This window comes from Pseudorasbora parva, chromosome 25, assembly GCF_024679245.1.
Source record: "Pseudorasbora parva isolate DD20220531a chromosome 25, ASM2467924v1, whole genome shotgun sequence".
Lineage (NCBI taxonomy): Eukaryota > Metazoa > Chordata > Actinopteri > Cypriniformes > Gobionidae > Pseudorasbora > Pseudorasbora parva.
Window position 1 is genome coordinate 5,949,422 of NC_090196.1, and position 122,321 is coordinate 6,071,742.

Below are 122,321 nucleotides of genomic sequence, written 5' to 3' on the forward strand. Positions count from 1 at the left end.
TCTAGATGTAGCCTCTACACCGGGGTCCCGGGTGTTTCTGGGTTGATTCACACATACAGACATTTGGGACTCTGGCGGCGTGGGTATTGAGGTCCCCTAGCGTTTCGACGCAGCTCGAAGTTCCCTCGAGATAGGGAACGTCTCAGGTTACGTATGTAACCATGGTTCCCTGAGAGGGAACGAGACGCTGCGTCGAGATGCCATACTCCCGGCATGCCTGTGATCGATTTGTTCGACTTTTCCAGAAGCTAGTGACTGTTTGGTCCGGGCATGCTTTATAGCTTCCTGGTCGATGACGTCACCCGCCCGTGACGTATCGTCCCGCTATTGGACTGATTACACAAGTGCTTCATGACATGGCACGCAGAGGCGTCCCCTAGCGTTTCGACGCAGCGTCTCGTTCCCTCTCAGGGAACCATGGTTACATACGTAACCTGAGACGTTTTCAGTACTGACATGCTCAGGGAGTCGGAGCTTGCTGGATTTACAACACAAGATCATCCACTGCACCTGATATAATGTTATGTGACATTACGTGAGAGAACGGTCGAAAATGGTTGTGTTAGTTGATCGGTAAAGTTATCACGGGATGTGGGCTTCTGAGCCGCCTTTATATGTTTGTTACAACACTGACGGAGTCTGCTGCATTTACAACACAAGACCATCCACTGCACCTGATATAATGTTATGTGACATTACGTGAGGGAAAACGGGTTTGGAACTGGTTGTGTTAGTTGATCGGTAAAGTTATCACGAGCTGTGGGCGTCCGGCCGCCGTTATGTTTAAACAGATGGGGCATGCTGGATTTACAACCTAAGATCATCTACTTCTCCTGACATATGTGACATTTTTCTGATATTGTAATGTAATTTAAAGGGTATGAAACCTAAAATAAACATTAAAAGACACTGAGCTCAAGTCAGTCTCTCACCCTAACCCCCCGCCAGTCAACGCGCTAAAGCAGATTTACATTTTTGAATTTGGCAGTCGATGACTGAATGGTCTAATCATATATGTGATCGTCCGCTGCAGAGACCAGCCTAGAATGTGATTGATCGTGTCAAAGGGTTAACTAACTGGTTTGCAGAGCCAACAGCGTTGTCATATGTATACTTCCTTGCTACAACGTACAATTGACAATACAAACTATTACAGGAAAACAGATAGACGAAAAATAAATCATACTTGCAGGTTATGGCCCGGTAAACAGCTTCTGTTTTTAAAGTTGGAACTGCTCCATCTTTCAGGACAAGCCGTTTTGCGAATCCTTCATTTAACTTGCGACAATTGTGAACTTTCCTCCGTGTATATATGAAATCTTTATTTAGAAAACATGCCAAGTGCTTCAAAAAGATTTGTTTTTTAAATTATGGTTTAATGGGGACATAAAATCGACCAAACTGTAGGAATGACCCAAAAACTTAAAATGTTCACTTATTTATTTTAGGTTTCAACTAATGGTTATTTTAAAAATTCACTAATCCTTATTTTTTATTTTATAACCATAAACTAGCTCAGTTGTCTTTCAATGATCATTAACTAGATTTTACAGAATTGCTCCATGACTGACATTAGTGTAATACAGCATTTAATTAAATGTAGAAATTAAGATCAATGTCAAAACATGTAATAATTACATGTTATAAATCCAACAACTTAAAGCTGAGTAAATAATGACAATTTTCATTTCGGCTGAACTGTTCCTTTAACGTAGAGTAAGGCTTTTCCTGTTAAATCTCTGTGCTGTGCTAGTGCCGCGAAAGCTAAGCACAAATTCTTTACAGTTTGAGGCAGTCAAATGAACAAGAATACGGACTACTGAAATAGTAAAATAATTTAAAGCGAGTACTGTACAGTAAAATGAAATCCAAGGCCTAGCAAGCACAACTGGGTGAAAGTTTCTCTCAGTTTTGCACCAAGGATGGAGTCGTGCTTTTTCTAAAATCACTCTCGCTCTATTTACAACGTCACATAATAAAATGAGTAAATTCCATTGTTAAGCAGCTCAGAGTTTTCATGAGGTACAAAAAAAACATCCATTTGTAAAAAACAGTACAATTGTAAACATCTGCTGAAGTTTGTCAGACACAAGAACAGGAGATAATATGTGAGACAGAGACTGTGGAGTCATATCTGATGTTTGACTGACTGAAGAGGCCACTCGATACTTTAAAACAGTCTACAACACCTTCTGAAACCTTACTACACCCGACCAAAGACGGGCGTAAAGTTCCCTAACGTCACCCTACATACTGAAAGACAGCATGTGCAAGAGCAGCATTTCACTCAGACAGGCCGTGTGTGATCCTGAGAGTGACAGTGAACCAAAGAGAGGACGTTTGGTGTGTGTGCGATCACTCAGATCTGCGTCTGCAGCGAGTGGACGAGTGTCGACGGGGGTTTGGACAAGGTGGAGTGGGACGAGTGTGACGAGTGCTGAGGTTTGATGCCTCTGCTTCTCACGTACTGGAGGAACTGATCCGGGATTTCCGCAAGAACGTCCTTGGCCAGACGGGCCATGCTGAGAATGTGATTCCCTCTGCGATCAATGTAGTCTCGGAAAGGAACAAACTGAGGAGAAATCAGACCGAGATTTAGGAGGAATGTTGTTAATGACTACAGAAAATCTTTTTGACATCCTTTAGTTTTGTAAAAGTAAGCTTATATTACATCTAATGGAAGTTCAGATTGCTTCCTTCCTCAGCAAAGACCACAAGAACCATACAGGTCCTCCACACAGACTCTATGTCCAGGGCTATGGCCAAATACGTAATGACAAATACAATTTTCAGTGGTGTATAAACACTTTATATAATGAGCCATTATGTTTTTATTCCCTTAGAATAAATCGTTTCTACCTACACACACCGCGAATCCCCTTACAGAGAAATTACCATTTTGCACCGTCATGTTTCTACAGTAGCCCTAAACGGACAAACTTCTCTACAGGGCCAGCTACTCTCTGCTCTCTCCGTCAATGTCATTTTTGTCCTGTGACGGCCCCCGTAGCTTCTCAATGTGCTTCGAAAGGGAGGGGTGAGGGGTGTGTGATTGCAATTCACAACCTCACCACTAGATGCAGCTAAAATTCACACTCTGCATCTTTAAATGGTTTGTTCACCCTAAAAATGATAATTATGGCCATCTTTCTTTTTCGGACCACAAAAGGAAAAATTTTACATTTTTAAAAATGTCCCACTTGTGCTTGTCCATATTATGGCAATTAATAGCAACCAGCTTCAAGCTTCAGAATTATCTCATGTGACACGTGTCGTATACTCCAACTTTTTTTTTGTGGTGTTTACAATAGGGTTTGTTGAATAACAAATCAAAATTTTATATCTTATTTAACGAAAATCCTGACCTTGGCCGTTAGTCTTCTGTGCTCGACTGCGTGTTCATGAGAATCTATTAGCTCCTCATTTCACTCCGACTCAGAAAAACACACAAGTTGGGAGAAATTAAGAAAATGCAACATGAAATACAATCGTTGTACCTTCATCTTTGAGGTTGATATATCCATTGTGTTCATCACGACTAGAAGTTATCGCTTTAACATCTGTGAAATGTCATTCTGAATGTCATCTGACAAACTGAGTTCTGGTCTGGAGATCCTCAACTCCAGAGTAAAAAAAGGGCACCGACACTTTTTGGGGATTTCTAATAGTCTCATGAAAACGCAGTCGAGCACAAGAGGGGCCAAGGTCTGGATCTTTGTTAAATAATACATTACATTTTGTTTTTTTACTCACCAAACCCTATCATAAACCCTCAGAACACTTGGAATAAATGACACCTGTCACATGGGATCATTGTGTTATACTTTACCTTTTTTTTTTAAAGCTTAATGCTGGACGCTATTCAATGCCATTATATGGACAAGAGCGAGAGGGACATGTTATTTTAATTTCTCCTTTTGTAGTCCGAAAAAGAAAGACGGGCATAGAGCATTAAAACAACACCAGGGTGAGTAAATAATGAACTATCCCTTTAATACATATTTTATTGTGCATAATTCATGAGCAAATTACTGTATTCCAAATAATAATAATACAAATTATCAAAATGTTCTGACTTTGCTTCTGAAACTACTTTTTTGTCAGTTGATGTTGCCAAACCCTTTTATTTTTGAATCCCTCCCATTTAACCATGTAATGACCATTTGCCATCCAGTGAATCGACCCATGGATAAAGTTCCCACACAAATGTTCTCATAATACTGATTCACTCAGAAGAACATCACATTATGGCAGTAGAATATGTTGGAAATGTTAGAACCTGAAAACCAAGAAAAATCCCTGGTATGTTTGTGGAAACCAAGCAAAAAGTAATATCTCGGTTACGTATGGAACCCCTTATTCCCTGAAGGAGGGAACTGAGATGTCACATTGGAGACTGATGATTAGGAATCTCGCTAGCAAGAGCCAATCTACTTCGAGTCTAACTAAATGAGCCAATAGACATTGGCATGCAATGACTGCACCAGCTGCTCATGCCATGAAGCACGGATATAAATGAGGCACAGGTGCTTGCATCAAAACAGTTTTTTGCTGAGGAGCCGAGTAGGTGAACTGGCACCCCAGCAGGCTACTGAGTAACCGAGACATTCCCATTCAGTCGTTCACTTCCGACACCATGTCATAGACCGACTGTAATGAAGTTTGTAGATATGGGAAGGAAGGAGGCAGGAAGGTTTACCAACTTTAATCAAATAAACAAACAAACTGAAAGTAATAAAATTACACACATAAAAAAACGTAAACAAAAAGACAACATAAAGTCCAGGCCTGGTCCTCTCTCATCCTTCACTGGTGTCGCTCATCCTTATATGCCTCTGAGCTCCCTCATGAGAGGACTCGAGACTGGTGTTCCTCGCTGGTGACACTCATTCTTGATAACGCCTCGGTCTCGCTCGCTCCTCCCACGTCTCTTGCTCGTCTACCTCACCACAACGACAAAAAGGAATCCCTACCAAAGCGCCATAGCCTCTGCCTGTCCTTCCATTGCCCTTCTGAAGTACAGGACCGGAGACAGATGCAGACGGCCCCCCTCAGCGACAAACAGGTTGAGGCGCTGCCGGTGGCGGGGCAAGGATGTGACTGATCGCCTCAGTCTGCTTCTGTGTGGCCAAGGACTGCTGGGCTAAGTTCTGGACTGCATTGCAGATACACAACCCACCAAAGCTCAAGATCCATCTCGGTCCTCAGTTTGTGCAGAACTGCAGAATCATGATCACCCTCATGCAAGCTCTTCAGTGCCTGGGCCTGATGAACCTGCAACAACGCCACAGCATGTAAGGTGGAGGCAGCATCCCCACAAGCCTGGTAGGTCTTTCCGATCAGATCGGAGGAGTACCTACAGGCCTGGGAGGGGAGACACGGGTCCCCCTAGAGGTGGAGTTAGCGCACAGTTGCATAGTAATGGCCCGTTCCGCGGGAGGAACTTGTGTGTTACCCTTTGCAGCTCTGCTATTGAGGGTTGTGAGGGAGGAGCCACCAGATCAGTTTCTGCCAGTAAAAGGTGCTGTCCATGAGCTCCTTTTGTACCTCCGGAAAGAAAGGAACCGGAGTGGGGCGCTGAGAACCAGCATGGGCCACCCCAAGAAACCATTCATCCAGTCTCGAGGGTTCGGGACACGGTGGAGGGTTCCACACGAGCCAGACTCTCTCAGCGTCCTGGGGAAGCATAGCCATCCTCTCTGGATGCATATCGGGCACAGCAGATCTTCCCGAAGGAGCTCACTGCGCCGACATGTCATCTCCAGAGAAGTCTGACCCTCCCCTCGACGCACCATGGACATCTTATCATCGAGAGGAGCCCCGAAGGATTCGGACGCTTCACACCACGTGGATGGTCCACCGCTTTCCAATGGCAGCTCTACTGGCTGTGAAGTGTGGGAGGACTGAGGGTTCCCTGGAGAAAGCTCGCTCACCGTCACCCTCAAATCACCCATGTTACTGCTAGATCCAGGCAGAGGCATGGGGACTCCATCTCGTGACATGGAGTCTCGACCGCAACTCCGAGATGGTCATGTTCCCGCAGTGAGAACCATCCCTCGGTGATAGATAACCAGAAAGACACACAGATAGAATGTCAACTTGAAAAAGACGTTCTGTGTGTGTAGCTCTTGCAGAAGCATGCAGGGGGAACGGCTGTGGCTTCAGTCAGGGAAGTAGTGCAGCCTGACGTGCTCGCTCACATGAAGGCGCTCTCTTACCAGCTGTAAGAACGCCTTTTTAACGCTCGTTACCTAGCACACCAAACCAGCTGTGAGAACAGCCTTTGTGTCTTACAAACAAGCAGAGAGACAGTGGTACGAATACCACTCAACCCGAGTGTGTACTGAAGAGATCCACTTCCAAAAGGCAGGCTTAGTCAGTTGCACTGCTTTGCCGAGAGCGGGCGAACCACTTTCAGGACGAACCATCCACCACTCGTCTCCGAAGCAAAAAGACGACTTGATGCTAGCACCGAGGCCTCATTTATATCCGCGCTCAGTGGCATGAGCAGCTGATGCAGTCATTGCAATCTCCAATGACTTGTTTATTTATACTCAAAGTTTAAGAATAAGATTGGCTTTTGCTAGCAAGATTCCTATTCCTGAATGGGAACCGCGTTAACCAAGGATTATCGTTATACCATTCAAAAATGTGATGCTTATAATTTAAACATTTATTTTCAGTTCTCTACACTTGCCTGCTAGGCCTTCATTGCAAGTGCATTTTCTGTTTGCTTTTACCACACAAACTGAGATGAGTCAAAAATACAGTCATTGGTCATCGGCTCAATGCTCCAAATGGTGTAGATGTTAGGTTAAAAATCACCTGGAATATTGCTTTACTGTTTTGGTCCACAGATACATGTACAGGGTCTGGATATCTCACCTGCACAATGTCTCTCTCCGCAAAGCGACCCCTGGATGATATCCTGACCTCATCTCCATCTAGTTCAATCATCTCTGTCAAATGGAAAAAAATGCCACAGGAAAAAGCGATTATGTGGTGCTTTCACACGGCTCAGACTGCTATAGTGAAGTGTGCTCTCATTGGATTTCATATGAGTTGAAATACATCCTTTAATGCTGCAGCAGCTATGAAATGAGTTCAAAGAGCAAACCATGACTGCTGTGAGATAAAGAGAACACTGGGAGCTGCATATAAATGAGGTTTTATCTCATTAAATGAAAAAATGTATCAAACATTATACAAATTGTGAGCCCAGCAGAGACCAAGGTTTTTTTAATTTGTATGTGTGACATAAAGGTACTATTTAAAGGAAAACTGTATTTTTCACACGGTAGCTGTGCTTGTGAACACCACTAATCCTGATTTCATTGGGGATGGTGAGTCACATGAACGAATCCAAGTGTTTGTGAGAGTAACACCCTATCATGTGACCAAAAGCACAGAAATCGTTCCAATTCACTGAATCCCCACTTGAAAAAAGCTTCATTAGAGCTTGGTTGAGTGGGTAGGAACCCTAACTTTCAGAATGCAAAACATCTACCCTAGAACCTTCCTGTGGAGGAAAAAACGATAGAAATGCGAAATGATGACCGTGTTTAGAATCGTTGGTGTTTATGTACACTCTCAGAAAAAAAGGTACAGTGCTGTCACTGGGGTGGTACCCTAACGTACAAAAGTAAAATCCCTGAAACCCCTAAATGGTACATATTAGTACCATAAAGGTACACATCAGTACTTTAAGAGTGGGTATTAGTACCTTAAAGGTACATATCAGTACTTTAAGAGTGGGTATTAGTAACTTAAAGGTACACATCAGTACTTTAAGAGTGGGTATTAGTACCTTAAAGGTACACATCAGTACTTTAAGAGTGGGTATTAGTACCTTAAAGGTACACATCAGTACTTTAAGAGTGGGTATTAGTACCTTAAAGGTACACATCAGTACATTAAGAGTGGGTATTAGTACCTTAAAGGTTCATATCAGTACTTTAAGAGTGGGTATTAGTACCTTAAAGGTTCATATCAGTACTTTAAGAGTGGGTATTAGTACCTTAAAGGTACACATCAGTACATTAAGAGTGGGTATTAGTACCTTAAAGGTTCATATCAGTACTTTAAGAGTGGGTATTAGTACCTTAAAGGTTCATATCAGTACATTAAGAGTGGGTATTACACAGCAAAATCCCCAGTGTTAAGTCAACACTGCTCAGAGTGTATTTGGTCCCACTCCACAGAGAGTTAAAATAACACTGAAGCGGTGCTAAAGTTAATGAGATAATTAAGAGATGAATTAAGGGGTGATTGAACGATTAGTGATGAACACCTGATGATAATGAGCAGAATCACTGAAGGAAAGAGAAACACAAGAACTACAACTGACTTCAGATACAGCCTTAGATGAAATCAACTGAAGATAAAAGAAGACATTAAATCTCTGAAGATCTCATCAGAGGATTAAACTACTTCACAGTTATTCCTGTCATACTGTTCATCTACATAAGCTCTTATTGAGAATTAACAGGTTTAGATGTTGATGTTTTTTGGAAAATGTTTGGTCACCATTATGCTGATCAGTGTTTCCTTTAGTTGGGCAGTTTGACTTGGCTTTTTGAAGTGTGGCGTTGCTAACAGTGTTTTCTAAAACACTTACTTAGTTACAATGAAAGCCAGAAGCAAATCAGTTAAAATAATTTTCATAATGAAATATAAAATGATTTACTAATCTCATCACTGACCAAATGTGCTATTTACTGGATTTTTTTGCCACAGATCAGATTTTGAATTTAGATTTTATTTAATTTTTTCAAAATTACAGAACCAAAGGTTTTAGCCAGACATCAAGAATCAGCATATGATTCTCAACAATGGTGACATGGTTCATGCTGCAATGCATGCTGGGAACCAATGTGTTTTATAATTAGGTGGCTCTTAGAATGCATTGTTACATTAAACATGTCACCGTTGTTGAGATTCATTTGTTGATTCTTGATGTCTGTGTCCAAATGATATAATGATATAATATGTACCTTAAAGGTACTACTATGTACATTTAAGGTACTAATACGCACTCTTAACGTTGTGATGTGTACCTTTTAAGGTACTAATATGTACCATTTAGGGGTTAGTAAGGTACAAAGATGTACCTTTTTACTTTTGTAAAAAGGTCATTGTCTATGTTTAAGTGGTTGTGTTTTTATTATTCTTTAGCCACTTAAACATAGAAAATGACCGACAACAAACTGAACCAAACAGGAAGTATTTATACAAAAGGAATATGAGGGAACTAAATGGGAACGGCTAGATGAGAATTAACTGATTAGTAACCATTGAGACTAACGAGAACTAATACAGAAATGACAGGAACGAACCAAACAGAACATAATCGTGACAAAGTGTCTAAGTACATCCAGACTATTTTAGACTGGACAGGACGACAACTGCTGTCTTTAAAAAGTTTGTTTTTATGGCACACAGACAACAATATCAGCGAGTGCAAATCATTCTCATTGAATTGCACAAAAAAAAAAAAAACAATGCAGACAGAGTCGCACGAGTCAGAATTCAGTTAGAAATCGGACAAAAATCGCTTGCCCAGCTTAACTAGATCACACATTTAACAGATAAAAGGAGAGGCGCAGGGTTAGTTAAGAAATGAACTGATAAGCCAGTGGAAATTTCAAAGCTCTTATAGTACATACGCTACTAATGGCGTTTTGGAAAATGTCTGACTGGCCTCACTGGGGCATGTTTGAAACAGGTTTCTCTTTTGATCTGAGCTGAGTCTCTGATGGACTGGACTGATATCATATCACATCTTCACACATCCTCAAAGACACACACATCTCTCTCATCTTACCGTCAAATTCGGCCGGCCCGACTCCAACGATAATAATTGACATGGGAAGACTAGAGGCCTTGAACAGAAGGGAAGAGTTCATTAAAACAAGTCCCCCAAGAATACACTCATATTATTCAACATTTGCATAATGAAACATGCAGAAAACAGACTTGTAGTCATAGTATTACCATGTTGCCTTCAGATCTATTAGAGACATTTGAGGCACTTTCCTCTAGTAGAGTACTTTTTTAAGCAATGGCTAATTTTAAACATTTTAAAATTACTGTATGAAGAAAATTACAGGACTTTCTCATCCTTTTAAGTGGGAGAACTTGCACAATTGGTGGCTGACTAAATAATTTTTGCCCCACTATGTGGGCTGCTGTAGTCTTGAATGGGAAAGAAACAGATGAATAATAATAGTAGGAATGCTAATGATTTCAATAGATGCCTTTGCACCTTATGCGTTTGGCCCCTAAATGTTACATATTTAGCTTTGTTTCACATTTTATGTTCAACCCTGTTACCACATGATTTATCCCTATAATAAGGGTGCATTCCACTGTGACACACAGGAAGTCACATATTTTGGACCTTATTTATATAAATTATTATATATAATATATATTATATATAAAATTATCTCAATTTTATTTCAGGTTATTTTTTGAATGCATTGCAAAATCAACCATTCAACCCTGTTATCAAGCTATTTCTTCTTTTGTTTTATTGCCATTAATGTTTCGTATTTATTACAAAATTGCAGGCTGCTTCTAAATCATGGCTCAATTTTAGTTAAAACATACAAATATGTAACTTGTACTACTAATATTGCAACCATGTTATGTATTTAGGATGTTTTTTATATCTTATAAATGGGGTTGAACTTTTATGCTTATTTGAAGTTTGAGGCTTACTTTATACCATATTTGAGGAAAGTGCCACAGGGTGGCAGCCACTGGGATGTAATTATGGAAATATGAGGCTCATTCATAAAGCTCATGTAATGTGCTTTCCTCATCTGCACACTGACACATTATAAATGACTCCTGCCACTGTTCAAAGAGTCTCTGCCCATCACAGTCTGTACAATATATCACATTTCAGTGTCTCGGTTGACTTGTTTTGAAGGAAAGACAAATGGATTCAATTTAAGATGCTTTTCTAATTCTGTATACTTATTGTAATAGTATCCACAAAGTGGTATAAACAACTTTTGTAAGTAGGCGTGAATTCTTCAGTTTTATTTGGTGTAATGATAGTCTCATTCTTCATCCAATAATCTCTTCTAGTGATTAGAATGATGAATTGTGTGGCCTGTTGTTTACAAAGTAAACACTTTTTTAAGGTTCATTTTGTGATATTTCCAAATTCAAAAATATATATTTTTTTTGTACATTAAAAAAATTCTATGAGGTAGATACTGTAATGTGTTTAAGTATTAATACATTTGCATTTTACCATGTACAATATATGCTGGGGACATACTTGTGCCTTAAAATAGGAAACAGGGTTGGCAGTAACCGGGTTAACTGTAACATGGTTGACAGTAACCAGCTTGACAGTAACCGGGTTGACAGTAACCGGGTTGGCAGTAACAGAGTTGGCAGTAACCAGCTTGACAGTAACTGGGTTGACAGTAACCGGGTTGACAGTAACCAGCTTGACAGTAACCGGGTTGACTGTAACAGAGTTGATAGTAACCTGCTTGACAGTAACTGGGTTGACTGTAATAGAGTTGACACTAACCAGCTTGACAGTAACCGGGTTGGCAGTAACAGAGTTGACAGTAATCAGGTTGAGTGTAACAGAGTTGACAGTAATCGTGTTGAGTGTAACAGAGTTGACAATAACAGAGTTGACAGTAACCGGGTTGACTGTAACAGAGTTGACAGTAACCGGGTTGGCAGTAACAGAGTTGACAGTAACCGGGCTGAGTGTAACAGCGTTGACAGTAACAGAGTTGACAGTAACCGGGTTGACTTTAACAGAGTTGACAGTAACCAGCTTGACAGTAACTGGGTTGAGTGTAAGAGAGTTGACAGTAACAGGGTTGGGAGTAACCGGATTGGCAGTAAAAGGTTTGACAATAACAGGGTTGGCAGTAACCGGTTTGACAGTAACAGGGTTGGCAGTAACCGGGTTAATAGTAAACATGTTGGCAGTAACCGGGTTTGAAGTAACAGGGTTGGCAGTAACGGGGTTAATAGTAAACATGTTGGCAGTAACCGGGTTTGCAGTAACAGGGTTAATAGTAAACATGTTGGCAGTAACCGGGTTTGCAGTAACAGGGTTGGCAGTAACCGGGCTAATAGTAAACATGTTGGCAGTAACTGGGTTTGCAGTAACAGGGTTGGCAGTAACCGGGCTAATAGTAAACATGTTGGCAGTAACCGGGTTTGCAGTAACAGGGTTAACAGTAACAGGGTTGAAAGTACCAGGGTTGGTAGTAACAGGGTTGACAGTACCAGGTTTGACAGTTACAGGGTTGGCAGTAACTGGGTTTATGGTTTTACAGTTTAATAGGCTTTATGCAGATTGTCACATGAACTAACAGAGAATTATCACATCCGTTTGCATTTGCAGTGGACTTTGTTTATGCTCATCTTTGGTATCTCTTTTAAAGGCATTGTGGGTAAAACGGTTCTATATTTAATGAAACACATACAAAAGACCTACACCAGATGCAATGCAACATGTTTTTTTTGCATATATTTTTGCATACAACATACATTAGCCCTATTCGAATGACAATTGTTTCTCTCAATGATAAACTCGTGCATTCGGTGAGGGAGCAGTTTGTTCATGGTGGAGGAGCCAGTTTTGTGACAAACCTGGGATCGCTGCTCACGTGGTCAATCACATGTAAAATGTCATATGCTTGGAATATTATGAATACATTCATATTTGATTTAATAATAGAAAAATTAAATCATAATTATTATTTAATGATTGAACTCTATAAATAAAAGAAAGATATTGACATGTTTTTGTGTCTTGTATTTAATCTCAAAATGATGGATGATGTAATGATGGAGTGGAAATAAGTTAATACATTTACAATAAATATTGTAAATAAAGGCTACATCTTTCAAACGCATTCCAACCATATGGTGCTCCGCAGTGGTCAAAAAGGATATAAATAGTACATTTTGAAGTGATCTCTTCTTAAAAACGCAGAGATTCCCACAGGACCTTAGTGTTTGTCAAAAAAAAAAACATTAAGTCATTAGTCCGGTGATTTTTTCGTGGGTGGTGGGAGAAAACACTGGCATTGACATTCTGGATTCAGACGGTAGTAAAATCACTGACTAGCCCCTGTAAATGATACAAATACCGCACGACCCCAAGTGAAACAATTACCATCCGAATTGGGCTATTGACAATAACAGACAACGGACAAACTGTCCACAAACACAGGCAAACACTAGGGACTAAACAACATAATTAACTAGAAACAGGTGTGACACATGAGGGCAAATCAAACACTTTGGCAACAGATGAAGAGTGACAAAGGAAACTGAACTGGGAGCAGTGTAAAACTAGCTCAAAGTCCAACTCAACAAACACAGATCAAACGAGACAGTAACAGGGTTGATGCATAACTAAGGTGGGAAGTGTGAACAGCAAAAATAATAATAACATGAAATGGCAGTTCTGGAAATTTGCTTCAATCTGACTGCTCTGATCGGATTTTGCGTCGTTAATGTGATTTTCACACAACATAATTCATAAATGTCAGACGTTGTTATAGGAAGCATGCTGAAAATCAAAGCAGAAACAAGGTTGTGTTGTTGTAAAGTGCCAGAGGAGCAGAAAGTGAAAAAAAAACTGTTGCGAAGGGGGCGTGGTTCTGCGAGGTCTGCAGCGGGAGAGAGAGCTCAGAGCGGAGCGGCAGGTAATAGGTCAAGCACAGATGACGAACACCTGTTTCTGATTGCAGTAATTGGCAGGGAGAGAGCACATTTAAGCCGCAGCCCGGGAGAGAGGCGAGAGAGAGAGTTGGACTGGGACTTCGCGTGTGCTTGCTACAGAAACTGAGTGATATCCAGAGACTGAGAGATATACAGAGACTGAGTGATATCCAACGGAGCGATCCATATCGTGGAGAACCTGAGATACCACACTGAGAGTGTGTTTATGATTATTTTTGAAAGACTGAATAAAGAAAGCGAGTCCCAGTCAAAGCCGACCCCTGTCTTCTTCCTTCCTTCCTTAACAACGAACATTACTACACTGGTGCCGAAAACCCGGGAAGGAAGAAGAGAGCCGCCGCCATGCAAACTCCGCCGAGGACACCACTTGCGGACATTGTCCAATCGCTCGCGGGTCTTCACCAAGAACACCACCAGGACCTGCTGGCCGTGAGGGAGGAACAACAGAAAAGGTTCGAAGCTCTCCTCACGGCCCAGCATAAAGACCGGAGCTGGATGGACCGGAGCTGGATGGACCGGAGCTGGATGGACCGGAGCTGGATGGACCGGAGCTGGATGGACCAGGAGGTTCGGGGCGTTCCCCAGAGACAGACCATCGACTCGGCCGCCCAAATGACTTTGGCCAAGATGGGTCCAGAAGATGACCCTGAGGCATTCCTGGAGCTATTTGAGCAGGCGGCCGGGTATCGGGAATGGCCCAAAGCGGACTGGCCAATGTGGCTACTGCCTCTACTGTCCGGAGACAGTAAGCCGCGGCCGGGAGAGAGGTGAGAGAGAGAGATGGACTGGGACTTCGCGTGTGCTTGCTACAGAGACTGAGTGATATCCAGAGACTGAGTGATATCCAACGGAGCGATCCATATGGTGGAGAACCTGAGATACCACACTGAGAGTGTGTTTATGATTATTTTTGAAAGACTGAATAAAGAAAGCGAGTCCCAGTCAAAGCCGACCCCTGTCTTCTTCCTTCCTTAACAACGAACATTACTACAATAACGGAGAAATGTTTTGAGACCAGAGGACATGACCGCATTGAATAAAGCTGCTCATACCAGCCTCATACATTTCTACCGCTGCCTCATGAGACACAGTAGTCAAGCGGCTAAACACTGTCATGTTGTAAATAAGACCAGACAACATCTGTAATGCAAACCCCTCCATGGTGCGGTTGTAGTTGTTTTTAGCATATACCTACCAAACGCAACATCATTGCCATAGAAATCAATGCAGATAGATATTTCAGAAAACGAAAGAGCGCCACGGACACACAAACGGGATCTGAACAGTAGCTATACACAGTGTGGACAGTCAATCATTTTAAATGTCAGCTGTTCAGTCTTTTTTTTTTATAACATATAGCACACGTCTTTTCTTTTTTTTTTTTTTAAATGGTGTAAAGATTTCAATGAACTGTGTTTTCGTACTTACATTTACGATGGATTCTTTAGTTTGAGCCATGTCGGAGATGACCCCATCGGAGATGATGAGGAGGATGAAGTATTCTGAGCCATCCTTGACTAATGAGGCATATCTGTAAAGAAGAAAGCTGATTACTTCATACCCTTATAACAGACACAAGGGTCAGTCACAAAGAAAAGTACATTAAAAAAATGTTTTTAAGTATGCACTTTTGTCTATTGCCTACAATTGGATCTCTAAAGAGGCACCAGGATGCAATAACATATCATCGTAGTGTGTAAAATTTAAAGAATTGTGGCCTAAGGCTGCAACATATCAAAACGTGTCTGAAAACTTATTGTAAAACAGTCAAATGTATGGTTTCTGAAGGCACAAACTATAAATGACCATATTATTTACAGTGAAAAACACATTCCTAGATCACACATAACATATTTTACTTTTACTTAATTTGGTTGCTTTTTGTTATCACATTGGTAATATACGTTATAGAATTTACAGTGCCTTGCGAAAGAATTCGGCCCCCTTGAACTTTGCGACCTTTTGCCACATTTCAGGCTTCAAACATAAAGATATAAAACTGTAATTTTTTGTGAAGAATCAACAACAAGTGGGACACAATCATGAAGTGGAACGAAATTTATTGGATATTTAAAACTTTTTTAACAAATCAAAAACTGAAAAATGGGGCGTGCAAAATGATTCGGCCCCCTTAAGTTAACCCTTTGTAGCGCCACCTTTTGCTGCGATTACAGCTGTAAGTCTCTTGGGGTATGTCTCTATCAGTTTTGCACATCAAGAGACTGACATGTTTGCCCATTCCTCCTCCAGCTGGAGCTCAGTGAGGTTGGATGGAGAGCGTTTGTGAACAGCAGTTTTCAGTTCTTTCCACAGATTCTCGATTGGATTCAGGTCTGGACTTTGACTTGGCCATTCTAACACCTGGATATGGTTATTTTTGAACCATTCCATTGTAGATTTTGCTTTATGTTTTGGATCATTGTCTTGTTGGAAGACAAATCTCCGTCCCAGTCTCAGGTCTTTTGCAGACTCCATCAGGTTTTCTTCCAGAATGGTCCTGTATTTGGCTCCATCCATCTTCCCATCAATTTGAACCATCTTCCCTGTCCCTGCTGGAGAAAAGCAGGCCCAAACCATGATGCTGCCGCCACCATGTTGGACAGTGGGGATGGTGTGTTCAGGGTGATGAGCTGTGTTGCTTTTACGCCAAACATAACGTTTTGTATTGTTGCCAAAAAGTTCAATTTTGGTTTCATCTGACCAGAGCACCTTTGTGTGTCTCCCAGGTGGCTTGTGGCAAACTTTAAACAACACTTTTAATGGATATCTTTAAGAAATGGCTTTCTTCTTGCCACTCTTCCAGAAAGGCCAGATTTGTGCAGTATACGACTGATTGTTGTCCTATGGACAGAGTCTCCCTCCTCAGCTGTAGATCTCTGCAGTTCCTCCAGAGTGATCATGGGCCTCTTGGCTGATCTCTGATCAGTCTTCTCCTTGTATGAGCTGAAAGTTTAAAGGGACGTCCAGGTCTTGGTAGATTCGCAGTGGTCTGATACTCCTTCCATTTCAACATTATCGCTTGCACAGTGCTCCTTGGGATGTTTAGAGCCGTTAAATCTTTTTGTATCCAAATCCGGCTTTAAACTTCTCCACAACAGTATCTCGGACCTGCCTGGAGTGTTCCTTGTTCTTCATGATGCTCTTTAAACGGTCCTCTGAGACTATCACAGTGCAGGTGCATTTATACGGAGACTTGATTACACACCGGTGGATTCTGTTTATCATCATTAGTCATTTAGGTCAACATTGGATCATTCAGAGATCCTCACTGAACTTCTGGAGAGAGTTTGCTGCTCTGAAAGTAAAGGGGCCGAATAATTTTGCACGTCCAAATTTTCAGTTTTTGATTTGTTAAAAAAGTTTGAAATATCCAATAAATTTCGTTCCACTTCATGATTGTGTCCCACTTGTTGTTGATTCTTCACAAAAGAATTACAGTTTTATATCATTATGTTTGAAGCCTGTAATGTGGCAAAAGGTCCAGAGTTCAAGGGGGCTGAATACTTTCGCAAGGCACTGTATATACCATTTTCTGTTACTGTGTTGACATGATTCTTCACGTGGTTTTCTATTGTACCGCCTGCATTGTCACGTTTAGTACATTTTAGGGTACAATGCATTATTTACAGTAGCTTGGTATATTAATCTAATATCACTTAATGAAATAAAGTTATATGTTGTAAAATACACAGATTAGGCATAACATTATGACCACTGACAGGTGAAGTGAAAAACACTGATGATCTCTTCATCACTGCTCCTGTTAGTGGGTGGGATATATTAGGCAGCAAGTGAACATTTTGTCCTCAAAGTTGATCTCGCACTGCACCGCGATAACGAGTGTACAGCCGATGTACCCACAACCGCTCTCAAAATTCACTCACTAGTTTCCATTATTTCCTTAAATTGAACTATATTAGTAGACTAACGTAGAGAATAGTGAATGATTGTTTAGGGGGCGATTTCGGATTCGGCTTTTGCGTATAAATAGATCTCATCTATTGCCACACACTATTGCCTATCACTGCTATGCGGATGACACTCAACTCTACTTCTCATTTCAACCAGATGATCCTACAGTCAGTGTTCGTATCGCTGCCTGTCTGACAGACATTTCTGACTGGATGAAAGAGCATCATCTTAAACTCAATCTTGCAAAGACAGAATTACTTGTTTTCTCAACCAACCCAGCACTTCATCAAAATTTCTCCATTCAGCTTGGTTCATCGACCATAACTCCATCAAGGACAGCAAGAAACCTTGGAGTTGTGATTGATGACCAGTTAAACTTCACTGACCACATTACTGCAACAGCCCGGTCCTGCAGATTTGCTTTATACAACATTAGAAAGATTAGACCCTTCCTATCAGAACAGGGCTTCCAGCATGCACTATCAAACCCTTGCAGCTGATCCAGAATGCAGCGGCGAGAGTGGTCTTTAATGAGCCGAAGAGAGCGCATGTTACGCCTCTCTTCATCAAACTGCACTGGTTGCCAATGGCTGCTCGCATCAAATTCAAGGCACTAGTTATCGCCTACAAAACAACCTCTGGCTCGGCACCAATATACCTAAATTCACTTGCTCAGACTTACACACCCTCCAGAAGCTTGCGTTCTGCGAATGAGCGGCGCCTCGTGGTTCCATCCCAAAGAGGCATGAAATCGCTCTCACGGACATTTTCCTGGACCGTTCCTACCTGGTGGAATGACCTGCCGATCTCAATTCGTGCTGCCGAGTCTGTAGCCATTCTTAAAAAACATCTTAAGACACATCTTTTCCATTTGCACTTGACCAATACAGAATAGCACTTACTGATCACCACAGCAACGACCAAAAGCGTACACTCCTGGATCATATCTACGTCTCTCATCCGGATTTGTGCCTTCAGGCGGGTATGTTACATAGTAATCATAACTATCAGAATCCAGTGTTCTGTATATTGCGTACGTGAGTTTTTGTTGTAGATGGCTATTGCTGCGCGTTTAGCTAGAATACAAAACCAACCCATTGGGCCACTGAATCTGCATTAACGACAACAGCTGGGGCAACAGCCTTAGTCCTAATGGGTTGTAGCTATCTTAGCTATCAAAATCCAGTGTTCGGCACTGTGCGGACGTGAGTTTTTGTTGTAGATGTCTGTCTTTTAAAAAAAAAAAAAAAAAAAAAAAAAAAATTGTGTATTGTGCTAATTAATTGAGATTTCTTACAGCTCTTACAGGTTTTTGGCCTTGTCTGTTCCGTTGCTTCTATTACTCTCCCCTTTTTTGTAAGTCGCTTTGGATAAAAGCGTCTGCTAAATGATTAAATGTAAATGTAAATCTCATGCTTCATTGGCTGAATCTGAAAATTGTCACCTAAACCCTCATTCACTATTCCCTATGTTGGTCCCCTAATCCAGTTCACTTAATAATAATAATAATAATAATAATAATAATAATGCGTTCGATTTATATAGCGCTTTTCAAGGCACTCAAAGTGCTTTACATTTAAGGGGGGAATCTCCTCAACCACCACCAATGTGCAGCACCACCTGGATGATGCGACGGCAGCCATATTACACCAGAATGCTTACCACACACCAGCTGATTGGTGGAGAGGAGACCGAGTGATGAAGCCAATCAGGATATGGGGATTATTAGGAGGCCATGATGGACAGAGGCCAATGGACAAATTTGGCCAGGATGCCGGGGTTACACCCCTACTCTTTTTCCGAAAGACATCCTGGGATTTTTAATGACCACAGAGAGTCAGGATCTCGGCTTAACATCTCATCCGAAGGACGGTGCTCTTTGTCAGTATAGTGTCCCCATCACTATACTGGGGTGTTAGGACCCACACAGACCACAGGGTGAGCACCCCCTGCTGGCCTCACTAACACCTCTACCAGCAGCTACCTGGTTTTCCCAGTTGGTCTCCCATCCAGGTACTGACCAGGCTCAGCCCTGCTTAGCTTCAGTGGGAAACCAGTCTTGGGCTACAGGGTGATACCACCACTTGAAGGAGTGAATGAAACCACGTGAGTGAATTTGGACAGCCGCTGTGTGTACGTCGCCAGTACACTTGTTATTGCGGTGCATTGTGGGATTGAATGAGTACACTTAATAACATTCATTATGGTTTCAGACGGCACTACAAATGGCTGTGCCCTCAAATAAAGCCTGTTTGAGGGTATGGGGGTGATTTTGATTCAGCCATTGTTCCTTTGTCTAGCTTTGTTCCCTGTGCCACTGTTGGTGAGATAATATGTTTTGTGTCAAGCCAAGCCAGTTCTTCATTTTTTGGTTAACGTTTATTTGTAATAAAGCTGCGCATTGGTTCTTAGCTTCCTTCCTCTGTTGGACTCCCCAATGTGACAGATTCTCTCCTTCACATCCATGACCAATGCTGTACAATAACAACTAGTGTGATAAAGAGTGTTTAAGAATGTTTAAATAAAATGGGCCTCACCTTGCTACATGATTAATGACAGGAGAGAAGTATGTTGGTCCATAGAGGCGTACAGACTTCAGACTCTGATAATACGCTTCTAGAACGCCCTCTATGCCACTGCAGTATGGGTTATCTGGGTTCCCGTTCTGTAAGTACACATATAAATAAACACATGTACACATGTGCATAAGTTTATAATACTATCATCCCAGTGAAGAATGCATGCATAAATGTACAAATGTATGAGCACACAATGAGCCTTGTGAAACTACAAATATATTTACGTTTCAATAGAAATGTCATATAGTATAGTTTACCATACATGCTTATCAGTATATTCAGCAATATGGATTACAACCATTTTTTTAAATAGAATAGTATATGCAATTGTTTTATTATTATTTCTGTAATATGTACTTTTTTTAAAGGTATGCTAAAGTGCCCTTTTGCTTTTCACAAGGGTAGAATGTTAAAACACTTCTTTTAATAATATCCAACACATCTTGGAGATAGTACTGTATAATTGTCAATGTTTACAGAGAGCAAACATTATCACAGCAAAATGACAAAAAGAATCAGCCATCAAAAGTTTGATCTGGGCATGTGAGCTCACATCCCAGAAGCTTCCTGCAGTAAGAGGCACGTTTAAAGAGTGCTATTCATTCAAGTAAAGCTTTAATGCTCTGCTGAGTGCATATGGAGTCTCCCGTGTTCAGCCCTGAGGAAAAGTGTGTGTGTTTTAGCTGTGTGTGGGCAGCTGCAGCCGCAGGCAGTGCATCTGTTTGGTCCAATAAGAAGGATCTGTGTCTCACTGTATATGGGATTATGTGATAGATTCTCTGTGACGGTTTCGTGGGTGTGGAACAGGGAAAAAAATAGAAAAAAATAAATCAAGAAAATAAATTCTGTCCCTTTAGAAATGTGAGACAGCTGTGGGTAATCTCCATTTGCTAATGTCTATGAATCTTTTTCAATCTCCTTTATGAACTGTCTCATCCATATTTATCAGTTAGTCACCCTCCAGAGCCCTTATTTGGATACCAGTGGTGTGGTTGTCTTGGGGGTGTGTGAAATCAAAATTTCACTTTAGAGTTTTTTGGCTTTCAGTTCATGTTTGTTGGCTCATCTATATGCTAATGTACTCCTGAAAGTTGACAAAATTGTATTTTAATAAATGAACACATTGAAAATGGACAGTCTCTTTACGGCTAATATTCATACTTTAATAAATTCCCTAATTAACAACTGATTCGATTACTCTTTATTTCACACTTTATTATGCTTTTCCAAGGTACAAAAACTAAATAGACAGGCCCAACTGCCCAAAAGATAAGCACACTGAATATGTCCTAACCTCATGGCCGTTGGAAGCAAAAAATAAATATGGGTGGGTGCTCTCTCAGAAAATTTTTACTGGAGTAAATGCTATTTACATTAAGTATAAATATATTATTTGCTAAACGTCTGGTTGGGAAAGACAAAATTACGGAAATCACTGTATTATCTATGGCGGCAATAGTGTAGGGGTAAGGTGCATAGCATCAAGTTTTGACGCAAATCTACGGGTTCGAGGTATTTAGAAATGACGTTCGGGTTCGGGTCACATCAGCTTGATAAGGCATTGAACCTTTTAAATTTAAAACGGCTTATTATGTAAGTCGCCAATGGGCCTGTTTAACTAATAAAATAAAATCTTAATTAAAATAAATGTTAAATATTACCCTAACATCCGTCTTCCTGTGTGCGGAAATTTGTTTATGTCGCTGCGACAACAACGCGCAATACGTGCGTATTGCCAGCGGCATCCTTGTCATTCCAGCCAGCAGCAGTAGCAACGAGCGCAACTTCAGCGCTGCTGGCAGGACCATCAAAAAGAGGAGGACAGCCTTGAAGCCATCCACAGTTGATGATGCAATCCTTTTTCTGCCTAAAACCTTGACTAGCCTAAACTTTGATGGATAGATTATGTAAATAGATCCCATGTTGCAGTTTATGAACCATACAGTTTTAGAAAAATGGTAAGAGTGACTTTCAGTTCAATAAGCATTTCAGTTGTGTTACGTTAATGTTTTGTTCTGTTAGCTTGGGCCATTATTAGTAGACCTTTGTTCATTTACAATTGGCTATTTGATTGGGCTCTGTGTAACGTTTGATGCCCCGCGCGTCCTGATGCGCTCGTCTGTAAACATTTCACAGTTGCTTAATAAAAGCAGGCTTTCCACACAAACAAACATAGCTACATGTGTCATTAGTATATGAGGAAAAAAAAATATTTTAACCGTCAGGCCCGGACATAAATATCTCAATGCCTGTCGGGCTCGGGTCGGGTTCGGTTACTGCTCTGTCGGACGCGGGCCGGGCTCGGCCAGAAAAATGCGGCCCGACAGGCCGTTCGAATCCGGCCTAAGCCGAACTCTTTCTACTCCCTTTTCCATCAAATCGGAAAGGCATTTATTTTCAATAAAAATTAAGAAAATATTAGAAAAGTGGGTGGGTCTTGTCCCACCCACAAACAATGGTTCCGATACCCATGCCTAACCTATATCAAATATGTCAACACAGGAACAAAAGTTGTACTTAGTCTTTAAGTGTGGGTTCCAAAGGTCCTGCTGGAGAATAGGTTCAGAGAGAGATCCTCCAGTTTTCATGTCAAGTCAAGTCAACTGTATTTATATAGCGCTTTTACAATGACGATTGTTTCAAAGCAGCTTCACTGTTTTACACAGGAAAATATTTAATTCGGCTGTACAGTTGTTCTGGAGAAAATGGTGATGTTATCAGCTCATTTCAATTTATCATATGGCGACAATGTTGGCAGATCAGTAATGAAGTGGATACAGTTAATTTAGTAATTAATTTTATTTGGATATTTAGTTGAAAACTTTACATGACATTTTAGTGTCCCCAACTGAGCAAGCCAAGCCAAAGGCGACAGTGGCAATGATCCATCAGGGCATGATGGAGAAAAATAAACCTTAGGAGAAACCAGACTCAGTCGGGGTGCCAGTTCCCCTTTGGCTATTAACAAACAGTGAATGATTATTATTCTGGCAACCTTACAGGTCAGAAATCATATTAGATCGGAATATTCAAAAGTTCGGGGTATCACGCAATAGACAGGTTCATTGAGAATGACGAGTCGATTATACAAAAACATGAATATACTGTATGATGCATAATGGTGAACTAGACCTGCTACGCACACTGTAGCTGCAGCTATTACTACTCCTTTTTTATTGTTGCTGCAGAGAAAGTACAGGGACTTGATACTGCCAAGACATACAGAGACTGTAAGCTGCTGCTGCTGCATATATAGACATACATAATATCCACCGTAGCAGAGGAACTAATAGGACGCCACAGGAACGCTAAGAGCAAACACTTAACCAGACTATTTCAGTGTTGGGAAAGGAAGCTCACTGGCTATAAATACAGCAGAGGCCAATCAGTAAGAGCCATGTAGTAAGATGAGATTGCTAGCAGATTACATGTAAAGCATATTCAAGTGTAATACTGAGCATCTAATACTCTCACTGACAAATAGACACCTAAGATACTCAAACAAAAACATGCTGTTTGAGAAGAAATAGTTTGCATATACAATACAAGCAAGTACTTTCTTATTAATCCTAATAACAGACTGAAAAATAATTGTGCTCACCAGGGGAAATTCGTGAGACACGTGGCCATCGGGTGGTAGTTTTGCACCAAACCCCAGAGCAGGGAACAGCTTATCACTGTCATAGTCCTGAATAATCTCCCCCACGGCTCTGAGTGCCAGTGCATACGCATTCAGATGATACGGGCTCATGTAGTGTAGAGAGGTAGGCTGGGAAGGGTTGCCTGTGACGAATAGAGCAGACAATGCATGAATCAATGAAGGATTTAAATATGTGAATTAAAATGCTAGATTTCATGCTGTGCCAGTAATGATTATTGGGTAATTCTATACTATATAATAGTGCCATCTTTATAACATGTACCCATGATGATCTACTCACATTATTTGATCAATTGAAGTTTTTGTCCCTGCAGTACTCTTTTGAGTGGAATTTGTCGCTGCATCATAGCATTAACGGCGGTGTCTGAAGCATGTGTCTACACACGGCAATTCCTGATTGGCGTGATGACGTAGTGATGTAGTGTAGTACACAGAAACCAGAAACAGATGCCTGATCTTCATTGTCTGCAGAAGACACGTTTGAGCATGTCTTTGCTGTTTGTGTGTGCAATGTACTTTCTTTAGACCAGGAGTTATACTCAAAATGTCAGGTCTAAGGTTGAGGAGATATATACGCTTTATAACGGGGACGAATAACACGAAATGTGTGTACTTTAGATGGGTGAGGAGCAAGATTATCATGCGAGTTCAGTCCTTGAGGGGGCTGAATGCAATCTTTGAGAAAAGTTTAAGACCAGCAAGGTTCGATCTCGAGGGCCAAGATCCTGCACCCTATGGTTCGGGTCCCGCAACTGCCAGGGCGGCTTGAGGACTTTGGTCATGGGGCTCACAGGTGAAGTTGCTGGAGGCAGAGCTTGATGACAGAGAGACAGAGCCTTTTTTGCCCTCTCCACCAGTTCTGAGGACCCTGTTCTGGATCTTGAAGTTTGCTCTGCGATATCTTCAGTCCAGAACAAGGAACTCATGCTGTCTGTGTCTGACTCTGAGGAATTGGATGGAGACAGACAGGAGGGTTAGGGTTAGGGTACAGCAACTTTGGTCATGGGGCTCACAGATCAAGTTGCCAAAGGCGGAGCTTGATACGGGTGACAGAACCTTTTCTTTTTCCCTCTCTACCAGCTCCGAGGACCCTGTTTTGGATATCAAAGCTTTGCTACATTTTCAGACCAGAACAAGAAACTTATACTGTCTGTGTCTGACTCTGAGTCGGGTGCTTCGGCAGAGCAGTCCTCTAAGTCTGTCGCATTCGAGGAACTGCTTGAGGTTGTGACTCGGTCCATGGCCAAATACAATTTAGATTGGCCTGATGAGAAGGAAGTAATTTGGTCGAAACTGTATTACTGTTATTTAACATCTGTCTGAGAGCAACCTCCCCACCAGCATCTTCCATTCTTCCTTGACCTACAAACTGAGATTTTGAGGTCTTGGAGGAATCCATACTCGGTGCAAATGCATATTCTGGCCACCTCAAAATATCCCATGGCAAATGTTAAAGAAGCAGCACATGTGGCTCAACCTCAAGGGGATAAAGGAAAGAGACAAGGCTTTCCTTCTGGATTTCACCTATTCGTCTATTTGACGGCATAGTCAATAGACCGTTACCAGGAGGCCACAAAATAATTGCTGACAGGATTGCAAACTAGGAGCCGGCTCGATCCAGCAGCCACTCTAGGCCAGGGCCCAGGGGTAGGGGAGAAGTCAGTGTTCCCCTCGTAAAGACAAAGGGACAAGATAAGAACTCTCAGGCACAGCTTTCGAGGAGGAGACAGGATCTTAGATGTTATCACCTCCAGGGAAGCTAAGAAGAAGCCCTGACAACCACAGGCACTTGCCCCCTGGGGCTGGATGGAACAGATGGGTTGAGGTACACATGGTACAGGCATGGACTGAGGCTGTGTCTGTATGCCTGTATGGAGAGATCTTCTGTCTTAAGTGCAGGGGGCGATCTACCACCTCAAGCTGGAGAGGTGGAGATTCTGAAACTCTGGCCTAGACCTTGTTCCAGGTGAAGTCAGAGTTATGCTGCACCCCAGACCCGACTAATTTCCAAAAGTTCCTTCTATGGCTGGTAAGCCAATGGTCTTGCAGGCTTCCTTCCCTCTGCCTCATGAGATGCAAAAGTCATAAAGTCTGCACCTGTTACCTGTTAAAGTCCGGTCTGTACTCTGAGGATCTATGCCCACCCCTCAGGCCAGTAGCGTAAATGCTCTCAGCTTCTGGTCTGGTTTGGTGGCTGCAATAGAGGCAATGTGTCACCAAGCAGCGCATCTCATATAGGATCACTGATGCTATCTCCCTGTCCTACGATGTATGTGAAATGGCTTCGCCTCTAAGGGTTTGGGTCCACTCCACCAGGAGTGTTTCAAAGCTCTTGCCAGGGGTGCATTCTTACAAGATGTCTGTGCTGCAACAGGATGGTAGCCTGACAAGCCAGACCCACATCAAGATGTTTGGTCTGGAAACTCACCATTGACAGCTCAATCCGAGGGGCGGATAAACGGTTGTCTTTCAAACTCCCTCTGCACGCGATAGGATAGCGCTACACCAACCAGAGCAACGAAGGTGAAACAGAGCTCGTTGACAGATTAAACATTCACCGTATCCGGTCGGCAAAACTCAGAACACATCTTCCCTTTTTAAGAATGACTTCAGTGCCGTTCTTTGTTCTTTTCTCAGAGAAAAGCTTAACTCCAAGTCTTCCAGAGTCACGGTCAGACCTGATTCGAAAGACCGCCGTTCGCCAGTTTCTGTGTTTACTAGAAGCACGCAAACGCAACTCGGCCGCCATCATTATGGCACCGCCCACCGACTCTATACACGATGTGATTGGCCTGGCAAGAGTTAGGGGAATACAGCTCAAAAGTGTTGAGAGTTGCTAGACGACACTCGCGGGCAGATTCAATTTGCTGCCGCTAGGGTGCGTCTAGATTTCTAGGCTAACAGGATGGTCCTCTCCACCCAAATTCATCAGGTTTTATAGCCCGGATGTGGATTCGACCTCAGGGTCTCAAGTCCTTTAAGGTTGATCTGGATTCAGCCTGCGCTTAACAACTGAGTGTGCAGATACACAATCTTGTTGGGCCTGCACTATCGCGTGGTGTGACGGCATTGATATTGAAGTTCCACCATTATGTTGCGATGAGTTCCACTCGAAAGGGAACATCTCAGGTTACGTATGTAACCCTGAGCAAGAAATGTTCCCACACCCCGGTTATGCCTGTGCATCTTCTTCAGACAATCAGGCGCCGATTTATGGTTTCGGTGATGTACTTTAGCGGTGTTCACATAGCGTCAATGCCATGATGCAGCATTTCGTTCCCCTCTCTGGGTTACATGTGTAACCTGAGATGTTTCTGTTCAACCTTGTTATGCTGTGAAATTCGCCTTCTAAAAATAATGATCTACTATTATCTTTAAGAATGTATTTTGACCACTTGGTTACCACAAAGGGTATTTAGTTGTAATTTATTATGTATACCCTTAAGTTGGCTCTTTTGAGTTAAATAGTTCAACATTATGGTAAATAATCTGTGATATATTTGGTTTTACTGCGCAAAGCATAATGCTATTGACTGTAAATAAAGCAGTATATTTATATTACATTTGCTAGCCATTCTAATACTGATCTTCAACCCTGTAATATTCAGCCCCAAAGACTTTGAATGCAATCAGGTGAGTACATTCAAACTGAAAGTTCATTCAAAATTTTGAAAAATAAATGCCTTGTGATTGAATGTGACTTGCAATTTAAAAATATTCAGGTAACAGATTTGAGGATACCTAGAGTTTTACAGAACAATGAGAAAATAGTGCTTTTTGGTATGAGACATTCTCTACTGCCTCTTCTTTTCAAAAGCCAATTAAAAAAAGCTAGGACAGGTGTTTAATTGTATCTTTTAAATGCTATTTTTAACATAGTAGCTGTACAAATTCTCTGTACTTTTAACACCACTGTTAGAACTTTTCACTTTTAAAATTGGTACTTTTATCTAGGGTGGGATAATGATCTCTTAAAAGTTCAGCAGTATTACATTTATGTATTTATTACAGGGTAACAAAGCTTTAATTTTTAGAAGTTTATATATATATATATATATATATATATATATATATATATATATATATATATATATGTTCATAAATAAAACAATTTTTTTTTAAATCCGTAATGTAAATACGCTCACCGTTTGATGCAGTAAAATCAATCGCCACCGTGAAATTAATTTGAGTGCTGCAAGAGAACAGAGCAAAAACGCTTAAGTGAGCACATATGTATCATAACATAAAATATATGACGCTTATCAAAGCATAATAAAGCTCCTGAGTCAAATCTCCAGTGAGCTGACTGTGTGAAACTCCGTCTCAGCTCAGTTTAATCTGTGGGCAGAAATGAAGGAAATTATTCCCTGAGAGCATCTCTTTGTTTATCTAATATTCTCTCTGCCGCTTTCTGGTTTTTCTGTCTGTTCAACAGAATGCATATACAGCGAGATTTGCAAAGTGTCTGTAAGAATTTTCCACAGTAGTCTTTTTGCAGATCCTTCCAATTATTCTGCCGATATTTCCAGTGTTTGCTCGACTGTTTGAAGGCCAGGTCATGTGCCTGGGGTCTCTGTGTCTCTCAGAATAGAGCGGTCTATTTTTAGCTCAGTTTATTACAGCATCATAATGCAGTGCGCTCCCTGTGAATATGGGTGTGTGACGTGGAGAGAAGAGAGGGGAAGGAAGAGGGAATTATTAATGGATGGTGAGGCACAGCAATATGCTTCCCGTCTCAGTAGATGAGCTTGAGTATGTTCGTACATACCACGGAATACCCTGATGATGTCACATTCGCTAAATATTTCAGAGACTGAATTTCCACAATTTCTTCAATGACGTATCTATTCATTCTGCAACTAGGCGCCGTTTGCATTTAAACATAAACTGTAATAAAATCTCTTTGATTTACTCATTGGAGTAAAATGGACATGTGACAATGTCATATTCACGTTATATTAAGGTGCCATTGCTACAGTGTAACTGTATATTTAAGGACTGAGTACTACTTACCCACTGTACCTAGAGTTAGGGTAGTTTGGTTGAGGGCTAGTTGCATGTAATTATGCATAATTTACTGCTTTGTAGTACACAAGACCGGTCTTAGACCATTTTTTGACGGTCTTGGTCTTGTCTTAGTCTTATTTGTACTCTGTCATATCTCGGTCTCAGACTTAGAGGACTCTGGCTTTTGTTTTAAGACCGAACAAGACCACAATTGCTAGGATATCACTAAATTTCCAGTGCATTGTCTGATTTATTTATTAACATAATTAATGTGATTGGATGTAAAACGTACTGCTTCAGATGCAACCAATAATTCATTTCTATTTTGATTTATTTACTGTAACCTTTAATGAGCTGATAACATGCACCGTTTTCTCCAGAGCGACTGTACATCCGAATCAAATTGTGTTGCAATATTGTCCTGTTTAACACTGTGAAGCTGCTTTAAAACAATCATTATTGTAAAAGCGCAATATTAATAAAGTTGACTGGACTTGACTTGTGCCGATTCAGAAATTAATTAGGGATTGGGTCAAAAATGTTCATAAAATTCAAGATAATGTTGCAAAAGCTTCTTTTTTGAGATCTGAGAGAGCTGTTTTCACAAATTTGAGCATGACTGCAAACATGATATTGCTTTAATAAACATTTCATATCTTTTTTTTTTTTTTTAAACATTATCCGTGTTTTTTAACATTATCTTCTGTACCATAAATATAAATTTAGTTGTTAATGATTTTCATTTGATAATGGTAACATCTCTATATGGTGTCTTATTCTAATTATATTTATAATAAGTCATTTCTCAGGCAGTAATGTGGATCTCTATGAATTTAAGGAGTGCTGGTCTCATCCTGCCCTGGTCTTGGTCTTGGTCTTGGTCTTGGTCTTGGTCTTGGTCTTGGTCTCAACACACATTGGTCTTGGTCTCAGATTAGGTGGTCTTGACTACAACACTAGCTAATACTAAGTACATGTACTACATGTAACAAGGACACTGTGAAATAAAGGGGCAATTTTAGTGACTATTTACTAATTTAAACTTAATTTTAACAGTATTTTAATGTGAAATATATATAATTAACATTTCATTATATAAGTCATTTATAAGCATTATGGAAGCTTTTTCCTGCCACCGAATAAAATAAAACGTTAGTTTTTTCCTTTTTGTTTCTCAGAATTGCAAGATATAAATGTACATTTCTAACTTTTTCATATACGCAACAAACTGAGATGCTCTGTGTATTCTGACAGCTTTCTATCAGAACCAGCATTAACTTCTGGAGCAGTTTGAGCTCCAGTAGCTCGTCTGTTTGATCGGACCACACGGGCCAGCCTTCGCTCCCCACGTGCATCAATGAGCCTTGGCCGCCCATGACCCTGTGGCCGGTTCTCCACTGTTCCTTCCTTGGAGCACTTTTGATAGATACTGACCACTGCAGACCGGGAACAGCCCACAAGAGCTGCAGTTTTGGAGATGCTCTGACCCAGTCGTCTAGCCGTCACAATTTGGCCCTTGTCAAACTCGCTCAAATCCTTACGCTTGCCCATTTTTCCTACTTCTAACACATCAACTTTGGTGACACTAATAGGAGCTGTGATGAAGAGATCATCAGTGTTATTCACTTCACCTGGTCATAATGTAATGCCTGATCGCTGTGTATATGATCATACATATCTTATTTATAACTTAATATGGTAAAAAATGTAATGTTTTTCAGAAGGATAGTTATTGATGTACACACACACACACACACACACACACACGTACACACAAATACTCACCCTCCTTTGATGTAGTCTAGGAACGTAACCTCAACATCAATGAAGCAGGACAGCAGAGTAACCTGTCGACATGAAAGTTTGGTAACACTTCCTATGTGGAGTCCTAAAGGGCATCATCACACTTTCGATAAGCAATGCATACTTTAATCATAAATGTCATATCAATATTCATGCTCGGGGTGATGATGTAACTCTCTAGAGTCACGGCATCAGGGCAGACCAATGATGAGCTACATCAACATTTATGAATATTTATATGCACAGCTTATGAAGGCATTGTGCATTGCTTATGAAGATATAATGTAGGACCTTCTATAAGAAGTCTTACCAATAAGGATGTTTGTTTGTTAGAACAAACAGGTTTTGCTTTCTTTTGTTCTTCTTTGGAACTTTTTTTTCTCTGTTAAATAAAGTGGAAGATCGAATTAAAAATGCACTCACGGTTCCTGAGTTTAGATATTTCTTCTTCTTTTTCTTTTTCTTGGGGTTCAGCACCTGCAGAAATCAGACAAAATCAGACACAGGAAGTTGTTGAAATGTTAAATCTCAAAATATTGTGACTAAAAATGTAAGTTTAATTGCATATAAAATTCCATTCATTTGGTTTACACCGTTTGAATATAAACTCAATTTTTTATATATATATATATATATATATATATATATATATATATATATATATATATATATATAAAATTAAATATAATATAATATAATATAATATATAATTTATTTAATGTTTAATTTTTAATCCCCTTATTATTACTTATTTATTATTATTATTATTATTATTATTATTATTATTATTATTATTATTATTATTATTATTATTATTATTATTAAATTTGACATTTTGTTGCTCCAACTAAACTACATTTGTATCAAAATATTGCCAGTATATATTTATATCTGTAGCACATCAAGCATTTTGCCAAAATATGTGAATATAAACAGTAAGAATGCATGAATTCAGTGGCAAGATATTCATCCACTGTGAAGAGTTTCTGGACAGAGATGATGGATAATGGTCATGTCCATAAACTAGATCATCAGAAGCTCTTGGTGGAGATGAACGTCTGAAGACGTTTGCTAGACCTTTCGCTGTTATCTAAGGTTCTTGTGCCGCGGCGGGTTTCGATAAGTGTTCTTGTCATTGGTTTAATTTATTCTTCAGTGATATGAAGGTCATACAAAAGACGAAAAAAGATGAGATTTGAAAGGGATGGGGGATAAAATGTCACAGTAAAGTCAGAAACATGATCCACGCATAATGGTGCAAACACCAGTCAATTGACGCAAACCTCAGTAAAGTATTTTTTTTTAATACTCTTCTCGCATAAATTTGCATGTGAAAGGGAAACTCCTACAAATGCATTTGCGATATCAGCCTCAAAAATATCCCTGCCCATGCCTTTTTCAGCACTAATTTTTTTTAGCGCTGAAAAGAAAATCTTGATATCATAATAAATCATTATGTGCATATGAAAACATTTCGACTGTTTTAAACCTACAGGGTTTTATCTGGTGAATATCTGTCTAACGAATCAGATTTTCCAATGCTACATATGAAATAAGTAGCTTCTCTACTTTTAGTTACTTCCTTAAGGCTCAACCACGCACATTTGAAGTAATGTCAATGTCCGCATTAAAGTCTTGGATAGTTTAAGAAGACATTTATATTTTAGGCAGGTGTGTGTAAAAAATACATGGGGGAAAAGAAAGTGGCTCACCTCCCACACAGTAAACTGAGAGTGGCCTTTAGAGAGCTCCCTGTAGCTGGTGCTGAACTCTCCGATATAGTCATGACTGAAAACACACACACACACACAGTCTCATGCACTATCTTCATGCATCTTATTTCAGTAATTACAGAATGGCTGTTTTTTTTCTTACCCTCCATCTCTGTCCCAGTCATACACTTCAATTTTTATTGCTCTGCAAAAAAAGAAATAAGAAGAACTTGGTCATTGAGAGCATTGGTGGTATTATATAGATCGCTCTATTTTGATGTGATTTGTAAAGTCATTTTTCTGTATATTTTAAATATTAATAAATATACTGCAAATTGGCATTCAGATCTGCATCCAATTTAGTCAGCAACATCCAAAGTCCCTCGATACAATCAATTCCCGAAGGACGAAATCAACACACTACATTTTCCGTTTTCCCTCACTTCATACTTAAAGTTTTAGTTTTTCAACATGCTTTTAATTTTCCACCTTTATTCATAAAATGTTACCGTCGTCGAATTTGGTTTGTGACTTTGAGAAATTAATATGCACTCTATTGCCAAACGTTTTGGGACGCCTGCCTTTACACGCACATGAACTTTAATGCCATCCCATTCTTAATCCATAGGGTTTAATACGGAGTCGGCCCACCCTTTGCAGCTCTAACAGCTTCAGCTCTTCTGGGAAGGCTTTCCTCAAGGTTTAGGAGTGTGTTTATGGGGATTTTTGACCATTCTCCTAGAAGCGCATTTGTAAGGTCAGGCACTGATGTTGGACGAGAAGGCCTGGCTCTCAGTCTCCGCTCTAATTCATCCCAAAGGTGATCTATCGGGTTGAGGTCAGGACTCTGTGCAGGCCAGTCAAGTTCCTCCACACCAAACTCACTCATCCATGTCTTTATGGACCGACGCTTTGTGCACTGGAGTGCAGTCATGTTGGAACCAGAAGGGGCCGTCCCCAAACTGTTGCCACAAAGTTGGGAGCATGACACTGTCCAAAATGACTTGGAATGCTAAAGCATTTAGGGTGCTTTCACGCCTACCTTGTTTGGTTCGGATTTTCAGACTTTTCAGTTTGGTACGAACCAGAATTACAGGTGTGAAACCTCCCTCAGACCACGGTCCGGACCAAAGAGACGAAATTTGGTCAGACAAAAAGAGGTAGTGTCGGTCCGGACCAAACTGAACAAAGGTTCGGTTCGTTTCTTGCGTGAAAGCATTTTCTGTATAGTTCGGAGTTTCAGACCATTTACAGGAAGTTCTGGTGTAGGATTAGTGAAAACACAGATTAAACTCACAGCACATGCAGTGATGGAGCGCAGCATTTTAAACAGAACCGCTTGTGTAGTCAGCTCGCCTGAACAGCCCGCTTTGCTTGACTATTTATTTTCGAGCCTTATATATATATATATTATTTCTCATGTGTGTGAGATGTAGCCTATGCTGAGTTTCAGTTTATTTATGAGACCGCTCCAGTTCATGTGCAACACAAATGATCGCTCCGTCACGGTTTGTCTGCTATATTATTTATTAAAGCTTATTTATTAGATTCAGGCAAATGATGAAACATTTATGAAAATTAAGATACAATTGATACAAAGCTTTCTACAAAACAAAACTTAATGAAGTGGTCAAAATCATTTCTGACTCGATGTCTTTGACATATATTGCACATCTGTGCGCGGTTCATAATCAATATAGCCTAGATACAATTTGAAAATAACATTATAATATTTAAACATAACTATAAAACTAAATACATTGTTTGGCTCAAAAAGTGGCCTAGTCTTCTCCTCCTTTCCTGTCTGCGCCGATAAAATGTTTGCACAACGAGGACGTTCATTTGGTGAATTTGCCTCGAGTATAGTTGGTGCTGCAGAGAGTAATCCCATAATATTAACAGTATGGGCAACGATATGCGTCTGTTCATTCATTCTTGTCAAAGTTAGCCGCTGAATTGACAACACACTGACGTCAGACGCACGTCCGCTAACAAACCAATCAATGTTGAGATGCAGCCCACATAGATGATGACGACAGGACGCCAGTGCCTCGTGTAAAGTTCTTTAGTGCGCTCACATGACTGCAATGTGAAAGCAAACCAAAACTAACCAAATGGATAGAATATATCAAAACACAAACTTTGGTTCAGATCTTGGTGCGGACTTTCAGGTGTGAAAACGCCCTAAGAGTTAATTTTACTGGAACTAAGAGGCCAAGTCCACCCCCTGAAAAACAACTCCACACCATAATCCCTCCTCCAACAAACTTCACACTTGGCACAATGCAGTCAAGCAAGTGCCGTTCTCCTGGCAACCGCCAAACCCAGACTCATCCATTGGATTGCCAGTCAGAGAATCGTGATTGGTCGCTCCAGAGAACACGTCTTTCTGCTCTAGAGTCCAGTGGCGGCTGCTTTACTCCACTGCATCCTCACGCTTTGCATTGCACTTGGTGACGTAAGGCTTGGATGAGCTGCTCGGCCATGGAAACCCATTTCTATGAAGCTCTACACACTGATCTTGAGCTCATCTGAAGGCCACATGAAGTTTGGAGGTCTATAGTTATTGACTCTGCAGAAAGTTGGCGACTCCTGCGCACTGTGACCCTCAGCATGCGCTGACCCCGCTCTGTGATTTTACGCGGCCTATTACCTCGTGGCTGAGTTGCTGTTGTTCCCAATCGCTTCCACTTTGTTATAATCCCACTAACAGTTGAACTTGGAATATTTAGTAGTGAGGAAATGTCAGAAAGGGACTTATTGCACAGGTGGCAGCCTATCACGGCACCATGCTTGAGTTCACTGAGCTCCTGAGAGAGACCCATTCTTTCACTCATAAATTTATCAAAAGTGAAAGACTACTACATTACAATTTTTTTAATGGCAGTGTATGCATATATGATGAAGGTGTCCATTTTTTTTTAGTTTTTTTTTTTTATCAAAATGTGCATATTTGCTAACACATTGAGGAGAAGTAAACAAAACTAAAAATATCTGAATGCGTTTCTGAGTCCTCTCATTCCTGAGGTTAAGCTCAAAGGGTGTATATTTGACCCACCTGTCATAATCCCCATTACACAGCGCTCTGACTGGGATCTTGAAGGCCTGCCATACAGGGTCCAGTGTGTTTTTCACCACCTCTGTCTTATGACAGATGGTAAACCTGACAAACAGAACACGTCAAAGAGAAAGAACCACAACATTGGAGATGAGAAACAGTCAGTGTGAAAAGGGGTCTGAAATAGGTCATATCACACATGCATCATTTACTGGAGGAAAAAAGTGTCATAGAAGACAGAGACCAGGTTCAAAGACAAGATATTAAATGAGGCATCAGACATTAAACCACATAATAAGACTTAAATCTAATGTAGCATTAAAATTCATCTGATTTAAGCTGGGCTTAATTTGCACCATATTTGGGAGATAGGGGGATCATCCTCATACACTATTGAAAGATATTTCAATTGTACTTTGTACATTTGTTCACAAAGATTAACTATAATAATAATAATAATAATAATAATAATAATAATAATAATAATAATAATAATAATAATAATAATAATAAGGTAATAACTTGCTATAATCCATGTGAAAAGTATAACAAGTTATTAAGAAATACAAGAAATGCAGCTATAATTTGACTACAATTCACATAAAGCGTAAAGTTGTACACCCACTTGAGGGTGAATCATTTGACTAAAAGAAATGTTCATAAACTGTGATGGAAACACATTTACAGAGGAAACCCCTCGTCAGTTTATAAGGACTATAAGATGTGCATTGAAAAGTATGTGACTGATGAATGTATCACGTGTTGTATATGCTCTTTCCTGAATGAATGAGTAAAGAAAAGGTGGATCACATTTCCCTTTACTACATTATGCTTGAGGGAACCTGCCTTGTGATGTCTATTGTTTAGGAGAGAGTTAATTGTGTTTTTGGCCATCGATTTATTAAATGCTGAGAGGAGACAAAAGAATGTATGAAATATCTCATATGGGGCTTAAACGACACTATGCCTATATGCTGGAAGCTAGGGATGGGACGATACACTTAAACTCACGATACGATTCACCTCGATATACCAGGGTTACGATAGGATACGTCACGATACGATATCAAATTTTATTTTTATTTTTTTTCAAATCTGTGATTTTTTTACCACCAAAGTAATGTACTTAAACGGAAGGTAGGATTTTTCTCTTGTTTTGCATTTTGGTTCTATGTTGTTTAAAAAAAAAGAAGAATTTTTAGAAGTCCGCGACCACATCTTAAACAGGGGTGCCAATAATTGTGGAGGGCACTGTAGGGATGTCAACCGATTAAAATATTGAATCGCAATTAACTCCATGATTGTCATGAGTTAACTCGATTTTAAATCGCACCTTTTTAGCAATTGTAAATGTATCTTAAATTAAGTTTAAATTAGGTTTTTAATACTCTAATCAACATAGGTATGGACAAATATGCATGCTTTATGGAAATGTACATTTATTATTAGTGAAACCATACTTATTCAATAATAATCAATACAGTATGAAGACTAGACATATCAAAGGTCATAGATATGTTTATCTAAGAAATTGTTCTCTTAAGCCTAAACTTAAAAATAATAAGTAAGTAACTGTTAGTGATTTCTCTCATTTTAAGAATATAAAGGGAGTTTTTACACTGGCAGTTTAATTCAGAACAGGGCAAAGTTCGTATGAAAAATTGTTAATGTGTACCAGTGAGCGAACCAGAACCACACCATACCTGGAGGAGGTCCATATTACACGAGTAGGAATATAGTGCGGCCCCTTTAAGAGATCCGCATTTCCTGTTGAACTGCCGGTATTTTGCGCGTGCGCGCCGAACTGGGCCGCGATTCACGTGGACAGTGTGAAGAACACGGACTCGGGAGCGCGCTTGTGCAGGAAAGTAACCTGTGCATTCGTTTTAGCCGATTGTAATGTATTTAGTTCAATAAAACAGGTGTACTGTAAGCGGTGATGGTGTTAATGATTTACCTCAGACATGAGCGAGAGTGAGCTGCAGTGCATCGCGCTTAGGCTGCAGAGAATGTGCTCAGTGAAAAAACGCCCTTTTCTTTCTGGAGTCTAATAAAAGTTAAACAGAAAATATGGTAGTTTATGTAGGCAATAACTGCATTTTTGGTTAAGAATATTAATGCTAATGTCAACCCTTTTCTTTCCCTATTAATGTTTGCTGCTGCACCCCACCCTCATTCTACGCAAATCATGCAGCAGTGCCATCTATCTTTATTTCGCGATACATTTTTTTCGACCTCGATGCGTTTCGTCACGTTTTGTATCGCGATATTTTGTCAAACGATATTTCGTCCCATCCCTACTGGAAGCCTCCGTAAATACATGGAAGTGCCTGCGCACAAAATGATATAGAGTTTAAACTTCTGAAAACTGTATGAATGGCAATGGATACGTTGGAAAAATTGTATGCAAAGTCAGATCTTTTGTTGGGCTTAATGCATAATGCCATGGTGCGTTACATGCACAAATGGTCACCACACATCATCAGGATGCGAATAAACTGTTTCCATCACTGTGGTGTGGCAAGCAGCGTGGCGAGGGACCGCGAGACGAGGCCGGTGTGTCACGCAGCTGGTACTCATTACCACTCGTCACCCGCCGCTCTCGCGGTCCCTCGCCACGCTGCTTGCAACACCACAATCACCTTAATGAGCATTTTAACTAACACAATACTCAAGAGAATCTACACCTAGTGCATTAAGGGTCCTATCATACATCCGGTGCAATGCAACGCCAGGCACGATGCAAGTGTTTTTTGCTAGTTTCAGCCTGATGCAGTTATCATTTTCACATCCAGCCACGTTGTTTAAACAGCAAATGCACTGACACATCTGTTCACCATGGGTGTGCTGGTCTGAAAACCAGGTGTGTTCAGGCGCATTGTTGGTGTGTTTGAGGATTTTGAGGGATCATTTTTTGAGAATTTTGAGGAACAGAAATCGACATTGACCAACACAAACCTGCTCTGCACTAGCCTAGAAATCTAGATGCATCCTAGCGGCAGCAAATTTAATCTGCCCGCGAGTGTCGTCTAGGAACTCTCAATACACTTCTGAGCTGTATTCCTCTCACTCTGGACGGGCCAATCACATCGTGTATAGAGTCGGCGGGCGGGGCCATAATGACGACGGCCGAGTTGCGTTTGCGTGCTTCTAGTAAACACAGAAACTGGCGAACGGCGGTCTTTCGAATCAGCTTTAACCGGTGACTCTGGAAGACTTGGAGTTAAGCTTTTCTCTGAGAAAAGAACAAAGAACGGCACTGAAGTCATTCTTAAGAAGGGAAGATGTGTTCGGAGTTTAGCCGACCGAAAACGGTGAATGTTTAATCTGTCAACAAGCTCTGTTTCACCTTCGTTGCTCTGGTTGGTTGTAGCGCTATCCTATCGCGTGCAGAGGGAGTTTGAAAGACAACCGTTTATCCCGCCCCTCGGATTGAGCTGTCAATGGTGAGTTTCCAGACCAAACGTCTTGATGTGGGTCTGGCTTGTCAGGCTAGCTCTGCACAGTATTTTTGTGTTATTTAAAGGGTATGCTAGTAATATGCGTCTATAGGTGGGTGCACAAACCTGCTTATTACACACACACACAGATGTGCAGCAGCACACAATTTTTAAATATTAAAAATGAAAGGATTCCTCTCTGGAGCGCTCACTGAGTCTTTCCTCTTGCTAATTTCTCCATGTACTGTAAATAGCGACTCTGCACAAATGGCTTTTAAAGGGAATGGATGATGGACTGTGATTGGTTTATTGCATGTTACATCCAAAACACACCCATGACTAATTAAGAAAGCATGTGCCTGGTGCAGAGACCATTTTTTTCCGTCGTTAAACTAATACGAGTGGATTCTGACACCCCCTCAGTACACCTGAGCTTAAAATGGTTAAAATAGGTCCCTAAATGTTAATTCTGAGTGTTAATTCACATCTACTGTTTCCATTCAGCACTATGAAAATGCACATCAAAATAGTTGGATGTGGATGTGGATGTGGAGTTGGATGTGGATCTGACTGAGATTATGTTCCGTTACCTTTCACAACTTGCTGGATCCATTATCCCCAAACATTTCTTTGACTGTATTTTATGAATTGTGCCAAATGGTAAAATGGGGAGAAAAATGAAAAACTTACGTTCCATCTTCATTGCTTCGGTAAAAGACCAGGAATGGGTCTGACTTTCCAAAGAAATCTTTCTTGTCCAGTTTATTCCCACAAAACTGCATCAGCACTGACTCCTGATCAACAACAACAACACATTAACAACTAATGTTGGCATATAGTGTCTATTGTTCTAATAATAACAAAATCCACACACATACGCACAAACTGCATGATTCTGTTTTTGCAATGAGAAGAGACAGAAAGAGATAAGAAAAGAAGACGAGACACGATGAAAAAGAAAAACAAGAAAATCAGAAACGAAGAGAATATGACACATGAAAAAGAGAGGATACTAGAGTCTAGAATAAATTAGGTAGGGATCAGAAACAAGACCCAAAAAGATGAGATGAAATTAGAAGAGGTGAGACAAATCAAAAAATAAAGAAAAGACTAGATGAGGACGAACATCACAGGCAGAGAAAATAGTGCCTAAAAAGACTAGATGAGAAGAAATGAGACAGGACGAGAATGCAAGACGTGAAGAGAATAAACAATATGTGAAGAAACCCAACAAATGAGACAAGAAGAGAAGAAAAAATTAGACGAGTCAAGACACCACTATACATGAAGACAAGGGACAAGAAGAGACGAGGTGAGACTAATGGAGAGAGGAGAAAAAGACGAGGTGAGATGCGAAGACATTCGAAGTCAGAGGACATACCCGGCAATTTCCAAGTTCTTCAGCTTTCACAATAATAGTTCCACAGTTCTTCCCAGGAATGCCTCTAAAGTCAGAAGGGACAACAATGACAACATTGATCTTGACACACAGCTGACCAATTCTGAAAAGGGTTCAAAAGAACATCCTTGACTATAGGGTGACCAAACGTCCTGTTTTCCCAGGACATGTCCTGTTTTTCAAGCCCTGTCCTGGCCCTAAATAACAGTTTTCTATTCATACAGAGGGGGCATACTTTAAATATATTGAAATAAATAAGGAATCTTTGAGTAAACTTCGAGTATTATTTGAGTATCTCATTGCCAGCCCGAGTGTCCTGGTTTTCGGTAATCAAAATATGGTTACCCTATCCTTGACACTTAAAGGACAACTCCGGCGAATTTGTAAGTTTATCTTGATCGTTATATCTTTGTGAGTGCAGTCTATAGAAGAAAAAAATGAACCGGATTAGTGCTTGCAACACGTAGTTATTACAGTTAATGCCCAGAGCCCCCCCTCAGCTAAAACCGCAGCTTTGGGGGCATACACGTAACGGGTGTCTTTGTGCCTCTTAACAGACACAAAATGCAATTAAAATGTCTGTCCAACATGAACAGGTCCCTCACACGACAACGAGATGCGTTTAGCCACTTAGCCATTGTTTAAATTCACCTGTTTTAGCCGGCTAGCTGTGTCTCGCGCTGAAGTCCCGTGGGAACGCAGCGGTAGCCGGAAAAAAGGCAGTCCAGTTGGGAAGAGCGTTGTGTGTGTAACGCATGATTATTGTATTACTACACATCTTTCCTCAAGCCGTATGTGCCCAAATGGAAGGATAAATAAAGTGTACATTACCTCATTACAGTGGCTGCACCCGTCTTTAACCACCGAATGGCATTTTCTTCAACTGGCCTGGCTGTGTTGTGTCTTTGGAAGTTAGTCAAGTGTTCGCTGCAAATTTTTAAAATTCGGAAAGGCACAAACACGAACCATTTCTTCTTCACTCGTGAAGCCCGATCGGATGATCACTCTAGTGATGTCCGGTCACGAACGAATCGCTCTTTTGAACCGGTTCTTTTAGTGAACCGGGCGAACCAGTTCACCAAATCGGACTGAATCGTTCTAAACGGTTCGCGTCTCAAATCAGCGCTGACCACACACGTTATTTTAGCTACTCACTTTCTGACATGAGTGACAGTCCCTCCGAATATAAATAAACTAATGTCTTGAATTATATGTTGTAACTCCAACCGTTCACTGAACTGAGTCATGTTTTGCTGAGAAATCAGATGAACTCACGAGCCGCTGATACTGAGCATGCGCGAGTAACTGAACAAGCAGCGGTCCTCATCGGATCAGCAGTACAGAATCGAAAACTATTTCTCTCGGACACATTCAATACTGAGGACCGACGAGCCGATGAGCAGAGCCTCTTCATACACACGATTAGGGATGGGTATCGTTAAGGTTTTAACGGTATTACTACTCTTATCGATACTGCTTATCGGTCCGTTACTTTAACGGTATTCTTATCGGTACTTTTTGAGATTTTTATATATATATACTAGAATATATATTAATATATATCTATACTAGAATATATATATATATATATATATATATATATATATATATATATATATATATATATATATATATATATATATATATATATATTCTAGTAATCAAATGTAAAATAACACTGCATAGTTTATCATAAATAGCCTAAATTAATGCTTATTAAAGCTGAAGTTATTCATTCAAGAGCTGTGAGTGATTTTCTCTTTGCATTTGGTTGTTTAATTCGCAGTAATTCGTCAGCATGTTTATTTACACCACTGCCTCTTTAAGACAGATGTGTCAATCTATAGGCGACTGATAATAGGCAGATGCACTACATTTTCTCCAGACTATATCCATAATAACTACGTCCATTTTAGACACAAACTGTGTTGTGTTTAAGAGACTCTCCAAGCCGGTCATTATGACATAGATGTTTGTGTACATTTGATCGTTTAGACGCGAGTGCGAAACCGAAAGTGTTATTTGCTCGTCTCGTTGCGGGCTGTTTCAGAGCGCGCGCCGACTTGGGAACAATCTCTTGCGGACATTTTTGTGCTTTTAATCGCTCTTTTTATTATTAAACGCGTCCCACAACCAACAGTAGCTAGACTGTATTTTACAACAATCACTGATCGTGCTGATTCTGTCATACGTTTGAGTTTTAGGGAGAAATGACAGCGTTGCTGCAAAGGGAATTAAGTTGCGCTAGACATAAATATTATTTTTATAATCTTTGGAAGCCAAAATCTAAAATAAAATCAGACTATCACAGATCTAAAGTGTAACCAGCTATGTTTGAATGTTTAGTTCTGTCCTCGGCTGTCGTTTGTGCCTCTCTCTCTCTCTCTCTCTCTCTCTCTCTCTCTCTCTCTCTCTCTCTCTCTCTCTCTCTCTCTCTCTCTCTCTCTCTCTCTCTCTCTCTCTCTCTCTCTCTCTCTCTCTCTCTCTCTCGTCACGTGTATTTTCAAAAGTACCGACAGCAGAACCGATAAAGTCCGAGCTTATCGATACAACGGTCTTTCAAAATTCATCCCCGGGGCCCGTTCAATACACACGATGCTCTTCCCCACTGGACTGTTTTACCGGCTACAACGGTGTTCCCACGGGACTTCAGCGCGAGACACAGCTAGCTGCCTAAAACAGGTGAATTTAAACAATGGCTAAGTGGCTAAACGCATCTCGTTGTTGTGTAAGGGACCTGTTCATCCTGGACGAACATTTTAATTGCATTTTGTGTCTGTTAAGAGGTACAAACACACCCGTTACGTCTATGCCCCCAAAGCTGCGGTTTTAGCTGAGGGGGACTCTGGGCATTAACTGTAATAACTCCGTGTTGCAAGCACCAATCCGGTTCGGGTTTTTTTCTATAGACTGTACTCACAAAGATATAACGATCAAGATAAACTTAAAAATTCGCTGGAGTTGTCCTTTAACCGGAGGACTGATTCTGTAGTAAGTGTCCTAAAAAATATAACATTGCTCTGGATGTAAGTGCCTGTTAAAGGAGTAATTAGTAAATACTGTATGTCTGCGTTATATGAATGGGTATCTACAGCCCAATCTGTGTGAATGAGTGAACCTTTATAAGAGATCATAGCTAGCCAACAGTTATGAATGCATGTACGTATCTGTACGGCATAAATAAATGAGTGTTTGTAGAAGCAGACAGGCTTCTTAAATTCAGACTCTTATATAAGACTACACTCAAGAAGCACAAGATGGAATTGAATTTAAATTGTATGGACCCAACACTTCAACGTCCTGCACAAGTGCCTGACAAAGATGAACGATGAAAGATTTTGAAGATAATTTGATGAGAGAAGAAACTCTCCCTTACTTATGCGTTGGCAGCAATGCCTTGAGTGCTTGTTTCAATTCCACTAAGTAGTTCTGGGTTATGTTATAGAGGTTATAAAAGCAGATCCATGCTAACTGAAGACATGCCTTTAATCTGCTCTGAATCTACAGATGTCCTCTGAGGCACTCTCCTAAATTAACCTGAATTGTGAAGCCGTCTAACAGGAATTACTTAGAATAAAGTTGAAAGAGAAAGAAAGCGACAAAAAGCTACCCAGTGTTGCTCTACAAGCCAATCATATTTAGAACCAGTTCAAACTGCAATCAAATTGTGGGAGATCACAAACATGACAGTAAAAATGACATGACAGTTTTCTTTCTATAGAGTGTGGCGTGGCATGATGTGACCAAGACAGCTCAGTGCCTGTAAACACTAGCCTGGATGCCAGCCGAGCTTAGCTCCGCCCACAACATGTTTAGGTCGGGCGGTTCGGTCTGGCCTCGCTCCATAGAGGAGTAATTATCCCCGAACAGAAACTGTTCGGACCAATGAAATCATCAGAGCGGGCTTTAGACGATGACGGACAGATGATCAACAGTAACGTAATCATCACGTCATCAAAGGGGCTTGGGTTATATTTACTCAAATCCTGAAAGGAGAGCTTGTTTGTATCTGCATTCATCTTCACAATTTCTCTCAAAAATGATTATCATGTTGGTTAAGTACTCTGTGTATCATTAAATTATTTTATTTTTTTACAACACCGGCAAAGATCGTTTATTCCAGCGCGCGTGCAGACAGGGTTGCCAAGTTTTTACAACAAAAAAACTGTTTGAACTGGTTCTAAATATGATTGGCTTGTAGAGCAACACTGGGTAGCTTTTTGTCGGGGCGGCAGTGGCTCAGTGGTTCATGTAGGTTGTCTACAAACCAGAAGGTTGGTGGTTCAATCCCCGGTTCCACCTGACCAAGTGTCGAAGTGTCCATGAGCAAGACACCTAACCCCAGCTGCTCCCGACGAGCTGGATGGCGCCTTACATGGCTGACATCGCCGTCGGTGTATGAATGGGTGAATGTGAGGCAAAAATGTAAAGCGCTTTGGATAAAAGCGCTATATAAATGCAGTCCATCCATTTACAACAAAACCGCCAACTACTAGCCCAAAACAACGGCTTCTCAGGGGGTTCTCCGGAAAGAAATGGTGTTTGGGGGGTAAAATGTGTGTTATTCTGGCAAGGTTGCCTGCTAAAATTTGCACTCATGGGTCTATATATCACATAATAGTCGCTTAAACCCGCGGACATAGAAAACAACCCGCTGGAAAAAACGTGGACTTGGCAACACAGTGCAGTTGAGCTCTGTTGACATTTGGCAACTAACGTAATGCGTCACTCCGGCGCTCTGATTGGTTGATGTCTTTCCTGGTTGGGTTGAAACACGCCCCATAATCACAGCCCAATGGAGCAGTTTCAAACTCATATTCTGACTAGAATTGAGTATGACCACGTCAGGCTATGTAAACACGAGAAATCTCACAAAATCTCTTGCGGTCAAACGTGACTTCATAGTAAACAAATATGCAGACATTGGGCAAAAAAAAATGGCGATAATACCGGTTGTGTCACGATCCCTGTCCTGTGTCTTGTGTTTTGTAAGGACATGTTGAAGTGTATTCTTAGTTCCCATTGTTTGTGTGGTCACTTCCTGTGTTTGATTTCTGTTTTGCCTTGTACCTTGATGTCACCATACCCACATTAGTTCCCATGATATCAGATCACCAACACCTGTCCCACATCAGCCTGTTAAGCTGTTCATTTTAACATTTGTGCTTCAGTTGTTGTTTTTCGGTAGTTGATCCTGATATGTGTTCCTGTTGTTGCACTCCTGCCTTCTCTGTGTGGATTTATACTCTTGTTCTTGGATTGGATTATTCTATATTTGTGTTGCTTTAATAAAATTGTGCTTGCATCTGGATTGTCACTGCCTCGTTATGCTCGCACTTTACAAAGGTTCCCTTATCGAGGGAACTTCCCACTGCGTCGAAACGCTTTGGGGGATGCTCCCTAAGCATCAGCGAATCTGAAGTCTGAATAAACATTAGTCCAATCCGATTGGTCGTGCGTGATGACGTCATTGTGACGGCGTACCCGGAAGTATAAAAGGGGAGCCGGCGCATAATGGCGGCAGTTATTGCTCTTCAGCATAGCGCTCTCTGTTTGGTCTGTCTATTTACTGTTGTCTGTCCAGTTGCGAGTGTGTGTGTGAAAGATTTATTTAAAAAGTATGGAAGAGAGAAGGAGTGCATTTAGGCAGTGTGTGCATCCGTGTCCGCGTTACATCTCGGGATCGGATACACACCTGTTATGTGTGCAGTGTCTGGGTGTTCAGCACGCTCGGGCGGCTCTCGAGGGAGCCGCCTGTGAACACTGCGAGCGGCTGACACTCAGACTGCTCCGCTCTTGGCTGGCCGTGTTCGATGAGACCGGCCAGCCTCGTGAGCCCCGTGGTTCTGGACCCGCGGTCGCTGAGGCGGCTCGGCGTCGCAGATCATGGGGCTCACAGCGGGACTTGTCAGAGGGTTTCGGGACTGCCGCGGCATTTTCCCAATCCTCCTCTGACAGTTCCGACGATCTTCCTCCCCGTGTGGAAGCCCGCTTGGCGGCATCTTCCCCCGGGTTGGAGGGTCCGATGCTTGAGCTGTCTGATTCTGAGGAATTAGATGTGCTCAGCATCGAGGCGGGTGACGTTAAAACACCATACACACTGCTTCATTCATAAAATAAGGTGCTCAGGCAGTCCCCGAGGGGGCTGCCTGTAGTAACCCGGTGTTCTCGGTTCCCGTGCGGAAGCCCGCGATGCGGCTCTTCCCCGGGAGGGAGAACCAGATGCTTGAGCGATCTGATTCCGAGGAATTAGATGTGCTCAGCGTCGACGGAGAGAAGCAAATGAGAGCTCGCCACCTCATAATGCAGGCTCGATCTCGCGCTGTCTGCAACAGAAGTGAACACATGCTATATGTGTACATGTGATACTGTTTAGCGAGGCTTGCAGTCAGCTCCTGAGGGTGCTGGCTGCATGTGGTCGTTGAGAAATGTCTCGTAGCGTACAGAAACGTGCGTTTTCGAGTGTTTCAGCCTCGCGCCTGTGGTCTTTCATCTCGAGGGATGAAAGCCAAATATGTTGGGAACGATTCGAATCTCGCGTTGCTGAGGCAGCGTGTAGATGACGAGTAGTTGAATACATATTTAAACACTATGGTCTGGTGATTAGGGCTGCATTTAATTCTGAGGAATTTAAATTAAACATTATCTGACTTTGAGGAGTTAGATATGTCTATTCAGCCTATCATTCAGCATGTTCACGTGATGGGTGATTATGGTGGCATTTATTTCTGAGGAATTAAATGGGATTTATCTAACTTTGAGGAGTTAGATTATCAGCCTATTATCCCAGTTGTGTTCACTATTTGGGTGTTTTTGGTGGCATTTAATTCTGTGCAATTAAATGGGATTTATCTGACTTTGAGGAGTTAGGTATTTCAGCCTATCATCCAAATTGTGTTCACTTGTATATTTATTGCTCCCGGGGAGCGTTCGAGATCGCCTCCTCTGTGGAGTCTTCTGGAAGTCGATGCTGCGATCCGCCGTCTACGACGCTCGGGCCACATTGGCTTCCAGCGAACGCATGCTGCTCTAGCCGCCTCTAGAAAGACTGCAGCTGGGTAGCAAACGCGTTCGCACACCGAAAATCCTCCCCGACTAAGCCCTGCCGGGTGGCCGCTTCAGGGGGTCGGGCAGGAGGCTCGGTGGGTACCAGAGACCAGCCTTGAGAGGCTGGTTCCCCTAGTAGAATATATCAGCGCATAGTCATTATGCTCCTGAATATATCTGCTTGGGCCCTGCGTACCATTGGCAAAGGGTGCAGACTGCAGTTCAGTGTTCCAATACCGAAGTCATCGGTGTGGTCTGAGTGGTGGTGTGCCCAGCCCAGTGGCCTGCTGGCCAGCCCCCTTTCCAGAGGAGCGATCGAGGTCGCCTCCTCTGTGGAGTTTTCTGGAAGTCGATGCTGCGATCCGCCGTCTATGACGCTCGGGCCACATTGACTTCCTGCGAACGCATGCTACTCTAGCCGCCTCTAGGGAGACCTCGGCTGGGCAACGAACTTGTTCGCACACCGAAAATCCTCCCCGACTAAGCCCTGCCGGGTGGCCGCTTCAGGGGGTCGGGCAGGAGGTTTGGTGGGTACCAGAGACCAGCCTTGAGAGGCTGGTTCCCCTAGTAGAATATCTCGGCGCATGGTTATGCTCCCGAATATATCTGCTGGGGCCCTGTGTACCTTGGGCAAAGGGTAGAGACTGCAGTTCAGCGTTCCACCACCGGGGTTCATCGGTGTGGCCTGAATAGTGGTGTGCCCAGCCCAGTGGCAGGTAGGGAACAGGAAGTGTGCTCCCTGAGGGTAAAGGAGGCTATATTGTGTATCCCTCCGCCAGACAGGGAGTCCAGCTTTACGGTCGCTACTTCATGGTTCCCAAAGAGGATGGAAGGGTGCATCTATTATTAAATCGGAGGTACTTGAACCGTTCTCTGAGGAGATTCAGGTTCAAGATGCTCACTATCCCATCGTGAGTCAGATCCAGTTCGAGGACTGGTTCGTCACTGTGGCAAGGGGGGCGTGGTTCAGCGAGGTCTGCAGCGGGAGAGAGAGCCGCGGGACGAGCGGTAAGTGAGTGGGTTGGAAGCAGATTAATAACACCTGTCTCTCGTTCCAGTAATGAGCGCGGAGAGGGGATAAAACCTAGGTGGAACCGGAGATCCAGGAGAGAGAGAGGGACTGCTGACGCGACACACACACACACTCACGGACATTGAGTTGTGAGACACGTTGACCCGGAAGCGGAACGTTTAACCGGAACCCGGAAGTGACCGAGAGAGATACACACGGGCAATAGCCGTGTGAAGAGACTGAGTTTTTGTTCTAATAAAGAGAAGCGTCAGCAGTCAAACCGTCCCCCTTGTCCTCTTCCTTCCTTACACAAACGAACTTTATCACACTGGTGCCGAAACCCGGGAAGGAAGTAGGACAGCGCCGCCGCCATGACAACGCCCTCCGCCTCGCCATTTGCGGACATCATCACCTCCCTCGCGGTCCTCCACCAAGACCAACATCAGGCAATGCTGGACCTGCGGGCGGACCAGGAGCGCCGCTTCGAGGCGATTGTCCGCGGCCAGCAAGAGGACCGCGAGCGGTTCCGGAGCTGGATGGATCGGGAGGTTCGCGCCGAAGCCGCCGGGCGGGCTAGCGCATCGGTCCACATGCCCCTCCACAAGATGGGGCCAGAGGACGATCCGGAGGCCTTCATAGACCTCTTCCAGAAGACCGCGGAGGCCTCCGGCTGGCCCCGGGCACAGTGGCCGGTGCGCCTCATTCCATTACTAACAGGAGAAGCCCAGGCGGCCGCCCAACATCTGCCGGTAGCGAACCTCCTGAAGTACGAGGATCTAAAAAGGGCCATCCTACAGAGGGTCGGTCGGACCCCGGAGCAACACCGCCAGAGGTTCCGCTCCCTGGAATGGGGCGAGGCCGGCCGACCCTTCGCTATGGCCCAACAGCTCCGGGACTCGTGCCGCAGATGGCTCTTGGCCGGCGGAAGCGACGTGGACCATACCATCGATCTGGTGGTGCTGGAGCAATTCATCACTCGGCTCCCAAGAAAGACCGCCGAGTGGGTCCAGTGCCACCGGCCCACGTCGCTGGAGACGGCCATCCAGCTGGCGGAGGACCACCTGGTGGCGTGCCCGGGGGTCGGCGAGCCCTCACTAACTTCTCACTCTCTCTCTCCCCCCTCTGTCTCTCCCTCTCGCCCTGTCCCTCTCCCCAGGTCCCGTCCTCCAGGCCCTCCTCGCGTTCCCCCCAGAGGTCGGGGTGGGATGGGCCCAGGACCGTCCGGGAGTTCGCGGGCTCCGCCCAGGGGGGCGGGGCCGCTGGGGGCGGGTGGTGATAATGGCTCCGGTTGCACACCCTCCCCGCGCTCATTTTCCAACCCACTCCCCGCCGCAGGGGTGGCGGGTAAGCCTGGGCTGGCCTGCTGGCGGTGCGGTGATCCGGATCATTTTGTGGACCGATGTCCGAGGATGGACATCGGGACAATGATCCGGATCCCGGACGTCCAGCGGACCACCCCCGATCAAGCAGGAGAGTACCAAATTCCTGTAAGTATCAAGGGGGGTACATATCAGGCCTTGGTGGATTCAGGATGTAACCAAACCTCGATCCATCAAAGCCTGATGCAGCCTGGGGCATTGGATACAAGCCGCATGGTTAAGGTGCGGTGTGTGCACGGGGATGTGGTGGAATATCCGGTTGTCCCAGTCACGATACAGTTTAGGGGGAAAAAGCATAGTGTTGAGGTGGCGGTTAGTCCCCACCTCCGGCATCCGCTAATTCTGGGGACGAATTGGCCCGCCTTTTCGGCATTATTGGGGTCGTTATGCGCGGATGCCGCTTGGGAAAACAAGGCTAGGAACGGGGCGGTGCGAGTGCAGGTTGGCGAGACTGATACGGGACCCTTGGGAACAGCTTCAGAGGAACCGAGCGGGGTCGAGAGACTGATTCTCTCGGACAGCGATGACTTCCCTCTGGAGCAGTCTCAAGATGAGACCCTAAAACATGCATTTCAGCAGGTCCGCTCTATCGACGGTCAGTCTCTCCAACCCGCGTTGCCCGTCACGTATCCTTATTTTGCCATAATTAAGGATCGGTTGTATCGAGTGACCCAAGACACTCAGACAAAAGTGGATACAACCCAGTTATTAGTACCAAAGAGCCGCCGGGAAATGCTTTTCCAGGCGGCTCACTCGAACCCGATGGCGGGCCACCTGGGGCAGGCGGCCACACTGAATCGCTTAATGACCCGATTTTTTTGGCCAGGCATTCATGACAATGTGCGCAGGTGGTGCGCGTCTTGCCCTGAATGTCAGTTGGTGAATCCACTGGCCGCCCCAAAAGCGCCATTGCGCCCCCTTCCATTAATGCAGGTCCCCTTCGAGAGAATTGCGATGGACCTCATCGGGCCATTGGAGCGATCCGCATGCGGACATCGTTTTGCGTTAGTCATCGTGGACTACGCAACACGATATCCGGAGGCAGTGGCTCTCCGCAACATCTCCGCGAAGAGTGTTGCGGACGCACTGTTTCGTCTGATCTCCCGAGTGGGGATTCCGAAAGAAATCCTCACTGATCAAGGCACGGCGTTTATGTCACGCACGATGAGCGAACTCTACGGATTATTGGGCATTAAATCCATTCGAACAAGCGTCTATCACCCACAAACGGACGGCTTGGTCGAACGATTTAATCGCACTCTTAAATCCATGATCCGTAAGTTCGTACAGGAAGACGCCAAAAATTGGGATCGGTGGTTAGAACCCCTCTTATTTGCCGTGCGGGAGGTTCCACAAGCCTCCACGGGGTTTTCCCCCTTCGAGCTTCTCTACGGACGACAGCCACGGGGGGTGCTGGACGTCCTACGAGAAACTTGGGAGGAGGGACCTTCTTTGGCCAAAAACGAAATTCAGTACGTCATGGACTTGCGAACAAAACTCCACACCTTGGGGCGGCTATCTAGGGAGAATTTGTTGCAAGCCCAGGACCGCCAGAGCCGGTCATATAACAGGGGTACAAAACTACGCAAATTCACACCGGGAGAGAAAGTGCTCGTTCTACTCCCTACGTCGAGCTCAAAATTAATGTCAAAGTGGCAGGGGCCGTTTGAGGTCGCACGACAGATAGGAGAGCTCGATTATGAAGTGATACGATCCGATAGGAACGGGGCACGTCAAATATACCACCTCAACCTGCTAAAAAAATGGAATGAGGTGGAATCAGTGTTGTTGGCAACGGTGATCGGGGGAGAGGATGATCTCGGGCCAGAGGCGAGCATTAAAGCGCAATCAGTCGCGCTGGCCCCTGGGGGAGATCACCTCTCACCGTTACAACTCTCTGATTTATCAAAATTGCAGGCGGAGTTCGCTGACGTGTTCTCGCCCCTACCGGGACGTACCGACTTGATTCAGCACCATATCGAGACCGAGCCGGGCGTGGTAGTTCGCAGCCGGCCGTATCGCTTGCCTGAACATAAGAAAAAAGTAGTTCAGGAAGAATTAGGCGCAATGCTCGACATGGGAGTAATCGAGGAGTCCAACAGTGACTGGGCGAGCCCGATAGTTTTGGTCCCCAAAACAGACGGCTCGGTCAGGTTCTGTGTGGACTACCGCAAGGTGAACGCTGTGTCGAAATTCGACGCGTATCCAATGCCGCGGGTTGACGAGTTGCTTGATCGGTTAGGCACGGCTCGATTTTATTCGACACTGGACTTAACAAAGGGCTATTGGCAGATCCCCTTGTCTCCATTGTCCAAAGAAAAGACAGCTTTCACCACGCCGTTTGGATTACACCAATTTGTCACGCTTCCTTTCGGCTTGTTCGGAGCGCCCGCAACCTTCCAGCGACTCATGGATAGGATTTTGCGCCCCCATGCTGCGTATGCTGCTGCGTACCTGGATGACATAGTGATTTATAGTCACGATTGGCAGCGGCATATGCAGCATGTGAGGGCGGTCCTGAGGTCGCTGAGGGGAGCGGGGCTCACGGCCAACCCAAAGAAGTGTGCGATTGGGCGGGTGGAAGTAAGGTATCTGGGCTTCCACTTGGGTCATGGTCAGGTGCGTCCCCAAATTGATAAGACTGCCTCAATTGCAACCTGTCCGAGGCCCAAGACCAAAAAGGAGGTAAGACAGTTTTTGGGGCTGGCGGGATATTATAGACGGTTTATACCAAATTATTCGGACCTCACCAGCCCTTTGACTGATCTTACTAGAAAGGGGCTACCAGATACGGTCCAGTGGACGGAGCCGTGTCAACAGGCTTTTACCCAAGTGAAGGCTGCTCTATGTGGCGGGCCGCTTTTACACTCCCCTGACTTTTCTCTCCCTTTCTTGTTGCAGACTGACGCGTCGGACAGGGGGCTGGGCGCAGTCCTGGCCCAGGAGGTGGAGGGGGGAGAGCGGCCGGTGCTGTACATTAGCCGTAAGCTCTCCAAGAGGGAAGCTAAGTACAGCACCATAGAGAAGGAGTGTTTGGCCATCAGATGGGCCGTTCTCACTCTCCGCTATTACCTCCTGGGGCGGGAGTTCACCCTCTGTTCGGACCACGCTCCTCTCCAATGGCTCCACCGCATGAAGGATACCAACGCGCGGATCACCCGTTGGTATCTAGCTCTTCAGCCGTTTAAATTCAAGGTGGTCCACAGGCCGGGTGCTCAGATGGCTGTGGCCGATTTCCTCTCCAGAAATGGGGGGGGGGGGGGGCTGCAGGCCGGACGGCTCCCCGGCCTGAGTCGGGCGGTGGGGGTATGTGGCAAGGGGGGCGTGGTTCAGCGAGGTCTGCAGCGGGAGAGAGAGCCGCGGGACGAGCGGTAAGTGAGTGGGTTGGAAGCAGATTAATAACACCTGTCTCTCGTTCCAGTAATGAGCGCGGAGAGGGGATAAAACCTAGGTGGAACCGGAGATCCAGGAGAGAGAGAGGGACTGCTGACGCGACACACACACACACTCACGGACATTGAGTTGTGAGACACGTTGACCCGGAAGCGGAACGTTTAACCGGAACCCGGAAGTGACCGAGAGAGATACACACGGGCAATAGCCGTGTGAAGAGACTGAGTTTTTGTTCTAATAAAGAGAAGCGTCAGCAGTCAAACCGTCCCCCTTGTCCTCTTCCTTCCTTACACAAACGAACTTTATCACAGTCACGATGTATCTAAAGACGCATATTTCATATCTCCATCCTTCCTGCCCACAGGAGGCCTGAGGTTCGCTTTCGGGGGCGAGGCGTACCAATATTGGGTTCTTCCCTTTGGCCTCACTGTTAAGCACACCACTGTGAAGCACTTTCAGAGAGTGCTGGGGCACATGGCAGCAGCGTCCAACGTGATACCGTTCGGCCTGCTACACATGAGACCCCTCCAGTGGTGGTTTTCCCCCAGAGGGAATCCCTTTCGTATGATCAGGGTAACGCGCAGATGCCTTCGTTCCCTAGTCATATTGAAGAAACCTTGATTTCTGTCCCAGGGGCCAGTGTGGAAGATCCCATCGAGGGTGGTCAGGTCTTTGGTTCTGCAGGCATTTCATCCTCCGCCTCACGTGACGGCGGAAGAGGGGAGACTTCACCTACTCTGCCCGGTCAGGGCACTCAGGGTGTATCTGGCGAAGTCTGCACAGTGGAGGAGATCACAACAACTGTTGGTGTGTTTCGGCTCACCCAAGAAGGGGTTGCCTGCGTCTACTCAGACAATCTGTAACTGGATTGTCCAGGCGATAACCATGGCTTATTAACCATGACAGGTGCGCAGTTTGCCTTCACCTGTAGCCGTGAGGGCACATTCCACCAGAGGTATGGCCTCTTCGGTGGCACTCCTTTCTGGGGTCCCCTTGCAGGATACCTGTGAGGCGGCGGGGTGGGCTACCCCACACACTTTTATCAGGTTTTACAGCCTGGATCTCCCTGCAACGCCTGGCGCGAGGTTGCTCCAACCCTAGTTGTGCCCGGTTTCCGGCTTCACACTAGGACAGGCGCTACCCTCGGTGTGGCCTAGTGGGTACTCATCCCCATTTCGTCGTTCCGACGCAGTGGGAAGTTCCCTCGATAAGGGAACGGCTCGGGTTATGTATATAACCCTTGTTCCCTGAGAGGGAACGAGCACTGTGTGGCGCCGCCACACCTCGGCACGCCTGGAGCGCATGCTTCAGAGCAAAGAACTGCCGCCATTATGCGCCGGCTCCCCTTTTATACTTCCGGGTACGCCGTCACAATGACGTCATCACGCACGACCAATCGGATTGGACTAGTTTTTATTCAGACTTCAGATTCGCTGATGCTTAGGGAGCATCCCCCAAAGCGTTTCGACAAGGGTTATATACATAACCCGAGCCGTTTTCCCTTTTCCTAGTTGATTCCCCTTTCACAGTAGGGAGGTTAAGGAAGATTTAACCCAAAATATTTCTTGGGAGGGGGCAGTAGGCAGCAATCTCCGGTGGCCACAGAGTTTGTCCGACCATGGATTCCAGAATGCCTTAAGTGGTCAAGAGCGTAAGGAATTATGGTCACGAGTCCAGCTAGTGTTTGTAGCAACTTCTACACCAAAGCCTCTTCACAACATGGCTACGCTAGAACTTCTAGACATCATAAATGTCGCGCTAAAGTCTTCAGCCGTCATGGACACCACACCAGTGTTTCCGATCATTGTGAATGTTGCACTTGAAGACACCCAGGCGTTCCAAGGGCATCTAAGGCTGATCTCCAGCTTGGCGGATCCACCGCTGATTTTGACAATAGCAGTTAGCAACCCGTTAGGCAACCCGTTTGTGTAACGGTACACAAATCTGACGGTTCGGTACATACCTCGGTTTTGAAGTCACGGTTTCGGTATGACTGGTACAGCAGTATTTGAAAATTGCTTTTTATTTATTTTTATTCAACAGTAGTTTACTGAAAAAAATATGTCTAAATGAATTCAATTATAACTAAACGTTTCTTAGAGATAATGCTGTAAATATAGGGAGTCCTTAAAAGGTTAAAAACAGAGCCCAAATATGCTTCAATTCAGTTATTTTTAGATATGATAATCAATCCTCATAATCTTCACATAAGGTAGTTTTTGCATTAACTTCTAAATCTAATTAAATATTTTTTCTTCTCCATCGTAGATGAAATATAATCATTTATACACAGCTGTCAAATCATAAAAGATATATTTAAACATACATTAAATAAACAAGACATCACTAACAGGTTAAGCAGAATATAATGAATATATAGGCATAGGCTAATATATAGTGCATTTAGCGAAAGAGTTTGTTTCTCTACTGAACTAACACAGATGTGCACACACTAAATGACTTGCCTGAGGTAAATGTGATGATACGGGACATTGCAAACTGTTTTGTCTTTCCACGGTTGAAACACCGATTGAGTGATTACACGACATATTATACATTTCAGTAAGTTGTAATGTATCCTCAACATAGCCTACCTTAAGAGATATTAATTCATGTTTATTCTTTAGGAAGAGATGACCGCGTTTACTCGCGCGCCGCGCTGCCGTTTAAACTGACGCGCCTATACTGATCAGTCACGAAACATTAAAGAGTGTCAAAACAGCATTTATCCTTTGAATTTTATGTTAACATGGACTGAATACTTAATTTGTTTGTGAGGGATCTCTGATTGAAGTGTGTTCCGTGCTTAAAACAAGCCGACTGTTAACTATTAAATATTGCATTATAGCGTTCGGTACACACGTGCACCGAACCGAAAGCCCTCTACCGAAACGGTTGTGTACCGTTACACTCCTAATATATATATATATATATATATATATATATATATATATATATATATATATATATATATATATATATATATATATATATATATATATATATATATATATATATACATACATACTGTTCCTAGATTCTCTAAGAACAGTTCTGATACTACAAACATCAAAGAAATGTACATGGTTGTCAGACCATTGTGTCTGAAAAATGTATTTGTTCAAAAGTGTAAAGGCGTTCATCATTTGGTTTGGGGGAAGAGTTGCACCCTTTTCAAAATATGAGATCATTGGATTCCATACAGAATAAAAATGTTTGGTGGCTCCTCTAAGAGAATATTTAGTTTTCTCCAATTTCAAGAACAGCATTACATCACTAAGCCAGAGTGAGATTGAAGGTGGGGTGAACCACCTTCCGCGGCTTGAACTTCTGCGCCGACCCCGATTTGTCCACAGAAGTACGCGGAAAACGTAGTTTGCCTGCTGCATGGTGCTGCAGCGATCCCCATCATCTGGTCTTCAGCTGTCATGCCTCGACAACGTCATCAGGACACTGCCGAATTGGGAATATTGTGACCCGTCACGGAAACCAGGGACACAAGTCGGCAGCACAACTTTCGCGCAAAATGCGGAAAAAGCATTTTTTTTTTCTTCTAATTTTGTGATTTTCGTTTTTTTGCAGAATCTGTTAGTTGAGATCACGAAGAAGCCTCTCCGTTTTTGAGACAGCAGTATTGGTGTATTTAAAAGTGTACATTTTGAGGTTGAAATCGGCTTGTTTTCGGAGATTCTAGCACGCAGTAGGGGCGTGTCTCCGAGGTAAGCGTGGCTACTTATTATGCAGTGCTCTGGCCGCAGCAGGCATCGAGATCTGCAAGAATACTTTTCTGTTTCTTATGGGGTGAGTTTCATTCTAAGAACATGCAGCCTACACGTTATCTCATGTTTAGTCCATGTTTAGACCTTCCCATATCTACCTATTGTTATTAGCTAGCTCAGTTTCAATTGTAATCGTTAGCATTGTATCACTTGCCAAAAACCGCCATTACTATAATGGCCTTTTAGATGGTAATGTTAGCATCTGCTATTAATTTGAATAATGCTTGAATTGACTGGTGTGAATGCGGTCCGATTTTTCCCATTGCGTCTGTCGTTACTAGCAACCATGCAGCTTTACAGGGTGTGTGGCTTATCTAAATGAGATGTAAATGAGCCCTATTGTCACTCCCAGCAGGTGAGAACAGGTGAGAACTAAACTTTAGAGGCTGTTTTCTCTCATTTACACTTTTCTAAAGGCCTAAATTCAGATGGATATAACTTCTCCAAATATTATCAGATTTCCATGTGTTACACATCGTTGGAAAGCTTGGAGACTACACTTTCAGAATCTGTGAATAACTCAAAATGCCCCAGAACCGACTTGTGTCCCCACTTTCCGTGACTGGTCACATATGTGGCAACAGAGCCTCTAGCGCTGGGAGAAATGTAAAACTGGATTTAAATTGAAACTATTCTCGTGTCTTCATTAAATGATTGTAGAGCCGCTGTAGTGAGATGGGCTTTGTAGCGACGCCTTTAGTGCCTTTATGGGTCTTGAGAGAGGAAATGACATTGGTGTCAATGAAGGCCTTTCTGAGCCATCGGATTTCAACACTAATATCTTCATCTGTCTCTGAAGATGAACGGAGGTCTGACGGGTGTCAAACAACATATAGGAATGAATGGTGAGGAATAAATGACAGAATTTACATTTTTGGGTGAACTAACCCTTAAAGTACGTTTAAAGGGAGTGTGGCTGGGAGGACTCGTCACTGCTGCCTTCTCTTACATCGCCAAACCCGAAGTCCCGAAAGTATATTTTGGATGTGACTTTCCCTTCACCAGTTCATTTCAAATAGTCCTATGGAGTGGCAAATATTCTATGTAGTCTCTCAATAATGTGAGTCCATGAAAAAGTGTACAATTTGAAATGTGCAGCTTTGTTTTTGATAATATTCAGCTATTTTGACACAGTCGGTTCCAGTCAAACAACCAACGCTTATTTAACGCTCATTAATTCAGAACATATCTTTTTTGTGGGGGCGTCACACTGCAGGACTGATTAAATGAGGACGAAAGTAAATCCACATACACATTACAAATTTAACTAGGGGTAAAAGTCTCTCTCCTCAAAGCATACAAGCTTGAATCCTAAAGTTTTCACAATAAAATCCAGTAGTTAATTCAGCACATTTGTAATTTGATTCTATTGAATGGAGCTCTGTTCTGTAAAAGCCTTGCTCACATGATTGAAAACCAACTGGATGTGCAGTTTTTCTCTTTTTTTTGTTTTTATGTAACTTCAGAGAGAGTCGTTTTGAAAAACAGATTCTGATTAGGATTGTTTGCAGTTTAGCTAGAGGACATAATATATATGCAGAACATTTAATATGAAAACGTCCTCCTTTGAGATAGCAGTGCGAGGTGACAATTGAAATCATATTTCACGTTGCTTCAGAGAAGAGTGAAGCTCAAATAAAGGACTTACATGAGTGGTCTTTCCATACGACTTCCCAGAGAGCCCACCACCTCTCCCAGGGTACAGTACATCTGGCCCAGGAAGTCCTGCAAACACATACACGTGTTAGGAATGGGAGCTTTATTCACATTTCATGATGTTTGTTGTCTGAGTAAAAGATAAGGTGCCTGATTTATCAACATGAAATACACAAATAGACAAAAGAAACACTGTAAATTGAAAGTCTTGGCGTGTGTAAAACACTAAGGCATTTTACAATTAATAAAAGTAAATTAAAAAATGTTAAGTAAAAAATACAGACACAGTTTTAATATGACTAGTGAGGGGAAATAAAGAAAATTAATGCATATGTTTCAGTACTAATCAACTCCTGGGGCATAGAAAAAACAAGAAAAAACAAGTATGTGGATGAAAATATGGCCTTGTTTTAGATAAGCTCATGACAGGCTGTGTGTGGGCAAAATGTTGTGGCAGAAAGGTTTTGCAGATGGAAAGGCAGGATAGAAAAAAGCAGACAATCTCCTGAGAGAGCTGATTAACATTTCTGTGCCCAGCATCTCTGAACATCAATCCCACAGGTGCATTCTGGGATATTGAGTGACCCGTGGTTCTGACCCCACAAAATGCTTGAATAAATCACAATAATAATAAAAAATATGAATTGGGTAAAACATGGAGTATGTAGGGCCACACACATAAATGTAACAACAAAAAAAAACAAAAAAAAGTCTTTAAATTCCACCAGCACACAAACACAGCGTCGATCAGTTTTACATTTACAACAAAACACTTACATGTTTGGACAGGTTTTCACTCTTTGAGTCAAGATCATACCTAGAAAAAAAAGGAAAACTCTGTGAATGACACTGAATGAAACAGAGATTAAATGTGTCTTTTCTGTGACACCCAACAGATAGAGTGCTGCTGGAAAAAGTATTAAAATACGGAAACAAGTTTGCATCTTTGCACTTCCAGTACCATCAGCCCAAAGACAAAGGATTTTTAAATGAATTTTTGGTTAAATGCCTGAAATAGAGTTTGAAACAAGGTTTAGGAGTGTGTTTATGGGAATTTTTTGACCATTCTTCTAGAAGCCCATTTGTGAGGTCAGGCACTGATGTTGGACGAGAAGGCCTGGCTCTCAGTCTCCGCTCTAATTCATCCCAAAGGTGATCTATCGGGTTGAGCTCAGGACTCTGTGCAGGCCAGTCAAGTTCCTCCACACCAAACTCACTCATCCATGTCTTTATGGACCGACGCTTTGTGCACTGGAGCGCAGTCATGTTGGGACAGGAAGGGGCCGTCCCCAAACTGTTGCCAGAAAGTTAGGAGTATGAAATTGTCCAAAATGTCTTGGTATGCTGAAGCATTAAGAGTTCCTTTCACTGGAACTAAGGGGCCAAGCCCAACCCCTGAAAAACAACCTCACTCCATAACCCAACCTCCACCAAACTTTACACTTGGAACAATGTAGTCAGGCAAGTACCATTCTTCTGGCAACTGCCAAACCCAGACTCGTCCATTGGATTGCCAGTCAGAGAAGCGTGATTGGTCACTCCAGAGAACACGTCTCTGCTCTAGAGTCCAGTGGCGGCTGCTTTACTCCACTGCATCCCACGCTTTGCATTGCTCTTGGTGATGTAAGGCTTGGATGAGCTGCTCGGCCATGGAAACCCATTCCATGAAGCTCTACACACTGATTTTGAGCTCATCTGAAGGCCACATGCAGTGTGGAGGTCTGTAGCTATTGACTCTGCAGAAAGTTGGCGACTCCTGCGCACTGTGACCCTCAGCATGCGCTGACCCCGCTCTGTGATTTTACGTGGCCTACCACTGCGTGGCTGAGTTTCTGTTGTTCTCAATCGCTTCCACTTTGTTATAATCCCACTAACAGTTGACTGTAGAATATTTAGTAGTGAGGAAATTTAATGAATGTTACGCAGCAGTTTGAGCTTCAGCAAGAACCTATGAGGTTCATTCTCTTGTTACGCAGCACGTCATATGGATTGCTTTTACAATCTCTTCATGAACTTTTTAAAGGTGTCATGAACTGGCTTTTTTATTTGTTTATACTGTTGTCTGAGGTCAACTAATTATGTTCGTGTGGTTTTTACATTCAAAAAAACATAACTAATAAGTAATAGGCTATTTTCTGCACTGGTTTTGAGGCATTCTTCTGAACGCTGGGTTTTTATGGACGTGCCGCACTGGAGACTTTTTTTAAGTAAACGCCCACGGCTAGGATTGGATAAGATTTGCATATTTAATGAGCTTCTGCTCCCCTGTCAGTTCAGTTCACATGAGGGAGGGGCTGTTTTGAATGCAGCAACCGGAATGATTCTCTCGATCACAGGGCTCGTAAAGGTCTTTATCAAACAAATACAATGATTTATTTCTCATCCACCCGCGATTGATTGGACTATTATTTTTGTATTACATAGCCCGCACGATCGGTCGATATAAGCACGAACCGCGCGCACACACACACAAACACGTGCGTGTGCCCTTCAAATGTCAAGTCAAGAGACAGAGAATAGCAAAACAAGAAAGAAATATTATGAGAATAATCGGCCTGCTGACTGGCTTCTGTTTTGGTAGCCTGTCTGGAAAACACACAGCCCTGGGACATTGGGCTTTTGCGAGCAATGGCCCATACATGTCTGAGTCCAGCATGCTAAAGGTATGCTCTGTTAGACACGTACATAAATCAAACCGATCTATAACAATGCAATACTATTACATATAAAAACACATTTTACTCACGTAAGTGTGTTGCACCATTCCTGTCGGATCCAATATAGAAGAAATTAAAGAAATAAATATCAAATGTCTGCAAATCCAGCATCGACCTGAGATTGGTTTACAAACGATTCCGCAATGAAATGAAGTGAACACACAAACGGTCTTCCCCACGTCAGCTGGAACTTCATTACAAATAAAGTTCAACCACTCATTCCTAATATTAGGATCTGAAGGAAGCTTATGCAGCGACTGTGTTCTTCCACAACCAGGAATCTTATTCACAGCTCCATGGCAGGGTAGGCAGGGCTACTGGAGGACGCGTGCTGTAGAGGCGGTGTTTCGTCGGTCGATGACGTAAAGATGCGCAAAGGATCGTTTTCTGGGCCTGGTGTCTATAAAAGCGTTTCTTTGACTAACAAGAAAGTTTTCAGCTCTGAAAATTACAGGATATTTTTAAATTACCATGACCTTTTATATCAAAACTATCACTTTTAAACTAAGGTTTTCTTTTCAGGCTTTTTATTTTCTTTATTGTGATAATAGGACGGCTTAATTAACCAGATATTTATCGAAAATATCAAAATTAGTTTTAATTCATAAATGATTATGCTCATCGTAGAAGAGTTGTATTCTAGTATAAATTGCAGTTTTAAAGGTGTGTTTTATTTTTATTAATTTTTTTTTTTATACAAATGAAGCAATTCAGCTGCTTAGCATGCACCAGTAATGTTTCCCAGACACTCCTCCTATCATTCATTGTTTTTGCTGAAAGTATTTTAACATCTAAAAATTGCACACTTTACCTTTGAATCATTTTTTATTTGTTTTCTGTATGGTACTGCTTCTGTTTTCTCGTGACATTCTGAATGAACACGGGCCAGTGTTTCAGCGGCAGCTTAAATGAAGTCTCAGCGGGTGGCAACAACCTACATGTTTGAGGAAAAATCTGTCATGTTGGGATACATGTTATTTTCCTCTCAGCATGAATCTACACTCTTGGCTGTCTCTCTCTTTGTCTGTCTGTCTTATTCTTCCTCCCGCTGTGCAAAATGAGCAGCGTCAGCACGTGTGGATATTTCCAGCCCGCAGGAGAGACCGCTGAGATCAAGACATGCTTTTACCTGACCCAACATTCATGCTCAAATCTCCTCGGCAAGAGCATGTCAGTATACTACATGTTTTACTTTTAGCTGTGCTGTGATGTTGTTTGTGTGCTATCTTAATGTCAAGAATCTATCACACACGCACACGCACACGCACACGCACACGCACACGCACACACACACACACTTACACAGTCTGCAGGGGTTTGGTTTTCGGCTTGTGCTGGATGTTGCTGTGGATATTATCTATGCCGATTAAACTGAATAATTTGTTTGTCGCCAACAAAGTGTATCAAATGTGGAAAATATTATTATTATTAATATAATATATTAATAAATTATGTTGTTGTATTTAGTTGCTAAGTTCTTTAATTATGTCACACGGGTAGGGAAGCAATAAGTTGATCAAACATGGTGTCTGAAACTCTGTGTACAATTATACAAAGTAGTATATATATATGGGCTGTCAATCGATTAAAAGAAAGATTTAATCGTGATTAATCGCATATTGTCATGAGTTAACTCACAATTAATCGCACTTTAATCACATTTTTATCAGTTCTAAATGTACCTTAAATTAATATGTTTTAAGTTTTTAATACTCTAATCTAGACATGTATCAAAGGTCACAGATGTTTTTCAAATAACTAGTTTATGTCTCTTAAGCCTAAGCTTAAAAATTCAGAATAAGCAATGACTTCTCTCATTTTAAGAAAATAAATAAAGGGAGTTTTTGTGAAAAATTGGTAATGTGAAAGCTGTCATTCGGACCTGAGAGTGCACCAGTATCACACCATACCTGGAGGAGGTCCATATTCCACCAGTAGGAATAGAGTGTGGCCCCTTTAAGAGCTGGAATATAGTGTGGCCCCTTTAAGAGCTGGAATATAGTGCGGCCCCTTTAAGAGCTGGAATATAGTGCGGCCCCTTTAAGAGCTGGAATATAGTGTGGCCCCTTTAAGAGCTGGAATATAGTGCGGCCCCTTTAAGAGCTGGAATATAGTGTGGCCCCTTTAAGAGCTGGAATATAGTGCGGCCCCTTTAAGAGCTGGAATATAGTGCGGCCCCTTTAAGAGCTGGAATATAGTGCGGCCCCTTTAAGAGCTGGAATATAGTGCGGCCCCTTTAAGAGCTGGAATATAGTGTGGCCCCTTTAAGAGCTGGAATATAGTGCGGCCCCTTTAAGAGCTGGAAAATATGGAAAATATGGTAAAATATGGACAGAGAGATCGCGTGCATATGGTTGCCAGATTGGACATGTTTAGGTAAAACACTAGATGTGTTCCTTTCACAGAAAAGCTCTGTTTGGGGGATTTAATTACTAAAATCTGGCAACCGCACGAACGCGAGCTCTTTCTCGCGCGCAGATGATCTGAAAACACCAATAAACAAGTAAGCTGCATTTTATCAATCTCCATTTGAGATGTTCTGCTTAAAGTGTCCTTCAGTCGGTCTGTGTTCTGTCAGGACGGTCAGGACTCACGAGCCGCTTCACTGAATTCATGACTCTTCCAAATAAGAAATGACAAGGAATGACAATAATGTAAAAATGTGTGCCTTGAATGCAATGTAAGTCGCTTTGGATAAAAGCGTATGCCAAATGCATAAATGTAAATGTAAAAAAAGGCAAAAACAGAGATTACATCCTAGGGACAATTTATATGGTTGTAAATGGACCTGTAAAACTGTATCTGGATCATTTTTGCCCTTAAATAAGCCAAATACCCTCTATGTAGATATCAGAGAACAATTTAACATATTGTTTCAACTCCTTCTAGGGCACCTTTACTGTTTGCTGCTGCATCCTTTACGTCAATGGCTGATTTCTCCAACTACGGATCAAACAGAAAATGTTCGCTGCGTTAATCACGCGTTAATAAAATTAGTGCTGTTAAAATGAATTTGCGTTAACGCGTTATTAAAGCGTTAATTTTGACTAGCAAGCAACCATTTACAACCATTTTGCAGCTGTCTATCCAGAACCCATTTGCTACACCCAACACCAAGTTTGACATAACCAAAGCAGAAATCTCAATCCAATCGAGCATCTGTGGGATGTGCTGAACAAACAAGTCCGATCCACGGAGGCCCCACCTCACAACTTACAGGACTTAAAGGATCTGCTGCTAACATCTTGGTGCCAGATACCACAGCACACCTTCAGGGGTCTAGTGGAGTCCATGTCTCGACGGGTCAGGGCTGTTTTGGCAGATACATGGGGACTAACACAATATTAGTAAAATGCTTATAATGTTGGATTGAGATCTGGGGAATTTGGAGGCCAAGTCAACGCCTCAAACTCTCTGTTGTGCTCCTCAAACCATTCCTGAAGCATTTTTGCTTTGGTAATGACAAACTTGGTGTTGGGTGTAGCAAATGGGTTCTGGATAGACAGCTGCAAAGTTGTTGTAAATGGTTGCTTGTAGGTGGTTGGAGGGTTTCTAAGGCGTTTTTCTATCTTTTTTATAATTTAAAAGGTAAAAATGGTTTCATCAATCAGAAGATTATTTGCACAGAAGAAAGCAGAAACCTGCTTCTTAAATTAGGATCTGATCATTTCTAATAGAAATCTCCATGGTTACTAAACAGATATAGGATTCAAGCGTATAAATATATAGAGAACACACACACACACACACACACACATATATATATATCACTGGACATCACTGTTCCGAGCTTAAAACGGACTTGATAATAGCGTGTAATTTTCTCACTCAAACCACTGCCAACCTGCTCCTGCTTCTGCTTTAAGAGGGACACGCTGCCCATAACTGCTTGTCTACGATATGTAATTGTCTGTAAGAATTCATAATATTATTATTTGCATATTATTAGCGAAAGGGAGGGAGCTAGCAAAAGATCCACTGTATTTGCACTCGTCAAATGATTTCATGTTTTCGCCTCGGTGAATAATGTCGCCAATCACAGACATGTTTGTAGATTTCTACACGCAGTCGGCCAATCACAGGTGTTGAACTTGGAATCCACTCACCGCTCGAGTGTGTGTCCGGGCGCTGAGTTCAGTTAACACACACGCGCGCGTCTCTGGAAGTGCAGACATTGGGAAAATAAGAGATTTGTTGTATACCAGCTTCACTGACTAATATCGCGGAACTTTCTGAGATTGTGTTTCTTGAATGAGTGACAGCTTTTAGTGATGATAAAGGCTGTCTAATTAGGTATTTTTTTATTAATAGGTCTATATTCAGAATTTGGATAAAACTTTTTTATAACATGCAGGATTCACTCGAAAAATATGATGACTGACATTTATAAATATTCTATTTTCAGGCTCATAAAAATGTGAGGAAAACATGTTCCTGACTGCATGTCATTATCCATGGATCACTGACATTTTTGGTAAGTTGTAAGGGCCACTATATCGAGCCCAACCTTTAGTTTAAACTGATAATCGTTTGCTCAACTCGCGTTTTCCTCCATTAATTCCAGTCACGCAGCAGCTCTTCTGCCACCCAGCCCCGGCTGAGGGGATGTTTCGGCGGGAAAGAGACGCCGATGCATACCCTATATATCATCATGAAAAAAAAATACATATATATATATATATATATATATATATATATATATATATACACACACACACATCAGAGAAGGGACCAGGTGTAAACTGTCAGTCAGGTGTACACACACTGATAGATGTGACATATCCATCAAAACGTCACATCATGAATATGATACTATCAGAACAGGGAGATGACTACATGACTGACCAACTGCACAAACACACACACACACACACACACACAGACACACACACACACACAGACACACACACACACACACACACACACACACACACACACACACACACACACACACACACACACGTCACTGATGTTCAATTCTGTTAATTCTGTTAACCTGTTAATAAACACTCATGTTTGTGCATCATGTGTATGATCTGTAAAGGTAATGAATGTACGTATGGAGTGGATGCTCTAATGCTGTGTAGATGCCCTAATGGAGGATCTGCAGTGTGTGTTTGACCGTGTGCATGTGTGTGTGACCGAGGTGAATAATGCATAAATGTAATTTCTGGGATACTGCTGTATAAAATGTGCTTCACTGAGCGGAAGCAAGCCAAAAACCCTGCAGGCAGTGTGTGTGTGTGTGTGTGTGTAGTGTGAGAAATCATACAAGCCTGCATTAAAGGTCTCCTATATATTAAAATGCAGCTTTTGAATCTCTCTGTGTAATTGTTCGCAATGATTAAATGTTGAAATCTGTGTGTTTTCAATTATTGACAAACGAGTCATCGAATACAATACTTTTTTCATGGACAGATTTCCAATTCAAGTAAAAATCATTTTAGTTTCTTAAAAAGACAAAGTTGAAACATTTAATATTATATATATATATATATATATGGTCTGTTTTGGTTGTGTTTTTCTCCTTGTACTTCCTGTTTTGAGTTGTCACATGTTCCTTTGTTCTGTTTCCCGCCACTTTTCCGTTGTCATAGTTACCCTCATTAGTTTAGTCCCATTCATCTGTGTTTAGTTAATTGTCATCATTGTCATCTGTCCCCCTCATTTAGTTAGTCATCAGTGTTGCCCTGCGTCCCAATTCGCATACTATCCATCCTAAATAGTATTTGAAAATAGAATTAGTTTGTCCCAAATCGTAGTATGTTGAAAAGAGTAATCCAAAGATTCCCGGATGGTTTACTAATTCCGGTCCGAATTCGAAGTACGGATCGATGTGCACTCTAACGGCTGATATTGCCCACAACCCATTGCGAGTTGGACGAGGATTCGATTAGAACTACAAATGCGGATAAAAAGCGTTAAAAAACTACAAACATGGCAGATGTGCGAGTTTGACGGTTAAGTAGAGAAGTTTAGATAAAGGGGTTTGAGTGACCAACTATCAGTATTTAACCTGACAAAAATATATTTATTCAGTGTTGTCCACATTATATTTCACCCGCAGCAGCATTGAGAACTTTTGAAATGACACGATTGGCCATTAACTTTTAAATACATCATTATATTTAAACTGCAAACACATGAGGAGAGTCTCTGACCCACAAAGACCCACACATGGCAGATCAACGAGCGGCTACATTTCTCTCCAATACGGTAGGAGATTAAACCGAATGTGGAGGATTTGAACTGTGACGAATCTGACGATGATTGACAGGGCAGATAAACGGTGACGGGATGCATGTAACTAAGCGACAAAGTCCGTTAAAGATGGCGAAGTAGTATGTCCCGAAGCTTGCATACTTTTCTGCTACACACTCAAAAGTATATACTTTTTCTTCACAAAAAGAGTACATACTTTTAGGACGTAGTATAAGTAGGCGAATTGGGACGCAGCATTGGTATTTAGTTCTCCCCTGTTCACTCTGTCTTGGTCGGGTCTCAGGTTAGATAATGGGGTTTGATGGGCTGTTTTGAGTTTGTTTTGAATAAATCCAATTTTGTTTGGAAGTCTTGAATCTCCTCTTCTCTGATGCATCCGACACCCATAACGATATACAGGGAGTGCAGAATTATTAGGCAAATGAGTATTTTGACCACCTCATCCTCGTTATGCATGTTGTCTTACTCCAAGCGGTATAGGCTGGAAAGCCTACTACCAATTAAGCATATTAGGTGATGTGCATCTCTGTAATGAGAAGGGGTGTGGTCTAATGACATCAACACCCTATATCAGGTGTGCATAATTATTAGGCAACTTCCTTTCCTTTGGCAAAATGGGTCAAAAGAAGGACTTGACAGGCTCAGAAAAGTCAAAAATAGTGAGATATATTGCAGGGGGATACAGCAGTCTTAAAATAGCCAAGCTTCTGAAGCGTGATCATCGAACAATCAAGCGTTTCATTCAAAATAGTCAACAGGGTCGCAAGAAGCGTGTGGAAAAACCAAGGCACAAAATAACTGCCCGTGAACTGAGAAAAGTCAAGCGTGCAGCTGCCAAGATGCCACTTGCCACCAGTTTGGCCATATTTCAGAGCTGCAACATCACTGGAGTGCCCAAAAGCACAAGGTGTGCAATACTCAGAGACATGGCCAAGGTAAGAAAGGCAGAAAGACGACCACCACTGAACAAGACACACAAGCTGAACCGTCAAGACTGGGCCAAGAAATATCTCAAGACTGATTTTTCTAAGGTTTTATGGACTGATGAAATGAGAGTGAGTCTTGATGGGCCAGATGGATGGGCCCGTGGCTGGATTGGTAAAGGGCAGAGAGCTCCAGTCCGACTCAGACGCCAGCAAGGTGGAGGTGGAGTACTGGTTTGGGCAAGGGGGTAATCTAGCGCTCGGAAAGCGTTCCATCCCCAGGGGCTGCCATTGCTAACCAAGCCATCACCTGCTGTTAGCATCCCATTGACTCCCATTCATTTTTGAGTCACTTTGACAGTGAATAACTTTACATCTGAGGCGTTTAAAGACTCCATTTGTCCATTGTTTATTTCTAAAGAAACACGACAATGTATAAAAGGCTCCATTACCTTGTATCTTACACTATCACCCGCAGAAGCTGTTTTTGTAAAAATAGGCTAATGATTGCGTCATAACCAACGCGACCCTGTCGCACAGTTGAGAAATTACCGTATAGACCTGAGGAGATGCTCGCAGGCAATCTTTTACTGTCTATGAGACAGTCGGGGGGACGTGGAGACATGTCCTGGAGACTAGTCTGATAAAGTCAAGGGGGAAGAATGGGGAGAAGCCCATAGTGAGCCAAAAGCAACGGGAGGAAATATTTAAACAACGTGATTCAGATTTCGCTTTCCACATCTACTAGAAGACTCACAGCTGTCAGACAGGAGGCTCACGTCACATCTACGTCGTCAAGCTTAGTCTGAGCCTGCGCAGTTCACTCAGCCATCAGGAAGTGAGTGCCCCTAGGTTGACTTCATTCTTTCGCCGTTGACATCAATGCGAACGCTCCGTCCATTTCTTTTACTGTCTATGGGTTTGGGCTGGTATCATCAAAGATGAGCTTGTGGGGCCTTTTCGGGTTGAGGATGGAGTCAAGCTCAACTCCCAGTCCTTCTGCCAGTTTCTGGAAGACACCTTCTTCAAGCAGTGGTAAAGGAAGAAGTCTGCATCCTTCAAGAAAAACATGATTTTCATTCAGGACAATGCTCCATCACACGCGTCCAAGTACTCCACAGCGTGGCTGGCAAGAAAGGGTATAAAAGAAGAAAATCTAATGATATGGCCTCCTTGTTCACCTGATCTGAACCCCATTGAGAACCTGTGGTCCATCATCAAATGTGCGATTTACAAGGAGGGAAAACAGTACACCTCTCTGAACAGTGTCTGGGAGGCTGTGGTTGCTGCTGCACGCAATGTTGATGGTGAGCAGATCAAAACACTGACAGAATCCATGGATGGCAGGCTTTTGGGTGTCCTTGCAAAGAAAGGTGGCTATATTGGTCACTGATTTGTTTTTGTTTGGTTTTTGAATGTCAGAAATGTATATTTGTGAATGTTGAGATGTTATATTGGTTTCACTGGTAAAAATAAATAATTGAAATTGGTATAAATTAGTTTTTTGTTAAGTTGCCTAATAATTATGCACAGTAATAGTCACCTGCACACACAGATATCCCCCTAAAATAGCTAAAACTAAAAACTAAAACTTCCAAAAATATTCAGCTTTGATATTAATGAGTTTTTTGTGTTCATTGAGAATAATGTTGTTGTTCAATAATAAAATTAATCCTCAAAAATACAACTTGCCTAATAATTCTGCACTCCCTGTATATATAAGGGCTGTCAAAATTAACACGTTAACACAAATTCATTTTAACGGCACTAATTTTATTAACGCAGCGGGCATTTTCTGTTTGATCCGTAGTTGCAGAAATACGACAATTCACCGTGACGTCACAACAGTAATAAACGCTCTTCCGGGTGGCAAAAGCGAAGCGTTCCTATGGCAGCGCTAGTAAATTGCTTGGGATTCAGACATAGATAACATGATTATTGAGGGACTTATTAACTAATTCAGGAGACAGCAATACATGAAATGCCTAACCTTGCTCCAGTAGATGTAGCGCTAGTCTAATACCATCATTTTTAAATGAGCCTCAGCCGACCATTGAGTAGTTATTTTAGTGACTGTTGCTGTTTGACTTACAATATGTTAGGCTATCGTAGATGGTCTAGTTCCTGTTATCTAACTCAAAAGGCTATGATCGTTTTCTGTTGTGTGTGTCTGTTGTGACCGTGAGCTTCTGACGGTCAAAAGGATAGCGTGCTGTAGATTAGCACTACTCCGCTAACGTTAGGCATTCACTCAAACTAAACTCGCAGTGATGATGAAGCCAGTGTGGTCCACGCATCAATCATCCATCAGCTATGTTTTGCTTTTCCTATTTCTTCCATTGACTTTTGATCAGTAGCCTACATGACAGGAGTTCGGTCTCTTCCTACTTTTACTTCAGGCAGTGACTGGCAATGAGTTCGATCTTTAAAAGAGTTTTTTAAAGTTTACTAATATTAGTCTCGAATTTCCCCAGCTGAAGATAATTATGCTCTGCTATGATTTTGTAGATGGACCGTTTTGAGAATACTTCTGTAGCTCCACTTTTGACGACGTCCACTCGCTTTAGCCTCCTCACCCACAGGTTTTGCTGGATATATTTACTTTTTTCTGAAGGAAATCGATACAATCCTACACCTCTTGCTGTATACCTGACGGCGCAACCCCAAACACAACACGTTTACATCATAGTTTCAACTTTAATCAACAACAATATTCTTATCTCTGTATCTGTTTACAGCAGCCGGCTGATCTCTTCAGTTTGTCGGTAGAAGCCGCTCGCGTTCTGCCACCCGGATGTATCCTGGTGCCGATTGTTTACAAACATTCTGAAATGGTCTATAGAGATCAGCCGTAGACGTAAAGGATGCAGCAGAAAACATTAACAGGGAAAGAAAAGAGTTAACAATATCATTATTCTGAAACAAGTGCAGTTATAGCCTACATAAGCTCCCATATTTTCTGCTCAACTTTATTAGACTCCAGGTCGAAAGAAAAGTGTGTTTTCACTGAGCACATTCTCTGCAGTCGAGCACGATGCACTGAAGCTCACTCTCGCTCATATCTGAGGTAAATCATTAACACCATCACCACTTACAGTACGTGTGTTTTATTGAACTTAATACATTACAATCGGTTAAAACGAATACGCAGGTTACTTTCTGAACAAGAGCGCTCCCGAGTCTGTGTTCTTCACACTGTTCACGTGAATCGCGTCACAGCTAGGCACACACACACACAAACACACACACACAAAATACCGGCAGTTCAATAGGGAGCGCATCTCTTAAAGGGGCCGCACTATCGCACTATATTCCAGCTCTTTAAGGGGCCGCACTATATTCCAGCTCTTAAAGGGGCCGCACTATATTCCAGCTCTTTAAGGGGCCGCACTATATTCCAGCTCTTTAAGGGGCCGCACTATATTCCAGCTCTTAAAGGGGCCGCACTATATTCCAGCTCTTAAAGGGGCCGCACTATATTCCAGCTCTTTAAGGGGCCGCACTATATTCCAGCTCTTTAAGGGGCCACACTATATTCCAGCTCTTAAAGGGGCCGCACTATATTCCAGCTCTTAAAGGGGCCGCACTATATTCCAGCTCTTAAAGGGGCCGCACTATATTCCAGCTCTTAAAGGGGCCGCACTATATTCCAGCTCTTAAAGGGGCCGCACTATATTCCAGCTCTTAAAGGGGCCGCACTATATTCCAGCTCTTAAAGGGGCCGCACTATATTCCAGATCTTAAAGAGGCCGCACTATATTCCAGCTCTTAAAGGGGCCACACTATATTCCAGCTTTAAAAGGGGCCACACTATATTCCAGCTCTTAAAGGGGCCGCACTATATTCCAGCTCTTAAAGGGGCCGCACTATATTCCAGCTCTTAAAGGGGCCGCACTATATTCCAGCTCTTTAAGGGGCAGCACTATATTCCAGCTCTTAAAGGGGCCGCACTATATTCCAGATCTTAAAGAGGCCGCACTATATTCCAGCTCTTAAAGGGGCCACACTATATTCCAGCTTTAAAAGGGGCCACACTATATTCCAGCTCTTAAAGGGGCCGCACTATATTCCAGCTCTTAAAGGGGCCGCACTATATTCCAGCTCTTAAAGGGGCCGCACTATATTCCAGCTCTTAAAGGGGCCGCACTATATTCCAGCTCTTAAAGGGGCCGCACTATATTCCAGCTCTTAAAGGGGCCGCACTATATTCCAGCTCTTTAAGGGGCCGCACTATATTCCAGCTCTTAAAGGGGCCGCACTATATTCCAGCTCTTAAAGGGGCCGCACTATATTCCAGCTCTTAAAGGGGCCGCACTATATTCCAGCTCTTTAAGGGGCCGCACTATATTCCAGCTCTTAAAGGGGCCGCACTATATTCCAGCTCTTAAAGGGGCCGCACTATATTCCAGCTCTTAAAGGGGCCACACTATATTCTAGCTCTTAAAGGGGCCACACTATATTCCAGCTCTTAAAGGGGCCACACTCTATTCCTACTGGTGGAATATGGACCTCCTCCAGGTATGGTGTGATGCTGGTGCACTCTCAGGTCCACATGACAGCATTCACATTACCAATTTATCATACGAACTGTGCCCTGTTCTGAACTAAACTGTCAGTGTAAAAACTCCCTTTATTTATTTTCTTAAAATGAGAGAAGTCACTGCTTATTCTAAATTTTTAAGCTTAGGCTTAAGAGACATGAACTAGTTCTTTGAAAATCATCTGTGACCTTTGATACATGTCTAGTCTTCATGCTCCGTGTATGGTTTCACTAATAATAAACGTACATTTGCATAAAGCATGCATAGTTGTCCATACCCATGTTGATTAGAGTATTAAAAACTTTAAACATATTAATTTAAGGTACATTTAGAACTGATAAATATGTGATTAAATTGCGATTAATCACGAGTTAACTCATGACAATATGCGATTAATCACGATTTAATATTTTAATCGATTGACAGCACTAACAGTGGGTACGAAAAGTATTGACAGAAAAATACAGAATTGTTGATATTTTTGCAGATTTATCAAAAAAGAAAACCTGAAAGATCAAATGGTCCTAAGTAATCAGACCCTTTGCTGTGACACTCCTATATTTAACTCAGGTGCTGTCCATTTCTTCTGATCATCCTTGAGATGGTTCTACACCTTCATTTGAGTCCAGCTGTGTTTGATTATACTGATTGGACTTGATGAGGAAAGCCACACACCTGTCTATATAAGACCTTAGAGCTCACACTGCATGTCAGAGCAAATGAGAATCATGAGGTCAAAGAAACTGCCTGAAGAGATCAGACATAACTGTTTTTTTATTTTTTATAATGAGATGGTAAGGTTTGTGAAATATAATTTTTTCACAATTTAAAAATTAACTTAAAAATAATTAAAACATGTATATTCAGACACACATTACTTAAGATATCAGGGTGAAATTTATTACATTAGATGGAGGTTACACTACTTGACATTTAAAAACATTACATTTTTTGAAAATATTTGAAATATACAAGCCAAGTGATAAAACAAGATCTAATATGAATTAATTTGGCACATTTGAATTTTGAGGAGTGAACATGATCATTTAGTCAAACATATCATCTCAAACACATCTGCACACTAATTATACTCACAGGTCAAAGCGTAAATTCTGTCTCTCTTCAAAGAAGTAATCGATGATGAATTTGTGCACAAAGTCTGGATTCAGCGTGTTATCGATGACTTCTGTCCTGCCGAACTAGACAACAGAACAGCAAACGGCATCACATGATAGCATGGATAACAGTAATGTCAATGAAAAATACAGGTCTAGAAACACTACTTCAGAAAATACATTACCTCTCTCCACTCCCTGTTCGCCATCGTCTGAGTGTACAGCACACAAACTACACAGAAACAAAGTTAAAAAGGAAAGATATATGAAAAATGCCTTAATGCATTCAAATTTCACTTTGTTGGACAGAAGAGTGTAAACAGCAGCCCTGTTTTTTTAATTCAACAAATTAAGAAATCAAATATGCACAAAAAGATGTGTAGTGCTGTTGAGGCATTATTGGCTCATTTGTCTTCCATGCAATGAGGACAGCGGTTTTATTCACACGCGCACACACCAGGGATGGAAATTAGCACCGCCACCAGCCAAACGCGGGTGATTTTGAGTTGTGGCGGGTAAACTCGCTTCACCTACCGGCCACCGTGGCGGGTAAATAAAAATAGCATACTGTTTCCCCTCTTTGTAAACTTTGTTCAATGCATGCGAGTGCGGCCGTATGTCCGAATATGACCAGTCGTTTTCGCCGTCAGTACCCGGATGTAGTACCAGAAGACGCGAATACAAACTCGCGCGCGCTGAAAGAAGATCCGTCACTGCGCATCATCCGAGAACGCGCACTCGTCTCACAGCGCGCAAATATTGAGTTCTCTTTCAAGTAAGTCTTGCGCTTAAATGGACAAACTCACACAAAAAGTATGTCAACATGTCCATCTTGATTAGTATCCAAGCAGACATAGTCTGAATGCCTCAAGTGAACGTTATACAGTCGAGAAAGAAGAGCATATCCCTGCACTAGGTCTTAAAGGGGCAGTCGCCTTTACTGCTGTCTGTTTAATGTCAAACAAAAGGACATCACTCACTGCTCTTGAATAGCTTTTGTAAGTTTAATAAGGATTAATCTTTAATTTAAACAGTTAAAATATGCAGTTATTTTACATTTGATTACTTTATTTAATTTCTGTACCTTTCTGCAAGCCATTAGGCCTGTACATTAGCTATTATTAAATGTACACATGAGTGAGGTCAAGTTAAACATTTTAGTTTGAATTGTATTTTATACTGTGGATTGTTGCAATGTGCTAAATAAATATTTGTATAATTTGTAATTGATTAATATTTGAAACGTTAATATTAATTTATGCAATCGCAATGCCTTGATTTTTAGTAAAGTTACACAGTCACAGCATTAGCCATAAATGCAATGGTACTAATAATTGGCATAATTTCTTTTGGTGTTTCGGTTTCGGCCAAGAATTTTTATTTCTGTGCATCCCTACTGACAATGTTCTGCTCGGTGTGTCGTCAACATGCTTCAGAAGATGCCAAAACTAATAGTTTCATTGTTGGGACTAAAAACCTAAAACTGGAAGCCATAAAAGATCACGAATCATCCAAATGCCACATCCAGGTTAAAAAAAAAGCGCACAGAGCACAGAGCTCTACTCATTTAAAGAAATGTATATCAGTTCATGGATTGTGTGTGTATAAGAGAGATAGAGAAAATGTCTGTGTTTCATTGAGACTTGAGATTAAATAAACTGCTTAAGTATTGTAGAGCTTGTAGTATTAATTTTTCACATGCAGTTACACATTGTCGGTTAAAAACTAGAAAGTGGCTGGTAAAAACATGGAGTGGCTGGTAGATTTTGAAATCCACCAGCCACAGTGGCCGGTGGACAAAAAAGTTAATTTCCATCCCTGGCGCGCGCACGCACACGCGCACGCACGCACACACACACACACACACACACACACACACACACACACACACACACACACACACACACACACACACACACACACACACGTCGTGTTTCCATGTTTTATGGGGACTTTCCATAGGTGTAATGGATTTCATACTGTACAAACTGTACATCCTATCCCCTTACACTGCCCCTGCCCCTAAACCTACCCATCACAGGAAACATTCTGCATTTTTACTTTCTCAAAAAAACTCCTTCTGTGTGATTTATAAGATATTTTCCTCATGGGGACCAAAAAATGTCCCCACAAGGACAAGGATTTCGGATATTGCCATCTTTGTGGGGACATTTTGTCCCCATAACGTAGGGATTACCAGGCCACACACACACACACACACACACACACACACACACACACACACACACACACACACACACACACACACACACACACACACACACACACACACACAGGTTTTATACAAACTGTATATTCTATCGCCCTAAACCCATCACAGAAAACTTCATTTTGTATGATTTGTAAGCTGTTGTCCTCATGAGGACCAAAAAAAGGTCCCAACTTGGTTAACAATTTCTGGTATTACTACCTTTAGGGTTTTTGATCATCAACATTGGGAATACAAGGCACATACACCAAACACGCACACACACACACACACACACACACACACATCCTTCTCCCAGGACAGATATGAGTACAGGTGGTCATAAAGTCACACTCTATAAACTCTACGAGGCTCTAGGGTCCAAACCCAATATAAAGGTGGAGATTATGCACGCTCGGCGAACAATGATGGTCTTTTTTTAATTGGGCATATTTTTAGACACAGTCTGACGGCAGGTATTGGCTCGTGTTTAGAGGAAGGCCCCTGGGCAGCCGAACAGATGTTCAGAAATGGAATTATTTCAGCCGCCTGCCGTTGCTTGTGATACGAATTGGCGAGACTTGTGAGCGTCTGTGAGAGAGAGAGAGAGAGAGAGAGAGAGAGAGAGAGAGAGAGAGAGAGAGAGAGAGAGAGAGAGAGAGAGAGAGAGAGAGAGAGAGAGAGAGAGAGAGAGAGAGAGAGAGAGAGAGAGGAACTCTTCTAACTTTCATTGTGTCAGATGGGTCTGTAGACATGTATGGCGACCTGGGCACTTTTCCAAAAATACACACACAGGCACACAAAAGCATCCACTGAAATGTACATACGTATATTGCCATATGAGAGCATGTAATAGACCTATTCTTCGTTGTCATAGAAACCTCCTTTACATTAGAAGTTGGGAACACCCAGCCTTCTGGTCATTTCTGGCCCTAAGACCATTCAAGTTGAGCAGAAAAACCTGACATTTAGTTTTTCTGTGATATATATTTACTAGATGACTTGACTAACTCTATTTGGAAATAATTAATCATTCTAGATTTTGTAGAGGAGATAACTCACATAGAAAATAACAAACAAATTACAAGCATAGATAAATACAATAGAACAAATATACAAATGAAATAAACTGCTTTATGTTTTTCAGGTACAGAGATTGAATAATTAATGTTTATTAACACTGCAGATTCTCCGCTGTTTAACTGAATCATTGTTAAAGCTACAAGAGTGATTTTCTCTTTGTACTTTGTTGTTTTCTAATAATTTAGCAGACACTTTTATCTAAAGCAACTTACAAATAAGGAGCAACCAACGCAAATCTAGCCAGCTATATGCAACTGGTCATAGTTAGGCTAGCACAGTACACGTAGCAAGATTATTTTTTTGATAGATACAGTGGAGCAAAAAAGTATTTAGTCAATCACCAATTGTGCAAGTTCTCCCACTTAAAAAGATGAGAGAAGCCTGTAATTTTCATCATAGGTACACTTCAACTATGGAAGACAATTGTTTTTTTATTTTATTCAGAAAATCACAAAAATCGTCTTTTTTTTAAAGATTTATTTGCAAATTATGGTGGAAAATAAGTATTTGGTCACCTAAAAAAAAAATAGACTCCTGGCTCTCACAGATCTTTAACTTCTTTAAGAGGCTCCTCTGTCCTCCACTCGTTACCTGTATTGATGGAACCTGTTTTAACTCTTTATCAGTTTAAAAGACACCTGTCCACAACCTCAAACTCCAAACTCCACTATGGCCAAGACCAAAGAGCTGTCAAAGGACACCAGAAACAAACTTGTAGACCTGTACCAGGAAAGACTGAATCTCCAATAGGCAAGCAGCTTGATGTGAAGAAATCAAGTGTGGGATCGATTATTAGAAAATGGAAGACATACAACACCACTGATAACCTCCCTCGATCTCGGGCTCCACACAAGATCTCACGACGTGGGGTCAAAATGATCACAAGAACGGTGAACAAAAATCCCAGAACCATATGGGGGGACCTAGTGAATGACCTGCAGAGAGCTGGGACCAAAGTAACAAAGACTACCGTCATCAGTAACACTACACCGGGGACTCAAATCCTGCAGTGCCAGATGTCTCCCCCTGCTTAAGACAGTACATGTCTGGTACAAGTTTGCTAGAGAGCACTTGGATGATCCAGAAGAGGATTGGGAGAATGTTGTATGGTCTGATGAAACCGAAATAGAAAACCAAATAAACTTTTTGGGAAAAACTAAATTTGTCGTGTTTGAAGGAAAAAGAATGCTGAGTTGCACCAGACCTACTGTGAAGCATGGGGGTGGAAACATCATGCTTTGGGGCTGTTTTTCTGCAAAGGGACCATGACGACTGATCCGTGTACTGTAAAGGAAAGAATTAATAGGGCCATGTAACGTGAGATTTTGAGTAAACCTTCCATCAGTAAGGGGATTGAAGATGAAACGTGGCTGGGTCTTTCAGCATGACAATGATCCCAAACACACCGCCCAGGCAACGAAGTAGTGGCTTCGTAAGAATTATTTTAAGGTCCTGGTCTCAAGATCTCAACCCGTAGATAATCTTTGGAGGGAGTTGAAAATTTGTGTTGCCCAGCGACAGCCCAAAAACATCACTGCTCTAGAGGAGATCTGCATGAGGAATCAACACAGTCTCACCCCTACTCGTCAAATGTTGCCGAACGGTCAAGGGACCCTGTCGTCAGCTGTTGACGCACAGGGTACCCCTAAATCGCCATTTTTCGACGTACTGGGTAATCCACTGATTTCAATGAGAAACCTAGGACGTCATAAACAGACGTGTTGGGCATGTGCATGTTATCGTCATGATGGAATTTATTGGGTTATAATTTTTCCATTATGACATGTTGGAGTGTGATTCTCAATTTAATCAGCCAGCACAATTGTATTTACATTTATTTACGCTATGATACACGTTTGAAACAGTAGTCAAACCCCACCCCGCCCTAAACCTACCCATTTGCGTATTATATGATATAAAACACAGGCTGTAACAGACAACAGGCACACTTTATTGAAAAAGTCCAACTATTCCGAGGCCAAACGATTGAATTGTGCGAAGAAAAGACCCAAAAGCAATCACCGTCTCTATCCGCGGCGCGCGGCGCGCGGCCCGCGCCCGTGCGTCACACTGAAGACGCCACAGGTAGACCCCTCGGCGTCACGCGATGGACGAACTGGGAACCCAATTGCTTTCAGTGGGAAACCTTTGGCGTCAACATTAGACGGCAATTCTATCGGTATGAAATCGCGCTGAAGAAGTCTCATTCAGAACACATCGCGATGTTTGGCATCAGATCACGTGTGCCACATGTTGGTGAGTAGTCATACATATTATGTCCTAATATTTGATATAAAGTATTTTCTGCTTGTCGTTATCGATCATGTTCAGTCACTGCATTGTATCTGTCATCATCTCCACTGAGGCTTTGCATTTCTTTGCTTTCTAAATAAACACACCTTGATAATAGGGTAATTTAACACTGTCACGTGACGTGCTATAGACCTTTAAACAGTTGTTAATATTTAATAATAATTACTAGTGTAGTTCCAACGTGGCATTTGTAGTAGAAGCACAATAAAATAAAATAAAACAACACTTGCCATGCGTTTACCACCGTATTGGTAGTTTTAATGTGATATTTGTTGTAAATAAACAGTAGCCACAACAATTACCATGCTTTAAATGCATTTTAATGTAAAATCCAAATATTGTTATTTAAATAGTATACTTTATAATGCTATATATTATATATTATGACTTTTTTCTCTCTTTCTATTTTTTTTTTTTTTACCTGAAAAGACCAAAAGAGCCTCTCGGACTCAGTCAACCCATTCTTGTTTGTGGAGAAGTAACGGAGAAAACCGAAAGCTGCAACAGCAAATATTTGTAATGGTATGTATGAGTTGGTTTGAACCCTTTATCAAACATTTTATTTAGCATTTGTTGTTACTTATTCTTACAAATCCTATAGCTTAATCAGTAAGAACATATTCCCAAAGTCTTAATAATTCACAAGATTTAACAAGTTGTCAAATTCGTATGATTCTCGTACATATAGCTCTGAAAAAAATTAAGAGACCACTTAACATGGATTTCTAAATGTTAAGTGGTCTCTTGATTTTTTTTTCCAGAGCTGTATTTGTATATGAAGAGTTCAGATGCAAAAGCCTCAAAAAGCCACTTCGGTCACATGACATCAGATATTCGATTATTTTTTCTTAATCAGATCAGTTGCAATGTTTATAACGTCCCGTTTGCATGTAAATAATTTATGTGATCACAAAATCAAGTGAGTTATCTACATTTTCAAACAAATTCATATGATATAGCTTGCTATTATATACTTTTAATAATGGGAATGCACACATATCTGTGAACTTACTAAATAAATGTATTTAAAATTTAATTATGCAACGTTTTTTACAGAAATAAATCCTACAGTTATGTATAAACTGACAACATCATCATCATGTCCTGTCCTGGGCACATTGGGCAACATGTGTCCTCCAACATATTCGATCTGTGGCCACGTTTTCACATCTTCTCATGGAACACCGGCATTGAGGTCTTCGTGAAACATCTGTCTCATATCTTCCTTGGTTTTCCCTGTCTCGTGCGTCCTCCTGGTGGTGTCCACTTCATAAGTGTTTTTGGGTGTTGTTGTTTGGGCATACATGGGACATGTCCAGTGAAGTGCACCCTTTGCTCTGTCACAGTGTCTCAAAGTCTTCACGTGGAGTCTGTAGAGTCTTATGATCTCTTTGATATATGCAGAACCAATATTCATAAACTGTTCTTGATGTCTGCCTATGCCTTTATCATCAGGAGTTTTAGTGAAGGACATATCTATTGCCATCCACTAGTTCTAGTCATGCATTGACTTCATGATGCCATAGTCCAATGTATATTTCTGCATTTGTTGTTTGTTTGAACAAATGAAGATAGTGAGAGTTAATACCTTTTGAAATCAATAATTATTCATTAAAACTTTTATTACAATGGTCACTAAAGTACATGTCTACCATAACTACCTCTATCATTATTTCACTATCATTATATCACTACCTTGTTAATGTAACTGTAACATGAATGTACTTTATAGAAGTATTTTCTTACTGAAAATGGTTAACATTTACAATAATCATCAACTATTTTAATTGGCATTTAATTTAGTTACAATAAAAGTGAACAATAATCGCAAATATATAGTATTAAAGTTTAGAATGTAAAATGTTCTTTTTTTGCCTATATATATATATATATATATATATATATATATATATATATATATATATATATATATATATATATATACGGGCACTACATTTGTATTTAAACTGTTTGACATTAAATATTGGAATATGCTTACAAAATTGTGTGCATTCATTGTGCTTTTGTTATATTTGTTTTAATTCCAAGAGTTCAGATTGTAAAGGATGGCTTAAAGAAGTTTATGCTTGTAGACCGTTGCATAGAAAAAGGTTTCTCTTTCAAATATATTTATTATGCATCAGTTTAACCACACAAAGAAGACTTTCGTTTTAAAATGTGAGTTTTATTATTTAATTAGAATAAATAAATATTTAGCAGCCTAAATATTAAATATTTAAGGAATCTACCCCTTCAGTTGAACCGGATGAGATGTGATATAATTTACCATAAATGGACAAGGAAGTGTGACGCCTCTGTTCAGCTGGGTTGTCATTGGCTGTGACTTTATCGCAGAACGCGCTGTGATTGGACTATCTGTTTTAACCATATAAAACGGCGTTTCATTTTACAAAGTATGTTTTGGTGTTATTATTACGTCAGTTATACGTTAAGCTAACTACAAAGTGTCGCTATGTTGTGAGAAATGACTCCTTTACTGAGAACCCAACCCTAACCCTAAGCATTTCAGCACACTTCTATGAACTACAGCGCCATGTTTCCCATTGCATTGATACAATGACAGATATATGGGTAATGTAGTTTAAAAGGTTTCATAATGAAACAATAAATGTTAAGTAAATTACATATTTAATGGACAACTGGATATTAAAATATGTTCATTGTGTAAACCTTTATGACATATATGAGGGCCAAGCTGAAATTGTATATTTTACTGTGAGCACTTTTAAACAGGGACGTGCACAGGGGGGTTGCTCAGGTTGCCCGGGCAACTGCCCATATGCCCTTCTCGACTCACGTTGCCCTTCCGAGGTGGAAAAAAATAAATAAAAAAATCGTACAATGGATGCAGAATTTCATGTAGGCCTAGATACAAAAAAAAAAAATCGCAAAGCCTCGTTCACTTCCATATTCGGGTACACGTCCGAAAGTGAAAGTCAAGCAATTGCTTGGGGCACCGAGCTGGCCTGGGGCCTCAAGACAGCGACAGGTTAAGAATAAAATGCAACGACAAACTGCTTGAGCGCCCCTTTGATAGTCAATGCAGTAAAGTGCATTGACACTGTTATCGGAATCCCCCTCAAGGGGGCCCTCTCAGTCGTCGCTGACAACAGCCACCCAACCACGCAATCTCTGCTGCCGGCAAATACAAAACCTCCTCGGCGATCATTAAGCGGAATTATGCTTTAGGAAGCCAGAAAAGAAAAAAGAGAAAAAACAAGATAGTGGTAAGTGATAAATTACACTATATAAAATAGCTTTATTTGTACAAAAATTGTGTAATTTTGCAGCAGGTAGGCTAGCAAAAATATGTTTATGTTAGCTAACGTTACCTGCCTGGCAAATGCTGCTTGTAACGAACAGTTAGTGCAACTTTTTTTTCTCGAACGGACGGAATATGGTTACTTACTGTAATATGTTTTTTTTAACGGGATAAGGAAGAAGCAGATCTGTTCCAGAATAACTGTTTATCGTATTTAATGATATAAAATTGCTATAGCTTTGTAATAGGTTTTGATGAAAGTGGCATAGCATGCGCATGCTATACTAACTATTTTTATGCTATTCATAAATAACCTGGAATAGTTAATATAGTATTAACTATTATTATAAACATTATTTAACCAGAAAGAGGCAGAGGAACATGATTTTTTTCATAGCTTATCTTAATGTGCTAGTGTCGGGATATTTGGTGAACAGTTTATGCAAATATGACATTATTTTTATAAGTTACCAATGGATCTTGAACAGTTACTTTATTCGGTGTGGCAATTTTTACACTGTTGCATTTTGAAGTACAGTATCAGGACAACCCACATGTTTTACTGGTACTGTTTATTAACTATTTAACAGGTATTATAGTCATCTGTTGCAACTTCATAATAACCATCCAGATAATGTTTATAGACAGTTTACAAACCAACTAGTAACCCTTAACAAAGTGTTAGGAATATTTGGTCTGTCTATCTATGTAATGTTTATAGATGTTTTAAAAATGGTTTCTTAAAGTTTTACAAACATTTTTTAATCATTACCCGTTTATCTGTAGAAAGTTAGCCATGTCTGTTTTGCTTGGGGCCCCCAAAATCCTCCTGACCGCCCTGGCTGAGCCTGCATGAGCGGCACTAGAAGGAGATTGTCGCCGTTGTCGGGTGAGACTTAACGTTGTCGGAAAGGTATAACAAATGGACGATCATAAACTGTTGATGGCAGTTAAATTAATATTGTCTTTTTTTATTAGACTATTGATATTGACTGGTTTGAGTTCTTTATTGGTATAGGCAAGGGCCTCAAACGCACCAAAATGCAGGAAATCACATCTACGAAATAAAAAAAATTCTTGGGGGAGAAACCCCCAGACCCCCCTGCAAAAAAATAGCCCCACCTATAATATTTTTCCTGAGCAGAACATAAATACCACTAGGGGGCATTGAAATAATAATGATAATGGCAATAACAATAATATGTAATTGGGCAGATCATGAGGGGTGGGGGTGGGGTGGGTGGTTTCGGTGGGGGGGGGGGTGTTCCCTTTTTTAGGTCAGAGCAACTGCCCCTCAAAAATCCTGTGCACGTCCCTGCTTTTAAATAAACCTTTATGGCAGCTTTCCATATATGTCTGAAAACTGTGGCCAACATTATTTAGTAAACATTGCATATGCCAATTTTCTCTGTGATACGCTAACCAGACTTTGAGTTAAAGCCATTTGAAATATGCTTTTTTTTTTGCTCTTCCAGGGGCCACTACTGGGTCCCTGGAGGTGTAAGGGCAGTACCACATACACAGATCTATTCTCCTCATCACGGACAACAAACTTTGAGTCACATTTAAATATCAGAGTATTTTGTCTTTTCTATTCTAACGTCATGCTTGTGTACAGGTTTTGATATTGTAAGACCATCTGATGAAATACAGAAATATTTGAAAGAAATGTTTTAAAATAATAATTATTAAGTTTTCTTTTCTTTTATGGATAAACACTAATAAATATAATGGATGAACCTGCAACAACTTGCCATTATCCACTTTCCAGAGTAAACAAAAACTATTTATATTATTTACACTTCATTATTACTATTAAATATAGGACAATGCACCATTAAGTAAAATAACAAGAGACATTGTCACAATTTCATCTACACCCTCTTCACGTACCTGGCATCGAAAATGTGCATGCTTTAATTCTTATTGCAGTAGTAGATGTACCAGAATGATCAACATGGATCATCTTCAGTTAAGCTTGAAGTGTTTGTAATCCTTCCCTTTATTTCACTGAAAACTGACATACTTGTCACAGCATGCAAGTATATACAACTTTTTGGAGCATTGTACCAAATATAATATAACCAGATAAAAAATGTTTACTTCTCAAGTAAAATATTCTTGGTAATTAATAAGATAACCTAAATAAACTGGTTGAATGTGCATTTACTGTACCAAACACCATACACAATACTCACCATACTTTATCACTCAACACTTTATTGGAGGATACAGTATACAGTTAATAAAGTAGAATAAAGTCAAATAAGATTCAAGATAAATAAAAATGGGTTTTAAAAAACACATTAACATCATATTAATCCATTCACAGCTGCTGAAGCCACACAAATGAGTGCCACATAATCCCATCCAGTCAACTATGATACAGAAAACAGATTTGATATAGTGTTGGAAAATAATGATTCATTATTACAACTAGACTGGTTTCTGTCTCTTCCCTCTATCATGTTCATGTTCTTCTTCTTCTAAACAGTTCGCCCACTTGTACCCTACAGTATAATCAATGTACAGATGATGTGATCACTGATGTTGTGTAGCCTTTTCTCAACCAGAGGAAGAAGTCGTATAATCCGGCGTTCTCCAGTCCTGGTCTAAAAGTAAAACAACAAACACAATTCATATTAAGTTTAATGTACAGTCAGGTTAACCTATGTTCTTCAGTAAACTCTCCACCTCAAAATGGGCAGAAATGCCAATTCCTGATTTAAATTTACAAAGCAGCAGTCAGTACATAAAATAATATACACATTGAAGCATTATGTATAATATTTAAGCCCATAATATTAGCCAAGTACTGAACAAAAACTAATTTACCCATATCAACAGCAACCTTTTAAACAGTAGATCTTTTAAAAGATCTTTTAGAAAGGCATGGTCTCTTCTGAGCCTTTGTCAGTGATGCTAGATTTCTTTAGTTACTTGTTTCAAGAGCATCACTTGTGATAGCCTTTACAATATAAAATTGTTCAAATACTGCAATACAACTTTCATTGACAGAATTAAGAAATAGGTACCCAGGCACCAGACTTACCATGCTTATGAAGCACCCATGGCCATGTATAGTTCTCAGAGTTTTTGCCTCTTGTATTCCTCCTTGGCAGCACATCTTTTTCCTGTAGAATTTGTGCCTTCTCTTGCTATCCATCTTAAAACACAAATGCAATGTGTTTAGTCTGTGGAGTATAAGGCCTTGTTTCAAGCCAAAGAACTAACCAGATATTACACATAATTCAAAGAACATTTACTATTTGATTCCTAATATGTCCCAACTCATTATCTTCTAAAGCTACCCAGAACCATCCATGGTCTACAAAACAATGGAGAAATACATGGAGTTTATAACAACTAAATGCTTTTTCCCACACTTGTCTGCTTTTATCTAAGAGATAACAGACGGTGCAGTTTTTAAGAACTGAAGGCCAAAAGTGTAATAATAATTGTATCAAAAAGGGAAAACAAATATTTACCATTTTAAATAAATCCAAGATACAGAACCTCATTTGCTTATTTTAGGAGTTATTAAAAGATTTAGACATGAATAATGGTACATATTTTATCAGAGTAGAAAGAATGATCACTGTTGAAATGAATAGTCCTTTGAGAGATCAACATCAAATTTTGTACTACATATTACAGCATTGCTTCAATACAAGACATACCAATGGACTTGCGCACTTTTCTGTCTTCTTCGGGCACAAGATGTCCATCTTCCTTCCTCACCCTAAACAAATGACTTATTTTCTTAGCTTGCTTCGATATAAGGTCTGGTCTTTCTTCTCTTCTGTAAAACAAGAAAGTCTCACTTACTCTGTGCAAATACTATTGTTTTTAAAACATATAAATTAAGACAGTTACAATAAAGTTAATTTATCATAAGATTAAGGTGAGCATTCGATGAGTATATATATTAAAACTGTATATACTTTAGTATATATACTGATACTGATAATATTCAACTTTACCTGTGAAGGGCTGATTACGGCAAGATTCGCTGAGAATCACTAGAAGCTCTTGTGAGGGTTGACTCTTAAAAGAGCTGTTGAGTTTGATATTGTAGAGATCTTTTAAACAAAAATAAATAAATAAAAGTAATCTGCAAGTAATCCTGCAAGACAGAAAGAAAGAGGAAATTGTATTACATTGCATGCAAGTTGTGAGTTCATACATAACTGTTTCTTGCTGTAAAAAAACGTTGCATAATTAAATGTTAAATACATTTATTTAGTAAGTTCACAGATATGTGTGCATTCCCATTATTAAAAGTATATAATAGCAAGCTATATCATATGAATTTGTTTGAAAATGTAGATAACTCACTTGATTTTGTGATCACATAAATTATTTACATGCAAACGGGACGTTATAAACATTGCAACTGATCTGATTAAGAAAAAATAATCGAATATCTGATGTCATGTGACCGAAGTGGCTTTTTGAGGCTTTTGCATCTGAACTCTTCATATACAAATACAGCTCTGGAAAAAAAAATCAAGAGACCACTTAACATTTAGAAATCCATGTTAAGTGGTCTCTTAATTTTTTTCAGAGCTATATGTACGAGAATCATACGAATTTGACAACTTGTTAAATCTTGTGAATTATTAAGACTTTGGGAATATGTTCTTACTGATTAAGCTATAGGATTTGTAAGAATAAGTAACAACAAATGCTAAATAAAATGTTTGATAAAGGGTTCAAACCAACTCATACATACCATTACAAATATTTGCTGTTGCAGCTTTCGGTTTTCTCCGTTACTTCTCCACAAACAAGAATGGGTTGACTGAGTCCGAGAGGCCCTTTTGGTCTTTTCAGGTAAAAAAAAAAAAAAAGAAAGAGAGAAAAAAGTCATAATATATAATATATAGCATTATAAAGTATACTATTTAAATAACAATATTTGGATTTTACATTAAAATGCATTTAAAGCATGGTAATTGTTGTGGCTACTGTTTATTTACAACAAATATTACATTAAAACTACCAATACTGTGGTAAACGCATGGCAAGTGTTGTTTTTTTTTTTTTTATTGTGCTTCTACTACAAATGCCACGTTGGAACTACACTAGTAATTATTATTAAATATTAACAAATGTTTAAAGGTCTATAGCACGTCACGTGACAGTGTTAAATTACCCTATTAGCAAGGTGTGTTTATTTAGAAAGCAAAGAAATGCAAAGCCTCAGTGGAGATGATGACAGATACAATGCAGTGACTGAACATGATCAATAACGACAAGCAGAAAATACTTTATATCAAATATTAGGACATAATATGTATGACTACTCACCAACATGTGGCACACGTGATCTGATGCCAAACATCGCGATGTGTTCTGAATGAGACTTCTTCAGCGCGATTTCATACCGATAGAATTGCCGTCTAATGTTGACGCCAAAGGTTTCCCACTGAAAGCAATTGGGTTCCCAGTTCGTCCATCGCGTGACGCCGAGGGGTGTACCTGTGGCGTCTTCAGTGTGACGCACGGGCGCGGGCCGCGCGCCGCGCGCCGCGGATAGAGACGGTGATTGCTTTTGGGTCTTTTCTTCGCACAATTCAATCGTTTGGCCTCGGAATAGTTGGACTTTTTCAATAAAGTGTGCCTGTTGTCTGTTACAGTCTGTGTTTTATATCATATAATACGCAAATGGGTAGGTTTAGGGCGGGGTGGGGTTTGACTACTGTTTCAAACGTGTATCATAGCGTAAATAAATGTAAATACAATTGTGCTGGCTGATTAAATTGAGAATCACACTCCAACATGTCATAATGGAAAAATTATAACCCAATAAATTCCATCATAACGATAACATTCACATGCCCAACACGTCTGTTTATGACGTCCTAGGTTTCTCATTGAAATCAGTGGATTACCCAGTACGGCGAAAAATGGCGATTTAGGGGTACCCTGTGCGTCAACAGCTGACGACAGGGTCCCTTGACCGTTCGGCAACATTTGACGAGTAGGGGTGAGACTGTGTTGGAGGAATGGGCCAAACTACCAGCAACAGTGTGTAAAAACCTTGTGTAAAAACATACAGAAAACGTTTGACTTCTGTCATTGCCAACAAAGGGTATATGACAAAGTATTGAGATTAACTTTTTTTATAGACCAAATACTTATTTTCCACCATAATTTGCAAATAAATTATTTAAAAATCATGTGATTCACTGGATTTTTTCTCATTCTGTCTTATATTTGAAGTGTAACTACAGGGAGTGCAGAATTATTAGGCAAATGAGTATTTTGACCACATCATCCTCGTTATGCATGTTGTCTTACTCCAAGCTGTATAGGCTGGAAAGCCTACCACCAATTAAGCATATTAGGTGATGTGCATCTCTATAATGAGAAGGGGTGTGGTCTAATGACATCAACACCCTATATCAGGTGTGCATAATTATTAGGCAACTTCCTTTCCTTTGGCAAAATGGGTCAAAAGAAGGACTTGACAGGCTCAGAAAAGTCAAAAATAGTGAGATATATTGCAGAGGGATGCAGCAGTCTTAAAATAGCCAAGCTTCTGAAGCGTTATCATCGAACAATCAAGCGTTTCATTCAAAATAGTCAACAGGGTCGCAAGAAGCGTGTGGAAAAACCAAGGCGCAAAATAACTGCCCGTGAACTGAGAAAAGTCAAGCGTGCAGCTGCCAAGATGCCACTTGCCACCAGTTTGGCCATATTTCAGAGCTGCAACATCACTGGAGTGCCCAAAAGCACAAGGTGTGCAATACTCAGAGACATGGCCAAGGTAAGAAAGGCAGAAAGTCGACCAACACTGAACAAGACACACAAGCTGAAACGTCAAGACTGGGCCAAGAAATATCTCAAGACTGATTTTTCTAAGGTTTTATGGACTGATGAAATGAGAGTGAGTCTTGATGGGCCAGATGGATGGGCCCGTGGCTGGATTGGTAAAGGGCAGAGAGCTCCAGTCCGACTCAGACGCCAGCAAGGTGGAGGTGGAGTACTGGTTTGGGCTGGTATCATCAAAGATGAGCTTGTGGGGCCTTTTCGGGTTGAGGATGGAGTCAAGCTCAACTCCCAGTCCTACTGCCAGTTTCTGGAAGACACCTTCTTCAAGCAGTGGTACAGGAAGAAGTCTGCATCCTTCAAGAAAAACATGATTTTCATGCAGGACAATGCTCCATCACACGCGTCCAAGTACTCCACAGCGTGGCTGGCAAGAAAGGGTATAAAAGAAGAAAATCTAATGATATGGCCTCCTTGTTCACCTGATCTGAACCCCATTGAGAACCTGTGGTCCATCATCAAATGTGCGATTTACAAGGAGGGAAAACAGTACACCTCTCTGAAGAGTGTCTGGGAGGCTGTGGTTGCTGCTGCACGCAATGTTGATGGTGAACAGATCAAAACACTGACAGAACCCATGGATGGCAGGCTTTTGAGTGTCCTTGCAAAGAAAGGTGGCTATATTGGTCACTGATTTGTTTTTGTTTGGTTTTTGAATGTCAGAAATGTATATTTGTGAATGTTGAGATGTTATATTGGTTTCACTGGTAAAAATAAATAATTGAAATGGGTATAAATTAGTTTTTTGTTAAGTTGCCTAATAATTATGCACAGTAATAGTCACCTGCACACACAGATATCCCCCTAAAATAGCTAAAACTAAAAACTAAAACTTCCAAAAATATTCAGCTTTGATATTAATGAGTTTTTTGTGTTCATTGAGAACATGGTTGTTGTTCAATAATAAAATTAATCCTCAAAAATACAACTTGCCTAATAAATCTGCACTCCCTGTATGATGAAAATGACAGGCCTCTTAAGTGGGAGAAATTGCACAATTGGATGTTGACTAAATACTTTTTGATATTTGACTTTTTGAGTTAATATTAATGGGTCAAGCGTTAATGAATATTAATGATTAATGATAAATGATTAACAATACTGACACTTAATAATCCTGCTGCTGTCACTTTAAGACCGAATGCATGGATCCAATATAATGATACACATCTGTTTTTATCGCAATTGTTAACATTCTCATAAGCCATAAGCGACTGTGTTCAGGATACTCACAGAGACGGCATTTTGATATTATTTTGTGTATGTGTCCGTTCAAGCACAAACAGAGAACTGAATTTTGTGATCACGCATTCTTTCGCATCTTGGAAAGAATTGTTGGGGAAGCCCTGTAATTATTATTATTGCTTGTTGTCATCTGTTGACGTTGTACACGCAGAATGTGGCGGTTGTTCGGTGTTGTATTTGTCCCGCCCCTCCTCCATTGTAATTGGTCGGCTGGGTGATAAGTGACAGAGATGAGCGCTGCGTTTCCCTTAAAGTTGAACATTCTTCAACTCTCGCGATCGGTAAAAAGTGGTTGAAATAGACGCACAGCGCCTCCATAGGCTCATGTCGTTCTGTGCGCTGTGCTCCCATTGAAAACAATTGTACAAGCCAGCCGTGTGAACAAAAAAAACTTTTAAAAAGAAACTAAGTTAAACCAACAAATATGTGTTTGAGTCTTTAATCATTTCTGTGCATTGTGTTCATCTAATGCCACATCCACAATAATATTGATGGGGGGGGGGGTACAGGAGTTGGCTTGTGGGGGACAATATGTAAAATCTCATCTAGGGCACCAACAGAGCCTGGGTCGGTCCTGATTAATCGTGCAATATTTGTGTCTCATTAACAGAAACGCAGTCTCCAAGATAAACATCATCTGTGTCATTTCAGATATGTAAAAGCAGCTTTATCAACATCAACATTTCTGTTATTGCATCTATTAAAGTAATGGTTTCTGTTCAGATTTTCCACCAAAATCTCAGCTCATCCCAGTTAATTTACCTGAAGTGGTTTGCTCTGATGATCAGTTCTGACTGAGAAGACACACATTGATGCAGAACCTGATTTCACCAGATGATTTCATATCTTTGTTGATCCTGGAACAACATTCCAATCAACCAATCAGATTTGAGGGATAAGATTACAGTTTATGTCAAGCATAGGTGCTTCTACATCAGTGTGATTCACCTATCATTTCACTCTGATTTTAAGGATAACTTATGGGTAGGGTTAGGTTTAGGGGTGGAGATTTTTGGACAGGAAATGTTGTTCAAGGATTGTTCAAATATGTTGACCTAGAAATGCGTCTAACTCTGCAAAATCAGGACGTGCCGCACTGATAAAGAAGCATGTCCACTGGCTGCAAACTGCATATATTATGGCATCTCACAAGAGTAGAATACTCTTCTGTGTAAATGTATATGTATATGTATGTTTTTGTGTTGAACTTGGATCGCTTTTTTAGGCTATTGAGTGAATACAACAGAAATCCCTTTCATGTCCATAAAAAAACAAACTAATCTGAAGTGAAACGCCATCCACCCTCAAAATTAATATGATTGGTTTTTCGAGCAACATGGATGACAATTGAACATGAAAGACGATTTCCAGGGCCATCATCATCATCATCATGAGCTGAACTGTACTCTTCTTATAAGGAGCGGCACATGTGCTGAGTCTGAGCTGTGCTGACGTGATGGGGCCAGTCACGCAGCGCTACAACTCCTCCCAACATATACCGGCCAAAAGACACTGGAATCAGGGACTCCAGACGGCTAAATATAGCCTAAGCGCTCACTGCCTGTGCTTGTGTGTGTGAGTTTGTGTGTGTGTGCTGTAATATTGCAAGCAATATATTTTGTGTGATTAGGGGAAGGATACTTTTTTGTTGCATTGATGTAGTTATTCAAGCTTATCCCCTATATAGTGCACTGTCTGATCGCTCCCTATCTCCTATTTAGTGCACTGTCTGATATTTCCCAATCCCCTATATAGTGCACTGTCTGATCGCTCCCTATCCCCTATTTAGTGCACTGTCTGATAGTTCCCTATCCACTTTATATTGTTCTCTATCCCCTATATAGTGCACAGTCTGATAGTTCCCTATCCACTTTAAAGTGCACTGTCTGATCACTCCCTATCCCCTATATAGTGCACTGTCTGATCGCTCTCTATCCCCTATATAGTGCACTGTCTGATCGCTCTCTATCCCCTATATAGTGCACTGTCTGATCATTCTATATCCCCTATATAGTGCACTGTCTGAATTGCTCCCTATCCCCTATATAGTGCACTGTCTGATCGCTCTCTATCCCCTATATAGTTCAGTTTGATTGCTCCCTATTTCCTATATAGTGCACTGTTTGATCATTCCCTATCCCCTATATAGTTCAGTCTGATCGCTCCCTATCCCATATATAGTGTATTGTTTAATCGTTCCCTATCCCCTTTAGAGTGCACTGTTTGATCATTCCCTATCCCCTATAGTTCAGTCTAAATCGTTCCCTATCCTCTATATAGTACACTGTTTGATCATTCTCTATTCCCTATATAGTGCACTGTCTGATTGTTCTCTATCCCCTATATAGTGCACTGTCTGATCATTCCCTATCCCCTATATAGTGCACTGTCTGATCATTCTCTATCCCCTATATAGTGCACTGTCTGATCATTCCCTATCCCCTATATAGTGCACTGTCTGATCGTTCTCTATCCCCTATATAGGGCACTGTCTGATCATTCCCTATCCCCTATATAGGGCACTGTCTGATCACTCCCTATCTCCTATATAGTGCACTGTCTGATCGCTCTCTATCCCCTATATAGTGCACTGTCTGATCGTTCTCTATCCCCTATATAGTGCACTGTCTGAATCGCTCCCTATCCCCTATATAGTGCACTGTCTAATTGTTCTCTGTCCCCTATATAGTGCACTGTCTAAATGTTCCCTATCCACTATATAGTGCACTGTCTGATCGTTCTCTATCCCCTATATAGTGCACTGTCTGATCGTTCCCTATCCCCATATAGTGCACTGTCTGATCGTTCTCTATCCCCTATATAGCGCACTGTCTGATCGATCTCTGTCCCCTATATAGTGCACTGTCTGATCTTTCTCTGTCCCCTATATAGTGCACTGTCTGATCGTTCTCTGTCCCCTATATAGTGCACTGTCTGATCGTTCTCTATCCCCTATTGTGCACTGTCTGATCGTTCCCTATCCCCTATATAGTGCACTGTCTGATCGTTCTCTATCCCCTATATAGTGCACTGTCTGATCGTTCTCTATCCCCTATATAGTGCACTGTCTGATCGTTCCCTATCCCCTATATAGTGCTCTGTCTGATCGTTCCCTATCCCCTATATAGTGCTCTGTCTGATCGTTCTATATCCCCTATATAGTGCACTGTCTGATCGTTCTCTATCCCCTATATAGTGTTCTCTGTCCCCTATATAGTGCACTGTCTGATCGTTCCCTATCCCCTATATAGTGCTCTGTCTGATCGTTCTCTATCCCCCATATAGTGCACTGTCTGATTGTTCTCTATCCCCTATATAGTGCACTGTCTGAATTGTTCCCTATCCCCTATATAGTGAACTGTCTGAATTGTTCCCTATCCCCTATATAGTGCACTGTCTGATTGTTCTCTATCCACTATATAGTGCACTGTCTGATCGTTCTCTATCCCCTATATAGTGCACTGTCTGATTGTTCCCTATCCCCTATATAGTGCACTGTCTGATCGTTCTCTATATAGTGCACTGTCTGATTGTTCCCTATCCCCTATATAGTGCACTGTCTGATCGTTCTCTATATAGTGCACTGTCTGATCGTTCTCTATCCCCTATATAGTGCACTGTCTGATCGTTCTCTGTCCCCTATATAGTGCACTGTCTGATCGCTCCCTGTCCCCTATATAGTGCTCTGTCTGATCGTTCTCTGTCCCTTATATAGTGCACTGTCTAAATGTTCCCTATCCACTATATAGTGCACTGTCTGATCGTTCTCTATCCCCTATATAGTGCACTGTCTGATCGCTCCCTATCCCTAATATAGTGCACTGTCTGATCGTTCTCTATCCCCTATATAGTGCACTGTCTGATCGTTCTCTATCCCCTATATAGTGCACTGTCTGATCGTTCCCTATCCCCTATATAGTGCTCTGTCTGATCGTTCTCTATCCCCTATATAGTGCTCTGTCTGATCGTTCTCTATCCCCTATATAGTGCACTGTCTGATCGTTCTCTATCCCCTATATAGTGCACTGTCTGATCGTTCTCTGTCCCCTATATAGTGCACTGTCTGATCGTTCCCTATCCCCTATATAGTGCTCTGTCTGATCGTTCTCTATCCCCTATATAGTGCACTGTCTGATTGTTCTCTATCCCCTATATAGTGCACTGTCTGAATTGTTCCCTATCCCCTATATAGTGCACTGTCTGAATTGTTCCCTATCCCCTATATAGTGCACTGTCTGATTGTTCTCTATTCACTATATAGTGCACTGTCTGATCGTTCTCTATCCCCAATATAGTGCACTGTCTGATCTTTCTTTATCCCCTATATAATGGACTGTCTGATTGTTCTCTATCCCCTATATAGTGCACTGTCTGATTGTTCCCTATCCCCTATATAGTGCACTGTCTGATCGTTCTCTATATCGTGCACTGTCTGATCGTTCTCTATCCCCTATATAGTGCACTGTCTGATCGTTCTCTGTCCCCTATATAGTGCACTGTCTGATCGCTCCCTGTCCCCTATATAGTGCACTGTCTGATCGTTCTCTATCCCCTATAAAGTGCACTGTCTGATCGCTCCCTATCCCCTATATAGTGCACTGTCTGATCGTTCTCTGTCCCCTATATAGGGCACTGTCTGATCGTTCTCTGTCCCCTATATAGTGCACTGTCTGATCGTTCTCTGTCCCTTATATAGTGCACTGTCTGATCGTTCTCTGTTCCCTATATAGTGCACGGTCTGATCGTTCTCTGTCCCCTATATAGTGCACTGTCTGATCGCTCCCTATCCCCTATATAGTGCACTGTCTGATCGTTCTCTGTCCCCTATATAGTGCACTGTCTGATCGTTCTCTATCCCCTATATAGTGCACTGTCTGATCGCTCCCTATCCCCTATATAGTGCACTGTCTGATCGTTCTCTGTCCCCTATATAGTGCACTGTCTGATCGTTCTCTGTCCCCTATATAGTGCACTGTCTGATCTTTCTCTGTCCCCTATTGTGCACTGTCTGATCATTCCCTATCCCCTATATAGTGCACTGTCTGATCGTTCTCTATCCCCTATATAGTGCACTGTCTGATCGTTCTCTATCTCCTATATAGTGCACTGTTTGATCGTTCTCTATCCCCTATATAGTGCACTGTCTGATCGTTCCCTATCCCCTATATAGTGCTCTGTCTGATCGTTCCCTATCCCCTATATAGTGCTCTGTCTGATCGTTCTCTATCCCCTATATAGTGCACTGTCTGATCGTTCTCTATCCCCTATACAGTGCACTGTCTGATCGTTCCCTATCCCCTATATAGTGCTCTGTCTGATCGTTCTCTATCCCCTATATAGTGCACTGTCTGATTGTTCTCTATCCCCTATATAGTGCACTGTCTGAATTGTTCCCTATCCCCTATATAGTGCACTGTCTGAATTGTTCCCTATATAGTGCACTGTCTGATAGTTCTCTATTCACTATATAGTGCACTGTCTGATCGTTCTCTATCCTCTATATAGTGCACTGTCTGATCTTTCTTTATCCCCTATATAATGGACTGTCTGATTGTTCTCTATCCCCTATATAGTGCACTGTCTGATTGTTCCCTATCCCCTATATAGTGCACTGTCTGATCGTTCTCTATATCGTGCACTGTCTGATCGTTCTCTATCCCCTATATAGTGCACTGTCTGATCGTTCTCTTTCCCCTATATAGTGCACTGTCTGATCGCTCCCTGTCCCCTATATAGTGCACTGTCTGATCGTTCTCTATCCCCTATAAAGTGCACTGTCTGATCGCTCCCTATCCCCTATATAGTGCACTGTCTGATCGTTCTCTGTCCCCTATATAGGGCACTGTCTGATCGTTCTCTGTCCCCTATATAGTGCACTGTCTGATCGTTCTCTGTCCCTTATATAGTGCACTGTCTGATCGTTCTCTATCCCCTATATAGTGCACTGTCTGATCGTTCTCTGTCCCCTATATAGTGCACTGTCTGATCGCTCCCTATCCCCTATATAGTGCACTGTCTGATCGTTCTCTGTCCCCTATATAGTGCACTGTCTGATCGTTCTCTATCCCTTATATAGTGCACTGTCTGATCGCTCCCTATCCCCTATATAGTGCACTGTCTGATCGTTCTCTGTCCCCTATATAGGGCACTGTCTGATCGTTCTCTGTCCCCTATATAGTGCACTGTCTGATCGTTCTCTGTCCCCTATATAGTGCACTGTCTGATCGTTCTCTGTCCCCTATATAGTGCACTGTCTGATCTTTCTCTGTCCCCTATTGTGCACTGTCTGATCGTTCCCTATCCCCTATATAGTGCACTGTCTGATCGTTCTCTATCCCCTATATAGTGCACTGTCTGATCGTTCTCTATCTCCTATATAGTGCACTGTCTGATCGTTCTCTATCCCCTATATAGTGCACTGTCTGATCGTTCCCTATCCCCTATATAGTGCTCTGTCTGATCGTTCTCTATCCCCTATATAGTGCACTGTCTGATCGTTCTCTATCCCCTATACAGTGCACTGTCTGATCGTTCTGTCCCCTATATAGTGCACTGTCTGATCGTTCCCTATCCCCTATATAGTGCACTGTCTGATTGTTCTCTATCCCCTTTATAGTGCACTGTCTGATTGTTCTCTATCCCCTATATAGTGCACTGTCTGATCGTTCCCTATCCCCTATATAGTGCACTGTCTGATCGTTCCCTATCCCCTATATAGTGCACTGTCTGATTGTTCTCTATCCCCTATATAGTGCACCAGCTGATCGTTCTCTATCCCCTATATAGTGCACAGTCTAAATCGTTCCCTATCCCCTATATAGTGCACTGTCTGATTGTTCTCTATCCCCTATATAGTGCACTGTCTGAATCGTTCCCTATCCCCTATATAGTGCACTGTCTGATTGTTCTCTATCCCCTATATATTTCAGTCTAATCGTTCCCTATCCCCTATATAGTGCACTGTCTGTTCGTTCCCTATCCCCTATATAGTTCAGTCTAATCGTTCCCTATCCCCTATATAGTTCAGTCTAATCGTTCCCTATCCCCTATATAATAATAATAATAATAATAATAGATTTTATTTATAATGCACTTTTCATTCCGAAGAATCTCAAAGTGCAACAAAGGGGGGGGGGGGGGGGGGGGAATAACAACAAAAAAATGAATAACAAGTAAAAATATAGAATACTACAAACAATCAACCAACACAGAAAACAGAACAGAAACAGAGCTGATGGTGAACAGAAACAGAGCTGATGGTGAACAGAAACAGAGCTGATGGTGAACAGAAACAGAGCTGATGGTGAACAGAAAACAGCTGATGGTGGAAGTCTCTGTTAGCTCCGCAGCACACTGTGGTCCACTCCATGTTTCAGATTTCTCCCAGCGGCAGTGTCCCGATGACATCGCTGAGGCACGACAGCTGAAGACCAGATGATGGGTCTTCTTCATGATGATTCAAACGATGGGGATCGCTGCATATATATATATATATATGCATATATATATATATATATATATATGCTGCTATATAGTTCAGTCTAATCGTTCCCTATCCCGTATATAGAGCACTGTCTGATTGTTCCCTATCCCCTATATAGTTCAGTCTAATCGTTCCCTATCCCCTATATAGTGCACTGTCTGTTCGTTCCCTATCCCCTATATAGTTCAGTGTAATTGTACCCTATCCCCTATATAGTTCAGTCTGATCGTTCCCTATCCCGTATATAGTGCACTGTCTGATCGTTCCCTATCCCCTATATAGTTCAGTCTAATCGTTTCCTATCCCCTATATAGTGCACTGTGTCATGAAGAAAATAGTAAATGTGTGAACAAGTGAACGATTTCAGCCGCAGCTTCAGTGTCTGTTTATAGTGTTTGGGGCGGGGCTTCAGATTATAGAGAGCATTTTTTTTTTTTTTTTTTTTTATTGACATACAGACATACAAACCACAATAGTGCAGTAATTGACAATCGAGTAATTAAATAATTCTAGAAGTGAAATAAAAGTGTGTTAATGTATAAGGTGTGTGTGGGTGAGTGTAGGTGTGGGTGTGTGTATTCATAAGCAGAATTACCCATTTACTATTTATTATATTATCACTACCATCACTTCTCATCATCATACCATTCATTGTAATAATCAGTGTCCCCTTTTTTTTTTGAAGTTCCAAAACAGCAATAATAATAGTTGATGATGATGATGATGATGATGATGATGATGATGATGATGATGATGATGATGATGATGATGACGATGATGATGATGACGACAATGATGAAAGCAAAGACAACAATGGAAACAACAACAATAATAAAAATAATAATAAATAATAGGAATCATAACAATAACAATAATGAAACAATGAAACAATATTGACAATAATTGGAACTATGCAGTAATACCTGTGGATTGATTAAGAGATGGGAGGAGACGGAGTTAAGGAGAGAGAGAGGATTCAGAGTTGTAAGAGGTCAGAAAGTGTTGGATGGCAGAGGTCGCTTTCAGATGAGGGATTATAGGGGAGAGATGTGTATTCCATTGTAATAAAGTCGGTGAGAAGATTTTTCCAGTGGTTAATGTGTATTTTGTTACGAGTTTTCCAGTTCATGAGGATAGTTTTCTTGGCAATGGTTAGGGCTATGAGGAGAGTTGTAGATCGAAATTTTACTGTTTAATATTATTTTATATTATTAGTATGTATAATCAGTTAATATCATGTATTTGTATTATTATTCTTTACTAATATTCATTATCATTTGTATAATCATTATTATTTAGTCAGAATGAGCCTGAGCACAGGAGTGTGAGGGACATGGAGAGGAGATAATTTTGAACACAGGAATATGTAGCATAAGTTTTCCAATTATGCACATGTGACTGTAATTCTCTGTAAGGAAGTATTGTGTAGCATGATGTTGTTTTCCTACCAATGCATATGACACATGTCACAAGTTCTGTATAAGACATATTTTGAACAATGAACAACAAGTTTCTCTATGCATATGTTCTAGGGTATATTATGCTGCGTGAAAGCACGAGGTATAGCGCAAACAACCTGTTTATCTAGTAATACAATTGATTTCTCTGTCTGAGCAACCTATAAAATCCAAACTGGGTGTCCAGGAGGACAGAGAAAGCTGGAATGAAGATCATCTCCTAGGAAAATTGTCTTTCTCTCCTATGTCTGATATAAAATTATATAAAATAAATCTCTTGGCAAAATAACTGGTGTCCGGTCCTGTGAATTAAACTACCACGGGGGAAAAGCTTAATTTTTAAGTCTACAGAGTTTTAAAGTTTATAGTTTTATCTGTAATTATTGTGAGGTCCCCTAGCAAGCAAAGAGAGGGCGATAGTGGGATGTGGCAGCCCACTATAGTGGATGGTGACTGTGTGACCTCTTCCCAGAAGTGTTTGATTGGAGTGCAGTGCCAGGTTGCATGGATGTATGTATCTGTAGATTTCTGACTGCAATGTGTGCAAATTTCTGATGTGAAACCCATTTTAGCTAATCTATTGGCCGTGTAGTGTGTTCTGTGAAGTGTTTTGTATTGTATTAATTGAAGATTAGCATTTTTGGACATGAAATAGATGTTTTTACAGATTTGGGTCCAGAAGTTGGCATCAGGAGCTATTGAGAGATCGTTTTCCCATTTTATTGTTGGTAAGTATATGGTCTGAAATTGATTTGAAATGATTTTGTATATTTTAGAGAGAAGTTTCTTTGGAGATGAAATGTTAACTAAGTCTGATATTGCTGGTGGAAGTTCTAAATTTGTGGCTCGGATGTTTATTTTTGCCAGAACAGAAGATTTGAGTTGCAGGTATTTTAAAAATTCATTGCTCCTGATGCCAAACTCCTGGGCCAAATGCGGAAATGTTGTTAATGTGTTGGATTTGAAAATATGGTTATTATGAGTGATACCCTTTTCAGCCCATGTGCGAAAGTTTAGTTTTTTTTTTTTATTGCTAATGAAGTCACGGTTGTTCCACAATGGGGTGCGGATAGATGGAGCTAGTATAGAATTTGTGATTTGGTGAAATTTCCACCAGGCTGTCAGAGTGGAAGCTATAGAGAGCATTTAATTGGACAGAAAATCTGATGAGAAGCTGAAGTGCAGAGTGATGTCATCAAAATCATTTATCCATATTGGCGGTAGAGAAAGACTGTATGTTTTCAATGCTTTTATCCTGTAAAGGTGAATTTTGTCATTGTTTTTGAGCACACTAGCTCATGAATAACAGTAATGCTAACAATATTCTTACTAAAGTTTTACCAAAAAACGTTGAATGGAAGAGAATGGAAAATGGCCATGAAAAAAAAGACTTAATTAAGTACAAAAAAGAAAGAAGAAAAAGCTAATATTATATATTGATATCCGGGGGGTATAATGTTGCAAAGGTGTGGAGTTTGACTCCTTCAAAGGAATGCAGAAAAGATATGTACAGTGCAAACATATAACTGGCACAATTTCAACATGAAAACAGAATTTTCTTAGCAGAAAAAAATATCAAAACAAAACCTTTTAGAGCATATAATGTACATGTATGTGCGTGTGTGTGTGTGTGTGTGTGTGTGTGTGTGTCAGAAACAGTCAGTGTAATCAGCCATACAGCAAAATGAACAATGCAGGCCTGCAGTCAAACGCATCTGTATGTTCATTAAAGCCGTGAATGTTAGAACATCTGGATTACACAATACAGTCGAAATACAAATGGGAAAAATACTCTCCTGCATATGAAAGATTTTGCATCTACTGTCATCTGCTATATGCCCATGCATATTCTTTCATATGCAGGAGAGTATTATTCCCATTTGTATTTCTGTTTCAAGCACAATCAAGATTTCTAATAAAACATAACAATTAAAGCAGGTAGGTACGATTTCACACACACATGACGCCTCCTATGGGGATCAGAGCTCTGCTGATGAGTGTGTGATTTCAGTCGGATGTGCTAGCGGTACATGAGCTTTCAGATAAACACATCTTTATAATGTTTCAATGTGTGCTACACTGTAAACCCCATAACACTCAATATAATTAACTGATTTGAGCAGAGCCAACTCAAATTAGACAAATTAGTTCAATCAAATGAACTTTTACGAGTATTTAAAACTTTCTCTTCTTTTGAGTTCTCAAAACTAACACATTTGAAGTAATCTGAATTGTTTCATTGCTTTGAGTTTTATGAACTTGTTTCTTTTCATTTAGACCAACTTAAATGTATTAACTGGGCTGGGATTTCTATTTCCCATGCATGCTTTGCCATGACACCTAAAAGGGAGAGTAACGTTTTTTTGTGTATAAGATTAATGTAAAGTGGGAGATTTAGTCGTGTGCTTTACCATGTTAGCCTTGATGCCAGCCGAACTTAGCCCCTCCCACAAAATTTGAGGTCGGGACGTTCGGTCTGGACTTTATACGCTGTGGAGTAACGTTCTTTCCTGGTTCAGGTGAAACGCCCCATTATCAAAGCCCGATGGAGCAGACTCATATTCTGACTAGAGATTAAGTATGACAATGTCAGGCTAATGCAATGTTAGTTTAGAAGAGCTTCTGTTGTGTAGGGGTTTTGGGGGGTTTCCATCATGTGACGAGTGGAGCATGAGCTTAGTTTGAGAACAGATATACAGTATATTGAACATTTTATATTGAATAAATATATTTAGTATGAATTGGCGTAGCCAAATATTTTAAGTTAAGAGCAATTCAAATGTAATTGTCAAAATAAAAATCTGAAAGTCCTGCTTACTTAAATTTTAAATTTCTTAACTTTAAAAAAAATGATGTAACTGATTGCCCCACATTTAATAAGTTTTGCCAACTTATTCAGGCTTAAAGTGTAGAATAAATTAACTAACTTCTTAAAATGTGATATGTGTGATACCAGTGACTTACTTGGATCAGACTTTGAGAAGGTGTCTCTGTCCAAGAGGTTTCTGTAAGTAGAAAGGAAGACATTAAGGAACAAAAGTTAATAATTAGTATTAACTCTGAATGAACAATGTAAATGAAATGTGCTAAAACTAGATTTGTATAAGTACAATTACAGACAGTTTTGATACAAGTACACACATGCATCAAGTTGCTGGAAATGCACTATATTGCCCAAATGTTTTGGGATGCCTCCCTTTACACGCACATGAACTTTAATGCCATCCCATTCTTAATCCGTAGGGTTTAATATTGAGTTGGTCCACCCTTTGCAGCTCTAACAGCTTCAGCTCTTCTGGGAAGGCTTTCCTCAAGGTTTAGGAGTGTGTTTATGGGGATTTATGACCATTCTTCTAGAAGCCCATTTGTGAGGTCAGGCACTGATGTTGGACGAGAAGGCCTGGCTCTCAGTCTCCGCTCTAATTCATCCCAAAGGTGATCTATCGGGTTGAGGTCAGGACTCTGTGCAGGCCAGTCAAGTTCCTCCACACCAAACTCACTCATCCATGTCTTTATGGACCGACGCTTTGTGCACTGGAGCGCAGTCATGTTGGAACAGGAAGGAGCCATCCTCAAACTGTTCCCACAAATTCGGGAGCATGAAATTGTCCAAAATGTCTTGGTATGCTGAAGCATTGAGAGTTCCTTTCAATGGAACTAAGGAGCCAAATCCAATCCCTGAAAAACAACCCCACACCATAATCCCTCCTCCACCAAACTTTACAATTGGCTGCTCGGCCATGGAAACCCATTTCACAAAGCTTTCTACACACTGATCTTGAGCTCATCTGAAGGCCACATGAAGTTTGGAGGTCTATAGCTATTGACTCTGCAGAAAGTTGGCGACTTCTGCGCACTGTGACCCTCAGCATGTGCTGACCCCGCTCTGTGATTTTATGTGGCCTACGTGGCTGAGTTGCTGTTGTTCCCAATTGCTTCCACTTTGTTATAATCCCACTAACAGTTGAACGTGGAATATTTAGTAGTGAGGAAATGTGAGGAATGGACTTATTGCACAGGTGTAACCTATCACGGCACCACGCTTGAGTTCACTGAGCTCCTGAGAGAGACCCATTCTTTCACTAATGTGTGTAGAAGAGTCTGCAGGCCTAGAGCTTGATTTATACACCCGTGGCCATGGAAGTGATTGAACACCAGAATTTAATGATTTGTAGGGCTGTCCCAATACTTTTGACAATATATTGCATATCTGTGGTTTAATTCCTATGTTTAGTGGTGTTGAACTCATTCGCTTTAGCCATTATGAACATTCAGGTAAGGCAGGGTATTGCCAACTATCCCAAGATGCAATATACGTCATTGTTATTCAATGCATTGCAATGCATCACAGTGTCATAACTGAGTCGTGATTGAAACCCCGGCAAACGCATGAGAGAGTCTAGAGAGTGAATCTGGGATATCTCTCTCAATCTCATTTGCAGGGATCACTTTGCACCGTGTGTCACAGAAGCAGCTCTGACTGAGAATTTTAATTTTCAGAAGATTGTCTTGTCTTATTTAGATGAGTTATTCATTAATTGCAGAAATTAAAATAATAAAAAACAGCAATACAGGATAGAAGTATCAATGTAACATTGCGAGAAAGAGAAATGTGATATAGTATCAGGCAATGAATCACTGAAGGAAGTCTTACGCGCACACACTGATCTCTTCTGACTGCTCAAAGGCAGGGGAATCATTACAGCTCTAACAGTAAAACCTCGATAAGGCAACAAAAAAAAGAAAAGGTCTGAGGATGCCATGGCATGAGAACTGGACACAGTCAGATTTTTCCCCCTCTTGCTGCTTTATGATTATCAGGGTAGGGAGGAACGGAATACATGTAACAGCATTACGTCAAAAAACAAAGTAATCAGATTACAGTTACATTTTGTAAAAAATGGGAATACTATCAGGATTACAATGGCTTCAGTATTTTGACAAGATAGCGCAATATTGACAGTAGTGATGGAAAGATCGGGGAATCCGTGGAGATTGTGGATAATCCGCGGTGGTCAAGTAATAAAATATATAATTTCAATTAATTAATTGTGTCCTGACACGCCACCTCCAAAAAACCAATCGTCCAGCATTGAGTGCTCGGGTCGGGGCGGAGGGTTCGAGTCCAGCCCGAGGCTCGCCGCTGCCCGGCAAAGCATGGCTGTCAACTCTGGGTCCGACTCGAGCACCGCTGCACCACCCGGAGGCGGCAGCACAGCCAAATCATCATCCTCAGATGACTCCAGCCCACCTTGTGATGCGATGACCGACATCTCCTCGTCATCCGCGTCGCCAAACGCGACCGTCGGGACGGACGGGGCAGGCACTGCTGTGCACGCTTGGACTGACAACGGGTTCGGTGCTTCAGAGGGGGGTGTGAGCCGAGGCATGAGCGTCGGGGCTTTGTTCCACACCGTCACCCTCAGGTCACCCTGGCCACCAGCCAAAGTGCCGCCTTGCGTAGAGACGTCAGATCGGGGTGTGGCAGAGGGGACTCTCCCTCCGGCAACCGCACGGAGCTCATTGAGTCTTGACCGGAACACCGAGATGGCCATGTTCCCGCAGTGGGAACATGACTCATCCACTGTCGCTGCCTGAGCGTGCTGAAACCCAAACATGTCAGACAGTGATAGTGCCGAAAGAGATCAGCCGCACCCAGAAGCACACGGGCGAGACATCCTAAAAAGGACGTGCCACGTGTGAGCTCTTTTTGTGAGAGGAACCCTCACAGTCGATGCCGAAGCGCTCAGGGAACCGCACACCAGCTGGATCCTGGATCGTCTGATCAGCAGGCAGGAAGTATGCGAACGCTGGAACGCGCCGTCACACCAACACCGACTGGAAGGCTGCTCGTCTCGAAGAAGCTGACAGAGTCTCAGAAGGCTGTGGGGAGTGAAGAGTGTATGTGCTCTTGGCTCCGAAGCAGAAACATAAAGCGAACATGCCAGCGTACTTCCTGTCATACCCACGCGGTGGGCCAGAGTCCGCTATGCAAACTCTGCATGCCTAAGGCATTGGCACTGGCATAAATTCCTTAGATCTCGAAGTTGATAGGCTTCTAAGCGAAACCCCCATTCGTCAGTCACTGACGTTACTCAGAGTGACCGAACTCTCATTTCACGGTAAAAAGCAATGAACGTGCGTCACAAATTACTTCCGTTTTCAACAAGAACATATAGGCTATCTCTCTTTAGGGAAAACTAATACAGGAAAACAATGCTCAGAGCACCTCCTAGTGGTCATTAAATAAACACAAAGGGGGAAAAAATACATTACTTTGTTAATAGCTTTATAAAACTATACACATGCTAAACAGATATTATTCTGATAAGAATATTCTTCAACATGATATATTAACCAGTTTAAAGCTTTATTCTTCATCAGGCACTAATTTGCAGACTCTCACTAAGCTACTCAGTTGCTTCAGCAGCAATGAGGCAAAACATATCAGAGAGAGATTTGGGAGAATCAAAGAAGAATTAAAACCAAAAACAGATCGAAGGAAAGAAAAGTACCATGTGGGAGCGTTTTACTCAAGTAGTTTACCAGGACGAATCAAGTGATGGGTAAGTGATATAGCAGCTGAGAAGCACTGTATATATATATATATATATATATATATATATATATATATATATATATATATATATATATATATATATATATATATGAAACTTGACTTATTTACATTTGTGACCATGAAGGAATCCAAAAGTAATCAGATTACATTTCAATCCTAACTAAATTACATTATAATCCTAACTAAATATAGAACCAATAATCCATACACCAACCGATTACACAGTATACCCTATAAACATAAACGAATGTATAATCAACACATACTCTACACATTGCAACCAATAAGCCATTAACCCAGTGGAATGGAACCAATAACCAATAAAATTTGGTTTAATGTAAAAGGTATCCCACACAAGGACTATATATATATATAGATATATAAAAAATCCAATGTGAAACATACTGTATACGCTGAATATATTTTACATAACCACATAAAGTATAACAATTAGCCCATAAGCCTGAATGAATATATTTATATATTCTTAAATTTAACCAAAAGTATATAACCCATAACCCCAAATTCATCCAGAATATCCATTAAATTTAAAATCCCATTTGAATAAAACCAATTAGCCGTAGACACTGAATATATAAACTCCAACTGAATATATAACCATTTTACAAGAGCACATATAGGCCAACACCCAAAATCGCAACCCATAACAATAGCAGGTTCAAACGAATATATAACCAAATTAATATATAACCCCAAACGAATAACCAATATAACCAATGACCTTGCCAGATGTTGAAGCCATCCGACATGCACGACTCACTGGAAATACAAATCCAACTTGAATCCAACAAACAGAAACATTCATTAGAACATACACGCTAAACACATAAACTTCGACGATTGTTCTGGAACTAGACAAAATAGTGGCTGTGTCCAAAATCGACCCCTATAGCGGGGCACTATTTGAGGGGAGGCACTGGAAGGCAAGCCTGCAAACTTTAGCTCGAAAAGAGTAAGGGCTAAAGCCTGTGCTCAGGCAGTGAAGGAGACAAGAGGCCGTTTAAGGAATCGACAGCCTGTTTGCTAATCTTCAACATGTTTTACACTAATTTCACTAATTTTGGGAATGATATGTAGATTTTACTATGATAAATACGGTATTTTATAAGAAAAGGCAGAGTAGGGAATGTCGCCACAGGCAGGACTCGTTTTCAGAATTGACGCCACAAAATGTGATGGAGGCTTTAAAGGTACTAGGTAACTTTTCAACCTTCATAATATATTTTTCAAGACTCTTGTAATGATAAATCGACTAACAATAGGTTGAATGACACGTCTGCCATAGCCTGCCGGGGTCTGTATCGTTTTTAATCGTACTTTTAAACTTCGGGTTTCGGGTAGTAACCCGAGAACAAAAAGAACTACAAAATTCGACTGCTTTACGGCATACACGTCACTTCCACCAACACACACACTTCCTTACATTCAGACGTGCGAGCCCAACTTTGTTCGTCGGATAATATAGTCATGTCCGAAGCAGCAGAGGCAAATAAGAAAGAAAAGGTTTTGTTGGAGGAAAGCAATAAGAGGAAACGAAAAAGTGATGGGATTAAAGGCAGGACGAGGATCAACATGTGACCAGCGTTTGCTCGTCGGCGTGAGCTGAAGGAGGCGTGCCCGACCGATGCTGTCCTGCTTGTTACGGTGAGCTACCACTCAAACATTGAACTGAAGTATCATATAGATTCTGTAAAACGCTAACCAATAGACTACTATAATGACGCTGGCTTGTAAACGTGAGCATCGTGATTATTTGGCATTTGAAAAAAATAAAACCCATGAAATTATATTCATATGACCTGCTGAAACATGCCACTGACTGTAACACACGCGACGCCAGAAGAACTCTGAACTCCTCTTGCAGTGTTCAGGGGAACTGTAAGTGCTGCACCAACCCGCGGGACGCTTTTATGAAGTTATTTGGCCCGCCCCGCACCACTGTATACATTTTTACAACCCGCCGCGCACCCGCGACCATTAAATAGACATACGGGGTCCGCGGGTTATGAGACGACCGACGCATCACTAGTTCAGGGCTATCATGTCAACAAATGCACGCGCGATGGCGTCCCCTGTTGTAGGATGACAGAGCTTACGACAGTAGTTGAGGACATTATTTTTCCCCAACTGTAGGGGGACCCCGAGAGCAAAAGTAGCCAAGTGCTGCTTTAATTGTTTGCATTTCTGAAACAATATGTTGAACAACAAAGTTGTAACCTTCCCAAAAACAGCCTAAACAGAGTATGAGTTTGAGAAAGAATGAAAAAGTGTCATTGAAACTAATAAGCATTTTAGTCTGACGGTTCTTGTCATGGTAGTTTTTCTACGATATTGAACGTGTTAGGTCATTAGGAACTACAAGTGGAAAAAGATATGATTAAGGACCTTCTGAATCTTATCAGAGAAAGGTTTGATCTACTTGTGCATTGTTCTTATCAAATAATAAATAAATAAATAAATAATATATATATATATAAACTAAACCAGTTGTGTAACATTACATTGAAATGATACCAATTTATACTTCAGAGATTTAACTTAACTACAGTGCCTTATGGAGGGGTAACTTAAAACGCTGGCTCAATTTACCCCACAGCATGTGCCTGACTTTGGCCCATAGCTGCCGTTTTGCATTAACCACTTCAGCTCTGCAGCACATTTTGCATTTTTTTGAGAATTAAGAATATCTGAATTTAAAAGAGTGCCCTACCCACATACATTAAGTAAATTGATAAAAATGTCTCATTTTACAGAAAAAACTCTACATTTTAACACAGTGGTGGAATATTGCATATATTCTATTGTATTCACAATCTTATGATAAACATATATAACAAATAAATATTTTGATTTCTTTTTAATTAATTTATTTTAAAATCTTTTTTTTTTTTTTTTTTTTTTTTTATCATTTTGGTCTCCAAGCTTTTTGGAAGTTTCTCTTGATTCTATAAATTGGCACTAACCAGGGGAAAACAGAATTTTGATATCAGCTTGATATCTCCTTGCAAATAAAAGTTATTGAGATTTATCTGACCAAAGTGTCTAACAACTCCTACTCATCTGCATTGACATAAACTGGCCACTAGGAAATCGAAAAGAAGGCTCCGCCTCTTCAACTTTGTAAAGGGAGATCTCGGGCTCTGATTGGTCTAGAATCATGATCCACATGTCTATAAAGAGCTGAGATTCTCAAGATGTGTTCGACATCGGCTGCGGCTGGATGCATGCGATCGGCGAGAGTAGCCGAGTGCAGGCGGGGAGGAGCTGCAAACGCAGACGTGAAGTCGGACACTTTCTGCTTCCCGTGGTGACGCTTGCACTGCGTTTGCAAACTTTAACACAGCTGATGTTAAATAAATGCAATATTTTTCAAATACACAGATGTTTCAATGACATTTTCATCCAATACTTTATATACTGCTTAATAAAGCGTCTGTTTGGACAAGATTAAAGTTCAACATATAAACCTACACTATCAATGAAGTGTTGTCAACGGTTTTTATCAGTTTTAGTTTGATAAACATGATGATATAACATCGCGACTACACGAAAAGAGGTTTTACTATTATAAATTAATGATTTGTGAGCATTAGCGTAACATAAGGTTTTTAGAATAAACAGGAAACGCACGTGATCGCTGTCATGCGGTGAATCGGCCAATCGTGGATCAGCTGTGTGGTCATCAGAGCTCGAGCAGCCTCCTGCAGTCCCCCTTGAGAATCTGCAGCGGCTGCATCAGCCGCCTGCTCTCGAATCGCTCTCGCGGAACTTTGTTGACATACGTCACAGTCACGCTGCCTCACTTCGGACAACATTTCTAACCGGCATGCACTGCTTTAAGTCAGCCGCCGATCGGTCTGCGCATCGCTGGGTGAAGTCGAACAAGCCTTCAGCTTTTCTGTCGCATGATGCAATATATGATGACATCATCAAAAATCGTGGCTAACATAACTAGCAAATCAAAACAATCACAATCTAAACTAGCAAAAATAAGAGTATTTGTCTGCATCACATGTTTTGATCTGGACATCGGTGACATATTACAGTGTCATTTGGCCCTGCTTGCAGAGCTGTTGCTAGCTTACCAATTCAGGCTAATATGTAGCTAAATGGTTTACATGTTTTTTTTACATTACTTACAGAATCACCAATATGGATCATACATATTTTAGACCTAAACACATTTGCTTGGATGCAACAGCCATTACATCAGTTAAACTAAAATTTTACTCTGACAAGCCAAAAAGGAAATCAATTTTAAAGAAAATGGATGCCTTCCTCTCCGCCCATGTGCTTCTCCTTTTCACAGTCTGGCAGAAATGATGAGTGGTTCCAAAATATATGGTCACATGACAATACAAGTGTCCAGTTGCCAAGATAAAGGGGGTGGGTCAATTTACCCAATGGCTCATCTTACCCCACTCTCCCATAATCTGTAGCTAACAGTTCACGCTCTTTTTAAAAAAAAGAAAAGAAAAGTGTATTCCAAAAATACCCGGATGGGTCCGGACAGACTCTAACTGCTTATATTGCCCACAACCCATTGCGAGTCGGACGAGGATTGGATTAGAACTACAAACATGGATACAAAGTGTTAAAAAACTACAAACATGGCAGATGAGTGAGCCTGACAATCAAGTGGCGAGGTTTAGAGTGGATAATTATCAGTATCTAACCTGACGAAATTATATTTTTCAATGTTATCCACATTATATTTCATCTGCAGCCACATTGTAATGCTATGCTTGGCCATTATCTTTTAAATGCATCATTATATTCAAACTGCAAGCAGGAGAGTCTCCGCATGAAAGACCCACGACTGGCAGATCAACGAGCTAGAATTCTCTCTGAACAGGCAGGAAATTAAATTCGATTGAAATAAATGAGGAGGATTTGAACTGTTACAAGATGATTGACAGGGCAGTTTAAACGCTGACAGGATGCACGTAACTAAGATAAAGAGTAGAAAATGTCCCAAAGTTGCATACTCTTCTGCTACACACTCAAAAACATGTACTTTTATGCCTCACAAAAAGAGTACATACTGTTATGGCGTAGTTTAAGTAGGTGAATGTGACTAAACAGAGCATTAATGTGACAGACCTATATCCACAATGAATATAACTAATACAAACACTATAACCCATTAGTCTAACTGCCCAAATAACTCTTGCGATTGAGTATATAAACTGTGCAGCGCGTTTAGTGATGTTCAGGCACTCAAGTGACGCAGACGGAAGCTCTTGCACATGACCTATATGCTATTTACACTAATAATGCACTCGGCTCGCCTCACTGTACGCAGAAAAGCGAGCGTCTGACTGCATGCATGTTGGGTGAGAGTTAATGTTACTGCAGCTGACATTTTCCAATATACAGCACTGCGCAGCTAATGTCATCCGAGTCCGACCCCCATTCTCTGCTCCTGCTATACCGTGACAATTGACTTAAAGCTACACAGAACGCCAAGAACGTGTATTGAACGTTTTTGGTTTAAATTTGAAGACAAAACATGTGGCATCTGAAGACGGCAGAGCCAGCCAGAAACATCACAGTACAGAGTACAGGAAATGCTCTCATTAAACATTTACACGGCCGTTCCCCCACAAAACAGCACATTCCCATTTCAAATCCCAGCACAGAGGATCCCACATCAAACGCTCTCCATCACAAACAGGCCCAGCTGCCAATCACATCCACTGACACTCCCGGCCCTCTTATGATTTTAATTAATGTTTATCCCTGGTCCTCTTCCGCATTCATATTTAGAGCATGCTGGTGAAACGCAGAGGAATAATTCATGAGGAATGTGATTAAACCATGAAGTGTGATAAAGTTTAGTGGCACTAATGAGGACGAGCCTCCAGAGGGACTTCAATATGTAAAGTCCGAGTCAAAACTCTCACTCGGTAAAGATCAGCAAATTGACAACGCATCAAGACTGACATTTAACAGTATTGATAACAGATTAAATCAATCTGGATTCTTAATCGCAGGATTGTGAAAGCATGGCTTTTAAATATGTTTAATGAAGTAAACACTCATGAGCCGGGAGCGGGCTTCGGTAACACTTTCATTGAGGATCCAATTCTCACTATTGATGCGGATTAGCATGCATATTACTACTGGCCAATTTATTAATGGCTTATTCTACGTCCCTTAATCCTGATACCTAAACGAACTATTATAAACAGTAATTTATAATAGGCAAAAGGCAAAAGTCGTCGATAAATGTGAGAATTGGAACCAAAACTAAAGTGTGACCAAACGTACTTAATGGATGATATTATTTTAAAGGTGCTCTAGAAGGAGTTGAAACAATATGTTAAACTGTTCTCTGATATCTACATAGAGGGTGTGTGGTTTATTTAAGGGTTCAAATTGTCCAGATACAGTTTTACAGGTCCATTTACAACCCTATAAATTGTCCCTAGGAAGTAATGCTCTGTTTTTGCCTTATTTGGAAGGATTGTGAATATTAATGTAGGGTTCGGCTCTGATTGGCTGTTTCACTGCGGCTCCTTTCAGTGACAGAAACGCATCTACCGTATACTGTCAATCATGTAAGGGATAATGTACACCCAGCCGGTTGTTATCGCAGAATAAACCTCGACAGAGTGATCAGGACCCCGACAGGACTCAATTTTTCATTCTATGGCACCTTTAAATGGAGGATTATGGAAATATTGTCAAAAATATGTTGCATTAGGCCAGAAAAAAAAAGGTTGATTAACAAAAATTATTCTCAATAAATTAAATTCTTGCAGTATCTCTACTAATATATATATATACGCACACAGTGCCTTGCGAAAGTATTCGGCCTCCTTGAACTTTGCGACCTTTTGCCACATTACAGGCTTCAAACATAAATATATAAAACTGTAATTTTTTGTGAAGAATCAACAACAAGTGGGACACAATCATGAAGTGGAATGAAATTTATTGGATATTTCAAACTTTTTTAACAAATCAAAAACTGAAAAATTGGGCGTGCAAAATTATTCGGCCCCTTTACTTTCAGAGCAGCAAACTCTCTCCAGAAGTTCAGTGAGGATCTCTGAATGATCCAATGTTGACCTAAATGACTAATGATGATAAATAGAGTCCACCGGTGTGTAATCAAGTCTCCGTATAAATGCACCTGCACTGTGATAGTCTCAGAGGTCCGTTTAAAGTGCAGAGAGCATCATGAAGAACAAGGAACACTCCAGGCAGGTCTGAGATACTGTTGTGGAGAAGTTTAAAGCCGGATTTGGATACAAAAAGATTTCCCAAGCTTTAAACATCCCAAGGAGCACTGTGCAAGCGATAATATTGAAATGAAAGGAGTATCAGACCACTGCAAATCTACCAAGATCTACCTGGCCGTCCCTCTAAACTTTCAGCTCATACAAGGAGAAGACTGATCAGAGATCAGCCGAGAGGCCCATGATCACTCTGGAGGAACTGCAGAGATCTACAGCTGAGGTGGGAGACTCTGTCCATAGGACAACAATCAGTCGTATACTGCACAAATCTGGCCTTTCTGGAAGAGTGGCAAGAAGAAAATAGTGTCGTTTAAAGTTTGCCACAAGCCACCTGGGAGACACACCAAGGTGTGGAAGAAGAACATGTTAACAGAAAATGGGCAAAGAGGCGGAGCTAAGGTGACAGACAGCGGATAAATGGCTATCCACCTGTCACTCAAAGTGTGTGACACCCTTAATTATGCAGAACTTTAAGGCTTTATATAATGTAAACTAATGAGAAATTTTAAAAAAATCACCCCCCTCACAATTGTCATGAAGAGTTCGTGTAAAAAGCCTCAAGGTGTTTGCACTTACTGTAGATACTCCAAAAAAAATATTCTGTGATAATTCAGGCATTTGAGGATGATATTTTGCAGACAATTTTTCTTCATTAAACTATCATTTAAACTACTCTATTTGATTACATTATAATTACTTAATAAATTATTGGTTTTCTACAAATTACCTCAAATTGTATGTTTTTCGTTTTGTTTTACTTCATCGGAATGGTACAAAACTTTTGTAAAGTTTTTGGCACTTGCTATGTGACACGGTTCTAAAAGGTTAAATGGTCCTGATAATATATAAATATATAAACAGGAGACAAATTTCATCTAGTGGAAAATATGGTACTGCAGCCAAATAAAATCTTACTGAAAGCTAATTTTTTGAGATATCAACCTCAAATTTGAAACACAACTTGTTTATATATATATATATACCTTGTTAATGTGTAATGTGTTTTTGAAAATATATATTTCATATAAAAATTGAAAATAGTATTTCTGTGCATTTCCAAAACAATAAACGTAAAATTCTGTAAAATGTTATTCACTCCAGCAATAATCTCCCTAATGTCTTCTTTTAAAAGAAACGAAACTGAAGTCTGTGCTCTTAAGCATTCAAGATTCGCACTGTTGGAAAGTCCATTTTCAAAAAGTGAATAAATGGATTATAAATACAGCATAAATATAATTTAGTACCATAAAATCCCCTAAAAATACAAAATATTAAATAAAAAACATTATCAAACTAAAATATAGTACATTCATTTAATTGAAAAATAAATTGGGTCATTTATGTCTAACACATGAAGAGCACCAGAGGGTTTTAAAATGACCTACTTTTTAAAAAAGAGAAGTTTTCGAGTAAAATTACTTCTTTTTAAAAAAATTTTTTTTTTATAATTTACATCTGACCAACTAACAGGTTTTTACAGAAGCTTTTATTTCCCATTTTTCATGATCATTTATTGAGTGTGAATTAGGCGTGATACGTACAGTACACATATCCTGCCTCGTTCAATCTCAATAAATAAACACGAGGTGTGTGTTGTGTTGGGTTTCGGACTATTAAATGCTTTCTGAGGGCCAGTGTGTGAGAGCTGCACTGCATTCAGGCCTTTGACTGACGGATGAACCCAATCAATCACTCCTGTCGCACTTTAAAAGACCAGAGAAAAGCTTCCTCTCCTGCTCGTTCCCCTTCGCCTGTTTATCTTGCAGTGTGTATCGACACGACCCCCAACACGGAGGGTCCCGCTTCAATGTGTTTAGACGGAACGGCTCAATCCGTCGATACAAGCGCTCTCTGCCTCTTTACTGCTCCATCCAGGAATAGCTTCTGTTTTCACCTTCACAACTATTGATGCCTAACTTATATACACCTGGGTACTCAAACTCCATGTTCTTTTCTAATTCAAAATGGAACAGTAAAAATGGTGAATGGTGAAAAAAGATGAACTGAACAAAATATGAACTGGTTAAATACGTTTTTTTATAATATACTGTAAAAAAAAATATATTGTTGGTTTTTGTTGGTTTAACTTAAAAAAGAAAGTAACCTGGTTGCCTTAAAAATTTGAGTTTATTAAAATTAAAAATTTGAGTTGATACAATGAAGGAAATTTGTTTAATAAATAGAAACTCAAGATATTATTGTGTCTGACCAACATAAAAAATTTGATTAATCTTGAAAATAGCACTATTTGGCATGTTTCACTGCGTCACTCATCAGAAATAAAACACACACAATATTACCCAATATGATTACAAAATCTTATAATAATATTTTAATGAAGATTGTCGGACCTCAAAAATATTGTCATTGTATTAACTCAAAATTTTAATTTCAATGAACTCAAAACTTTAAGGCAACCAGGTTACTTTTTTTCTAAATATTTTTTTACAGTGTAGTTATTCTGTTTTTATTATAAAAAAATGCATATACTTTTACTGTATTACATTTTTGCAATTAATTATATTGTTAAATCTTAATAATAATGGTAACATTACTGTACGATGCTTTATAAAACTGCCATGTCGTAATACAAAAAAATATTAATTTTTTTGGCCACCACACTGTAAAAAATTATTTAGAAACAAAGTTACCTGGTCGCCTTAAAATTTTGAGTTCATTGAAATGAATTTTTTTAGTTAATACAATGACAATTTTTTGAGATCTGACAACCTTTATTAAAATATTATTATACGATTTTGTAATCATATTGGGTAATAGTGTGTGTTTTATTTCTGATGACGCAGTGAAACATGCCAAATGGTGCTATTTTCATTCAGTTCCTAATGTGGTTCAGACACAATAATATTTTGAGTTTCTATTTATTAAACAAATTTCCTTCATTGTATCAACTCAAATGTTTAATTTCAATAAACTCAAAATTTTAAGACAACCAGGTTACTTACTTTTTTAAGTTAAACCAACAAAAAACAACATTTACCTGTAAATCTAAGAGGAATAAATATAATTTTACTGTACAATATTGTAAAAAAAATCCTCTATAAATTAAACAAACTGAGTTTTTGTTGAATGTCCCAAATACTGTATTTTACATTAAATTCTGGTAGCTACCAGTTTTTACTTTTAAAATAAAAATAAAATAAAAAATATTAGTGTAGTGATGCTCACAAATGCACAAAATTCAAGAAAGTCCGGTACATCAGCATGAATTCTAATAAATCTTGAGCAAAAGTGATATTTCTCATGTGATGCTGGTTAACATATATATGACTTTACACACAGAGCCCTGCTCTCTCAATCTCAGGTGTGTGTTTTAATAATGAACGGCCGATAGACAGAATTACTCTAGAGTTTTTACATATCAATGCATGTCCATTGTGTGCTTTAACAAAGCATCTGATTTAAATTCCGAGGTCTAAAGGAAGTTAAAGAGGAAAACTCGCTGCTTCTCAAGACATCGACGCTTCATTGATGCTCTGTATAACAGAGAGCTGTGCATCATACATCTAACACATTATGCATAAACGCGTATTTCATTGATGGATATATATATATATATATATATATATATATATATATATATATATATATATATATATATATATATATATATATATATATATATGCACAGGAGCCACATAGTAACTTCGTACATTCGTAACACTTCTAGGAGAATTGAAAGCATTTTTGGACAACATCAAGTGGTAAATCTAAAAACATTATATTATGCATATTCAGAAATGTCTAATATTAGATACCATTATAATGCATTGCTTCATAGTGTTAACATTTCTGACACAAAATGACTCTTCATTCCTTAATTATGATTTGGTATAGCTAGCACGCGCTAATTATTTTGCAATCAAACGATGCACGCATATGACAAATAAAATGCACTTATAAATGCAATGCCACAATAAAGCAAGAGTAGGCATTTAAAACTTATGCAATATGCAATATGAATTTAAAAAAAAAATGCTGATACATGATAAATGGATAGATATCGCATTTGAAACGGCACGCGCGATCTTTTGACAGAAGCATCGCGTGCGCCTCGGATGCACTCCTGACAGAGCCACGCGCGCCGTCACTCACCTGCACGACACGGTGATCTCAACTTTAGTGGCGGGGATCCCTGCCGCGAGCGCCTCGAAATCCGCGAGACTCGCCATGTTCACCAGCCCGCTCGTCACCGTGGACATGATGCTGGCTGAGTGCTGCGGAGAGACACTGCGAGCATCCTTCACTCCGTGGGTCTGGAGTGTGTGCGTGTGTAAGGGAGTCACACCGCTTCACACGCGACGTCACAGGCGCGCGAGCTGTCCACACGCGCGAGAGAATTCCTGCCAGACGCGTTTGGCACAAAAACATTACATTTCACACAATAAATATTGAAATGGCATTGCACTCTTTGCTTAGATTATCATAGTTTTACACATTTAAGCCCAATAATTCATATTTTAATGCTTCATAGTATAAAAGATTCAATATTTTTATACATACATACATATACCGATCAGGCATAACATTATGACCACTGATGGGTGAATAATACTGATTATGTCATCACGGCACCTGTTAGTGGGTGGGATATATTAGGCAGCAAGTGAACATTTTGTCCTCAAAAGTTGATGTGTTAGAAGCAGGAGAAATGGGCAAGCGTAAGGATTTTTGAGCGTGCAGTGGTCAGTATCTATCAAAAGTGCTCCAAGGAAGGAACAGTGGAGAACCGGCCACAGGTCAGAATTAGTTTAATAATCCACAGTATTTTCCTGTATTTATTTTGGGTATTTATATTGATAATGTGTAGTAAATTACCACAAAAAATGTTTACTTTAGACTGGAATAAGGTCAAACCAGAGCAACGCAGGTTGTTGATAGCTGGCTGATAATGTTATTAAATTGTATATGGTAGAGAATTAGAGAATTTGTTATTACATTTATAATGCTATTTTTTAACGATTGTTGCCAAAATAATTAATCAGTAAACCATGCAAACTGGGTAAAAACGGGGAACAAAAGAAACACATCAAGACATCATACATAATGAAAAAAAAAAAAAAGATTCTTTGCATTTATTTTACATTTATTGTCTGTATTGGGCTCACATGTCACGCGGGTAGGTACTTTTACTGTGTGTGTGTGTGTGTGTGTGTGCCACCACCGAAGAACATTTCTGCCCCAGGAAAAACCCTGCATAAGTCATAAAAGGTACTAAAGACGTCGTTACAAAGTCTATCACACTACAGTGGTTGTACAATAATTTTATAAGCGTAAAATTTTGAATATTTTTGTGCGCAAAAAATACTTAATAACGACGTATAAAAACATGGCCGATTTCAAAACAAAGCTATCAGCGTAACATTAGCGATTCATGATACGGTTCGCGATCGCGTGTCAAGGTCAAACCGCCAAACTGCTGAAATCACGTGACTTGACTTTGCCGATCCGCTTTTTTGGGTGGGGAAGATATTTTATTATACAGATTTTTATTCATATTAGCATTTCCATGTTAATGTTCATTAACAACACCAATAAAAGTGATTTTTTTAATAATTATATTCAGAAATGTTTTAATATTAGGGTGTTTTATGGTGTATGTTTATTTTGGTGTGAATAAATGTAAGTGTAAACAGCTCAACTTTGGAGCGCGGAATTTGGGCTTTTTTGTTGACATTTTGTAAATTAAACTTGACTGGACGACTACAAAACAAAACACCAGAACCATTTATCCGATCATCCAGAACTTCAGGGAGAGAGGATTGTCTTCTCCTGAGGAGTTGCTATAATCGAGTCTCGCCGGTGCAGAGCCACTCAGTATGGGCAGCAGGCGCTTTCAAGTGTATAACGCTTTCAGCATTATAGAGCAACATGACAAGAGAAGACAAGAGGCGAGAGATAATGAAATGGCTCTGATATCATTACACTGCAATTTTGGATGCATGGCCGGGCAACTCCCTATCCTAATCCCAAAGAGAACCTGTGGTCGGTCCTCAAAAGGCAAGTGGACAAGCAGAAGTGCACAAACTGGGATCAACTCCAAGCACTAATAGGGCAAGAATGGCTCGCCATCAGTCAGGACTGGCCCAGAAGCTGATATCCAGCACGCCAGAGCGAACTGCAGAGGTCATGACGAAGAAGGGTCAACACTATAAACAGCTCTTTGCATGTGTTGAATGTTTTTGCCAAATAAAGCCTTTCAAATTTATGAAATGAAATTGCAGTATTCCATAGAGACGTGAACGATAATCTACAAACACAGCATCAAACACTAAACCACTGCCAATGCTTTCGGTCACGACTTTACTCTTTTTAAAAGTATGCTGAAGTAATTTGAAAGGGAAATTATGCCATGTCTTTTAACTCTCCAGCTCTCTTCGTTTGGAGCTCACACTTGGTTCCATCGCAGTCAAAAACGATTGAAGCCTTGAAATGTACAGTCTTGTTCAAAATAATAGCAGTACAATGTGACTAACCAGAATAATCAAGGTTTTTCGTATATTTTTTTAGTGCTATGTGGCAAACAAGTTACCAGTAGGTTCAGTAGATTGTCAGAAAACAAACAAGACCCAGCATTCATGATATGCACGCTCTTAAGGCTGTGCAATTGGGCAATTAGTTGAAAGGGGTGTGTTCAAAAAAATAGCAGTGTGGCATTCAATCACTGAGGTCATCAATTTTGTGAAGAAACAGGTGTGAATCAGGTGGCCCCTATTTAAGCATGAAGCCAACACTTGTTGAACATGCATTTGAAAGCTGAGGAAAATGGGTCGTTCAAGACATTGTTCAGAAGAACAGCGTACTTTGATTAAAAAGTTGATTAGAGAGGGGAAAACCTATAAAGAGGTGCAAAAAATGATAGGCTGTTCAGCTAAAATGATCTCCAATGCCTTAAAATGGAGAGCAAAACCAGAGAGACGTGGAAGAAAATGGAAGACAACCATCAAAATGGATAGAAGAATAACCAGAATGGCAAAGGCTCAGCCAATGATCACCTCCAGGATGATCAAAGACAGTCTGGAGTTACCTGTAAGTACTGTGACAGTTAGAAGACGTCTGTGTTAAGCTAATCTATTTTCAAGAATCCCCCGCAAAGTCCCTCTGTTAAAAAAAAGGCATGTGCAGAAGAGGTTACAATTTGCCAAAGAACACATCAACTGGCCTAAAGAGAAATGGAGGAACATTTTGTGGACTGATGAGAGTAAAATTGTTCTTTTTAGGTCCAAGGGCCACAGGCAGTTTGTGAGACGACCCCCAAACTCTGAATTCAAGCCACAGTACACAGTGAAGACAGTGAAGCATGGAGGTGCAAGCATCATGATATGGGCATGTTTCTCCTACTATGGTGTTGGGCCTATTTATCGCATACCAGGGATCATGGATCAGTTTGCATATGTTAAAATACTTGAAGAGGTCATGTTGCCCTATGCTGAAGAGGACATGCCCTTGAAACGGTTGTTTCAACAAGACAATGACCCAAAACACACTAGTAAACGGGCAAAGTCTTGGTTCCAAACCAACAAAATTAATGTTATGGAGTGGCCAGCCCAATCTCCAGACCTTAATCCAATTGAGAACTTGTGGGGTGATATCAAAAATGCTGTTTCTGAAGCAAAACCAAGAAATGTGAATGAATTGTGGAATGTTGTTAAAGAATCATGGAGTGGAATAACAGCTGAGAGGTGCCACAAGTTGGTTGACTCCATGCCACACAGATGTCAAGCAGTTTTAAAAAACTGTGGTCATACAACTATATATTAGTTTAGTGATTCACAGGATTGCTAAATCCCAGAAAAAAAAATGTTTGTACAAAATAGTTTTGAGTTTGTACAGTCAAAGGTAGACACTGCTATTTTTTTGAACACACCCCTTTCAACTAATTGCCCAATTGCACAGCCTTAAGAGCGTGCATATCATGAATGCTGGGTCTTGTTTGTTTTCTGACAATCTACTGAACCTACTGGTAACTTGTTTGCCACGTAGCAATAAAAAATATACTAAAAACCTTGATTTTTCTGGTTAGTCACATTGTACTGCTATTATTTTGAACAAGACTGTACCTTTTTTTTCAAGAATATATTTTTGTTCAATATAAATTTTTTGATTCTTAATTAGAATTTTGAGGGGGATTTATGATACTATGCAATGTTTATAAAAATCGTATTAGCTATTTCTCCTTATTGAAAGTAATACACAAATTTATACTTTAAAATATTTTTTCTAATATACACATAAAAAATGTAACAGAAATGAAGAGGTATGCTTTATCACAGCTTAATCAATCCGTCTGATCTGATTTTAATCTCTTATTTGAGTGTTTTGGCTCAATTTGACCGTATAGTTACAGCCACACCAGTTATTTGTGTGTGTATAATAGTGTTCTCTCTCTCTCTCTCTCTCTCTCTCTCTCTCTCTCTCTCTCTCTCTCTCTCTCTCTCTCTCTCTCTCTC

General features: G+C 40.9%; 1 protein-coding gene and 2 long non-coding RNA genes across 5 annotated transcripts; 1 reads left to right on the forward strand and 2 right to left on the reverse strand.

The window, feature by feature from the left end:
• Positions 1-795: 795 nt before the first annotated feature.
• Positions 796-118,184, reverse strand: cpne8 (copine VIII). 3 transcript variants are annotated; one of them, XM_067435863.1, is made up of 20 exons: positions 117,967-118,184; positions 102,970-103,010; positions 74,281-74,327; positions 74,076-74,179; positions 59,355-59,394; positions 58,570-58,646; positions 40,294-40,357; positions 39,603-39,706; positions 35,473-35,577; positions 32,578-32,619; positions 32,415-32,490; positions 31,126-31,179; positions 30,685-30,746; positions 28,038-28,084; positions 23,833-24,014; positions 20,190-20,317; positions 15,169-15,271; positions 9,824-9,881; positions 6,886-6,959; positions 796-2,572 (listed from the first exon to the last, which is right to left on the reverse strand). In XM_067435863.1, exons 1-20 carry the CDS (start codon positions 118,071-118,073, stop codon positions 2,360-2,362), a joined length of 1,728 nt encoding a protein of 575 aa, XP_067291964.1. In that variant the 5' UTR covers positions 118,074-118,184; the 3' UTR covers positions 796-2,359. The 3 variants fall into 3 exon arrangements, with proteins under 3 accessions (XP_067291964.1, XP_067291965.1, XP_067291966.1); XM_067435865.1 differs by lacking the exons at positions 796-2,572; positions 6,886-6,959; positions 9,824-9,881; ... (3 more) ...; positions 28,038-28,084; positions 30,685-30,746 and adding an exon at positions 30,839-31,007; XM_067435864.1 differs by lacking the exons at positions 31,126-31,179; positions 32,415-32,490; positions 32,578-32,619; ... (7 more) ...; positions 102,970-103,010; positions 117,967-118,184 and adding an exon at positions 30,827-30,969.
• LOC137065372 (uncharacterized) lies at positions 79,040-81,467 on the forward strand. Its single transcript, XR_010901631.1, has 3 exons — positions 79,040-79,643; positions 80,130-80,222; positions 80,757-81,467. It is a non-coding gene; the product is annotated as an uncharacterized lncRNA (long non-coding RNA).
• On the reverse strand, positions 85,214-87,908 carry LOC137065456 (uncharacterized). The gene is made up of 5 exons (XR_010901646.1): positions 87,719-87,908; positions 86,967-87,109; positions 86,664-86,785; positions 86,036-86,149; positions 85,214-85,595 (listed from the first exon to the last, which is right to left on the reverse strand). It is a non-coding gene; the product is annotated as an uncharacterized lncRNA (long non-coding RNA).
• Positions 118,185-122,321: the final 4,137 nt, after the last annotated feature.

Excerpts from the sequence above, each read along its gene's own strand:
- cpne8 (XM_067435863.1), bottom strand. The coding sequence starts at position 118,073 with ATGTCCACGGTGACGAGCGGGCTGGTGAACATGGCGAGTCTCGCGGAT. Across the intron at positions 30,747-31,125 it reads AATATCTAAACTCAGGAACC|GTTACTCTGCTGTCCTGCTT; the intron begins GTGAGTGCATTT and ends TCATGTCGACAG. Across the intron at positions 15,272-20,189 it reads GTCATTAATCATGTAGCAAG|ATATGCCTCATTAGTCAAGG; the intron begins GTGAGGCCCATT and ends TCTTCTTTACAG.